Below are 111,522 nucleotides of genomic sequence, written 5' to 3'. Positions count from 1 at the left end.
ATGAACATGTCTGAATATTTAGCTGCTTTAGAAACAGATATTTCCCTCAGGAGTTGGTGCGCTGCAGACCAATAACAGCTGGTAGGAAAGTGAATATTGGATTTACTGTTATCATTTAGCCGGAAAGCACAATCCCAAACAGAAGCTAATGGTAATGGATATCAGCTGGCTGTTAAAATTTTCACTGTGCTTTTTTTTTTTTGATGTTATCACTGAAAGCACTTTACACTTCACGCCACACACACTCCTATTCATAAAGAACTAATGATACATTAGTGCAGTTTCCACATCTTGCCCAAGGACACATCAACATCTATAGTTCCAAAGTTGAAACTACAGATCTTCCGATTAGATTGTTCAGCAGCCAGATACGTGTTGGACAATATGTGTGCATTGTGTTGACAGCTGTTGATGGGCTGTCCCAAGTGGTTAAAACATCAATTAATGTGGGTTTAACATCGTTCAGAAGCAGATGGAAAGATTCCTGTGATGCTCTTTGGTTTTCTCCGAAGCATTTTGTTTCTCCACTCAAAATGAAATGTACTACATGAGTGCAGCCTTATTACATCTTCCTCAAAACTTTCTTGCTTTGCTTTGAGCGTTTCTCCATTATTATCCTTCTAATGTCAGCTTTTAATAACGAAGAATAATGACAGTACTGGCTGTGCTTCTCTGAGCCTCACAGCCAGTAATCAGTATTTATTCTGTATCTGTTACATGCTTGTGTGTTAAAGAGAGGTCTGAATCTATGATCCCTTCGCTTTGTCATATTGTCCATTTAAAGTTGTGATGAAAACGAAGGTTAAACAGGTTAGACTATTTTGCAGTTGTGGCTGAAACTGATTATCCGTCCAGATGCACACACAATGATATACAATAGTAACTCCATTCACTCACTTTGTTGGCAGAAGGAAAATTGCCGTCCTCTGAGTATGCTCGGACAGTTGGGATTTCAACTGTCCTTCCAGCAGTAGAGGTTAATTTGCCCGATAACACAAATGAGCCTGAGGCCTGCAAAGGCTTAATTCATTGGGAAATGTTGATTAAAATATTAGCATATGAAAAGATGAATGACCTCAAAGATTCTCTGGATAAAAGCAGTCAAAAGTGGTTGTGTTAGGTCAGCCACTGAGATGAAACCCTTTTGATTGGAAATACATTTTCCGGCTGTTGCTACACAACTGGGAATGTTGTGATGGAGATAAGTGATTAATGTGCTAAATATATGCACTGTAGGATCGACAAGGAAATTGTGTTTCTAAACAATCCGTGTTGTCAAATTTATAGCATATTCGACTCTCCAAAGTCAAACTAATATAATGGAGTCCTTTATCCCAGCAGTCATATCTATCTATCATCCACTGCTGTTTGTGTCACTCAATCTGGTGACTCACAAGTCTTTTGAAATGATTAAAGAGCTTATCCAAAGAAGAAAAACACTTTGGGGAACAATTGGCTTGTTGGTCTCCCATCGCGGCACCTAGTCTCCAAACTTTCTGTGCCACAAAGTTGAGGTAACACTATATGTGTTACACAACAGAAAATAGAAATAGGAGTGGAGCTGTGAAAAAGACAAACTGGCCACATTAGCCTAAAACCCATTTATAGGATTGTGCTAAAATGATGAAAGGCTTCTTTTGCCATAGCCTGCATGTTTTTGAGACTGTGCTCTTGTTTTTTGGGGGGGTTTGTGTGTGCGTGTGTCCGTTTTCCAACATAGCGTTCTAGTTTCCTCTCAACTTTTTTGTTTTGAATTCTTCCATAAATCAAGCAGTGTTTGCAGTCATATCGGTACTTTTGCTTTCTCATTCTGCAGCTTTTGACTCATCTGAGAATGCATGACGTAACCGAAGGTCACGTAGCCCTGTGCGGCCAACGCCAAGATTCCTTCCACTTGGTTTACCTGCTCAGGTAATATCGTGTGACTGCTGCTGCTGTATCCATAGCAATGAACCCCTGCAAATGCCCTCGACCCAGGCTCCTCTGACGGGCTGATTAGCATGCATGGATGAGGCCTGAGCCCTTCACTGATTGGTCCTGTCAGTTCCTGGCATGGGTTCTGTCTCACCCCTGCAGAAGACCCAGCTGGCTGTATGCTGCCCTCCCATCAAGCTCACGCCTGCTGCATTCCACATGACTGGACTTGTCCTCCAGGACCCAGAGAACATGCTCCTATACAGTGAGTGTCAGTGCCAGCATGTCTCACTGAATCACATGAACTGACGGTTGTCTTTCTATGCATGTAGCACAAACTGCAGAAGTAGAAGCTCTAAATCTGCAAGAGAAAGAGGGTTGCTTTGACAGTTGTGCAGTGCAATAAATATCAAATGTTCTTATGTCATCCTATTTTTTCCCTGGTTTCTCTGGGTGAGCTCTTTTCATTATCTCCCCATTCCATTTTGAGGGGGCGACTTCTAAAAATGTCAGCTAAAGAATATGCTGTGTACAGCCTGTCAGCTATCACTTTTGCCCTCTCATTTGATTCTCTGTTGCCTCTGTCCCAGCCCTCCAGCCTAAATAAAAAGGAACCTCTTCTAAGGTGTTTTGCGAGGCATTATGAAACGGTTGCCATGGATACCCAGTCTGAACAGGCTCCACATACAGGCAGCAGAATAGAAAATGACAGATGCAATATTTCACATTTCAGAAATTCCTCTTTCTCTCGTCAGCACACAGGCTGATGGACTGTTGTGTTAAAAATGCCAAAGATCAAGACCCTAAAAATAGGTCTGCCGGGCGATGTTGTGGTCCTCATTTGAGGCGCTGCTTGCTTCGTGTTCCACAGTGACTTGAATGGTGTTTTCCGCCTCATTTTGGTTTTTGTTGTTTCTCCCTGAAGAGATGACCTATATTATCTAGGATGGGAGATCAAAGAAGGCTTCCTCACTGATCTTATGAAGCTCGCGTCTTCCAAGCCCCGAGAATTAGTCCAGATTGCGCAACAGCCTCGCTCCCCTGCAAAATGTGGCCATGAAGGCAAACACTGCATGGAAAAACAGCTTCTTTTGTAGTTGTTCAGCCTACAGGGTTCATGATCCTGCAGTTTAGGAATTGCACAGCTTTTTGATGTTCAGGATTGTAATTACTGCCTTTTCTTTAGGTAATGCATACTCGGCACAATTCTGTTTTGTTGCCCAACTGATAATCATATTCAGAGAAAGTTGTGCATAAACTAGGGCTCAATATATGCATTTACTTTTTGAAAAACTTTGGTACAACTCAGTTCAAACTTAAAAGTTGTCCGAGTTTTGTATCTGGGTCTGTTTTATCTTGCAAAAGACACTGGGTCCATATTTTACCCATGAATTCCCATTAGTGTTACAAGCTGATGATATGTGAGCTAATATTGGCCTCTATCCGAGTCCTGGGTCCTTGCTCGCCTATTAATCAGCCATTTACACTATGTGGAAATGAAACAGGGCCACCAGTGGGAACCAGCTACCTGCTGGGAGCAAGCATTCACCTGCTGCTCTCTATTCACACCCTCTCCTGATACTTCCTCATCAATTTATTGGTCTCTCTTCCTGCGATGACTGGGCATCTTGCTCCATTTCCAGCGTGCTGCATGATGTCAGTGACGCATGGCTGCTGAACATAGAACCGGACGGACCCGAAATGCCCATATGTCTCCATGACCTGTATCAGTCTTAGCGCTGTCATGCATCTCATTAGCCACAACCACAATCTGCACATGGACCCAAATGGTCATTCATCAAATGGAGGTCTTCTCCCAACAGCACCTGAGTAGTGGTGCCGAAGATGGTTACTCTGGGAAACTTTGGTGTGATTTATGAGGAGGCCCAACATTCCCATGTTGTGGAAGATAATGAACATAGTGGCTCTATGGGCCAAGAGATTGATGCGTCTGGAGTTAAGCTTTCATTGCAATGGGTTTTGGTAAAGAGTAGAAATTCAGCTTTTTGACCCTGTTTATATACCTGCAGCAATTGGGGAGCTTGGTGGATTCATTGAGTTCTAACAGATAATCTAGTCAAACGATAAGTCTGAGGATATTTCATATTTTCTTGGAAATAACAAAAAAATGGCAAAACCCACAAAATATATAGATGCTGCTAACAACTATTGATTATGTGGCAATATTCTAATAACTTAGAGCTCCACGAATGTAGCTAAACTAGTTAAAAACATCTATGAAGCACATTGTTGCTGGGGGTTTGTTTGTTATAATGAACATGGGCAATGTAATTTGTTTTGTGTCCACCACTCACCCCTCTGCTTTTGTAGCTATTTTTAGAGAGTCAATTGTGTATTCACCTGCAGCTGAAAATAGGCCCCTTAATTTTAGTATGAGTAATGTTTTCTAAAGGTCAGTGCCCAACGGTTTAAGGAGATTATTTTTCAAAGAATTAAAAAATATAATTCGTGTTCTTATTCTGAATATATTTTTGTACAGGCCAGTGGGCACTGGTTAGGGATGTGAGCCCTAAACATTGTTGCCTTTTGTTTTGATTGGATTTGATTTGAAGAAAAAAATCCTTTATCCTTTAATCACTGAGAGCTCAGATCAGAAAAAAATCAGCTTAACTGATGAACCATCATCACTCTTGGTCATCACCTCTAAGAGCTAGAAATGTGGCATGACCTGATCTTTTGAACTGACTCCTAACTTCAGGTGTAATTGTGGCAGCATTTCCTGGGGGCAGCTGATCTCTCGCTGCGCCCACATTCCAAGTTCCTACATTCCCAATTAACTTATGAGACCAAGCTAAGAAAGAAATGAACTGAACGCCCTGCAGCTCCTGAAACTGCTTCAGACGGATCTTTTAGCTGTTAACCGGCATATTACACTCAAAAAGAATGTTGGATGAGGAAATGGAGCCAAAGGACAAAGTGAATGTCTTCTTCTGTGCTGTGGCTGTGCAGATACAGTAACAAAGCTGGTTATGTTTCAGTTGCAGAAGCGCTGGAGCTATTTTTGACACTACAGTATATGAGAGCTTCTCTGTGGAGATACTTCGATATGTGAGAGATGATGTGGGGTTTTTTGTTTTTTGTTTTTGGATAAGGATCAGAATGTTCTATAGAAGCAGATTTGTTAGGGCTTGAATAGAACTGTATATGCAGGGCACATCATTCATAGCGAGCAGGACCGGAGGCTGGTGTTTTAAATAACCGTGACAGACATGATATGATCACTGAGGAATAAATTGAATTATTGAATTACTGCTGATGGAAGACCCAGTATTAGAAGACTAAAACATAGCGAAAGCTCTATATCGCTCTTTCCATCCCATCTTTTTACTTTTTACTTTTTCATATTCCTTCATTTCTTTCCATATGTAGTGAAAACCAGCTGTAATTTATCACTGTGCTGTAGGTGAATTTAATTACCTGGGGAAGTCTTGATAATAAATGATTAAGTATGCAAGGGCATAGTCATTAGGGAAAGTTGGGAAGTCTGCAGATTTTTTTAAGTAGAAGTTTCTACAAAAGTCTGCAGTCTGCTCTTTTTCCTTGTGTTACAGTGGAATACATCTTTGGCGTGGAACACATAGATTGAAGGCGCTGATAGTGGATCCCATCCCATCCTCTATTTGAGACAGCAGAGTGAGCCCAAACTTTATTTGAATTCCCTGCATTTCCTATCTCGCCTGTACTGATAAACAGCAAGAAGAGAAAAAAAAAACCCTTTGAAATACAGTGCAATCAAAAAATAGAGAAAAGTGTCAGGCTAAACTTGTGAATCTGAGAGTGTGATCTCAGGCTGATTACTGATTGGAATGAAGTGTTGTTGAAGGGGGGTGTAATCTCTTGAAAATGAGATCGTACTAGAGAATTGATGTGCAGATAATGATGTGAATAAGTGTGTTGACTGCAGTGCTTTGGATTGCATCTGTTGCTATCTTTAAAAATTATATTTCCAGATGTATATTTAGAACATCAACGATTAAGAGATGCAGGAGGTAAGTATTTCCTCTTTCTTTTTTGCACCAAGCTGCTTTCAAAAGCTGCTTAAAGTGACTGAATTAAAAGTGTAACCACATCAAGACAAGAGATGCTTTCACTTGCCCTTAAAAATAACAGACACACAACTTATATTCAATCAAATATTCAATAAATCATGTTAAGACACGATCTGTGCTGATTCTTTTGCATCACTATCTGTTGACTTATTTTCATGGAACATCATATTTTGGAATGTTTGTTTGCAGTAGCAGGATTTTAAGTCTCTGTCAGAAACACTGAAACGTCTGTTGTGTCACTGTGTCTTACTATACCACACAAGCTTAGAGCTATACAGAAATCTGTTCCAGACCTACAGACCTACAGTGCACCAGTCAACACTGGGGATTAAAGACAGCTCTTTAAAACCCCGTCGGATTATTTACCATGTCTCTGTATATTTCGACTCTGACTGCGGCATGCACGCTAGAGTTTTTTCTCTGTTCCTTTCCTCTAATTTATGCCATAAACAAAACACATTTCTGGGTCATAAATTTGCAGCCAACTCTCTGGAGCATCAGAGCTGAGCTTTGTTATGTGTGCTTCCTCTGGCCAGTGTAGAGCTGCTGCCTCTGTCTCCAGTCTCACATCACTAAAACACATCTGGACTCTGTCATATTTAATTTTGTTAAACACAAAGACACAGCATATAAGCAATTATAGCAATCTAACCCAACTGGGGGGAAGGTAAGGATAGAAAACCAAATGATAGATGATGCATTTGGTGTATTTAAATGTGGACTTCAACTCCACTATGTGCAGTTTTAAACCCATAGTATAGTAATTCACTCATGCATGGTATTTCTGCTTGTTTAACCACATGCAAATGAAAAGCCTGGATGACAAGTTGCAATTGTCATCAAACTCCCCAAACAACAGTGCAAATACATAAATCAAGGAAAGTCTCATGGTGCAGAATCTTTGTCTTTCTATAGAGGTAAGAAATCCTGAAAAATCTGGAGGTGTTTGCAGTATGATAACAGCTCTCCCCTTTCTCGTTACTCAATAATCACCACCAATGGAAATGCGGTTGGCCCGCCCCTGCCGGTCTATTGTGAATCTGCGTTCAACTGGGTACCACTCTTCCAGCCTTGGCACCAAAGTGGCGCACCACGACATGCACAGCTGAACGAGGAGTGCGCCTTTGAAGATGTTTGATTGCCAAGCTACAATTTCTGGTGAGAGACGCGCTGATTTACGATTTTATTTAATCTGCGGTTTTTATCAGGCGGGCTATTTTTCGCGCTTATGAAGCGGGTCTGATTCCCGGTGTCGAGGTAGAACGAGGTTTGTGAAGTGGTTTAATTCTGCGACCGCCTCGTTTAGGTTGGTAGTATTTGTGAAAATCGAGTAAGTCGACATGAGTTTTTGATGTCAGGAAGGCGGTAGACTCAGAGCACTGGGCACTGGAGTCCGTTTACTTTCATTTATGATGCTGCTTTTTATACATATATAAATATTTCGATTGGTCTTCCTGATAGCACGCCTCCTCTTTCAAATGCACGACAGATAAAAATGTGTAAATAGAGCACCATTTCAAATGCGGATCGGCTCATGCCGCTTAACTTTTTTATGGTCGTGGTGTTGCCAATAGATACCGATTTCGCATAAGTTGTGAAGGCAAAGCAGGGAGAGCCGAAGGCATTGCTTGCTATAATTTTTTATTTACGACACAACTCTGAATTGTAGTTTCAGTTATGAAACCACGAGCTTCGTCAGGGCCGTGGAAGAAATATGGATGTTTGTCATCTGTCTGCACCTTGTGAGACCCCCTCCTCCTCCAATACCGTATTTGGCTTTGTGTTGGAGCGAGAAGCGTGCGTCGTGGTTCTGGGCATTTTCACGGCACCCCCAGCTCCACGGCAGCTCGTGTTTGCTTCACGGGATTTTTTACAACAGAAGGGAAACAGATGCGCCCTAATGTCAACAGCCGATTACTCACGCAACATTGCGCGAAAAATGCGCCCCCGCAGCTCAGACGGACTGAGCGTTAAGACCACCCTGGTCTCCGTTTTGCCACACGAGCTGGGGGGGTTTCTTTTTTGGGGGGGCGGGGGCGAACCGACGGGTTGGCAGCTTCCTGTTCAGCACCGCAGACAGAGACAAAATCCGACTTGTCCACACCCGCTTTTGGTCCACGTTACCGCTGCCCTTCTCTCCCCAAACATAGAGAGAGTACCGCCTACGCCTTATCGGTTTTAGTGCAGGTTGAGTTGCTCTCGCCCAGGACGTATTTTGAGTGGTTATTGGATGTGATATACACTGAAAGTCGCTATAAACAGCAGCTGAGTACCTGTGTGATGTTTGCTGAAGCTCAGGTGCAGAGGTCCGTGCTCTACTTTCGTTGGAACAGCATGTAATAACTTGAATTATAAAGGGATTTCGAAGGCCATCGTGATTATTATTTTGTCCCACGACAGCTTTTGAAAACGTCTTATTAAATGGAAGGAGTGTCATGAATAAGTTATTCACGAACCCAAGGTCTAAGTCTTACACAGTCAGGCGTGATTTATAAAATTAAATATCTAGCTATAGACACAATCAGACAGGGGCTAGAATCTGTCTAATTAATCATTCTTATCCTCTGATTGTTATTCACCACATGTGGTTGGTGCGCATCAGCAGATGTCTGTAATCATGATAAGTGTTGGTGGCTTCGTTGCCCTTTGAACCAGAGCTTCTACGATCAGTCAGCAGTGGCTGGTCTGCGTTGCATAATCGTAAAAACCCCAAACAAATTTAAACATCCTACATGGCTGTGTTGCTGTGTAAACACATGGCTAATAGCTCATATTTGCCTTTGTGATGTGGTGTGTGTGTGTGGATGCAGTCATGTTGAAGCACAGCTGCACTGGTTGATGACGAAATGGATTTGGGTGGAAAGCAGGAAGGGATAGTGTTTTATGGGAGAGATTGGTGGAAGAAATGAGAGGCAGAGAAAGAGAAGGAGAGCAAGAAAAACAGAGTGAGGTGGAGAGAACATGCCTGCTGGCCTCCTGTCTGGACACATTACATTTTCATAGGCTGATATCGCACCGGCACAGCTGAATATAGATAACAAGCACTTCTTGTTCTACGCTGTCAACTTGGGTTTTTGTCTGTCTTTTGCTTACGTCTTCAGATTTGTAGATCCAGCAGCAGCAGATGTATACTATCTTTTATTTAGACTCCTTCTGATGACTAATATTTGCCTCTGCCTTTAGTCGGATTAGTGCAAAGAAGCAGGCTAAATAAACCTGTTGCGTAATCTGAGATTCAGGGCTGGATTAAATCACTGGCAGACCATGAAAATTAGCCATGGCCCTCCTTTAGGTCCTCCTTGGACAGATTTTGTTGCTAATATCTTACTAGTATTCCACCTCTGATATTTTTTTTACACCTTAAAGAAATTCTTGACGAGAATTTGATGAAAAATAAAAACATGTCTGTACAGCAGATACACAGCTTGAGCAAAAGTTTTGAAACAGGCAACTTCATTGTACCCAGTAGTAATGAAATCCCTCTGCCAGGTTCTCTAAAGCTCACCAAAGAATTAACTTCTCCCCATGCTTTACACCTTTCTTCTAAACTAACCTTCACATGTTAGCATTTTTATTTTTTTAGAGTGAAACTAGATAAATGCTAAGACTCTTATCGTTTGAGCTTACCGAGATCTGACTTGTAGTAGTATGCAGTATGCAGTAAACATCCTCTCTGCTCTCTCCTCAGGCTTATCTTCTCTCTCTTTTGTTTTGTGTTCTCACAGACTGAGTGACAAGCCTGTGGTGTAGTCGCCACCATGATAGCCACGGGTGGCCTGCTGCGCATGAACAGGCGCCAGGATTCGCTCCGATCGAAAAACCGAGCGGAGAACAAACGGAAGAGGAAATCCAAGAAAAAGAAGAAAAACGATGTGGTGGTGGTGAAGGGCAAACTCAATCTCTGCTCCCCTGCTGGTTTGGTGGCCGCTGTTGGAATTATAGTTCTTATGGTTGGGATTTCCATGGCTGTACTGGGCTACTGGCCCAGCCAGAACCAGCAGCAATACCAGGAGCGCCGCAGAACCGGGGGATTTCACACCAGCAGGATGAGCTATTCCAAAAGTCCTCAGATTACCTCCAACCTGACCCGTGGTGAGCCTTCCTCTGGCCAATCAAATCTGTTCAACCAGAGTCATTCTAACACCAGTGTTTCCAGCCCGTCCCGTCACTGTGGCTTTTTCTGTGACTTCCTGGATAACTATTTGTATTCAGACAACCTGAAAGTCTTCGGACCACTTGTGATGGGAATTGGTATCTTTCTCTTCATTTGTGCTAACGCCGTCCTCCATGAAAACCGAGACAAGAAAACTAAAATCATAAACCTGAGGGATATCTACTCCACAGTGATAGATCTGCACAGCATACGATCAAAGGAGTACTCACCTCTGAACGGCATGGTGAATTACACCCAGTCAAAGAGTGCAGAAGGGCCGTCGGGTACATTCCCAACAAGTGGGATGCTTACTCGCAGTTCCTGGCCCTCCACTGGAATCACTTTCAAAGGTGAGGTAGATGGCGAGGAGGTATTCAGACGCTCCTCATTGGTCAGCAGGCCTCGTAGCTTGTCCAAAGATGTGCAGAGCTTCACAGAGACTGTCTATAGCATCTATAAAGACTACAGCAATAGCAGTGAGCAGGCACCTCAGCCCCGACAATGGGAGACCACCTCCATCGTCACCTCTTCTGTGAACGCTTTTACCCTGCCAGTAATCAAACTGAACAACTGTGAGGTGGGGGAGAAAGCAGAGGCAGAGGGATGCTCAAAGGAGGAGGTTGTTATAGAAGCTGCTGCTGAAAACATAAGTGAGGAGGGACAGGCCAGCAGCAGCAGCCAGAGAGACGTGATGTACGGTAAGCAGAAGGAGGCTTCGATCATGGACTCTCCTCCTCCTCACCGGAGCCACGAGGACACCGACACAGGTATCCAAGAGGGGGTGCCGCAGGCTCAGCGTCAACCGCAGAGGCCTCAGCTGTTTCCGCCATCTCCTGTTGCCAGGGCAATGGGTTCACGGCTGTCGCTCAACTCTCTCACGGATCAGCCCAGGCCAGCACGCCGCTGCAGCTTGTCTGTGTCTGGGTGCCGTCAAGGTGACAGAGCCAGGCGGTTCAGCTACCCCCGTCTGGAGCACTCCAACAGCAAGGGCTACATAAAACTGAATGACCTGGGGGGTGAATCCTTCGAAGCCCCCGACGCAGACACTTCTTTGGTGGCCCCTAAACAGGAAGTAGCAATGGACGCAGCAGCGGCGGAGGAAGAAGCTCAGGGACAGGACAATTTGGCGACACCGAGCACCTCTGGAGAATCCTAGGCCTCTTAAAACTCTTTGATGTCTTGTTATTTGCTTCGCACCCTCTTATGTGATTGCTAATGGGTGAAGCTGGCCATTAGAGAGGAAAGGAAACACGGAGAGTAAGCAACTAAGGACTATTGAAACATAGCCATGAATACTCAAGAGCAAGACTCTTTATAAATACACCAGACCAACAGTTCAAAATTCAGATGTAATTTTTCTATTTTTTCAATGTAGCAAGAGCAATACTAAAGACTTGTAAGGAGATTTAGAAATGGTTTGTAAAAAAAAAAAAAGAAAAGAAAAGAAAATTTGATCAGATGAGGGGTTTTTTTTCTTTTGTATAAGAGTAAGGCAAACATTGTAGCTTGTAGAATTGCCAAAACTTTCACTCTGAACTACTGTCCAACATGTCGTACTGTAGCATTAACATATGCCACAGATATTTAAATAGTCTAGATTTGCTTCTCTGCATTGTTATGTGAATACCACGTGAATAGGTGAACTGAACTGAATCTCAGGTAGATGTCTGGCTTAGGATCGGGACCTTGAGGACAAGGTCTTCCCTATGTGCACACACTTGTTTATATGAAACATTCATGGTTTAATAAATTTGACTGTAACACCTCCATTGGGTCTAATAGATGTCTTTGTGTGATATTAGATTAAATGCCACGAATGCAAAATGGCTTGTTTGCTCCAAATAGTTTCACTTGCGTTAAGAAAAATTAAAAGGATTAAAAAACTGGAAGTCGGACTATGATTGATTGTGTGGCAAACGTAGAGACTGTATGGATTTTTTTTTTCCTGGACTTTAGCCGTACTTCTCATTACTGGGAAACACTGCAGTGGTATTGATGTTTTATTATTTCTGCCAGCTGAACCGAGACCAGTGACCTATAAGTGACCTTTACAACAGTCTTCTTAATAATTGTCTTCACTATTACAAAGGGAAGTTAACAGCTGAGTATCTGCTCAAATGGGTGACAAAATAAACAGGGAAAAATAAAATGGGCGTTTATTGATAATAGTGACTGTCATAACTGTCAGTGCCCAATAACTCACCTGGTTGAGCAGGTGACCCGGAGGTCAAAGGCTGCTGTATAGGGGTCTGAGCACAAGTCTAGATCAGATAGTTTCCTGTGTGTCATTTCCGCACGATCTCTTCTACTGTATTGTCAAATAAGGCCTCAAAATGCTAAAAAAAAAATCCCTTGAAAATCATGTTCAGCTGAGATCTGGCAGATAGATGCTAATCATTCAACAATCCCTTGTATGCAAGCAGGTGCATTTATTACTGTTTCTCCATTTACTTAAACAGATTTTTCCATACAACTTGTATGATTAGCACCAAAAAAAACCCCAAACAGGTAGTATTCAGTTATCCTAAGTGCATCAATACTCCTGTTTTGTGGCAATTTATACATAGAGTTTATCATATGTCTACATGACTTCATCATAATCTGCTACTGTACTATTGTACTTTTTAACCTCACTGCAGTTATAGATACACCTTTAAGTTGTGCACATAAAATACAATAGACTTACTCTATAGCCAGCCCTATATTTTTTTTTAATATAGTTACTTATATGAGATAAATGCATGCCTTGTACTGTTGTAAATGCATATTGCACCACTGCCACTTCACTGTGTATACAGTGCTGCGCATCATAGAGCCAGGCCCCTTTCTTTACATTTTGCTTCTAAAATGCTTTCTTGTATTTTTTTAAGAGATCTTGAGCAACAGTTCTCCGGGGCTTATGAAGGTCGTTCATAAAAGTGCCATCAGATTTTGAATCTACCATGCAATACCATCTGTCAAGTGTCCGATTAGCAACGGCTTTGTTTTTTGTTTTTTCAGCATAATGATGATCCAAACACACTGCCACTGCAGTAAAAGCATGAGTGAACACTATCAGTCATGCATTGGCCTCCCCAAAGCCCGGACCTTAACATTACTGATGCAGTGTGGGATCAAATGTCAACCAACAGTCCTTCAACAAGCCTGGAGAACAATTCCTTAAGTATACTTAAATAAAAAGAAATAAGGGGTACTTCAAGACTGTTGCACAGCACTCATCTTCCAAGTCCTACATATTGTTAACAGTTCTTACAGGATCAGACAAAAAGTCCACTTCGAAGTTTGCAGACTATTCACGAGAGGAGCCAGCGCAGCTCAGCCTAACGTGGCCATCTAGTGGTCATGTGATGTTTGAAAAAAACAGAAGAAGAAGAAGAAGTACAAAAAATAAAGCGACCAGCAGGTGGCACTGGGTCTATGCTGGTTGAGTCGTGGGCGTGCCCGTTTATGAGCACCACGGGGCCGATTTCTTTTTAGAGGCAGGAGGGGGCGGGGTCAGCTCGCTCCGTCTCTGGGAAGGTTTGCCAAATCTGGCGCTCACAGGTGTGTGATCCCTTTCACCCGGACGAGACCCACGCAGGGGATTCCTGGTCTTCGTAGCGCTCCCTGACCAACAGCTGGCGTTTGGGGAGTTTGTGTCCCCTCGCTGAACACTCAGGTAAAGTGCTCGCTTGTGTTTACACTGTTGTTTAGTTTGTGTGTCGAAAAACAGGCTGTCACTATATGAGCACGAGCAAACTTAAGTCGGGTTTTTTTTTGTAATTAATGCAGCATTAGGATGTTATATGTGGTTGTTAATATTTCTAAAGGGCTATTCTCGTCGTCTGACATATCTTAGTAATGTTCTGTTTCATTTTTCATGTCTTTTTTCCGTTGCAATCACCGGGCTTTCCACCACAACTTGACCTGCTGCTTTCCCGGCGATCTGTTACATTTCAAACGGTGAGTACAAGTGTTTATGGGCAACAATGTGAAACACACAGAGAGACAAGCACAAGGAATAATTTGGAGTTAGAACAAAATACGTTTCAAGCGGCAGCCACTTCACACATTATACTGCAGAGTAAAGGGCCAAACAGACGCGATCAATACTTTACCTCGCTTTATTTTGAAAATCTAACGTGACGGAGCATTGAGAAACTTCGTGTAACAGCTGTTTAAAAGTGAAAACAAGTCAGATCCATTTCTTCCCGATACAAATACAAAGCCCTCGATAAATCTAAGTTCTGTGTCACACTTTTGACTCAAGTCTTTTACAATTTGCTGAATGCGTCTATAATCTCCTCATCAGCATTTTTCTCGGGCTATTTCTTAACTCGTTTCTTCTCATAACTGCTGAGGAAGCACTTCTTGTTTTCTTTGACACGCACACACACAGACACACACAGACACCTGATTAAATGTTTGCTGGGCACAGACAGGCTATTCGGAAAGGGGAAGTTGTCACAGCATGTGTTTCCTCTCCTTGAAATAGAGAAGACGTTTCTGTTATAATATTCTCTTTCATCTACACTGAACTGAACATTCATCTCATGGCATTGTTAATAGGGAGGTCCATATGGCTGCAATGAAATTTTATTTGATATTTAATCTTTTAGATATGTATGTATCTTAATATGGGACAGTGCGTTTTATAGTGCCATCTGACCATTTGCGCTTGAGTAATTTCAGCAGTTTTATAAGGTCGAATGATGAGTTTGAATGTACAGGACTGAGGAGATAACACCGGCCAAAGTCCGTGGGACTTGTCTTGTTCACTTGCTTGTGTGTGCAGTCTTTGATGTTTCTGCGGATGATTGGTAGCATTTTGCTGAGGCTTAACATTTCTTGTACCCCATGAGCTGGCTTGGACTGGCCAAAATGTTCTCACTCTGTCATACCAGAGGAAGTAGTGTTATTTAATTTTGTGTCTTTCACTGATATGTTAGCGTTGTCGTTAAGGACAACTTGGACCACAAAGAATGGTTGGGTTGTTTTTTTGTTTTTTTTTTGTTTTTTGATAGTTTTTTTTAAACCCTTCTAACTAAAAACACATTTTAGCTGATTTTTTTTTAAACCCATTAACTCCTATGAAATCGTTTCTTTTATTATCATTATTATTATTATTATTTTACTTCAGTAGTATATATTTTGTTATTTTGGTTGCTTGGGGTCAAGTTAACATATTGTTTGTTTTTGTTTTGTTTTTTCAACTTGTTAGCTAACAGTTGTTTTACATACCCAGTCGTCACAGTGGATCATTTACACTGGTGTTACATTTTCTGTGTACACAAATATGCGAGCTTCTGAGTAACATAAAATTTGCCTTCAGCCAACCAGCAAGTTTGTCGTGACTGCGTGGAGATGTTTGTTTTCTTGTTATGCATGGCCAAAGAATTGGAGAGTATAAGGTCTGTTTGACTTCTTTCAGCACTGTTTTGGTCTCTACCAACTGCTGGATGAAATGGCTGTCTCTATATCCAGCTGCAGATGGTGCCCAAGCAAAGCTACTTTAGCGCTAACATTCCTGTCAGGATAGGTAAACAGTTTGCATTCTGCAAAGGCAAATAAAGCCTCAGCGAGCTTTGGGTGATAAAACTCTTTCAATCATTTGCTAAAAGCATCCCTCTCACTGCTGCATTGTTTTTATTTCATACATTGCTATGATGATAATAATACAGCCAGTTTAAATATTCAAAGCAGGTAAAATAAGTATTATTTATGAAAAGTTTAATCCACAAAATTTTTGCTAATTTGCTTCTTCACCGGGAATTTGTAAGTTTGTGTTGACCACTACTTTGAGAAGATCACCATATAGAAAAATCCAGACATGTGCACCTTTTGAAATGGCTGATCTTTTCTAACTTTGGCAAAAAATGTGCAAAAGCTAATAAAACTATTAGGAGAGGAAAGTTTTCCAGGACCTGTTTAAAGGATGAATTCCACTTAAGGAAAGGCATTAACTCCAAACAAGAGTTTTCCAGCATGCTCTTCCTCCAGCTCTTTCTGGAAAAGGTACACCGTAAATTGAAAATGGCAAGCTGCACTTACAGATTAGCCAATAAAACATTGTCTTAGCTGCTGTGATTTATGTGACACAGCTGGAACATGGAAAAGGCTATTTAAATGTGTTGGGTGTCCATGTTGCTTGTTGATTTTTTTTCCAAGTTGGACCAGTGGAACATGGGAAGGTTGTAATTACAGGCAAGCAGCTGGGAAATTCCAAATTGTGACCAAAACTCCAAAGCTGTATATTTTTTTCAAACATGCATAGTTCATGAGATATTAAGTCTGAGGATACATTGATGTTATAATGGAGTAGTCCTTTAGAGTTCCCCATGTTGCCTGTATAGCCTTTTGAGAATCAGAGGATTTTCTATAAGTTGTATTAAATTTTATTTTTTTTACTTTGTTAGCTGCCTCTACACTATATACAGGCAAAACCAGATAAAATCTCTTCATCGTGGTTTAAAAAGAGTCATTCACGTCACACATCTAAGGCTTTAAGAGCTACACAAAGACAGATTTCTTACTGTTGTTTTGATGTAATGTTGTAGCTGATGAATCCTATCTCTGCCTATTCATCTTAGGAATTTACATCAATGCTGCTGTCAGTTTAGTACATGATCAATAGCACTAGGTTTGGACTGCAGGAGAATACATTATTTTACCTGCTGCTCTTTGTTGCTGTGACTCATTGTGCTGCTGTATGAAAACCAGTGGAAGGGCTAGGTGTGTGACTCAGAAGTAAGAGGTTAAAGGTTAAAAGGAACAGCCAGCAAACCCTTGTTGTTATAACGATTCATAGATAAGTAAGGCAAAGGTTGGAGTATTGTCTGTGCACTTTAAATGGAATGAAATGGTTATTACATTAAAGCCACAACTTTCCCATGGTGCACATGCTGGATTTTAAAAGCTCATATTACATTATCTTTGTGGAAAGCAATATATGCTTTTGAATACTGTTATACCAAAGTGAGTGTTTCAAATCAATCTATTTTTGCAGTTCTAGTGAAACTTGGGTGCTTTTGAATAGTGAGATTGAATTCTAATACAAAATTGTGAGTTTTTATATATCTATATCTCGCTCTCTCTAGATAGATAGATAGATAGATAGATAGATAGATAGATAGATAGATAGATATAATGATCAAGGGGTTGCTGTCGCTCAGATCATCAGCTAATTGAAAAGTCAGTGGTCTAATCCATGGCTTCTTTAGTCTGCACATCGAAATATCCTTAAGCAGGATCTGTGTTTCTCCCTCAGAATCCATCAGAGTGCATGTGTGTGTGTGTGTGTGTGTGAGAGAGAGAGGAATGTTGGATAAAAGCTCTTGTCTGAATGTATGTGACTGGGTGAAAGAGCCCTGTAGTAAAAACGACTTTTAAGTGCTCAATTGAGTAGAAAAGCACTACATAAGTACCAGTCTATTTACAGTTTCGATAGCAAAGTGTTAATCAGTGATAATCACAGACTTTGTGCCTTCAGGTGTACAGTCTAGTTCAGTCTATTAAAGCAAGTTGAACCCAACGCGTGAGTGCAGCGCTGCTGTCTTCAGAGGCTGGAGGAGATAAAACGTATGACTCAATCTTGTTGCAGTGCGTTGATAAGCTTGTTGGGAGCATTGTTATCTCCCAGCATGCCCAACCACTTGAAAGTGGTCTGGAGCGGTCTTTGCCTTATAAAGCCGTAGTCTGCGCGATGGCACCCTGAAAGTCACAGGCAGCAAAGAGGTTACTCTTTCAGCTTAACCTCCAATGGGATGCTGGGCAGGACTTCCAACAGTTTACATCAGAGTAAAGCTAAGACTCTTATTGGATAGAATATTTTATATTCGGTAGATATAAAATAAATTCTTCATATTTTTGTTAAGTGGGTTTCTGCGCTTGAGAGTTAAATGATTTTAGATGAGAAGGTTGACTCTAACTCAAATCTTGAATCTGTTTTAGGCTAACGATGCTACCTGGTTAGCATTATTTAGCACAAATATTCAAATTGGTAAGAAAGGCTCACCTATTCATGAAGTATCCCCTGGTTTTCCTCTGTCTCGCAGAAGCACTCCAGGAAATAGTCTAGAACATCTCTCCTATAAAACCACAGCGCAGGCTGCTGTTTTTAATCCTAGCTTTCTGTACCAATTAAACAAGAGCTCCTTTGCTAATTATTGAGCTTCAGAGGTGTACAGACAGGTTAGCTTCCCCTGCCCCCACATTCCAGCCTTTATGCTATATTAAGCTAAGCTCATTGACTTTTGATGGCAGCTTCATAATTATTGCAGGTAGATTAAGTTTCACATCTAACTCTGGCTGGGAAGGGGAAAAAAGAGCTTTTCCCTTTGAGAAACAGTGTTGAGTGCTTATTGGAAATGTTGGTTTTCATGAAATCAACACAGATAAATATTTTAGATTTAATTGCAACAGTTGAGAGGAAAAAGTGTGATTTATTGTAGACCAGGCTGGTTTGGATTACATAGTCGAAATCCTCCTTAAAGTGCTTTGTTTTTCACGAATTGGTATCCACAGCAAAGCCAAAAAAGGAAGCTTTTTTCTCTCCTTGTTGCCACGTGCTGCACACATGCCGCCCGTCGCTTACTCAGACAGTTCCTAACCAAAAGTTACTTGATGGGCAAAACTGTGAATTCCAAAGGTTGTAAATACAGCCCTCATTTATGATGCCTCGAGATAAGATGTGCTTCCTACATGCAGAAAGCAAGTATCTTATTATTACTTCATTTTTATTTCTTCTTAATCTGCAACGTGTGCCTTTCAGCCAGAGCTGAAAAAAGTGTAGGAGGTGTAGTGGAATGAGGGTGTGCGCAAAGTGGGGTAGGGGGTTGATTTGGAAGCTTTTGCCCAGTGTGGGGTGTCAAAATCAGACTCTAATTTCCATTGTGTGCTTGCTGACCTGCAGCCCTTTGGGAGTGAAGGCATTTGCAGCTGAGTTGAGCTGGACAGTAGGGGATGGTAGTCATGACTGGTTGGAGGTGAAGTTCAGCCCATTTGATTTGAGTTCATTCAGTTCAAAGTGTAATTTACAGACGAACTAACGCAGTCATAAACTCTCAAAAATGCATTCATAGTTTGAATAATGGAACTGTAAAAAACCCTATAAAAGCCACAGATTGCAATGATTAAAAATGCCTTTTTATCGGAATGGTTCAGGTAAGCATAGAAATATCATCTAGTGAAGTGTTTCTCTTACTGTGTTTGAAAACCCAGCAGACAAAATGGAAAGTGATCCTGTGTTTGGCAAACAAAAAACAAACCAAAAAAGGCACATTTTAGAGTAGCAGTTATTTTCCCCCGGACCTGGGATTTGCTGAAACTGCTGGAATTTTCTTTCTTCTTTTTGTAATTGGATCACACGGGTGATTTGCCAGGTTCTGTAAGGGACATGCTTCAACTTAATTGTACATTGATGAAGTGCCAGCTTGCTTGTTCTGACCACAGTACTGTAAATTGGATTGCTGTAATGAACTTCATGAGGTTCCTGATTATAGAGAATGAGCATATAGACATATTTATACTTAACAAGCTTTACAGTGTGAATTTTAAGGAAAAAGTTTTTTCCTCAAAAAACTAGGGCTTGTAGTATTACTTCTCACTTTTTTATGTTCTTGTGTTAAATGAAAGTGAAATGTAAGAAGATCAGCTGAATGCAACTTCTATTACATTTCAGTTTTGAGTCAATCGAAATAAAAGAGACAGTGGTAGAGTTGTTAACTATTGTTTTTTGTCTTATGTTATCTGCTTTTGTTCATACTTGTTTTGATTCTAAGAAAAGAAAAGATTTTAGAAGTAAACTGGGTTCAAGGTCAGGGTTCTCAGCAGACGACCTGCACGGGAACTCGGTGTCTGTACACAGCAGAAAAAAGTGAAGAGTTAAGCAGCCACATAAGCTAAGTCGAGTCCACAGATCACATGTTGGCTGTCTTGCGTGGTATTAATCATTTTGCTGACCAAGGGCTGCTCTAGAGACTTGGAAGAGTCACCGATGTGCACTCACTTATCTGTGAGTAATTATATGTGAAGATAGAAAGTCACAGCACAGTTAAAGGCCAAGGCTTTATTGCCTCAGATTTAAATAACCATTGAGAAAGGGTGACACGCGCAGCCTGTTTTATTACATGTTGAGCTAACAATTATATATTAAAAAACCCCACAAGTGTTTAAATATTTTTCTGCAGAACAGTTCTGTTTACCTTCTACCTTCTAATGGATATGGACTTAGAATTTTTTTTGGATTTTCAAAACAATTGAGACAGTAACACATTTTGAACATTGCTTTGGAACTTCAAAACTGGCTGTTAATTTAACATTAAATCAGACCAGTCATGGATTTGTGAAAACCCTGCCTACAATAGATACTCTTCCACTTTGAGGAGCTTGTTTTAGGCTACCAGCTGACAAAAACCAAAGGCATTCTGACAAAGCCAGACCTAGTCTATACAGTCCCCTGTTCATGTTGAACACTGAAGCAGATTTACTGCAGTAGCAGAAGACCGCTGAGTTCCACTTCTGTGAGTTAGGAATGGGAAACTGAGGCTACAGTTCATACCAGCTCACCAAAGATGGACAATAGAAGGTTGTCAATGTCTCTTGATTTCTTAGTCCTGATTTCTGACCCTAGGGTCAGAGTTTGGCATAAACAATATGCTGCTGCTGGTGTAGTGGTGTGGGGGATATTTTCTTGGCATTTTTTAGTGTTTAAAAAAACAAGATGTGTAAACGCAACATCCTACCTGAGTATTGTTGCTGACTTTGTCCATCCCGTTATTATCACAGTGTGCACATGATGGTTGCTTCGAGCAGGAAAACTCACCATGTCACAGAGCTCAGATCATCTCAAATTGCTTTTATGACAATCAGATCACCCTACTCAAATAGCCCCCACACTCGCAGATCTCAGTCTGATAGATATGTTTGGGATGTGGGGGAACAGGAGATTTGCATCATGGATGAGTAGCTGCCAAATCTACAGCAACTGTAGTACTATCATGTCAAATGGAGCAAAATCTCAGAGAAGTGTTTCCAGCAGCTTGTTGAATCTGCCATGAAGAGTTACGGCAGCTCTAAAGGCAAAAAAGGGATCCAACCCAGTATTAGTGTCTGCTTTAACAAGGATCAATTTTCTGATGGTGTATTTTGGTCTCTTTTTTTGCTGTGTGGTAGCCAAAAACCACCTCATGAGGTGTTTAGGGGATAATCCCCCAATGTCACTACCATCACAGACTGTAACAACTTCATTACAGAACTACCCAAAATATATTTAAGCTACTCCCTACCCTCAAATATGAAAGTGGGAGCAAGCAAGCAAGCAAGCAATTTATTTATATAGCGCTTTCAGATCAGCCACGAGCTGAACACAAAGTGCTGTACACTTGACATGCCAAACATGATACATTGAGCATGTTAAAAAAAATGAGAAAAATAGTAATAATAATATAAGATAAGTAATATATATATAAACACATTTAAAACAATAAAATCAGCACATTAGATTAAAACAATAAAATCAGGGTCAGACTGTGTCATAAGCCAAAGAGTAAAAATGAGTTTTAAGACGTGTTTTAAAAGTGGACAGTGCTGGGAAAGATTGTTCCACAGATTAGGAGCAGCAATAGAGAAGGCCCTGTCCCCTTGAGGATGATTGATTTGAAACAAGTTTCATATTTTATCTTCTATTGGCAACATTTTTTTTAAGTAGTTTTTCATGACCAGCAATAAAGTACTGTCTGTTTGCCTTTGTTAAGCAGCTTTTTAACCATTTTTATTTGTTATCTAATGACCAAGCTCCATTACATTTAATGCTTCAAGTATTCAATGTGCATTGATATTTCCTGTAGGGACAAGCTAATATGCAAGCTCTCATCCCTTATTTTACTGCATTAAAGTCATACCGCCGCGACCCGCTGGCTAGACAGGCCCTGATGAGCAATGTCTGAAACAATCAGTCTGGTCATACTGCGCCAGACTCCACCAGCTCTAAATGTAGATAACCATTGTTTAGCTGGACAGAAAAAAAGATATTGTAGCTAGTTGTTACAGCCTCTTGTACACTATGTTTTCTCAGAGAGCCTCATTGTGGTAATGTGCACAACAATTTGTTTTGGAAGCATAAGCTATAGTACTCATTACAAAAACAAGACAGGACGTGAAGGGGAGGGCGTGTAACAGACCATCACTGATCTCCACTGGTGGTAAGGGTATGTGACAAAAGCAAATCCTTTCACTTTTTTGTGGTTAATGGACATATCACTTTAACACTCAGGCTGGTAGCCCTTTAAGTTATTACATTTATTACATTTACATTTATTATATATTACAGGTATTACATCATCTCCTAACTACACAAGTAAGAGTTGTTTGAATAAAAAGACTGTATATAGTGTAGTTTAATTACTTTACTATATCCACTAAATATAAAACATTGTTTTATGGTTTTGTTTTATGACTTGTCCACCGAGAGACTGAATGAGGAAGCAGCTGTCTGCTTTCTGTATATAAGTGTCACTGTGTGTTGTTCTGCTATGTGGAAAGCACGCCCACTTTGTCACTGTCACTATTTATGTATGAATTCAGCAGAAAGTTCTCATTAGTGTTCACGACTGCATGTTTATATATGTGTAGCATATTGTAAGTGTGGGCATCCAGCATGAAAGCAGTTCAATGAAAGAAAAGTCAAATGGGTGATCGAGTTGGGTCAAATTCCCACTGGGAGGCGGGAGGCAAAACCCACAAATCCCCAGAGGGAACAACCCAGAATGCACACAAACCAATATGTATGCCTGGGAGAGCGCTGCAGATGTGCGTTTGCGTCGCTGCGTTCACATCCTCATAATTTCCTTTTTTTTTTTTTTATTGTGCCTTAGATTGTTTTTCAGTTGGCAGTGGATGATATAGAGATTATCTAGCTTCAGCTCTGTGACAGAAGTAGTATTTGAATCCTTTATGCAAGTAAAATTTCTACTATACCACAGAGTAAATGTCCTACATTGTCCAGAAATATTCATGGAAAATGTACTTGAAATGTAAATAGTGGAAGTGCTTGTCGTGCAGTTCCTGTCAGTGTTATATTTCTGGAAAATGATACTGATGCAAAAACTTGTTCCTGTGGATGGTCAAAGTGAGCTTTTTTTAATGGTGGTGACTATTTTAACCTGAAGCGTGTGTTTTAAGCTTATTACTGCTTATATATGTTGAATATCTGTTGCGGGGTCCTTACCCTACAATATAAAGTGCCTTGAGGTGACTGTGGTTGTAAATTGGCTCAATATTAATAAAGTTGAATTGAAATACTAGTCTGCAAAGTAACTTTAGCCGCTACATAAATATCAGAAAGTAGAAAAGTGAAACACAGTTTAATGTACACTGTTGAACTGAGATTCAAGTCGCCGCTCTGTCTAGACACATTTATATTATACGCACGCACAAGATTCTGAAATGTTGATATAGAACATGGCATAGTGATAATGTTTATGCTTTTAATTCTTGGAGCGTGACCTATGTTGGATTTTTGTGGCCAATCCTGTTTCTGTAGCCTAAAAGCATTCTGATATAGATATTTTCAGTTTGTGTCTCCAGCTCTGTATCTAACAAGCAAGACATTACTTTACATCACCAAATGGCACATATCAGACAATATATACACGAATGCCAATATTGGTGGAATGTTTTTTTTCCAGTGTTATAAAGATGATATTTTTGGCAATGATTTGTTATTTGTGTTGTAAACAACAATTGCCTCTATAACACATTAGGTAAATGAATGGAGCATATTGGTGAACAATATAGGCTTCAGAAATTGTTTTTAAAATTTCTTTATTTTAAAAAATTTTTAAACAAATAAAAAGGTCCACTTATGAGATTTGGTTGCTGTGTGCTATGCTTGGCACAGTAGTTTGTTTTCTTTTGTTGTTGTTTTTTTTAACAAAATTGTTTAATGAATTCTTGACCATTCAGTTAAAAATGGTCCTACTCACATTGAAAACTCAATTTTAGATGAGACTTAATTTCGATTAATTTAAACAACTTTTGAAATCTATCCTGCCCAACTCTTTAATAGTCAGTTTATTTTAGAAATTTTGTATCTATTTTGAAATATTTTTCACAAACACATATAATAATTCAAGTGATTATAAAGGCAACAGATTAAACCATTTTGAAAATTACATGTTAGAGCAACGGGGTTGTACACGCTAACATGGCTTAACAGATGACATACATATGACAAGTAAATACTCAGGACCGCAGATGTATTTTTTATTAATATTTTAAATGTTTGTAGCATATGTTTGTTTTAAATTGATTTGTTTTATGGTAACAGGATTGCAAATAACAGACTGATCACTGTTAGGGCAAAGTGCTTGTAAAAAATAAATGGTAAATGGCCTGTATTTATATAGCGCTTTACTAGTCCCTAAGGACCCCAAAGCGCTTTACATATCCAGTCATCCACCCATTCACACACACATTCACACACTTGTGTTAGTGTTTTCATGGGGAAAGATGCTAGCAGTGGAAATAAAGCAAGGAAACTTGGAATTTGATTTGTGTTCTTTGGGGAATATGAGTAAGAGTGTTTTGCCTTGATTGGAGTGGCACACTCCATCTAGCCAGAAAGTACTGGAAAAATACGAAATATGTCAAAGAGGGCCTTTAGTGTCCCCATGGTGTTAGCACAAGTTGCATGTCTATCACCGTGTTGTCTCTTCCTTTAAATGAGTTCCGGTAACAGCGCTGCAAAATTATTCTTTAAAATATCTTGATGTAAAAAAAAGTGTCAACTATTTTTAAGTGGATTTCTAAGTCATTTTAACATCCTATTTGGTTACAAAGAAGTTGAGAAAATGTTCTCAAAGAACTGTTTTGTATTTTAAGGCTTTTAAAAAAATTCTCTCAGGAAAAGTGCAGTTTACGCAACAAAAGTATCCTTTAGTCTTTTGCGCATGCATTATTTTCAAATTCATGGGTGGGACAGAAAATACCCTGCAGACTGTAGAACGGCCCACGGACACCTTTAAACTCAACAATCAGTTGAGCACATCATCCTTCCTTTGTTACATTCCTCCACTGATTGACTTTAATTTAATCTCATGTCCGTACATAGAGATGACTCTTAGTGTCGTTCGTCACTAAAACAACAAACCTCGTGCCATCAATTGCTGTGCGTGTATGTGTATTGGGAGGAGGGTGCTGCTAAAATAATGCCCCGGCTGTTCTGATATCCCACAATTCTACTCTCGGCTGCATAGTGGAGTTTGATAGGCTGGTGGAGAGGGGAACTGCAGCAGAGTAGCACCGCTGTCAGGAAACAGAAGCCCACTACGAATGCAACTCGCATAACCAGCTGAACGAGGACGCCGTGTCTGGTAATAACCCCATTTTCTTCGCTGCTTGTCGTTTGTACCATTACACCGAGGCTCACTTAGAGAAGATGCAAGTTTCGCTGCTTGAACGGCTCTTTGTGAGGTTTTGTCTCGTGCCACATTTTCGATCGCGTGCTCACAGCACCCGCAGCCGATGACAGATGATTAACATTAGAGTACAGTTTTACTGTATCTACTCAGGCGGAAAAAGTCTAGTGGACGTGGTTAACCGAGTCAGAAACGGGGGTCATATGGTTTTTCTTTCTTTTTTAATCCCACTGTGGTTTCACATTGTAACCATTCGGCGCGTAACACTGAAGCAGAAAATGTTGCTTTTTGCCGACTGAGCTGCCTGCAGCGGTGGTTAATCTGAAGCTAAAAGTCGGGGTATGCACGGATATTTTAAAGAAGCGCACCGCTTGAGGTGAAGCTGGCTAACGTGCTCAAGTTTCGGGGCCAGAAAGTGGGTGAAATTGGTGAAATGAGACGATACAGATGCTTGTCCGACCTTCAATCCCTCCCGTTTTTACATCAGTGAAGGAGAGCGCTGAGTCACTGGCAGGCAGTGTTACAATTTGCAGACAATTAATGGATTAAAACTGTCAGATTGTCCGAGGTTAAGACGACACACTTCGGTGTTTTTGATCTGCAGTGCGGTAGGCGTGGTTAGGGGCAGGATGACACGGTCTGGATCCTCTTTTAGCATCCTTACATCCTTGCTGCCACAGCATGCAATGGCTGGAGACTGATTTGACAATTTAATTAAGATGCACAGTAAGCTGCTGTTGCAGTAGCATTGAGAGGCAAGAACATTGTGGGCCTTGTAGGCAGGGATTCATAACTCGTTTACTGAGGCTGCACCTCTGTTTACAGCTTTAGTTTGCACAGTGACAATGGAGGAGGCAGTCTTTTCATTTCACTCAACAAAAACTGCTGAGACCATTGATTTTATATGAGGAAGACCCAAATTTATATTGGTCAGTATTGTTGAATCATGATTTTTGGCTTGTATTTATACATATATAAACCATAATTTGTCTCATATACTAAAGAATAAGATGCTCTGACATCTGTAGCTGTGATACAAATGGTGACTCTCATATCAAAGGCTACAAAGATGAGCAATGACCATTTGTAACTTTTTTCTACTTCTAAATGTCACTCATCAGTTATTTGTCCAACTGTGTTTGTGTGTATATATAATGTAAAAATGTCTAGACAGACAGGTGACTTGATTATAGCACTTTCATCATCAGGATTTTGTAACACAAAAATCACATGAATAGCTTTGTAATGATCTGATCATTACTAAAACATATTTTTAATAGTAAACCACATGACTATGGCTCTGCTAGCTCACTCAGACATCAGTGTATCTTTGTATTTTTTGTTGTTGTTGTTGTCTGTAACAGCTCATCAAGCTGGATTAGGTTGTAGAATTATGTTACCTTTAAGTTCTAGTAGACACAATGCCATGTAGTGACTGCTCTTAATGGGAATGCACTGGTATTCCATCAGTATTTTTCAAGTTAGTCATTCTTGGCCTATTACTGTCCAGTGAGCATAAAACTAATTTAAAAACATAATGAGCAAATGTGCCTTCAAATTTACACAGTAAACAACGTAAACGGGGAAATAAAAGGTTTATTTTAACTTTTTTTTTTTTTTATTAGTGCCAGCAGGCATTATTAGTAATTAAGTCAGATTTACTGATTGTAAATCTCCTAAAATGCTTAATCCCTTCTGGTCCGTCTCGGCCACAGTATAAGAAGTTATTAGCTTCTCATCAATATACAGAGACTTAGTTCTAATCTTTTACATTAACAGGGGTTTTTCCCTTTGTCAACTAAGGCAGACAACTCAATCGAGAGCCACTAACTCCAACAAATCCTATCAGACAGATTGTGTTTGTGTTACCCTTTCACAGAAGTCATCCATGGCCTTAAGCAACTGCATGTCAACAATCCCGCGTTGATTGTGTCGCACGGTGTGCATAGTCAGAATGCAATAACAGTACCGGTAAGCTAGCTGTGTTGCCCACCGAATCATCGGAGGCCTCACTGCTAAAGACAGTAATGTAAACGCAGAAAGCCGACAGGATTTATGGCCGCCTCAGCAAAAATGCTCCCTGCTTGGAGTCACCTTCATGTGACCAGTCTACCTTCCCCAAATTCTGCTCTTGAGGTCTCACGTGTCGGCTAGATTTGTGAGGGTTCAACCAACGGGCTTTTTAAAATTGACATCTGAAACGGCTGCTAAATTATATAATCAAATGTGCAAATACTATTTGATCAGATGTCACAAGGCCGTTTTCATGGAAGTCTCAGCGAAACCTTACAGGGATCATTTGAATGACTTGCACTCTTAAGCTGTAAACTGGCAATGGAGCGTACACACAGAAGCCATAAACCATCTGCCTCAGATGCTTGCTGAGTCTAAGATTTTACAATTTCACGCATTTATTGTCTTGCAGGGACCTTTTACAGAGAGTTGTTTTTGGAATGTCTTTGCTGGCTCTTCAAATGAAACCCATGTTTTGAATTATCAGAACTGTTGACATGCTCAAATTTTCCTACACCAGAGCAGGAGAACATTCAACCCAGTGTGGTATAAAACATCTGGGTCGTGTAAAATTCTTTACTCAAGTGCACGACTAAAATGCACAAAGCTATATGAAAATGTTGTAAGGAAGGTTTTCAACTCAACTTTTGATTAACTGGAAATGGCAATAATGACCTCTATTTCATTGTTGTCACCTTGTGTGATGTCCAATCAGGTTTTTGTGTTTCAGTAAACTCGGAAGTTTCCTGGGATGATGCTGGACAGCATTTTTGGCAGAAGTCTTGAAGGTTTAGGAAGTTCTAAAGCTGTGATTAATCTTTTTTTTTTTTTTTTTGATTAATCTGGTAATTGAATTTGTTAAGACAGCACTTGGCTTTTTATATATGGCGGTAATCTTTAGATGTCTTTTTGTGTCACAAGTACAGCACAAACCCAAAACAACATTTTTTTTAATTAATTAATTTTTTTTTAGTAAAGTAAGAGGAGGTAGAGCTTTAAATAAAAATGTTTTAATTACTTAAGTTATTTATTTTGATAAATAACTATTTAAGTAATAAACTTAATTGATTTATCTACTAAATCTACTAAACCACAGACTTCTCCAAAAACATGTCAATAATTTTCTTAGTCAGGACAGTTGATGAGACTTTGGGGATCTGCAGGGGTGCCTAATTTGAATGTCCAGACCAGCTACGTGATATCTTGTTACAGCGGCTGGGTTTTGGTCTGCGACAGCTGTCGGCCCTGCGGCCGTGCAAAATGGTCAGATCTTATTTGGCAGGCCTGCTCGGGATGGGCCTTGACGTGTCAAGCAACGCAGACTATTCCCCTCCATGTAACCTCCATAAGTCCCTGAGGGGTAATGATTGTGGGGGCAGGGGCGGCAGGGATGGGCCCAGCTGTGGTGTACTCTGGCTAATAGCACTCGGCACAGATGGCAGTCCCTCATCCTCCCATGTGTGTGCATGAGACTTAATGTGCACAGGCCCCTTTCCAGCAGTGTGCATTACAATCACACATGGCCCTTAAATGGAGGTCTGCATGCATGGGCAGTCCTACTACAGTATTTAGTGTCTGTGATCAATTATATAATAATGCAGCTACACACCGATAAAACCCTGGCTGCACTTTTAGGATGGATGTGAATATCCACTGCAGTGTACAACCCAACCATTGCAGCTCAGTGGGATTTTATTGGTCTGTCCAGTGACAGACAGCAGGTTTTATTAACTGTGGGCCTCTTTGGATTCACAGAAGGATGAAGCATGATAAAGCAGTATTAATGTTTCTTCAGAGGTGGGTGGTTTCTACTTGTCCTTCCTTGGAAGGCATAACACAGAGAGTATTAGCTTTTATCTTAAGGTGTGACTGAGGAGACTATATCTGCTTTCATCAGCTCACATTTGACCGTGAAGCTACTAATCCAAGAGGTAAATTTGATTATATCTTTGACACTAAGTGCTTTTTTTTTTCTTCTGTAAGTGCTGACTTCTACTTTTATTACTTCCAGAATTTACAGGGGGAACAAACAGATGTTTTAAAACTTCCCATTTTTATAATACGCTTCTGTTTTAGAGACGGTTCCCAGTCAACAAAATGTTTTGCATGTAACTGATTCTAGATCAAGTACATACATTAGTGAAGTTGAGGTGAGAGGATGAGCAGTAATTTAGTTGCTTTGTCAGCACATTGAGTTGTCTATTTCTGTCCTTATATACCTGTTAAAAGGTAAATCTTGTAAGTTTACTAGAGCCTTCAAAAAGACTTGAACTTGATAAAATGGCATTGAACCCTTTCTTTTCCAAACACACATTTTTGAAGTACTTTGGCTGAAACTTGTCTTCTATATTGGTACAATATTGGGCAGCTACTAGCAGAAATCCCAGGCAATACATGGCTTTCTTTCTGAATGCATAATTTATGTACCAGTCCATGGTGGAGGGCCACACACAGGACTACTGTGTAGGCTGTTGTGTTGCACTGTGAAGAGTGCCTGTCACCAGTGACTGAACTTATTCTTCCTCCATTTCTATGGTGCTAAGATGTTCCGTTCCACCACTCCTTCCATAGTTCCTTTTTCATAAAAGGATTAAGAAAGGCAAAGGTTAGCTACGCAGCCATCTTCTGTCAGCTGATTAGTGATCCGCGCCTCAACTCTGCCGCACATGACACAACAAAGTTGCAGCGAAAGAGGTTTTGACAGGATTTTTGCTTGAATTCAGCTCAGTGGTCTTTTACATTTCTCGTCTTCACTTGGAAAACATGGGTTGGAATTTGGACCTTGTGACTTTATTCGTTTATTCAAAGTGCTGCTGCTCAGGCTTTTAATCTTGATTAGGTCATCTTTATAGCCCTTTTTATGAGGTCTGAAGTTGAAAAGTGTTTGATCAGCACGTTGCATTCAGTGACCCTTAGAGCTTAGAATGCTCATGACTTTTTAGAAAGCATAGTTTCCACTGATTTGAGTCCATGAATTACTGTTGCTTTATATCAGCATCATTCTGATCCATTAAATGACCAACAACATGCTGGTTTGAAGTGTTTCTGCTACTTGGCAAAGTTTGAGTTTGCATTATTTTTGAACTGCTAGTTTGAAGCAATTCCATCAGGATTTAAGAGGAGTGCTCATTAGCAAAGATGAAATATTTTCTGGCATTCAAAAAGCAATTGCCTGTTTAAGTAAAGCATCGTTCTGCATTAGAATTAGCAGCTAATACCAAATGGCTTTGAATCAAGGGGCTGACAACACAACCTTGAGTCTATTCAGCTCAAAACTATTTTGAAGCTAAAAAGTGCAAGATGAACAACGCATCCGAGGCATGAGGTCATGTAGTCCAGCTGTTGATAATCTAGACGCATGGAGCTGGACGTGTTTGCCAAATTTAAATCTTTAAGGTTTTCAGAGATTTTTTTTTCCAGTCTGGTAAAATGTCTTGAAAGGCTTGTAACAATCAGATGTAATCAGTCATACCAAGTAGATGTTATCTTGTTTTAATGTGCTCAATGTTTGAGTTGCAGATGTTGCCATTTCTTAATGACTGTTTGATTATTTTGGGGATTGTCCCTAAGAAGTGTTGGTTTTGTTGATCCAGACAGTGCTGACCATGCCCACAGCTAGAAGTAGATCTTCCTTGGAATCTTCCGTGCTTGCAGTAAACACAGCCCTATAAATAGAGCTCAGGGAAAAGCATACCAGCAGCAGAATGACAGGCATCCATACTACAAAACCCAGGCTCTGTGCAGCAGAGGCGCAGTATGCCGTTCCACACACAAACAGCCTCCAAACCCCACATCCCAGTGTCAAAGACTGTGGGTACAGTTAGCCTCCGGTGTGAGCTGTCCTTTCTGTCATTTTTGTTTGTCAAATCTAGCCATTAGATATATCCTCATTACCCAGCCTCAGGCCCTTGGGACCACATCCATCGCTGGTATGCTGCTATTCACAGAAGCAGAAGGTCATGCCATGAAAAACACGTACTGGTGCAGCTCAGACACTTTGGATTCCTGAGTGTAAACACTACAGAGAAACTGGGGGCTTGTACTTTAATACAGAGTTAATCAGCTGTTTTGTGTTGTTAAAGTAACTGCAGATAAGAAAAAGGCAGATTACTTTCTGCTTTCTCCAGTGAATTGCTGCTTTTCATTTAGTTTTCCTCTGTGGAATTAATATATTTAAGTTTGATTTTTTTTTTTTTTTGTTTATTTTTGATATTTGCTTCGAAAATGTAAAATATTTTCCAACTTCAAATTCCCAGAATTGTCTGAACAACAGGTAGGAAGCATAAAGTGATGTTTTTTTTGTCTTGTGCAAAAAATAGTGGAGCTCCACACTGGAGAGCTTGAGATGTTTGACATTTCCATCGGATTCATTCAAATATTTAATCAATTTAAATCGTTTTATTATGGTTTCTCACTTAATTTCCTCCTAATCAGCAAATTAGGCCAATTTAATTGATTTACACATGTAAATTTTTCACAGATGCTTTTATCAGAATGTGAAACAACTGCAGAAGTTCATAAATTATTTGATTAATAAACTGACAAAAGTAATTGGCAAATATATTCAGACATTTTCCTAGACTTATTTTTTCTCATATTTTAGAAACCAATTTATAAAAAAAATACTTGCAGAAATAGATATTTGTTACAGTTGCAGATATTATTTTAAATTTGTTTAATTCCCCTTAGTGAGCTTTGGATATATTGTAGAATTTGTTGACGTCATGGTACAAGCAGTCCAAGCCCTTAGCATTGTCAGCTACTGACACTACTGTGATTAGTTAAAAGGGGGACGTGAGTGCACCAAAGCCACTTGCATTCATGCCTATTCTGCTGTCAAACAATATCCACATCTCTGCATTTGCATCAGAGGGGAGCTTATCGTTAGACGGGCCCGAAAAGCGGCACTGCATCAATTCATAACAAGTCAGCTGACTCATCCACTTTTCCTCTTTACCCTCCATTTTCCTCCACTCCAGTGTGATTTACCATGACAACTGAATCAGGCGCCGACTCGGAGGCCAAGCAGCCACAGGAGAATAAGGAGACAGAAAAGGGGAAAGCAAAAGCGGCATCCCAACCCAGCCAGGTGGCAGCCGAGCCCGCCTTGCCTCAGAACCAACCGGAGCAGCTTCCAGCCGCCGTCGGACACAGTACCCCGGCCAGGAAAGAACAGGTCAGCCTCTTTGTAACCATATCCACCCACTGTCACTTCTTTTAAAAATGGAACATCCATCCATCGCATCCACCATAATTTTCCTTTAAACATACTTTTACTGAATTTAATATTAGGAAAAAAACAAAACAAACTTTGCCACTTTATTTAAGAATGATTCTTTTGTGGTGTAAACATTGTATAGATCCTTTTGAATTTGACAAAACATTACACACCATTCATCCCTCTTCTGAATGAATTGTGGCTTTGTGAGGAAAAAATGGAAATGAACGTGGGGAGGGGGAGAGAATGTGAAGACGTGACCTCAGTCCTCCATGGCGGTTACAACCATGCGTCAGATGCATTTGTTTGTTTTTGAGGAAAGCCTGGTGTTCAGTTAGAGCTTTATATATTAGAAATGGGAAGACGGATAGATCAAGAAACCTTCAATTGTGGATGCTTTGTTTTCAGGCTTTACAGCAACTAAGGCAGTTTGACAGATATAGTCACTGTCACTGATCGGCCACACGCACGGGCAGTTTGGTGAGGGATGATTTTAGTTGTTTTATTTTGCCGTCTTTGTGTTTTGCCTGTTTCACAGGTTTTCTAAATAACTTGTCTACATAACAGCAAGGATGCCACAGCCATCCTTGCTGTTATGTTGAATAACTTATGAATGTAGTTCAGTAGAAACCTGGCATTATTTGCAATCATCACAACAATCATTTGTTGTACTGACTGTTTTTTACATCTCTCCCAATTTGCAACTTCCTGCAGCTGTGGGGACAATGATTGGAAGAATTTAGGGAACAACCTGGAATTAAACCCATTGAGTTGAGTCTGAACTATGATGAAGACTTTTGGTGTATTTTAAAATGTATCCATAAGATTGCACACCACTTCGACGCATGAACATGTTTAAATGATTTTACATGTTTGACAAAGAAGCTGGACGAGTCTAAAACCAGAGAACAGTGATCTCTGGTAGTATAATATTATACCCTGTAGCCTATCCATGTTATATCTGATGAAGCCTGGGAAGCTACTGATGTTATCTGAGCACTAAGTGCTTGTCTTCAGGTTTTGGCCCAAACAGCCTTCTGGCTCACTATTTAATCGATCTACAGATTGAATTTCCAGTGCTTCCAAACTACAGAGGTTCAGTGTGAGGTAGATCCCTGCTTCTTCTCTAATTTATTACTTGAAAGAAAAACATTTTCACCAGCTGCACATGCTTGTAGATGTGGTCTCTTACTGTGGTAGTTAGTGGAAAATGTATATAAAAAGTTACATCTCAAACAACTTAACAGGTCACATTCCCAGTCTACATAGTGTTTGTGTTGCTTTAAACGTCTAGGATGTGTTTACTCACTCAGAAAACTTTAAATCCATGTTCAATAATTTTTTTTTTTTGGTGACTTTGAACTTTGAACTTCTTAATATGTTGGAGCGTGTAACCATAGTTTGAATGTGCTCAGGCTCACAACCCCACTCATTCAGCAGGTTCTTATCATGATGTGGAAAGGAGAAGGATTTAAATGGTGCCTTTGTTGAAAAGAAGCTTACACGTGAATCATAACAGGCTGTAATGAGAGAGCAGCAGTCGCAGGGCGATGTGATGGATAAATTAATTATATACAATGCAGGGTAATGTGGTGAAACGGTGATGAAATAAATGACATGTTTTCATGTTAACAAAGTCTGACTTGTACAATATTTTGCATTGATGTTATTGATATCATTTGTCTACATTAAACACTTCTGTGGTAGCCAGATTTTAATTTCAGCTTTAGGCTTTACATGGGCGCAGCATTGCTTTCATTCAGATGCTAAAACTTGACTGTGTCTGCAATCTTTATAAAGCTATTTAGCGTTGCTAAAAGAGCAGCATATTCCCTTTGGCCTCAGTTGTCCTTAGGAATGGGGTTTTTAGTCATAAACCAAAAATCTTGGACTATTGATGGCGCTGGATTCAAAATACTGGGAATCCAATTACTACCCTGTCTTCCCAGGGTAATGCTTATTTGTGCAGACATTAGTCAAGCACTTGGTGAGATATTTAAGATGTATACAGAGACTGGATATAAAAGATGGGTGTAATATGGCCAGCACAAACATGTGTTCTGAGAAACCGAGGACACTGCGTGCTCACACAGTAGTGACTCGTCAGTCACAGCATAGCCATGTCCTAAAGCATTCCTGCTCCGTCATCTGCTTTTATCGAAATCGGGATCAGGAATTGAAGCAATTGAATGGGCAATTGTTACTATAAAGTGATTAGGAAAGCACCTGCTGGGATAATAAGGCAAGTGAGAAGTGGGATCATTATCTTACAGGTTTCTACCTGAGATTTCTTTTTTGCATATAGATGAGTCGCTCCCTGCTGGCCACTAGAGAAAATGCTAAGGCAGCTCCCTTTTGGCTTCACCTCTCAGGCTACAGTTTGTGGTTTGGTCCAAAGTGAACATTGCTATTCTCCTAGATCCAAGTAGCTCCAGGGGAATAGTTATACATATATATGATCTTCTTTTATAACTTGCAGTGTTGCCCACTGAGCTAATCGACCCCAGGATTCTTTCAAATTCACACAGCAACATTATGCACCCCTTGTTTTTCCACACTGAGGATGATCAGTGATGCACCATCAGTGTTAGAGCTGTGGGAATTGCCAGGAGCAAGACTGAGGGGAAATTGCACCAGTCTGACACAACACTGTCGGCCTTCCCTGCGAGGCACGTTCTCCAGCAGGGTGCACATGTAACTGTGATTTCATACATCTGTGGTGCCTGTTCTCACCAGTCATACGTCAAACAAATGGGGGGGGGGGAGAGAATGTGTTGTGTGGTATTTCCTAGAAATGTTAACTTGACCTTTCATTCTTGTGTTCTTTAGAGTCATCTTATTCTGCTTCTATTGTTTAATACTACATCAAAATGAGTCTACGGGGAGAGTAGTCCACATGAGCTGCAGTAGATACTGCAGGAACAATGCAATGAAAATGGCTTGAAGAGCAAGATAAGAAATGTTCTTCATCAGAATAAAAGGGGGGAATTAAATTCACTGTATGTAAGAAAGAAAAATATCTCGAAGCAACGGCGTCTATTCAGCATAAAGTCAGTCAGCAAAGGCTTTGTTTTCAGCGAAGTGGAAAATTGGATTTTCTCTCCTTAAGACAAAATGGCGGTACACCCCTAGCTGTTCTCAGTGGGACCTGATTACACTCAGTCAGGGTCCCAGTGTCTATTTTTAGGTTTACATTAACGGTCATTTAGGTAAGGAAACTTCTCTTCTGGTGGACATTTAGAGACGTTAATGCCTCTATCCACAATTAGCATGACAAGGTAGAAGCAGCTCATTACTTTTAACAAGGAAATTCCACTCAGCTCTATCCCAAATGTAGAAAACTGTTATTGTAAATGTATTATTCTCATTATTTTTAAGTGACACATTTTCCTCTTTTTGCCAGGAGCAGCAGGAAGAGGATCTGGTATCCCACAGGTCATCCACCAGTCGTCTGTCTAGGTCTCCGCTGAGAGGAGTCAAGAAGGTGAAGATCATGCAGTGTAAAGTCACTCTGCTGGATGGCTTAGACTTCACGCTCAATGTAGAGGTGAGACGCTTTAAGTTTAACACAGAGTGGTGGTCATTTTAAATATTCTGTTTCCATCAGCTTCGTCACTACTTTAATATGTAAGAGACTCGAGCCACATGGAAACTGTTCAGGTCCAAAAAGAGAAGGCAAGAATCAAATCAAATCACTTTTATTGTCACATCACATGTGCAGGTATACTGGTACAGTACATGTGAGGGAAATTCTTGTGTGCGAGCTTCACAAGCAACAGAGGTGTGCAAAAATACAATAACATAAGAACAAGCAAAATATAAGAATGGCTAAATCTGAGAATTATATGAATAAATATATGTACAATATAAGAGTGTATGCATATTACTGTGTGTGTGTGTGTGTGTGTGTGTGTGTGTGTGTGTGTGTGTGTGTGTGTGTGTGTGTGTGTGTGTGTGTGTGTGTACATATTTAAAAATTAAATGGAGTAAACACAAATAGAATATACAGAGGTTAGCAGTTGGATATTGTGCAAAACAAGGGGCATTACTGTACAGTATGGAGTGCATAATGTTGAAGTTCCAGTAGTGAAGCTGAGGTGTCTATGAAGTGTTCAGCAGTCTGATGGCCTGATGGAAAAAGCTGTCTCTCAGTCTGCTGGTACGGGACCGGATGCTGCAGAACCTCCTTCCTGATGGAAGTAGTCTGAACAGTTTATGGCTGGAATCCTTGATGATCCTTCCCGCTTTCCTCAGGCACCGCTTCCTGTAGATGTCCTGCAGGGAGGGAAGCTCACCTCCAATTATCCGTTCAGAATACCGCACTACTCGCTGGAGAGCTTTGCGGTTGTAGGCGGTGCTGTTGCCATATCAGGTGGTGATGCATCCAGTGAGGATGCTCTCAATGGCACAGCGATAGAAGGTCCTGAGGATGCGGGGGCTCATGCCGAATCTTTTCAGTCTCCTGAGAAAGAAGAGGCGCTGCTGCGCCTTCTTCACTGTTTTGTTTGTGTGTACTGACCACGTAAGATCCTCAGCCAGATGTACACCAAGGAACCGGAAGCTGCTCACTCTCTCCACAGCAGCGCCGTTGATGGTGATGGGGGTGTGTACTTCTCTGCACCCCCGGAAGTCCACTATCAACTCCTTTGTCTTTGCGACGTTGAGGGTGAGATGGTTGTCTTGACACCAGTGGGTCAGGGCGCTGACCTCCTCCCTGTAGGCCGTCTCATCACTGTTGGTGATAAGACCCACCACTGTAGTGTCGTCCACAAACTTCACAATGATGTTGGAGCTGTTAGTGGCTGTGCAGTCGTAGGTGTAGAGTGAGTATAGGAGAGGGCTCAGTACACACCCCTGTGGAGCACCAGTGTTCAGTGTGATGGGGGATGAGGTGATGCTGCCCAGTCTGACCACTTGGCGTCTGTCAGACAGGAAGTTAAGGATCCAGCTGCAGAGGGAGCTGCTCAGTCCTAGATCCTGCAGTTTCCTGTCCAGCTTCGAGGGAACGATGGTATTGAATGCTGAGCTGTGATCTACAAACAGCATTCTCACATACGTGTCTCTCTTCTCCAGGTGCGAGAGGGCAGTATGTAGTGTCAGGGCTATGGCATCATCAGTGGACCTGTTGTGGCGGTATGCGAATTGTAGAGGGTCCAGTGAGTCGGGTAGTGCAGAGCAAACGAAGTCCCTGATCAGCTTCTCGAAGCATTTGCTCACGATGGGGGTCAGGGCTACAGGTCGCCAGTCGTTCAGTGAGGAGATGGTGGAGGATTTGGGTACAGGGACGATGGTGGCCATTTTGAAGCAGGCTGGGACTACAGACAGAGAGAGGGAAAGGTTGAAGATGTGTGTAAACACTCCGATCGCCTGGTGGGGACCAGAATCGGCTGATTTCTAGTGTTTTCAGCTCTGACTGCTGAATGGCTGGTTGGCTCCCTTTATGTCGTGTTTATATAAGAACTTGTTTATGAGCCCTGTTCCATCACATTTGTCAAGTAAAGTTATCTTTATTTTTCCTTCTGCATGTGAAATGCAGCTCATGGCGTTCCACTGCACTATTATTATTATTATTATTATTATTATTGTTATTATTATTATTATTATTACAGTTGAACGATGTGAGCAACCTTACGTATTGCTTTAATATATAAAACAAATGTTTCCTGTCAGGACGTCAGTGATCATCAGTACTCACATGATTTGATAGCTTGTGCCAGTGGTCTTCTCCATTACCCAGAATTCATCTGTGTGTTACTTTTATGATCCCTGCACGTTGTATTAACAGAATAAAGCTGCTGTTTTGACGGCCCTGCTTAGAAGCAGTGATTTCACGCTTTTCTCTGCACACTCGCATTTGCATTGTCAAACTGTTTTATGGGATTTTGTTTTTCCTCCAAACCTTCTCTGGGTAGTCTGTAGGGGGGAACAAAATATTCATGTAATGGTTCTTAAATGTTCAGTTCTTACTTCAAAGCTCATCTGCTCTCCAGAAATAAACCCTTTGAGGAAAAGAGAGCCAACAATCAGTGGAAAAACATGTGTCTTTGTGTTGTAAATGTGAAACTCGGAACCCCACACTAGCCTAGAAGCATGGCTTTTATCATAATATAGGGAAATTAAATATGGAAATGGGATATTTTGGGAGGAGAAGAAATGGAGCATGAGTTGGTTGTTAATCATTATTAGCATGGCGGGGTGTGGATGGAGTCATTACTTTCAGAGCTCGATAATCTGTCAAAGAATTTTATTTATTTATTTATTTATTTGTCGGTTTGCTGTGTGGTTTTGACCAACTGTGTCAGACTGTTTTGAATTTCTCCATTTGTATTATCTTATTATTTCTGCTTTGTAAAGTTTTTCTAAAGCAGAACTGTTCGCTTGAGTGGGACCCTCTGATAAGCTGCAGTCTTTAAGTATCGAGTATTCAGGAATAACCTCACAACTAATAGAGCCTTTGAGGCAAATGCCTTTCTGTTGTAAATATGAGTTTAGCTCCACAGCCGAACAGCTGCTTTCTGCCCTTCAAACAGTCTTTCTTTCTGTCTGAGTGTCATTAATTCAGGAGTAAGTCTGACTTCTGAACTTATGTGACATTTGGCTCATGAAATATTTCTTCCATAGCAAAGTTGAGTCTTTTGTCAAAGTTAGGAAACTTTGTAGGATTCCCAAAACGTGTTCAGGCTGAAAAAGAGAAGCAGACCCTCCTCTGCAAATCTCCTTTAGTGGATTCCTCCCCACCAGGGGCTGGGATGGAGGGATTGGCTGGCTGGTTTGGGGCAATGGGGGCAATTGTTGGAGGGAATCGGTGTCATTGACACAGTGGGTTGGCATGATTACGAAGGCCCACTGTGCCACTGGAAGGACTTTTATTAAGGATGGTGACGTGGAAGTGGGGGATCAGTCCAGATTTGTTAACCTTAAGTCAGAAAAAGTTTTTTTTATTTGTTTTAGTTTATGCTGAAAGAGCTACACATGGTCTAAAATATGAACACTTTAAGAAAACAAAGACATTTTTGAGAATTTTCAATTAAAAACATTTCATGTTTTATTGAAATGTTTAATAAATGTGTTACACAACCTGAAAAATTCAAAACATGACTCTGAAGCCTTCTTTCACAAATGGCAGGTAATTTAACCCTCGTGTGACCCTCGTGAAAAAAGGGACCCAAACGGGACCCTTTTTTCACGAGGGTCACACGAGGGGTAAAGGGGTATCTCACCCTGGGTGGCTGTAGCTCAGGTGGCAGAGCAGGTCAGCCACTAATCAGAAGGTCGGTGGTTCGATCCCAGGCTGCATCCTGGCTGCATGCCAAATATCCTTGGGCAAGATACTAACCCCATGTTTGCCTACTGGTGGTGGTCAGAGGGCCCGGTGGCGCCTGTGTCCGGCAGCCTCGCCTCTGTCAGTGCGCCCCAGGGCAGCTGTGGCTACAATGTAGCTTGCCATCGCCAGTGTGTGAATGTGTGTGTGAATGGGTGAATGACTGAATGTAGTGTAAAGCGCTTTGGGGTCCTATGGACTAGAAAAGCGCTATACAAATGCAGGCCATTTACTAATTTACTGCTGCTAGGCAACGTGCCTTCTGTGTTATTACCAAACATGGCTCAAGCACCAAAACACAAACACAACTAAGCAGCATCTTTGGTTTTAGTTTGGCTTGGTTGGCTTGTAAATGGTTTAAAGTAAGCTTAATATTAAGAGATAAAGGTCTTTAAGCCAAAGCTGAGATAACCTTTACCACCAAGGATTGTTGTTTTAGGTTTTTTCTGACTGAAGTCCACTCCTCCAGATTCACAGAAAACGTTATTGATGCTTTTCTTAAGCAAACTGATCTTGTGTGTGTAATCAGTAGGGTTACACCAGACAGCAGCAAGATGTGACCTAATCGTGTGCTTTCAAACATGTTACCTTATGAGATTTATTTATAATGTATCAGTACATTTGTTTATTTTAATTGAGTTTACTTCAGATTATTATGAATAGACAGTCAGTTATAAGGAGCTCACAAAAGAGAAAAATTGATAATTAAATAAAGTTTCTAATTTTAAATTCTTTTCTTTTTTCATCTTAATACTTAGTGTTTACTTATTGCATCCCATCTGCTTACTATCCTGTAAGCTCCCAGTGCTGCCCACCTGCTAGGATGGGCAAAGCAAAGGCTTTCTTTGCCCCACTTTACTATTTCTGAACACTAAGATCCATTATTTTAGGGAATACTTCCAGATGACGGTGGATTTGGTGTATTAGAGGGGATATGAACTACTCTGTGGAGTAAGAAATATAAAGCAGAGAAAAGTTGACGATTGTATCGTCTAAAATGTTTGATTATACAAAAACATCAAGCAAAAATGAGAAAATTCACATTTAACCTTTAGCTCATAGCTCAAGCGTAGCTCATTGCCTAGACTGTCCCGTACTTATAAAACGTGAAGTTAGTGCTTATTTAGTTGGTGTCAAAAATGTTACTTTTTTTGTCTTTTCTTTTTTACCATGGACCGAATTAAACCAGAAAAACTTTTTTTTTTTTAATGCTAGATTGTATTCCATCCATCCATCCATCTTCATCCGCTTTATCCGAGGCCGGGTCGCAGGGGCAGCAGCCTAAGCAAAGAGGCCCAGACCTCCCTCTCCCCAGCCACCTCCTCCAGCTTATCCGGGGGAATACCAAGGCGTTCCCAGGCCAGCCGAGAGATATAATCTCTCCAGCGTGTCCTGGGTCTGCCCCGGGGCCTCCTCCCGGTGGGACATGCCTGGAACACCTCACCCAGGAGGCGCCCAGGGGGCATCCTTGTCAGATGCCCGAACCACCTCAGCTGGCTCCTTTCGATGTGGAGCAGCAGCTGCTCTACTCTGAGCCCCTCCCGGATGGCCGAACTTCTCACCCTATCTCTAAGGGAGAGGCCAGCCACCCTTCGGAGGAAGCTCATTTCTGCCGCTTGTATCCGCGATCTCGTTCTTTCGGTCACTACCCACAGCTCGTGGCCATAGGTGAGGGTAGGGACGTAGATCGACCGGTAAATTGAGAGCTTCGCTTTTACACTCAGCTCCCTCTTCACCACGACGGACCGGTGCAGCGTCCGCATTACTGCAGCTGCAGCCCCAATCCGTCTGTCGATCTCCGGCTCCCTTCTCCCATCACTCGCGAACAAGACCCCGAGATACTTGAACTCCTCCACTTGGGGCAGGAACTCATCCCCAAGTGTGTGAATGTGTGTGTGAATGGGTGGATGACTGGATATGTAAAGCGCTTTGGGGTCCTTAGGGACTAGTAAAGCGCTATATAAATACAGGCCATTTACCATTTATCCCCGACCCGTAGTGGGCACTCCACCCTTTTCCGGCTGAGAACCATGGCCTCAGATTTGGAGGTGCTGATCTTCATTCCCAGTGCGAGCTGGAGGCCCTCACCCGATGAAGCCAACATCGGGTGAGGGTGCTAGATTGTAAAAACAGGAATTTTTAATCTTATTCAATTGTTTATCTATTACTTTACTACTTTGGTGTAGTATAAATGGTAATGGGGGGGGCTTTATTCATAGGAAAAGCTGTAAAAGTTCAAAATCTATACACTCGTTCACATTTTCCAACACCTTCCAGTGGGTCGAATTGGAGTCTGACATGGCTGATTCTGGACCCAGGGCCTTTCATTTGACACTCCTGGTTAAATGAATAACAATATTGTTACAGTGCAGTTTTCTGCTTAGAAATGCACAACATAGACATTTTGTGACACTCTGTGTTAAGAAGCAGTGCTTTTTTTTTTTATTTATATTTTTTAATTTGTGGGTGCAGAAATTTTACACCTACTCGGGACATTTACTTTTCTGCACACCTTTTTAACGAGTAATGCTACAAAATCAGGCTGTGTTAATCGATGCAGTGGCGTGCATGACACCTGCTTGATAATGCTCTTAATCACAGTAAAGGTGTCTCCATTTGTGCATTGTTTACAACAGTGACTAATACTTGCAATCACTATGATATAAAGCAGGAGACTAATAAGTTCGCTGCTTCCTGTAAGGCTTTTCATAGCAGCAGTTAAGGCACTAACATGACCAGTCAGAAGAATTTAATTTCAGCTTTAGGGGGAAAAAATGCTCTGTGTGCTCCTGCAGCTGAGGGTGAGCCGGACAAAAGCCAGGTCAGCTTATGGTGTTTAACACAGTAGTACAGCTGATGTCAGAAGACCCTCATAATTGCCAGGGAGTTCTTCTCCTCCTCCCAGTCCAGACTTGAAACTGGTCCAGAATGTCAGGATTTGACATTTTTATCCTCCTGACCTTGTAGTTTTCCAGCTCAATTTAATTTCCTCCTGTGGGGGGAAAAATGTCCGCACTAATCGTTTCCTATCATTTTCTATGACACAGAACAGCTGAACCGCTCTCCCTCACTTCAAAGGTTGTTGGAGGCAGAAAAACATCCCACACAATGTGTTGAATTGCTTTCAGTTAAATCATCCTTTCTCTAAAGGACATGAGAATTCATGCTAAATTTTGGCTTTAATTAGAGCTAAAGTGATTAGTCAGTGAGTCTGTTGGCAGGCAGTTATTTAGCCTATTTTGATAGTCAGTTAATCAAATTTAGTCTTTTATCTTTGTGAAATTATTATTGTTGGCTTTTGGACAGTCAGTTGGATGACACAAGATGCCTGAAGGGAACAAAGGCTCTGGAAAAATGTGTTGTCTAACATTTTATAGGTCAAGTAATGACTGAAAGTGTTCTTAAAATGACTAGATAACTCTAATTAAAGTAACAGATGAACCATAATGCATGGTTTGATGCACAATCAGTTTTTAATCCTTAGGAGTGTTTAACCTCTGTGACGGTCTCAACGGCCTGATTGATCAAGCTTTCACAATTTAAGATCAGTATACTTCTGATTTCTGGTCTTTCTTCTGCTAGAGAACTCCAGGAATACGTGTGCAGTACCCCATTAGCTTATTTATAGATATAGTTTAATGATTGGCAGCTTATTTGACTGATCTGAAAACCTCTGTTTGCATATCACAGCCATTTTTTTTTTTTTTTTTTTTTTTTGTCTGCGTCATTTAAGCCAGCCAGCTTTAAGTGTTGCATTAAGAGGAGATTGTCACAACCAGGCAGCAGTAGTCTGACATAACTGTGCTAATTCCCTCGGAGATGTGCTCATGCACACACCCGTTAGTTCTTTGTTTCACATCCAGGATGTATTATTGCATCCATGTGAGTGTGGCAGATAAATAGCCGTGTTCTGGATAGGTTAGGCTGTGGCTGTGGGCTTCAGCCGGTCCAAACGTGACGAGCTGGCATTGGTTTTGTGCAAGCAGAAGACGTCTGTGTCATGGCAACTCGGGCCTTAAAATATCCTCTGTGAGCTGGTCAAATGAGTCCTGGAAGTCCAACCTCTTCACGAGGGGGGGATGACAAAGCTCCAGCTGATGACGTCCAGCACTCAGATGTGCAGTCGATCGATGTAATGCATTCACGCAACCAATGGTCAGGAATTTGAAAGTGTGTTTATGCTTTTTATAGAGGAAATCGATCCAGAGTTGCCAGGTTGGTGGATTGTGTCTCCGGTACCCAGGCTTACATCACGCAGCAGAATAATAATAATAATAATTTGCTTCATTTTCACAAATTTATATTCATAATGGGGTTTTGCAGAGATGAGCTCACTTTCATTTAATTATCGAGATAACAATAAGAAGAGGACTTGAAGGGGAACGCAGTCCCACGGCAGCGTAAAATAGCTTTTTAAGCTGCAACATGGATTAATGATATTGCTTTATTGTTTGTGTTTATCATTATTTTGTGGGTAATTGTTAAGCAAATCAGGACAAATGAAGAGTTTGCATTACTGGAAAAACTCTTAAAAGAAATTACACAATCCTACTAATCTAATTCGGTGTGACTGTTTATTTTAAATGAGTTTCTGTGTTCTGTATGTTCAAATGTTTCACATCAGTATACCCATCAAATGACTCTGCATTCAACATGTGCTTTTATTCTTTTTCTGTTCACAGAAACGAGCCAAGGGCCAGTTCCTCTTTGATAAAGTGTGTGATCACCTCAACCTACTAGAGAAGGACTATTTTGGCATTACATATAGAGATGTAGAGAATCAAAAGGTACTTTTTTATTTTAAGGCAATCTTATTAACTAACATGTTGTATATTTTTACTTGGAAAGTGGTTCATCGACGGTAGGAAATGAAGTTAAATGTTTCTTTCAAGAAGACATTTATAAGATAACTGTTACATATGCATACCAGGCAGGATTTCCCCCTCTGAGTTCTTGGTAATTTGCTCCCAAATTAGAGATGATTTCATGTTTCATCTTCTGTGGTTGTCTCGCAGAATTGGCTGGATCCTTCCAAGGAGCTGAAGAAGCAGATCAGGAGTGAGTGCAGCAATCCAGTGAAGCTACCTGATTGTTATATCCTCTGAATTTCCAAGTGAAGCCTTTGATGTTGTTGAATGTTGATTTTTAATCATTTGATGTTCTGTCGATACCTCAGCTGGACCCTGGAACTTTGCTTTCAATGTAAAGTTTTACCCACCAGACCCCTCACAACTGACTGAGGACATCACAAGGTCTGTTTTGCTGTCCTTTGCTTATGTTCTTCTATAAACCTTTTATAGACTTGGATGCATAAAAATGTACTTCTAGCACTTAAAAATCTCAGGAAGTTTTCAAAGAAATGAGAAAATCCAGACATTAGATATGATTTTTTTTTTTAAAAACACGAAATTGCAGTTTTGTTTACATATATATTGTATATTTTGTCCTCATTCTCTCAGGTACTACCTGTGCTTGCAGCTGAGGGATGATGTAGTTTCAGGTCGCCTGCCCTGTTCCTTTGCCACCCACACGGTGCTGGGCTCGTATACAGCGCAGTCCGAACTTGGAGACTATGACTCAGAGGAACTCGCCAGCGACTACCTCAGTGAACTGCGCTTCGCACCCAACCAGACCAAAGAGCTAGAGGAGAAGGTCATGGAGCTCCACAAGACTTACAAGTTAGTATCTGTAGTGCTATTTATTAATAGAAAGAGTCAGAAGGGTGTCAAATAGTCCAGTGAATTTATTATTGGTGGTCATAAACATGTCACTTTAAATTTCTTCTGTGGAAATGACACATGACATGTTCGTAGAATGTTTTTAGAAAATATAAACTGCTTTTCTCGTCTCACTGAATGGATCGCATATGATACATAGAACATAAAAGGACTAGTGCTGTCAGCGTTAATCTCGTTAAAATGATGTTAATGTCGTTAGTGAGTTAGCGCGTTAACGTCAGTTTAACGAAATTAACGTTGACAGCACTAAAAAGGACCCATCATTTTTTTTCTACTAATAAAATGCTCTGTTTGCATTTAGTGATGACATGTGTGTAATAAGGTCCTCTGATCAAATTCTTCATAAATCTGAAGTTGAATTGCACATCTAGTTTTTATGTCATTATTAGGCCTTGAATCAATCTGTGAATCTGAGTGAACATTCACAATCTGACCTAAGTCTCTCTTTTGAGCCCCCTCATTCCCCTTTATTGCAATGATTTGTCTGTAATTTGATGCTGGTCCATTGGCTGCAGTGACATTTCCAGGATTAGGGTCTTAGACAATAGGGCTGCCACGATTTGTCGACTAGTCACGATTACGTCGACTATCAAAATCGTCGACGACTGATTTAATAGTCGACGCGTCGTTTGAAACTTTGTACGATCACAAAAGACGCAGGAATAAGTGGCAGGATTTAAGAGTGTAATAACGGACTGAAACAGAAGATGGCAGCATTGCATGTACAAGGATGTCAGCTACCGTTAAACCCCGAAGAAGAAGAAGCAGCAGCTGTGTCCCAGAATTCATAGCGCGGCCCAGCGCAGTTTCCAACAATGGCGGCAGCTAGTTAGTTTTAATGTTACTCTTATTATTCTTTCTGGGTCACAAAATAAACGTTTAACATATTTTCAGGCGAGAATGTAGCTGTGTAAACCTCAAATATCTGCTCAGTTTATCAGGACACCACATATTTTCAAAAGCGCTCCGACGTTTTCGGAGACATCTGTTACCCACTAGCTCGTTAGCGAGCCGGGGGCTAGGCTCACTAGCGCCGTGAGAACACCGGACTCCCCGCAAATCGTTTTCAAACCCACCGCCGTCTTTCGCTACTCAGGTTAAATATATATGAGTCACTTAGATAACTTAAAATGTTATTGTTTGGCTTTTTTTTTTTTTAGTATTTTATTTGTTCCTGAGTAAATCAGTTTGTCTGAGATTAAAGTTATAGTTTTTACACAGCTGAATAAACGTCAAGCAGACAGCTGATTATCAGAAGTGTGAGATGCTCCAGAATATACTCCAGTGTCCTGTTATATTTTAGATAGCAAGGAGTTTATTAAACTTCACCGAAACAATCTGCAAATTTCATTAAAATTGAATAAACTATCATCTTGTCTTTATTTTTAGTTAGCACAGACCTTAAACACTTAAAGCTGTAAGCTAATGATAGTTATATAAGAGCAGATGCTGCTGGTGCAATAAGCTGTAGTTTTACGTCTAATGGATGATGATCTGATTAGTCGACTAATCGCAAAAATAATCGGTGACTAGTCGACTATCAAAATAATCGTTTGTGGCAGCCCTATTAGACAATCTAAAAATGGATACACTTAGAATTCTCAATAGAACTTCAGCTAAAAACATCCATGAAAACAGCCTTTTTCCAAAATCTTTCAAGCTATAATCCTGCTAATAATCCATGTAGAGATTTTCTCTCTCTCTCTCTCGTCACATTGGTCAGAAAGGTTTAAGTCTGCTTTTAAGAAAAAAAGAGAGGTTTAAATCTCTTTGCCTTACGTGTTTATGTCTGACGTGCTCTGTTGTGTGCATTCAGGGGGATGTCACCGGCTGATGCCGAGATGCACTTCTTGGAAAATGCCAAGAAGCTATCCATGTACGGTGTGGACCTCCACCACGCTAAGGTAGCAAATCGCAACAAATCTTAAGTATTTATTTATTAATATTTCTTACAACACAATGATATATCAGTCTATAGAATTCAACCTAACTGGTTAATGTGAAGTCAAATGTGGAAATCGATTTAGTTGTTTTTTTTAAAGGTTAACCTGTGAGTTTTTACAGCGTGCTTCATTATACATGCAAACCAAACAGTAACTTTTTTCCCCTCTTTACAGTCGACATGTGCAAGAAAGCAAACAACCATCGCTCAGTCTCATATTTACTCATTAAATATGAAGTTAACATTGGCACAGAGTCTAAAAGTCTCTCTCCCACCAGTACATGAATATATCGCTAATTTACACAAATGAGAGGCTTCACCTTTATGTGAGGTTAGAATAGTCTTTGTGTAAAAGATGGACTTAGCTACCACGATATCACAGAGGCCTGAGATAAAAACACCAAAATGTAAAAACTAGTTATTTAATTTGTTACTATAAACAAAGAGGTGGAGCTGAAGGACTTTCACCTCGTCAGACGTGGTGGGTGTTTCAAAACAATTCATGTTTTTCAGAATGTGGACGTAAACTGTTTTTGGCGTTTTCTGTGTGAGGTCTTATACAAACACATCACCCATGCAGTCGGTATTGACGCTTGCTACCACAACACTGCTGCTTCAGACACATCATGGCTGCCACAGTAATGCCTCAATTTAACATGCCACCGCTGCTCCCCTGACTGACTGACATTGTGTCACTGTTGCCTCTCTGGGGATGGGATGGGTTTAAGAGGGGCGATAGGTGGGAGGGGGTCTGGAGCCCAGCTTGACTTGGATAATTTCCCATCTGTTTTATTCTACTGTCCAGATTGGATCAAATATGTCACTAGAAAACGGGCGGTAAAAACAGAGAGCTGGTGTAGGACAGCGGGGCCGCTGTTGTCATAAAAGAAAATTACAGCCATCAGTCTTCTTGATATGAATCTGTTATCAAATGTGCTTTGAAAGTCAAAAAAGGGTCTAGATGCACATGATGGGGAGGAAATTGCCTTCACAGATTTAGATCAGAATAGAGGAGATGACAGAGATGCGGAAGCGGCCTTGATCAAACGAGCAGACATCAATGCTCAGTGTTGCTTCTGTGAGTCACAGTTTTGATACACGAGAAAAAGATGTACATATCAGACCAGCATCCCTCTTTTGTCTTCTCTCCTCTCTCACTAAATGCAAAGTTGGTAGGGAATCTCTATGAATGCTTGGCTCCAGCTGAGGGAGAGGTAAGAGGCTGCTTTCCATGTGCTTTGCCCGAATGAGAGTGTGTGTCTATGTGGTCTCTACTTGTGCATGGTTTCCTTCAAAGGTGTCATTTTAAGCACCCCACAAATCACTTAAGGCTGGTTGTTCATGCTTTGGATCAGCGCCTGCCTTTTCAAAACGTCGTCATTCATTTTTACCTGCTCATCTCATGCTTTGTGCAGTGAAGAGCGTCATTTTTGTGCTTCATCCACCATTTCCCGAAACTTCACTGTTCCTTTTGCCAGTTGGAACCCCTTCAGTCTTAATCCAAACTTCACACAGCCTGCATAGAAGAGTTTAGAGTGCCATATGCCTGAATCTACTCTCCACCTGCCTGCTTAACCCTGTTATTATCACAAACCTGGCTCTTATCTTAAACTCCACTTTGTCCTGCTGTGCACCGTCACCTAAACGCCTCCCGTATATCCTGTAGAGTCTATGGAAGTTCATATTTTAGAGACCACAAAAAAGAAAAAGAAAACGGTGCCGTGGTCAGTGAACTTCTTTGTAAAGCTTGTCAAGGACTTTGTGTTAAATAACATCTTGTAAACAATATTTCAAACATAACGTATTTCCATATTTTGCTTTGTCGTGTGTTGATGTTTGTGTTGTTTCCAGGACTCGGAGGGTGTGGAGATTATGCTGGGAGTTTGTGCAAGTGGCCTACTCATCTACAGAGACAGGTTGCGGATCAACAGATTCGCCTGGCCCAAAATCCTCAAAATCTCCTACAAAAGGAACAACTTCTACATCAAAATCCGGCCCGGCGAGGTAAAGATACGTTATGAAGATACTGGAAATGACTTTCTTGCAGCAGCAAACATAAACTAGAAACCTTTTTGAAATTGTGTATCAGCTATAAAGACCAGTAATTTAAATTCTAACACGTGTTGTTGCCACTACATTCATAATACCCCATCTCTGCTATGTGTGCATTGTAGTCTGTAGCTGATTTATGTTGGAAATATGAATATAAAATTAGGGCAGGGAATTGGGTGATTGTAAAATGTGTCATTGAGATCTGTGGCAAAAGTACAGCACTGGGATTTCACTATGCTTAAACTAAAAAAATACATATTTATAGAGCACTTTTAAAAATCCACAACACAAGGACAGCAAAAAAGCAGTCATGGGCCTGATCGTGCCATCCATTATACGCTTTATTTGACTTGATTGCTAAGTCGAATGGTGGGATGGAGTTGGTGTGCACTTCCTCTTGCTTGGAGACTAAAGCAATATTCTGAAGAGCAATGGACCACTCAGCTGGAGTAGAGAGAGACTGAGTAACAACAACTTAGCTCTCAGTTGCCTGGCTGGGCGTCTGCATTCAGCCAGTAGCTACTAAAAACCCTGTGGCAGCAGTGGGTAGCACTTCTTCTGGACTTCATGAAACATCTCTAAGAGCTGATGAGTTTTTGAACAACCTCCAGGGTTAAGAATATAATGGAACCACTATATGTAATTTAGAGGCAGATGATTTTAACTTTGATTTATTTTTGAATGGCTGCACTTCTAAATATTGAATGCAGCTTTACCAATTATTGCTCTTAGCTTTTGCAAGTATTAAACAAAGTAAGGCATCTGCATTTAAACTAAAGCTGTCTTGTTTAGCATGTTTGTTTCAAAGGTTTTCAAAGGGGACACTAGATTGCACACAGTCAGTCAAACTTCAGGGATGTCAATCTGTCTGGTTAGGATATGTTAACCAGTGTGAATTCATTTCCTCTACCTTGGTGCACAGTGGCAACAACAAGACAAGCACCAAAAAAGAGAATTGTTTTGCGGGTGGTGGCAGCAAACCATTGCGCCTCCCGTCGTCTCTCCTGATTACTTTTGGTTTTCACTTGTGCCCTTGTCACTGCTGATAGCATGACCTGCTGGTACCTGCAGCCCTGTCAGGTTGCACAGGTAGTGCAGCTCCTCCAGGATGGCGCATCCGTACATGCTGTTGCAAGAATGTTTGCTGTGTCTCAAGAGTATGGACAAAATACCAGGAGATGTGCTCGTGCACCATTCATCCTGTTTCTCCTCACATAAAGCAGCAGATGCTTGTTGTGCAGCTGGGTTGAAGCTCTTCAGTCCAACTCTCCCTTAATAGCCCCCATTTCCTCACATCAGACAGCAAAAGTCTGTAGCCATCACCATTCCCTTTATGTGAGCTGTCTTGTTGTTGCTTCTTCAGTGCACTTGTAGTCACTTTGATTTGCACAAAAACAAATGAAGCAATGGTTTCTGCTTCACAGTGTCACCTTATTTTATTTATTTTTAGTAGTTTGCATTTACAGCTTAAAAATAGCAAACAACTAACAACAGTTACATTTAGAAGCAAGCAAGGTTGTAGCTCCTCGACAACGATACTTTAACATCAGCTTCCTTCTAAATGTGACAGTGCTTAGTTGCTGGATTTTTCAAAGTGCATGTACTTTTACTGCAAAGGGAATTAATTTCAGTGTCTAGAGCAACCGGGGAGAGCGTTTATCGGTGTTACACACACACACACACACACACACACACACCATCTGTACCACTGATACTCTGAGGAAACTTGACTCAAACGCCATCAAGCTTAACTTTACTATATTTAGTACTTTCAAAAGCTAACCGTAATAATGAAAGTGACTTCATGCAGTAATTTGACAATAAATCAACAGTTCAGTTACTGTTTCATGTATGAAAGAAGAATGAAACCAAACATTCCTAGAATAGTTGACATCAGTTCTTGCAGAAATCTCATGAAGTAGAGAAGAGCCAATAACTGCTGCTGCCTCTGGGCATCTAGCAATTACTGGCTAAGTTCAGCAACGCTTTGGGGAAAAAGAAAGTTGGGCGAATTTCCTTCTTTGTTTTCAAATGTTAATTTAAGTGAACACAATTCATTACGGTATTATCAAGCTAGAATGCAAAGCAGTTATCCTTTTAATTAAAGACAAATACCTTATAAAAACACATTAATATGATTAGGGGGAAAAGTAATGAATTGTGATTGTCAAAGGGATCTCCATGGTGACTCATACCACAGCATTTTGTCTCACTTGCAGTTCGAGCAGTTTGAAAGCACGATTGGTTTCAAGCTTCCAAATCATCGTGCTGCCAAAAGGCTCTGGAAAGTCTGCGTGGAACACCACACCTTCTTCAGGTAAGAAAAAGCAACAGACCTGTGATGAGAACACAGCATTGAGAAGTTTTAATTATAAATAATATGTGCACCTCGGCAGCTCAAGCTTATTCTCCACTCAATACCATGCATAATACATTGTTTCCCAAATGAATTTGTGAATCAGACATGTGATCGTACAGCTTTGTCGGCACAGATTTACTGCTAATCATTATACACGAATTCATGTCGTGAGAGAAGCATCGTCCAGACTCTTAATAGTTGTTGCCGTTTTGAAAACATGCGAAGTTTGTTCATTTAAGCAAAAAAAAAAAAAGGGAGGTTTTGAGTAGCGTGCTCAGCCCCACGGCTCTCTGGGGAATGTTCACTAAAGTAGCAGTTAGCGTTTCAGAGCACTATGCTTAAATCTGTGTTTTTATTTTTGGTTTGAATAATGTGAGTGTTGGTAACTTCTGACAGGCTCGTATCCCCCGAGGCACCCCCAAAGAAGTTCCTGACTCTCGGCTCCAAATTTCGCTACAGCGGCAGAACACAGGCTCAGACACGCAGGGCCAGTTCTCAGATCATCAGACCTGCTCCGTTCTTTGAACGCACCTCCAGCAAACGCTACAACATGTCCCGCAGCTTAGATGGAGGTGAGGTGTTGGTTTTTCAGAGACAGAGATTCTTGGATGTGTTTCTGTACAAGAGAAAGTTGCTATGCCTCAGGAAAGTGGAAGAAAAATATTTTCACCTGACTGTTAACGTAGCTGTTAAATTTTTGGTGCATGTTTAGCAGCACAGTGACAAATGCATAAAGGATATAATAGCAGCAATGTCCAGGAGCAAATCAAAGCTTTTTCACAGTGAATGACATGCAGTTGGCCATCACATCCATCTTTGTCCTCTGGTGTTTCAGCTCCAATTATGGAGAACCACGAGACCCTGATGAAGGACAATGCTGCTGACGGGGAAGCCAAAGTCATTGCCAAGGGAGACATTATCACCACTGTAACAACTGAGAAAAAAGCAGAGGAAGAGAAGGCTGAGGAGGGGGACGCTAAGAAGGACACAGCAGAGACACCAGAACCTGCTGCCACATCACCGCTCAGACAAGACACAAAGGTAAGTTGCTGTCCACATTTAGACTTCAAGGACTTCAGAGACATTGGATGTTTTCTGTTTGATTCAGAGAGGTGCTACACGTGAAAGACTAAGATTGTTTCTTAGAAGCTGCAGTTATTATGTTTTAAGCCCTTTCTGAGATTTTAATTTTGCTTTCTTTCTTAATAGACTTCTTCTTGGCTGATGAGAATTTCCCACTTGCTATCAGCTTAACCCTCTGCAGTAGACAAGGCCTAAATGCTTTTTCTCATTTTCTGTGCGCTTTACTAATTAGCTTTTCTTTTCTTGTTTTTCCTTTGACCCTCACACTATACTCGTGTGTGTGCTCATGCTTATTCGCCCCCTTCCTTTCCCCTACACACACACGGCCATCTCTTCATTGTCATTTCCCTCCGTCAGTGCACCCCTCATGCATTCACATCTGACCCCCTCCGTTCTGAGCTCTCGCTCCCTTCATCCCCCATTTCATCAACTAAAGTACGGCGCAGGCACAGGGAGAACGCCCGCAAGCGAGCTTCATCAGTCAGTCCAGTCAAGAGCAGTACCGGGTGCCGCCGCCGGCAAGCCCGCGCCGACCATAAAGCCGCCCTGCTGGAGGAGCAGGCTCTGCTTTTGTCAGCCCGCAAGCAGAGGCTGGAGCAGGGCAAGAGCCGGGGCGGCACGCTCTTCTCCTTCTCCCTGCACCTGCCCGACCTGTCGTCCATCCTAGATGAGGATGGCTACATCACATTCCCTGACCTGTCAGAGATGCGCTTCCTTCCTGAGTGTGCGCAGAACTTCCTCCCCATTAAGTCACCTTCACTCATCCCCTGCTTCCTTTTCATCTTCTTCTTCCTGCTTTCCACTTCCTTCTCTGTGCCCTATGCCCTCACCCTCTCCTTCCCGCTGGCGCTGTGCCTCTGCTACCTGGAGCCCAAGGCAGCCTCCCTGACCGCCTCCCTAGCCCAGAGTTACCATGACCATGACAGTTCAGAGGAAGAGGAGGTGTGTTTTGCGGACGCCTGTATGTTCCAGTACCCGCCCCTGGCTTAGAATGACAGTCCATGATATCGGTTAACCCCTTACCGTGTCCTCTGCCGTTTCACCAGTTCAGAGCCGACCTGGAGACTGTCTGTCCCAGTGTCTGTCAGTCTCCTACTTTCAGAACCTCATCTCTGCCCAGTCACATTCATCCTGTAGACTACATCCTCATCAGCATCACGAGTACACGGAGATGAACTTGCAAGTCTCACCATCTCATATTTGATGTATGTTTAAAGAGAGGGTTAGACACAAATAGTCAGGGACATTAAGAGCTTCTGAGCTGCTTCAGTGACAAGTTACCATGAACTCTCACTGAAGAAAAAAACAGTTCATCATGTGACTATTTCACTATCTGAATGAGCACATTGTGTTTACAGATTATGAGTATCAGAAGAAGTCACCTGTCTTCATTTAGTCACTAATCCTTCACCAAACCCCACAAAGAAAAACACGGCTTTTGTGGCTAACCCATCTCAGTGTTATCATGTACATTCAGGGCTTTTATAGATTAAACCGTTATCCATACCAGCTGCATGGGAACACATCCATATATATCTGCACTCAGTCTCTCTGCATTGCGTCCAGAAGAGCAGCACTAATTAAAATGAATCATTCAAACAGAACATCAGCTGAAAAGGGCACCGAGTGTTTCGGTGAAGAGGCTTGCCATGTGGAGTGCAAAGATGTGCTACCTTTCCCTCAAGCAGCACTCTTTGCAGTCACCAATTATGAGTGTAGTGTAATACACGCTGTGATGCAGAGAGACAGTGACCGATAAATGCATCCTAATCACCCCAGCATGCATGACGTGAGAGGAGGGGGAGGGCCTGAAAGTCAGGTTACTGTTCGGCAACAAATTTTTACTGTCAAGTGTTTTGTGTTTGTACAGTGACTACACAGCAAATGTCATATCCAAGTGGAGTGATTGACATAAACCAGGATGTAGCCTCTCGTAATCACAAATTTGTATTATTGATTTAAAATATATATATCAAATGTTACCCTGAAATGTCAAAGTGACTGACCGAAGGTTTCATCTTCCTCTGAGTCTGTTTTGCTTCTGCTTATTTTTCATTTGCTTTTTAACTGTTTGTTTTGTGGTTGTTCTTTTGCAGAACGTATCTGCAGTATTGTCTAATAATCTGTAGCTGACAGTGCAAACAGCCAATGCATTTCCATCTTCCCCATTATTGTGGCTATGAAGAATTTCTGTAGAGCATAAATGCAAATAGTCAAAAGTTCACAAGTTTGGTTGTTCTTGTTTTTCTTGCTTTCGACTTGGACCCATTTGGGTGTGTCTGTGAATGCAGACTGACAGCGAACAAACTGATTTTGCCTTTGATGGAGAGATGACCGCTACAGAGGTTTGTACACAAAGAAAACCATCATAATTAAGGCATGCAGGAAATACAGAATAAAAAGGAAAAGCAAGGAAGTGCCGGTGAATTATAGGTCTGGTAACCACTGAAACGTTTTTTGCGAAAATGCAAAAGTCGTGTATGTCGTGCTCTGGATCTTGTTATGCCATTTTAGTTCCTTCCCTTTTTTATGTATTAAAATGCATGTCACAGTATCTGCACTTTTATCTCTTTATCAGTCTTTTCTACAGACTCCATTAATACTGACTGTTGGCTAAGCCCTGCACCTGTTGCAGTGTCTGTTGATGATAGACTTTAATTTGTAATACCTAAAAACAAAAGCGTTTTTTAAACAAAGAGGATTTCAGACAGGCTTCTTGTGTCTGTCTGATTTCATCATCTGAAGTGAAAAATATTGCCAGATTCTGTTAGCTTAAGCTCCTGTAATACGCTCATTTTGGCCATAAAGGGGGAGACATAACCATCCCAAACTAATTTGGATGTTTCTATCTAATCGCTTCTGAAGTCTGGCAGCATCAGAAATAGCTGTTGCTAGAAGCTAATGGCTAAATACTGGTGGTTACACTTAAAGTCACAAAAGAGAGCTTTTTAAAGAAAAACTCATCACACAAGTCAACGTCCACTTGGTTTGTGGATGTTGGTAATACTTGTTCATTGATTTAAGAATAAGCTCAATAGCTGTGTAGTATAGAGCAGAGAAAGTCACTGTTTATTCAGTTTCTTCCACTTTTTGATTTGGAAAGTTGAAATGAAATCAGCTGCCTGATAAAACTTGCTGTCAGTCCTTTTAAACCTGTGGAAAGATCCAAAGGTGGACATGGCTGCAGTTCCTTGTTACATATTTTGTCGTGGACTGTAGTTGTTCAGAGCCGGGGATTAGCTAACTGTCAGTTTCTGTTCATTATCTTTACCCGTTCCTTCCCTCTCTTACCTCTGCTTGCTTGTCCTTGTTGCTCGCTTTCTCTTTCCCTTCACCTGTTTTTTCCATCTGCGTCTCTTCTTTAATAGCGCATTACTGTCTTGTCTCACTGTCTCTATGCTTTCCTCCTTACTTGCTGCCAGTCTGAAGCAGATGAGGACTCTGAGATGCGGACGCAGGTACACCGGGCTTGCTTCGCAGCCCTGCTCAGTGCATCACACCGACATCAGATGCACTGAGCCGCTCACAAATCAGCCATCAGTCATTTTGTTCAATCCATCTGCCTTCGCTTGCCTGTTGCTGCTGCTGCTGCTGCTGCTCACTATCATACCTTACATCAGACTCTTGCTTAAATCCACTGCGCAGACTTCTGCTGCTTTTTTGTGGAGTCGTGGTTATGTTTAATTTCCTGCTGTTGCTACACCCAGGACTCAGATTTCAGTTTTCAAGGTTCTTCATAACCTGTAACTTTTCAGTGCGTTGAAGCTTACCCTCATTTGTCAGTCATACTGTACAAACCGAGGCTCCCAGTTTCTCCTAAAACTATTTTGATTTTAATAAAGCATCTAATTCCCTTATTTACAGTTCCTCTCCCCCTTTCTTGTCTTTGCAGTATAGTTTCATAAGACGAGTAAAAGGGGAAAACGTTTTTATCAGACATAGTAATCTGATGCTAGAGGTTGGTAAGAAAAAAAATGCATGACTGAAATGTGCATGCAGGTTACTTTGGTAAGAGGAAACCTAACTGGTAATCGAAGTGGTAACAGATGTGTCTAACTGATGAGTGGCTGCTAGTATTTGAGATTTTGGGGAGTTAGACTTGCTGTGAGCATCCAAATGCATTCTTATGACAAAACAGGCTAAGTTGAAATAGGTCATTATTAACCTTGAATGAGATTTGGGAGTGTTCTTCTTAACTAAACCTATGAAACTAAATCTGTAAATCTCTGCATGAAACCAGTCCCCCCCGCCCCAGAAAATTAAGCTAGTCTTAAATGCTTCTTTAGCATTTCAGTACAAGCTGCTACTTTCTTAACAGCTGCCATGTGGGTGTACCTTTTTTTGCTTTTGTTTTGCGTTTTGTGCTAGCTGCTGCACAGGTAGCCTGGACACAGGCCTGTGAACAATAAGTATGAAGAGCCGAGGAAGCAAATAATGCAACTGATTTAGGTCTGCGGAAGTTTACGTCGCAGATCTTTTCCGAGCTGCATTTTATGCTGTCCGCGTATTTTTGGTAATTCTTTGGAAATGCAAGCTACCATTGCGTACATGAAGCATGGCCGTCGTTCCCTCCGCGCTGCTCCTGCCCTCATCATTGTATCACGGTTGATCGGCCACTTTAGGACACAGAGCCTCCGGCGGAGGTCGTCAAGCACCAAACCAACATCAGCGAATTGAAGCGTTCCTTCCTGGAGACCGACGGAAGCATCGCCACGCCCGGTCTGACAGAGTGGGAGAAGAGACTCTCCTCGTCCCCTATGCGCTCACCTAGATCGGATGAGGCACCAATGATAGAGCCGCTGGAGCTGGATGTAAGCTGCAGCACCACAGCAGACTGAATGATGGCATGTGTGTGTAGAGCATGACATCACCAAGGAGATTTCCTTTGGTTTTTTTTGCTTTAAAAAAAAAAAAGTAGTCAGTTCAGGATTTAGTGCACATTGACTCATAAAGCAGTAAATTTAATATTCATAATGAGCCTAGATTTTTATTTTTTCTCAAACGGTGCAAGTGTGGTCACACATTTTGCATCCCAAATGGTTTTAGTGCATATGAAAGGAGACGATGGGCACCTTGACAGAGGAGAATTATCTGTAAAGTTATTCAGAGCTGAATAAAGTTAATTTCAGTGAGTGTGTTTCTCTTTCCCTCTTATCAGCTCATGTCTTCGGTAACTGATTATCATATTAATTTGTCTCGGTAATGGATGATGAAGTCATTAATCAGTGGTGTGATTGTTGTGCTCAGTGACATGTGCATTTTTATCAGAGTTTCTCCTTTACTTGTGATGTGTAAAATTATCTGATGGACTTGCACAGGACAAATGAGCGGCACTAATTAAAGTCTGAAGACGAGTCACTGACAACCAGTGTGTCTGACTAAAAGGCAAGAAGGTGAAGGAGCTTTAGGATCCAGAGTTGCCACAATGGAACATGCGGTTCCACTGGTTCTGCCCGTTCTTGTATTTTTCTTGAATATATGTGACTTTCTTTAAATGTCTATTTATGTTTTGTTCCCTCTGCAGACTAAAGAAGATGAGCCAGCAGCAGATGAGACAAAAGAGGTGGAACCTAAAATCACTGAGGTAAGCTGCTTCCACTGAGTTAATATTGAACATGTGTGAGACTTGTTGTTTTTGTTTGTTTGTTTTTACTATGTGGAGTTACTTGTAGCTTGTGGTTCTTTGAAAGAACAGTGTTTCTGTCAATTTCTGCTTTTTTTTTTTTCCCCTCAACACTCTCTAAGCTTTCTTTGGCCGCTGTTTGAAAGCTTTTAAAACGTCCTTTTTGTCTTTTCAAGTTTAGAAACCGCTAAAGACTCATTAGTTCTTATAGTGACAGTACCTCTGTCTCTGCGGAGGGACACTAGAACTTGCAGCTCTTGGAGAAATTGAAGTGTGATTACTAAGAGCTGCAAATTGCCTGTGGTCGTTGAGAGTAGGACGCCGTTGTGGTGCAAATGCATGTTTTTTCCAGATTTGATTGTAGTTGAACAAACCATTAAACTGTTGTAAGAATTTAAATTGACTTGACCACATCCACAAAAGTTGGTTAGCAAATCACAGAAAAACAACAGAAGAAATCTCAAATTAAACCTATGGCCAGTGTTTAGGACTGCCCAGTCTTTAAATGTACTGAAATATGTAAAATGTTATGTTAAGTTTGTTTAGCAAAAGGTGTGTGTGTGTGTTTTCTCCTTGTGCGTTCTTTATTTCTGCTGTGTATTGGCTTTGTCATGTCCTCTGTCTACTAACTTGAACGATCCATGTCCAATAAGCCAAGTGTCTCCCCAGGCAGCAGGTTATCTGGTGAAATATGTGGTGGATAGTATGACAGCTGATGGGCCCACCTCCTCTGGGCCTCATGGGATTAGTCTGTCAACCACTATGGACGACGACGTCTTTATGGACGGGACCCTGAGGGAGGTGGAGGAGAAAACCCCTGAGTCCCAGGACGACGTGTCAGAGAGGTTGGTGGTGAAGGTCAGCCCCGGAGCTATGAGACAAGAAGTGTCCCAAGCCATCAGCGACAAGAAAGGGACGCTAATTATCCTGAAGGACGCCGAGGATAAATCAGACACTGAGGGCAAAGAGAAAAGTGCTGTCCCTGGAGAGTTTAAAGCTGATGAGCATGTAATGCGGATGGCTTCTAAAGAGGAAGAAATCCCCAGAGCAGACACTTCAGTTGTTACAGAAGCTCAAACTACAGCCGCCAAGATGCTGAGTCCGAAGGTGGAGATAAAAACAGACAGCATGACTCAGATTAAAGGCATTGACTCGCCTAAGAAGGCTATGGCATCATGGATCTCTGAGGAGGTGAAGACGGAGACTCCAGAGTTCATCAGTATGTCAACAAAGGAAGTAAAAGATATGAAGACTTCTGATGGACTACAGGAGAGAGCAGAAATCTTCACTTTCAAAGAAGTCCAGTCTGAGCAGTCAAAGTCCAGCCTGACTCAGATTACAGTTTCTGAATCTTCAACTACATCTTTAGTTGTGGTACTGTATGAAAACTAAAAGTAACTATTCAGTTTTGGCTGCCTCCCCTCATATCTCCACCACCACCACCCGCTGCCTAGCCCCATTTACTGCCTTCACTCCAGCAGCGACCAAACCGGTCTAATAACTCAAGCCCCGTGCATGGCTAACAGTCCCTTAACACCTAGCGTTTACACACATTCTTGCCAAACCGCTGGTTTCTTTTGCAGTCGGGCCCGCTGCTGCTTTTTCAGTGCAGCTGCTTTGGGTTTGTTTTTGAGTTTTGTTGACAGCTAACAGCTTGCCTTACAGTAGCAGCTAACTCCCGCAGCTGATAAAGGAAGAAATTGGGTCTCTGTCTGTTTCTACAGCTCTGCTAAGCGACACCATTTCTTTCTTTCGGTTCCGTTATCAGTTCCCTGAAAGCGGTGACTTCATAGCCCTGGCTCGGTGCCACTGCTGCAGCTTTCATCCTCCAAAATCCCCTCTGCCTCATAAACAGGTCGGGGGGGGGGGAATTGTATGGATCTACCCGAGAAGAGATTTCACTGTTCTTATGGAGCAGTTTTGAAAAGCAGATTAGTGGAAATTTGCTCCTAGTGGATTTAGTGATTCTAAAACCGGATTTTTGTTTAAAGGATTTAGGATTTGTCATAAGTCAGCACATTTAATAAGTTACATAATGGTATTCCATACAATCATTACATTATTTACTTTTCAGTCCCTTTTTTCCTTTTCCATGCTCTCTCCTTTGGCTCTTTAAATCCAGACTGTGACTTTTGACTGTTCCCTCTTCACCTCTCTCTCTCTGTTCTTGTGTCCATCCATCTTCCTGTCCCATTAGTCTACGTTGGAGTGTGTTTCCTCCTCTCAAAAGGTGACCACTGCTCTCTGGCCCTTACAGTAAATAAGTATTGGAACACAGGTTGTATGTAATTGTTGTACTGGTTGTACACGTGCTCATAACTAACAGTTGTTCCCTTTACAGGTTTGAATTTGCCCTGTGTGTTTGAATTTTGACATTATCTAATGATATAATTATCATTCACAGGCACCAGCTGGTCAGGAGGAGAAACCGGTGATAGAGACGGAGGCACTCCCAGCCAAGTCTGCAGGGCCATCGGTAAATATCCAGACCACAGAGGCTGTACAGGCCGAGCAATCGCACCCTACAGCAGAGCCACAAGCCATGAAAATGCTGGGGAGCTAAGCTTAACAGATGTAGAGGTGGAGGCACCGATGTTAAAAAATGGCAATGATGGGTTCAGATTTACTCTTCCTGATTATATTAGTGGTTATGGAAAGCAAGGAGAGCTGCCTTTAACAGAGGAGGAACCCGATGAAGAAAAAAATAAGAGGTTTTTGGAGTCTTTAGAAAAGAAGTTTTCAGCTTTTAAACATGCAGGGGAGAAGAAGCACACAGAAGTGAAGAACAGGGTTCAGTTCTCTGATGAGGTACAATTTTTCAAAGAAGAATTCCCCGTAAAGACAGAAGATGGTATGGAGGTGGATGAAGAGGTGGTGGAATGTTTTCCAGTGGCCCCTGAGTGTACAGAGGATGACTCAAAGAAACTTTCAGAGATGTCAAACCGTTTGCCGTTTGAAAAAGAGAAATATTACCATGTTAAGATGGAAAGCCCAGAAGATGAAACGGAGGAAGCAGAGGTTAAACCCTTGGCTGTAAAGAAGGGAGTACCTCACAAGTATGACAATAAAGAAGTGAATTAGCAAAAAATGGAAGAAAATGAGTCAGAAGGGAGAGGAGATATGATGGCATCAGAAGAAATTGTAGAGGGCAAAGCACTTGAAAAAGAAACTGAGGTGCGAGGCCAGACAAGCCCACACAAAGGGACTCTATCTGAACTCCTTAGGTCACACACACCAGCTTCCAATTCGCCTTCTGCTGTGCCTCGGTTGGAGGTAACATTGCATAAGCTTCAGACGCCTCAGCCTCATTATTACAGACTCACCATCTCCCCCCGCATCACGGCCCACCACTAGTAATCGATCTAGCTCTGCCAAACGCATGGATTTATTTCTCAAGCTCCTAACTCCGCAGTTTGTTGCTGTGCAGATCAGCTGACCTTTTAATTGATGTGGTGCACACACTTGATAGAAAACTTGTGATTCCCGTTCTTCAGTGTCCTCCCCTGCACTGGATGAGGGACTAACACATGACTGCATGCTCTTTTAGAGATCTGAGGCACTCTGTGACCATCCTTGGCTTAGCTTATTAGCATTATTTTAGTCAATGTGATTTACTTATTTTAAGAACAGAAGCACACAGTTAACAGTGAACACCTGTAGCATTTGATTTCAGGCATAACATCTGACTCAGGTAGGGTGCTTTTCATAATGCTGGTCTTCCCCTGCAGGCATTTATTTGTCCCTGTTTTGTGTATTTGTCAAACAGAGTCCCGACATTACCGCAGTGGCTACCAAAGACATGCCCGTGATCCACACTGAGACAAAAACGATCACCTATGAAGCTGCAGAGGTACATGTGACCACAATGTGTGACTGTCGTAGTTATTGGATGGCAGTGATGGAGGAATAGTGTACGAGTTGGTATAAGAAATTTAGCAGTAGCAACAGCAGGATTTGAGGTGAACTGACAATCATGTTGCAGAGCAGCACTCGTTCACTGAGTGCAGTGTTTGCATTTGCCTGGGAGGTCAAATATTAACCCGACTTTTAGCGCCATTTTGCTCCCCACTACCTCTTGTGAGAAATGTTTGTTTTGAAGCTTAAAGCTGCATTGTGTTCAGCTGCTAGCTTCTGACTATCATCTGCTTGGTGAGCAGCCAGCATTTAATGGAGAACAGTTATCAGAAACGCAAAAAGAAAAAAGGTACAGCAACTGCCTGCTGTGACAGCAGACGACCAGTGAGAGTGAGTCAAAACACTGAAGTTACTGGAAAGTCTGAGCAGTAAGAAATGAGATAAAAACACATTTTTGAAGCTTTGTAGAGCTGATGGGAACTGCAGCAGTTGGAGTTACTGCAGCTTTAAAGCTCAACTATAAATTTTCATGGATTAGCGATGGATTAAGTCAGCGTTTGTTAAATGGGGTACTCGCATCCCTTAGGCATGCTTTTAAAAGCTGCAGGGGGGTAAGTATGTCTACCTCTGCCAAGGATGTTATGTGATTGGTTCAGTTTGTTTGTTTGTTTGTTTATAGCAAAATTACTGGAAAAGTTTTGAAGGGATTTGCATTAAAATTTCACCAGAGGTGGAGCTTAGCACAACTTGGTGTGATTACCTGATGCAGTCAATCTGGATCCAGGAATATTTGGAAGGATTCTGTAACATTGCTACATGGGGCAACATTTAATTATTTATTTAGTACAAATATTACTGATTACTGGGTTACTGTTAAATGTGAAGTGTGTCACTAGTTGCTTTCCTGCCACCAAGAGAGACAAAGATTCTCACACAAGACAAACAGACTCACTGGGCTGAATAAACATGTCAGTGTTAGTACATTACTGCAGCGGTCCCCAACCCCCGGGCCTCGGACCGGTACCGGTCCGTGAGTCGTTTGGTACCGGGCCGCGAAAGTTGAGGCTCAGGTGTGAAATGTATGGTTTTTCAGGGTTTTTATCGGTTTTCAGCGTTATTTTGTTATCGTTTTTGTCGTTAACTCGGTTTTCCTGGGTCTTTTCGCGTGTGTTATGAATAAATCTTCTTTTTTTCGGTACCAGTACTAGTTTTATTTTGTTGTATTTATCCGCGACACCTTAAAGGCCGGTCCGTGAAAATATTGTCGGGCATAAACCGGTCCGTGGCGCAAAAAAGGTTGGGGACCGCTGCATTACTGGGAAAAATGAGAAGCACTTGATTAAATAATTGTGCATAATGTGTGGCTCACTTAAAACCACCAAGAGTTATCGTCTGACCTGCAGTTTGTCTCACTGTTTGTCTTCAGCTGCAGACTTGGCTGAAACACACTACCTGCACAGCAACAGACACACACAGTTATCTACTATATGGTGGGAAAAGTCAACATGTAGCAGCATGCAGCACAATCCAGATAATTTTCTCAGGAGTTAGTTGAGGCTGAAACGTAATTGAAAAAGAACTAAACGTGAATGAGTTTGAGCTTTGAGGTTTCCACTAATCAGTATTTATTGGAATTTAAAGAAGGTAGTACTGCTGCTGTGTTTAGATGGTTTTATGTGCAGTGCTCATGTAGAGTGTTTTGTGTATCAACAGGTTGAGACTAACGGTGATGCAGACCCCGGAGTGTTGCTGAGTGCTCAGACGATAACCTCAGAGACCACCAGCACCACGACAACCACACACATCACAAAGGTCAGGGCACATCTGTTGTTGCTTTAGACCAGGGGTGTCAAACTCAAATACACAGTGGGCCAAAATTCAAAACTGGAACAAAGTTGCGGGCTAACATTAATATTTATTGAAAAAAAAAAAATCTTCCTCCAGATATAAGAATGAATCTTTTCTTATGGACTCAAACAGGTTTTGCTGAAAAACTGAATATGGAACAAGCAAAGCTTAATATTAAACAATATATATATATTAGCTGTATAACACCAGTAGGCCAGCTCTAATAGTAATTTGGTATGGCTTCGCGGGCCAAATGTAATTAGGCTGCGGGCCAAATTTGGCCAGAGTTTGACACCTATGCTTTAGACTCTTCACGCTTGTTGTACATCTGAGCGTCTCTCTTCTTTCTGGCAAGTTTCAAACCTGAATCGCTGAATAAGCCGGGAAAGTGTTCTCATCAAGTGATCGCAAGTGTGTGCCTGCCCAAGGGGATGAAAACAGATGCATATATCCATCCCCTGGTTTTTATTTTCATGAGTTATTACAGTTTTGTTTTTATCGGTGCTTTTAGTATTGTTATTATTAGTAGTAGTATTATTATTATTATCATCATCATTAGTATTATCATCAGCTGCTTAAGCTACAAAAAAGGCCAAACAAGTTCAGATACCTAGATTAAGACTTTCTTATGACGAGCTGACGGGAGTATTGCAGTGACTGGCTCAGCTTCGGCGCCTAATAAGCTCATCACTGGACCCACTTCAGTTTGCCTACCAGCCTGGCATTGGAGCGGATGATGCCGTCATTCACCTCCTACATCGTTCCCTCGCTCACCTGGAGACCGCTGGAAGCACTGTGAGAATCATGTTCTTTGATTTCTCCAGTGCCTTCAACACCATTCTTCCCTCGGTTCTAAAGGACAAGCTGGTGAACTCTGGAGTGGACCATCACCTCACTACCTGGATCCTGGACTACCTCACCGACCGACCACAGTATGTGAGGACTCAGGGCTGTGTGTCGGACAGGGTCGTCTGCAGTACCGGGGGCCCCACAGGGAACGGTTCTGGCTCCGTTCCTCTTCACCATCTACACTGCAGACTTCTCCCACAATTCCACCCAGTGCTTCCTGCAGAAGTTCTCTGATGACTCTGCAATAGTCGGCCTCATCACTGATGGGGACGACAAAGAGTACAGAGGTCTGACCCAAGACTTTGTGGACTGGTGCCAGCTGAACTACCTCCAGATCAACGCCAGTAAAACCAAGGAACTGGTGGTAGACTTCCGCAGGCACAAGCATTCTCCACTGCAACCACTGAACATCCAAGGTATGGACATTGAGGCTGTGGACAGCTACAGGTACCTTGGTGTTCATCTGAACAATAGACTGGACTGGACTCATAACTCAGACGCCCTCTACAGGAAAGGGCAGAGCAGGCTGTACCTGCTGCGGAGACTCAGGTCGTTTGGAGTGGAGGGCCCACTCCTGAAGACCTTCTATGACTCTGTGGTGGCTTCTGCTATCTTTTATGGTGTGGTCTGCTGGGGCGGCAGCATCTCTGCTGGGGACAGGAAGAGACTGAACAGGGTGATCCGAAGGGCCAGCTCTGTTCTAGGATGCCCTCTGGACCCAGTGGAGGTGGTGAGTGACAGGAGAACGGCGGCTAAGCTGTCATCCCTGATGGACAACATCTCCCACCCCATGCAGCAGACTGTGACAGCACTGAGCAGCTCCTTCAGTGGGAGACTGCGGCACCCACGGTGTGGGACGGAGAGATTTCGCAGGTCTTTCCTCCCCACTGCTGTCAGACTCCATAATAAAGACTTTAACTGATCAAGCACACACATCCATACATATGCAATAATACTAAGTGCAATAATCCTTTCTGTCATCGTTGTATTTTTACTCAGTTGTATATAGTATTTGTATTTGTATTCTATTTTTATCTATTGTATATTTATTTTATTTTATTCTACTGTATATAGTATTTTATTTTATTCTATTCTGTACAGTTGTGTACTGTATTTATTCTTATTGTATTCTAATTTTTGCCTCATAACTTTTGCACTGTCCACTCCTGCTGTGACAAAACAAATTTCCCACGTGTGGGACTAATAAAGGTTATCTTATCTTATGTTATCTTATTTTATGTGTTTTCTGTTGGTCAGACGGTGAAAGGAGGCATATCGGAGACAAGAATCGAGAAAAGGATCGTTATCACCGGAGACGCAGACATCGACCATGACGAGGTCTTTTAGTCCTTTCATACTGTTTCTCTGCTTACCCATACTCATTATTTTTCTCTTTCTGCAAAGCTGATTATTTGATTGTGTGGTAAATTAAAAAGGTCAAGTGCTGAGCGGTGACTTAGTAACCGTCAGGATATTTAGGACAGGAATGGGCTAACGTGACATTTTAAACAAATTAACTCATCATATGGCTTAACAAGTTCTGGACGTATAAGAAATGTGACTAAAAATGACTTCCCTGTTGGCATACTGACTTACAATCCAACATCCCCGCTCCCTCCCTGCCTTTCTCCGTTCTCTGTCTCCCCCTGGTGATCCCTTTTGGCACTGCACTCCCGTATGTAGGCTCTGGCTCAGGCCATAAAGGAGGCTAAAGAACAGCACCCTGACATGTCAGTGACCAAAGTAGTGGTACATAAAGAGACAGAGATCACGCCAGAGGAGGGGGAGGACTGAACCAGGTAAGACAGCAAGGCCCCAAGTCCCGATCCCGGCGCTGTCCTGTTTAGTCTGGTTTTAATTTGGTTGAACTGGGCTTTGTTTTTCTTGTTTGTTCTTTCAAGCTGGTTTCCTCTCTTAGGCATGCTGCTTTTCCATCAGCACTTCTTCTCACTGGTGCAGATAGCCCTGTTTCTGTGGTACTTACAACTAATGCATCATGCTGCTGTCATTTCATTCCCCTCTGCAGGGAAAAGGACTGAAGATGCATGTGTGCACACAGGCCGGATATTACAGTCTCAATTCGTAATGACAAGGCTTAAAAACATTTACAGTAATGCTGCCGGCAGTCTCATGCAATCTAGTGCAATATGGCTACAACACTTCCCTCTGCTGGAGAGAAACACAATGAACTTTTATTTGAGAGCTACAGCCATGTACTGTGTGTTTAAAGATGTCTTTACTCCCTTTTTTTAAAGATATTTTGTAAGTTTAAATTGCTGCGCTAATATTACAGTTTTCTAAATAAGAAGTGTATTCTTATTTATTTATTAGACACATGTGGAAAAATGTTTGAAATTATGCCTGCATGTTGTGAAACATTGAGTGAAAAGATCTTCCATATATTGTTCTGCCTGCATTGTGGTAGCTCACAAAGAGCACAGGCAGGGATGAGCGATTAAATTCCAGCTGAACCGGCTTCCGCTCCGAGCCTGCGACTGCAGACGCGCCCGTATGGACTGAAATCTGATCTTGAGTGCACACAGATGTGCTTTGGTCTATTTTCAACTACGCTCTGTAAATTTGAAATTATATATGTTAGCTGAGGAAATCCTTGTGTACCCAGTTGTACAGGTCACAAAAAAGATTACATTTGGAGAAATTAATTTTTAGGGCTTTTTTGAAACTACTGAATATGCATGTGACATAAAATATCAGATTTAATCTGATTTGAAAGTTGTTCACTAATTGTTCTTTTAAAAACTCTATGAAAAGTTTGTGACACAAAGGCGAAAACCGCAATAATTTTGCAGCAGACAGCAGCCTGCTTTTCATGGAAATGAACACCAGAGCCTGGGGTTCATCCCTGAGATGATTCTAGGGCACACTGTGACACACTTCTGCTTTCAGTTGCACTTCCCTGTTTTTGCACGAAGGGAAAAATAGGTCAGCAGTCCTTATGGCGTTTCAACAAACTCTGCAAATACAGCCATTTGTGTTTCAACTTGTCCACTGTGGGTATTGTGAGGATTTTCTCATGTGTGGAGCTGTTATAAAAGAACTTTGCATTTCACTGCAGCACAGCATGTCATTCTAGTTGCCTTCTCTCAAGCATTTATAGTCTCTGGAAAGTGCTCGCTGTCAAGTTTTACTCTAGTTCACCTTTTGGCAGTGAAACTTGTTCCTTTATCCTCTGACTGACTGAAACGGTCCCAAGGCGCTGCGTTTGGGATGAGCGAGCGTGCATGTGTGTGCTTGTGTGACTCACCAGATGGGAATGCTTGACTTTGTTTCTGCAGCCTTGCCCTCAGTCCTGTGTTTGCGTGTGTGCTGTCTTATCTGAGTGTGCTTGAACAGCTCTGGTAACATGATAATAAATGTTTGTAGTGTTTTGGGTAGTTGTTGTTTCCCTTGGGTGCTAGATACACACAGAGTGGTGGTGCAACCAGAAAAATTGGAAATCACCATTTTCTTCCTTTTTTGTTTCTCATGTTAGGAACACGTCCACAATGAAGTCAAAATGTAACTTATATTGTTTTAAATTGCGTGAGATAGTTTCCTGTTTATATGCCATTTAATGTGGGTGTGAAGGATTTGATATCAACAGGTGGTGACTCAAGGCCTAGCTGTATACAAATGTTGGCCAATCGTAGCCATAGGGGGACCAGTAAGGGCGATAAAGTGTGACACAGTCTGACACTGGAAAAGAAGATGAAGGTGAACAAGTTTGACATTGCAAGCCAAAATCCTGGTTTTCCTTGTCCACATGTAAACACAGAACAGAGTTTCTGGGGGGGGGGGAAAGCTCCATTTTCTGTGTGGATGAAAGGCCAAAACACATAGAATAAAGCCACGTGCATGCAGACAGACCGTTAGCAAAAAAATATACAGCCCAGCCTCAGGACAGATTGAAAAAGTGAAATGTGACATGGACACAAATCGCCTGTGACGGTCAACACAACCTGGAAACAAATGTCAGTTGGAAGCATGTTTACTTCCCGCAACAAAAACTGTTATGAGATGCCTCAGACGGGCGTCTTCATCAGGACAATGATGATTTCTTTTTTTCTTTTCTTTTTTTGGTGGTTTATGGTGGTTAAAAAAAAACAAAACAAATTAGTAGCTGTCAAACTGTGAAGCGCCACAGGTAAAAACAATAAACATGTTCTTCTTAAGGGAAAATAAACTAGTTTGTTAGTGTTACTATGTGATTTTAATGATTCCTAAATATTCCCTCCCCTTAACCAATAAATCAACGAGTGAAGATATAAGTAATGATAGCGCCTAACTTTTTAAAATAACTTAAAAAGGCAATATTATAAGGCCTACTTTTTGAGCTATTAGTGATGCGCTTGTTGTTTTTAACTTATTTACCAGCTGTCACTAAAAAAATACCTCAACTTTTCTAGTCTCCTAACCTAATAAAGTATAAATAACATTAAACATCACCAATAGGTGTAAATAGTTCAAATATTTACCACTTGTGACTGCTATGCAGATGTTTATGATTATTTGGTATTTGGACTTTGCATTCTTATTGCATTAGCATTTGTTGCATTTATGATATTTTAGAGCCATAATAACTGAAGTTGTTTAGTTATTGTTTACTTATTTCAAGTACCAACAAAGTGGAGCTGGGTTTAAGTGGAGGCAGTTTTAAATACAGTAAATAAAATAATAATTCTTAGTCGGGGGGACTAATGATAAATCATTTTTTTGTGTATACATCCGTGCTATACAACTGTGCTAGCTACTGTAATTAAAGTTCAGGGAAATTGGGTCTAAAGTGAAGTTGTTGGGGTTTTTTTTTTTTTTTTCTAAAAGCTACAAGCAGCTGCTGGTTGAGTAAAAGAGCCACATGTTTGAGATCCCTGGTCTAAACACGTGTAGGAGTTGTTGAATCCGTTGTCAGGATGGTACTTTTGTGGATTTCCTGTTGCCCGACTAGCCTGTGTGTATCTGTCTTGTATATTTGCATTTTTCTAACTTTTCTCTGAGCGTCTGTTTAACTTAACTGCCTTAAGCTGAAGTGAGGCTCATTTTCACTCTTTGGCAGAATGAACAGTGGCAGTAAATGTTCAGCTTACAGGATTCACTGACTTCTATTTCCTCTCCTCTTACAGGAATAACTCTGAGGGCTTTTTTTTTTTTTTTTTTTTTAAATCTCTGCACCCTCCCAGAATCCAGCATCCAGAACTCCACATATAACGTCGGGACTCTCAGAAGACTAGAAAGGCCTCCTACTCTCCAAGTGCTGCAGCTCCGCCGCTAGTCACAGCCATCATCTGCAAAACAACTAAATGCATTTTGCATGAGAAGGAAGCAACGTTGCATTATCAAACAAGATTATACAGAAAACCATGTGATTCTCCAAGTGGTTCCTCAATCCGTCTGCACGCCAAATCCCTGTGTGCAGCAAGCAAAACCTTTTGCTTTCACTGCCTTATATGACTTTGATGCATTTTTATGATTATTGAGAATAATTATTGTAGCAACGTTTTATTTATGAAATAAAGCCATCACTCCGGAAACTTAAAATCGCTGTAGGCTGTATATGTTAGAGAGCGTACACTATTTAACCTCGCAGTAGAAGTGCCAACGTTATTTACAAGCAAGCATCGCCTCATTCCTTCAAACAGCTCCGTGGTTATCCAGCAGGTATGTCACTACAGAAATCACTACAGCTACGTACTGTACATATCAAAGCTTTCCTAGGAAAATAGCAAATTATCTTTCAAAGTTGATTTTTTTTTTGTCATGTCTACTTGAATAGCATTTTCCTTTATATCAGTGTTTCATCATTTCTCATTGATTCCCCCACTTCAAGGTTTTTAGAGACTATGTCCTGGCAAAAAAGTCAAGGAATCAAAGGTTTCTGGGCATGAAATGGATTTTATTTGCCTGTGGAGGGTTTGTTTTTTCTCCAGGGTAGATGATCAGCTGCAGCACAAGTCCCAGGTTTGTGTGACTGTGAGGCAAAGGGTTCAGACTGGCGAGCTCTCCCCTGATTTACATTCAAAGCCAAGAGAGATCTATAATCCCCCTCCACTTTCGCCCACCCTGAACACATCAGCTGTGTTGCCCCCCTCTTATCCATTCTAATGTATCCAAAAAAATGAGTATTATTGATGTACAGCTGTGTTTTCCTCAAAAAGGTGCAACAAAAGTGGCAAGTGCATTTGTTTTGTTTTGTTTTTTTTAATTTGCTGGTCTCTTCTAAAATAATAAAAACCACCACAGTACTGAAACCTGTGTCAGCACTCATTTATGCCTCTTTAAGTATCAGTTTTTGTCATCTCCAAATATAGTTAAAATAGTGGAAATATGATTGAATAGTTGTGCTAATTTTAAATTATGTGTAACTTTGATTTTAATTTGATATTAAATTGTTAAATCTTAAAGTTTCACTTTATGGAAATATGCTAAAATCAATTAGGCTGAGCACACGGCAGAAACGGATCGATCTTTAAGCGGTAAAATCAAACTTAAGCAGGGTGAAATTATCTAAAAATGACATAATTAAAGTTAATGTTTAAATATGATGATGGGAGGCGGTTGAGGCTGTAAGCTGCAGCCCATCTATTATTTATGAAACCAAATGCTCCAAACCCTTAATTGACCTGTTAAAAGGAGAGCCCGCGGGCTAATTAAGACAGGCGTTGTGCAGTCAGAGGTAATTACTGTGAATACGCGGAAGCCCCGCCCCTCTGCGTACGTGCGGTTATTTCCCAAGATTTATAGAGAGTAAGAGCGCTCACTCCGTCTCTTATTGTGTGAGTAAATGTGCATTTGTTACTAAAGTGCACCTCAGAGTCGCATGAATGTCACCACAGTGGTTACAAAGAATATTAATTACACACAGGATTAGAAATTTATAAAAAAAAAGTGAAAGTATTTCCAGGTGGAAGGAAACTTTTGAAACACTTAAAAATCTACAATAGAAATGTTTTTTTGTTTTTGTTTTTTGCTTGTTTATTGTTGTTGTTGTTTTTTTAAGAATTGTCACACATGTAGTGACAGTAGAAAACATGTGGCACAATGGTGCATTATGTAATTGTTTTAGCATTCTAGCCCACTTGAGACCACACTGGGCTGTAGCCTATGAACTAACACTCCTGCTGAACAATATTGGAGTAAACGCCCGTGGCTGCTCAATCTTCAGCATCATTTGTCCAGTATATCTACCATCCCTCCTGTCCAAACCATCTCAGCCTGTCCTCTCTAAACCACTCTGCCTCACGTATTCATTTCTAATCTTGTGAACGCTACTCTTAAATTTCAGCATCTTAATTAATAATAATAATGGATTGCATTTATATAGCGCTTTTTGGGACCCCTCAAAGCGCTTTACAATACCACTATTCAGTCACTCTCACATTCACACACTGGTGAAGGCAAACTACAGTTGTAGCCACAGCTGCCCTGGGGCAGACTGAAGCGAAGCGAAGCTGCCATATTGCACCATTGGCCCCTCTGGCCATCACCAGTAGGCGGTAGGTGAAGTGTCTTGCCCAAGAACACAACAACCGAGACTGTCCTAGCTGGGGCTCAAACCAGCAACCTTCTGATTACAAGACGAACACCCAACTCTTGAGCCACCGAAAAACAGAAAATTTTACGTGTGTGGTGGGGGGCAAAGGAGGGGCACATACCTCTTCAGCAAGTATGTGAAAAGCCCTACTTGTAACAGAGTCAACAAAATATCCACAAAAACACTTTAAATCTATTTATTGTATTATTATCTCTTTTGAGAAAACAAAGAATTTTTTTTTTGTATAAATGAGACCCCCCTCCCCCCAAAAGTTCCCCAAAATAAATACAGAAAAAGAACTTAAATGACTGTACTGGGGTGATGAACATAAAAGTTGTGGTGGGCAGCTGGGGGCTGTTGCTTCCCCGTGCCCCCCTGTAGGTCTCCCCCTGCTAAAAGCTTATCAAAAAGAAAAGCTTCAAGCCCAGATGATACTTTGTGTCTGTAGGTAGGTTTTTGGACACCCAGGTTATGTCTAAGACTTGGACTGAAAGCGAGTGGACTTCTTTATGTTTCTTGAAGACATTTCACCTTTCATCCAACAGACTTCTTCAATTCTAAAACCAAATGGTGGAGAGTCCCTGGTATTTAAATCCTAGTGGGAATTGTCCCTTAAGGGGGTGTCACGTGTCTCATTGAGTGTCACTGTGTATCTGCATTTCTTGGCAATTTTGTTCAGTTAATATGAATAAATAAATACTTTTTGTAATCAAATGTTCTTAATTTTAACTTCAAGACGTGAACAGACGGACTATCTGATGGGTGTTTGCTTGTATTATATTTAAAAATCACCAATATATTCAGCACGTCGTCTGATTTCCGGCAGAGTGAGTCACCACCGCGTGTATAGACGATCTCGGTAGCGCGCTTCGCTCCGGTGCTGTAGGTGGCAGCAGAACAATGCAGCATTTCCTGTGGAGCCGCACAGTCACAACAAGAGGAGGAAGAGGAAAAACGACAGCTCTGGATCGTCGTCGACTGCCTTGCGTGACAACACAGGGAATCGCGTTCAGGCTTCGGGTAATAACATTTTTTATTTCCTCTTTGTCTGCTCGGGCGGCGCGGAACAGCGCGCGGCGGGTTTTTGGAGGTTTGTCGGTCTGTTCGCCGCCGTCTCCTCTGCTGTTTGTGAACTCAGTTAAAGGCACCAGAAACATGCCAATGGAGGCTTGCTGACCAAAATGGCTGGGCGCAGTGAAATGTGAAATATTCTTGCTAAGGTTTATCTTCCTGCACGCGACGCGACTGTCACGCGAACTCGGCGGTAAAACGCGCTTTTTAAGTGGAGAATAGTGCGCGTGTTTGTTTCTGCTGCCGTTACTTTTCTGTTTTTGCTTATTATTAGCGCTACTGCGGCTCTGGGCCCTGCCGTATTTTTTCTTCGGGGTTTCTGCATCGGTTGTTTGGCCACTTGTTTGCTCTCTTGTCTGTCGGGCGCTTATTTATGAACAGGTTCACCTTCGGTTGCAAGTTTCTCCGATACTTTGTTTGTTAGGCGCGCTGCATACGCTACCTGTATATATTTTCCAAAGTGGCATGCAAATAGAGCTCCACCCCTCAGCTGTGCAGGGTGCATGCATGCCCTCGTTCTTTGGTGGGAATCAAAATATTTGACAAGTTTGCTGATTTTTTTTTTTTTTTTTTTTTTTTCCCCTGCCCCCCTCTGCAGGTTGCTCCAGTTTGTCCTGCAACATGTCTGATTTACTAAGATATATCGACTATGACCACAAAGCCACCTTTCTGAAGATGCTCAACCAGCAGAGGTTGGAAGGTGAGCACTGTGATGTGGTGGTCGTGGTGGAAAACATAGAGTTCAGGGCTCACCGCTGTGTCTTGGCCGCCTGCAGCAACTATTTCAAAAAGCTCTTTAAGAAACAGAGCGACGAGGACAACTCCATCGTGGAGTTGGACTTCATCCGTTCGGATATCTTCGAGGAGGTGCTTAATTACATGTACACAGCCAGGCTGGCTGTGAGGAAGAAGGACATCAATATGATGATGTCATCTGGTCAGATCCTGGGCATCAACTTCCTGGATAACTTGTGCACCCAGAAACGCGAGCTGACCAACATGAAAACGCGGGAAAACCAGGCTCCGGGTGACCATGGGATGAGAGCTCAGGATGCCATCCTGAAGGAGCTGGCTATGGAGGAGGTGAGGAAGAACAGCTTCTATGATCAGGGGATGGATAGCATGGGGCCCGGTGGCTCACACGTGTCTCAGCCGCACAACTATAACACCAACATGGGCAAAGAGCCGCACAGCCACACCTGGGGCTCATCGACCTCCAGCGACATGAAGCTGGAGTACCTGCTGTATGGCCACCGCGACCACGGCTCCTGCCAGAGCACGGGAGCAAAGCCCATGGACCACAACGCCAAAAAGGAGAGGCTGCTCACCGCCAACCGCCCCTACGGCTGTGAGCACTGCCCCAAAGCCTTCACCACTGCCGCCCACCTCAAAGAGCATCTGAAGATCCACTCCGGTTTCAAGCCTCACCGCTGCGTGGTGTGCGGCAAGGCCTTCATCAGGGGGCCCGACCTGAAGAGGCACGAAAGGGTCCACAGCAACGAGAGGCCCTTCGCGTGCCAAATGTGCGAAAAGGCATTCAAGCACAAGTCCCACCTGAAAGACCATGAACGGCAGCACCGGGGCGAGCGTCCCTTCAACTGCGGCTCCTGCGACAAAGCCTTCATCAAAGCGTCGGATCTGAAGCGCCACTGGAACACCATGCACAGCGCCAACCCCCGCAGACAGATGTCGCTGTCTCCCGCCGCCTCCCAGCAAGGCCAGGGAGACGCCACCGACCAGAGAGACTGGAAAATGGAGACCGGGCTACACTCGCATAACTCTGGGGACTGTTGAGCCTGCAAGCACACGTGCATACACTCACACACAGACACACATACTGACACGCAGACACACTTACATACAAATAAATATGTATACAGACTGACACAACCACAAACCTGTGACAGGCTGCGTGGCCTGACATCACATGAACAGCAATCGGAGTGAGTAACAAGAGATCATAGCATGTTAATAAGACTGTGGGGCTGTATTATTATTCTAAAGAGTTATGTCAAAGCGATGTTTCCTTTCCACCTGTAAAATCATGTAAATGTTTAGTTCACACTCTACATATATTTTTCACAAAGCATTGTTGCTATGTAGACTGAGGGTTCTCATAACATTATTCTCTTTTACTTTAATGGGATATGTAACATTTAAATGTTTGTTTAACCTTTACTGGATTTTATGGAGATGAAACGAGAGAGTGTAATAGAGAAAGGGGGAGGGCGGGGAGATATTTCTGCATAACATTTGTTGAGTATATTCACGTGGATGTTTTTAATGGCTGTGTTTAGTTGTATTGATTGATATTACACTGTAAGAGTAAGAGTCACCATTTTGCATTCAGCGCAGATGATACCAAAGTCTTGGGACTCTTGATGGATCGCCTTTATTGAGGTTGTCCTGCCCAAGCAACCGGCCAACTAGATTTACTGTTATACAGTATAACTGTCATCCAGCTATCAACAGTTAATGATAGATGTCTGTATATACTGTAGCTTAGTTTGTTGCACAATTAGAGTACACAATAATGAATTATGCACATATAACATTGTCCTACTCCAACACTTTGACAATAAACACCATTTGCTGTGTTTTATTGCTTTGTCAAAGGGGTTTTTTGGAAGGTAGAAGCGAGCTGAGCACGCTCCGTGGGATATGTGTCATGCAGAATAACTTTTCCTGTCATATCAAACCATGAAGGTAACGGTGCCACACCCAGATCAGCCGCGGGACACAGATCTGATCTTCTTTTTCTTCAAAGTTGAGCAACATGCAATGATTGAGTTTGGTCTGCTAAATGGCTACATGAAGCAAAGAGCTGCCTGAAACAGCAGCAGGCGTGTCCACTCGTCACAGCAGAGAAAGCACAAGTGGCTCCGATCCATTAAGTTTCCCAGTAAGCCTTGATGGCAAACCAGCAAAGAGGCGGGAGCTCCTCAAAGTTGGACCGCAGCCATCGTTAATCCACTTGTGCCTGCCCTCCTGTTAAGCCAAAATGATCTTGGGGGAAGCTTTTTGTTTTTATTTACTTTTTAGGTTGGTACTTTTTAAGTGTTTTTCAATAACTTAGTTGTTCAAAAATGTTTCTCTAAATTAGACAACAGACTCACTGAGAGTGGGGGGGGGGGAAAACACAACATGTTGCAGGTAGTTGAAGCTTAAACTTCCTTTCTCCCGCACATGTAGCAGCACCTCGGGGTTTGGTTTATAAGCCTGGCCTATGCAAACAATCACATCTGTTTCCCTGCTCCCACCCGCTTTAACCAGCGCTCAAGTCCGCTGAGCCCTTTGTGTGTTTGTCCAGCTTGTTTCAGCTTTCTTGCATCTCTATACTTTAACACATGCGACGAACCTCGCACTGACCCGAGCATCATGTGAGCGAAAAGCCAATTTGCACACGGCATGAAGCCAGCGAGTGCACCCAACATGGCTGTCCTTTAATCTTGAAGGGGGAAAAAAAAAAATCCAAACATAAGTGCAGCTCTCTCATACTCTGCATGCAACACTAGATGGTGCCCTGTTCATAGTGATTGACCTGTTGCTGCCCAGCTTGACCTGCTCTCTCTTTGACTGTCCGGAGCGAAAGATATAGGTATCAGTATAAAAGTTACTCGGTTTCTAATGGATGCTCACGGGTAGGGAGGAGAAGAGGGGAGGGGGAAAAAAGAGCACATATGGTTCCTGTGTGTTGAAAATGTATGCGTTCTCACACCTCAGTGTTTTCCATATATTTACATACATCTGATTCCAGTGGTTGGAGCGAGGCCAGTTGCAGCATCGGGGCCTTACAGTCTCCTTTCTGTTTGCAGTGACGGGCAGATGGAGAAGCTCAGTTCTCATTTATGACAGTTTGACCGCACAGTTTAAGGAAGGGGAGAACATCATCAGCGCTGATCCCGTTTGATGCCTGTATCTCACATTGATCTATTTTAAACTGTCAACAGGTTTGATCGCCTGTAGTTTGGGGTGAAGCCGTTTTTGTGGGAAAACTGACGTCAGTGTCTAATGGAAAAGGCGAGCCTTGCCTCACTGATGTCAGTAGATGCCCGAGATCTGTTTTCTGCATTTCCTGGCCCTGCTGGACTGTAGTGTGTGTGTGTGTGTGTGTGTGTGTGTGTGTGTGTGTGGGGGGGGGGGGGGGGGGTTGTGGGAGTGTGCATTAAAGCCAGTGAATGATGCAGGATATGGGTTTGTATCACATTGTTAGGCTCAATGAGGCTGGGTGTGTGCGTCTTTGTGTCGTGACTGCCTGCACGTCAGTATCTTTGAAGAAGGTTGAAATGTAATGTGTATGTGAATTGGTGTGTGTGTGTGTGCACGCCTAGGGATTGGTGTGATGAGAGCTTTTTGTGTGCTTTTTAAAGTAGCGCATTTATATGTGCGTGCACGCACGTACACGTGTGCATGCATGTGTGATGACTGAGCGAGGAGGGGCTGGTGGATAGCGTGCATCCGTGTGTGTGTGTGTGTCCGCTTGCATTGAGTGTTTTTGTGCGCTACATGCATCTATAATGAGCTCTCTGTGTGCAAACACACATTCTTGTGTGAGTGACAGGCAACGAGTAAATGTGTATTCATGCATGCGTGCGCACCCATTCGTGCCTGTATTAGGATTATGCGTTTGTGTGTCAGTGCTTATATGTTCTTCCATATGCATGAGCTTGCCTGTGCGTGCGTGCGTGCGTGCGTGCGTGCGTGCAGAAGCACACATCAACACTATTTAGGGAATTCTTGCTTCAGCAGTATGAATTCCATAATGCGCCGCGTCACATGAATGAATATATGTATTTGAATGTGGCATACATTAGTAGTGTGGGGGGCTGTGCGTTCAGATTCATGTCTGCAGAAGTTTATGCGGCTTTCTCTGCATGCATACTCTCTCTTCAGCTTTGGTTTATGTGTGTGTGTGTGTGGGCGCGAGTGCATGTGTACAACAGTGTGTGTTGGCATGTATGTGTATATGTGTACAATGAACACCCGGTTTCCATTACCCAGGCCGGCGTGGTTCCCTCAGCCAGACCACAAACCTCCTGTCTCCACTGTGGCTCCACCCAGCGCTGCCACAGGCTTCCCAGAAAAGAACAGTGTCTAATTAAAAAACTTTAATTACATTCATCTCATCTCTCTCGCACTCACATACACACATGCTTGGGGAGAATAAAATAACTGTATATAAACAATTCCTTGTGATAGATGAGAATGAAAGGCCAAGCCAGCAGGTTTTTTTGTTTTGTTTTGGGTTTTTTTGTTTTATTTCCTCCCAGGCGGAGAACGGCTTTTAATCAGAGTTGCTGACATGCACGAGCCATATAGTCTCCTACGATGTTGTCCTCCACTTGAGCACCATCTGGAATTTCTTCAGCTCTAAAAGGACTTTTTTTTATCGTGCTGTGTGTCGCTCTGTCCTCTGCTGTCTTTTCACGAGTAGTTTTATGCTCCCGATATGATCTCTGAGGCATCTTAAATGTTGAAGAAGAAAAGTATAAATCACTGAACAACTGTGCATCTCCAGTTTATGTACTGTATAAACACACTCGGGCTATTAAACTGATTTGTGGGATGGCACTTAGAGTGACACGACTGTAAAATAACGCTCTATTAACGGCTCGTCTTCAGAGTGAATGTCACATTAATGCAAGGAGGATCTCTGAGGAATTTTCCTGGGGCGGTTCACTCATCACCTTGAACGCATGGGCCTCCCTATCTGACCTGCTTCCCCTCCCGTTCCCATCAGACTGCATAGATGTAGGTTTATTAACTGTGACCCTGTGTGTCCACAGACAATGTATGTCTTTGTTGATCAGGATGGCGAGAGTCGGACCGGTTGAGGTAGGTTATCGGGCCATCTACAGAGGACTGAGAGAGTCGGCTGGATTGCGGCAATCTGCCTGCGGGACTCATTGTTCAGGCCCAGACCAGATGTTCCAGCTGAGAGATTACCATCATATCACTCCTCAGTGGGGAGTCCAGCCGCACTCTCCACGTCCTACGTCACTGTCTCCCCTTCCTCTCTCATCCCTTATCTTTTCCACCTGCTCTGTTTTCTCTACATCCACAACATTTGCTCCCTTCTTACTTATCTCCGTCCTACTCTTTCCCTTCTTTTCTCCTGTTTCTGCTCCTCCCTTACTCCCTGCTTCCATCGTGTATCCTCTCCTTCCTTATTTCCTCATCTCCCCTTCCTTACATCCTCCTTTTCTTTATTCTTCACTTCTTCTTCTTCCTCCTCTTTCAACTCCTGATGCACCTGTTTTCCCTCCATCCTTTTCTTTTAATCATTTTTCTTTCCTCCTTACCTTCATGTTACTCTCCCGTCTTCCTCAGCGATAACAACCGAGGGACTCACTTTGGTCAAACACAGTTCACGCTGTTCTCTTCTTCCCCTCCTTCCACCTCTTGTTATCAGTCTCCGCCATGAAGTCTCGCTTTAATGAAATTCCACTCTGACGGATCTGAAGGCAGTGTTTGTTGGGAGACCACATCTGGGGAGTAGCTGAGGGCATGAAAAGGAAAAGCAACTGTAATCTGGTTCTAAAAAATGTTATCTGGAGTCTGTCCTAATGTGGAATCGTTTAGGAGAAGATTTGATTAAAGTAACTTGTAGATTTGGTGAAATGTAACACATTTGATCAAAGAATCCACGAGTTTTAACAACTGCCAAACCGGAAATGCAGTTTTCCCTGGTCAATCCAAAAATGTGTACAGTAAATCCTCTGCTGTGGGAAAAGCTCCAGTTTTGGCTTTAAGAGTTTTAAGATTAGGCTTAACACTTGTCTTTGTGTTAAAGCTTACAGTTAGAGCTGATCCGTCGTCCACTCTGTGCATTTATGCCTCTGCTGAAACGTGCGTCTGACCTCACTGTGTTGGTGTGGTTAGAGTGGTGGAAAGCGTGTAGAGCAAGTCAATAAAAGATTAGGTGGTGGTGGATGAAGGCATAAAATTCAGGACTTTCACCCACCAGACTGGGGTTTGTGTTACATGTGAACCTGGATTTACTGGACTTAATGTTTTCAGTAAAAACACAGTTGAGGTTTAAGCATGAATAAAAACTTTGTTAGGGTAAGGCACCAAAACTACTTGCTCATCTTTAGGTTAAGGACATTTACATTAAAATAAACCCTTTTTGTTATATTGACCCTGTATTTATATATATATATTAAAAAAAACCACTACTGACTGGTCTTTTTTGACAGCAGGCCCTAAAAAAAGTTTTGCCCATGTGCATCCTACCCCCTCATTTCAAGCTGTTAAGCTATGACATCACAAAGCGTGATTGTTGCTGGCCTAACATTGATCATGATGTCGTAAGAACAAAACCCACATGGCATTATCAGATTATTCACTACCCCATGTTATAAGCTCTTGAGAATATTTCTGTTTGCAGATGGCCACCCTCTCTCAGCCTGGTCTTGTCTGAGGTTTTTTTCTTCCCCACAAAGTGCTTGCTCACAGGGGACACTTGGGTTCCTAACTACAATGGTGTAATGCCATTATATGACATGTATATAATAGATTTATATGCACGACGTGATGAATTATACGAATTGCATTTCACTTAAAGAATTGTCGAAAGAGTCTGATCCTTTTCCAATCCAGCTATCCAGACATCAAGGTAAAGACAGCCTACTTTGTCTTCAGCCTTCACCTCCCAGATTATGGCTTCATCACAAGTGGCACTGTGGCTTCTTCCCGAGAAGAAAAGGTCACCAATCTCTAAAGGGGAGGTCACCCTGTATATTACTTCAGGCTGTGAAGTCGGTACGGATCGTCTCTATTTGGGATTCAGCAGCATGTCTTGCTGTTTTCAAGAGCTGTGTCAGCCTAGACATCCTCAACAATATTATTATAAAGACCTGTCAAAACAGGGAAGGAGGTGAAAGAAACATTTCATTCAATGACTCCACTGAGAGCAGCAGCTATGGGAAAACAGCAGCGCATGTCAATTGGACTGAAGTCTGGATCCTTAATGTTTTTTTCACCAGATGTTAAAATACCAATTATAAGCTGTTGTTTCCTGGGCTGCTGTTAAAGGGTATTGCTTTGATCTTGTTCCACCTGGACTCTTTGTCCTGTATGTGTCCGAGTGTGGAGGGCAGCATTGATGTAGGTCTGCATAAAAAGTGGGCCTTGTCTTTTCTTCAGCCAGACACCAGCACTGCAAGAGCTTCACTTCTGGGAAATTTCATATAAAAACATGTTTTACAGATAGATTTTTAATCTGCAGTTTGACGTAAGATAAGATGTTATTAACAAGTTTTCAGCAGTGTTGTCAGTGTTGGAGTAGGGAGGATGAAGGATCTTTGATATTTCTTGAGCACACTTCCATGCTTGACATAGTGTCACATAATCTGAAAAATCCTCTAGTTACCATCTGCTCAACTGTACAGGTGCAAAAACTGAACAAACATGATCCCCATTTTGCTCGGAGCAAAGGTAAGTAAACACACCAGTTTACAGAAAACTCAAGTCATTTTCATCGGTTTTACTTTTCTTTATACTTTTCTGAAACCAGTGTAAGCAGTACATACAGTAAATGCATAGATGTAGACATAAAAAGAATAAGTAGACAGTTTTTGTTGTAAAAAATAAGAAATTAGCATGCATTTGCCACTTCATGCTACCACTGAACAGCAATGTTCAGTAATTCCAGTATTTATTCTTTATTAAGAATCAACAGCTCAATGAAATACTTGTTCATTAGCTGCTAATGAATCAATATTATTACGTGTAAGTAATTATGACTGTGTGTGATTCTGCAGGGGGACACCTAAGATTAGATGTCCAGTGGGTGTGGAGTGTGAATAAAACAAAGAAACCAGTCACCATAATTTAGCTTTATGAGCTCCAGTAGATTTTTCTTTGTGTGCGTGCTGTGATCAGCTGACCTGCTCTGCTGCTCTGATATATGCACTGCTCTCTGTGTTCAGCAAGATATAAGCAAATGTTTCACAAATTGCAGATTACGGATGATTTCCAAACCCCCCAGACACTAATAAAGTAGTAAAAAGGTAGAATATTTTTCAGTGAATCCAATCAGCATCATTCACTTAAACATGAATTGATTTCTGCTACCCTTGATTTAACGTAACACTTAATTTAAAAAAAATAATACATGCAAGTTTTTTAAATCAGTTCTTACTTTTCCAAAGTCCTTTTCTGTCCTCTCTATCTTATGTCTTTCTCCACATATGAAAGTGAAATGCAGCCGCTACTACAATTAGCTCACAGACAAGCTTGGCAGAAGCAGTTTGTGTGTTTTGTGATATTTGTTGAGCGGTTTTAAAAATGTGTATTTTGAATTTACCTGCCACTTAAAAAGGTGTAATGGTGGCGTACAACAACTTTTGTACATGTGAACCATGAACACATCATGGGGATGACGAGAGAAAAGGCATGTGTTAAAGGTGTAATCAGGCTGTTAAATCTCATTATTTTCTTATTACTGAACAAGTATCTGCATGCCCAGTGCACCGCCAGCCTGTAGCACATGAAACATGAACTCATTTGATAGTAATGTGGGTTAACCTGCCTAATTTCTTATTAACCGAATGTCCCGGAAAGCCGTTCCAGATCACTCAAGCACACATTAACATCATTGTAACCATCCTAGTTTGTGGCTGCCTCTCTTCTGTTTTCAAGTTTATCACATGGTTTCTAGCCTTTAGTAAGTATATGATTATATTGTATATCTCTTGCTCAAAAGCAAAATTTATCTACTTTCCTCTTTTCCAGTTTCAAATTGTGCAATCTTTGAACAGTCTTTAGATTTGAAAGATGCGTTTTTTTCATGTCACTTTCAAAGGAAGTGAAATCTTTGACAAATTATCTCCAGGGTTTCTGTGTAAAACAATACACAGCAGCAGTGACCGCTTTCCGCCACAGATGTCACCAAAATCAAAGCAACGTGAATGTTACGATTATGGCTTTAAGTATCACCATCAACCGTTCTGCTTTCATCCTCTCACACATGACTCACATCAGCCCAGAGCTGTTGTTATCGGCTGCTCCGGCGTCCTCGAGCTGCTCTGACCCTCTGAGAGCTGCTCCATTAACAGTGACGGCCTTGTCTCAAAACCAGCACAAGCGGTCAACAACACCACAGTCAACGGTTTTGAACTCACTATCTAACAACAAGCGCCCAGCATCATGTAATGTGGTGGCTGAGCAGAGAGTTTAGGCGCTTATTGAATCAGACTAATCTTACGGCCGACATGTTCAAAGGAAACCTTTATTTTCCAGGTAGTGGCTGCCAGCCCAGTGAATGACCGCAATAGAACAAAGAGGGTAATGGAAAGATGTGTGAGGTTTGCTGTGTGCACATACTTCCTGGGAACTCATTTGAAGGCACAGTTATCGACATCAAACCAGACTTTAAACTCTTGATACAAAAGACTCGAGCAGTGATTAAAAATGGGCATTTCCTTTCCAAACTCCCACAAGATAAATCAAGCTCAGCCACGGACAAGGAACGCACAAGCGCCTAAAGTTTGACCTGCCGCCATAAACACCACGAGGGCCACGAGGTCGACAGGCTTCCTTCACATGGATTTCAATCCCCTCCTGCATAGCAGTTGCTGTTTCAGCTCAAAGTTGTCACATTGTGCAGGGAACAGGTGGCGTGATGGCGACCGTGTCACTGCAAGGGGTAAAAATGGGGTATGACACATTGTCGGGTGAAAAGAAATTACGGTGGCCCTAAGAGGTCAAATTGACTGCAGCTTAAGAAAAACCCAGCAAATATTTTTTAAAATGCTGAAAAGGTGCACGAAACACAACAAAAGTTGAATAAAACACAATAGAAATAGTTAGATGTGCTTTTGCAGAATTTTTCTATTTACTGGTGTTTCTGAAGTTGCAATGCATTTGAACTTTCAGGGCCACCGTAGAAAATAGTTCTTACATGAAAGTGCACAAGAGCAAAGTTTTCTTTGGGTAATTTTGGTTAGTTTTCTTGTTTTTGCTGATCTGCTAAGTTTAAAAAAATACATTCAAGGGAACACAGTCGAAATTTTAAAAACTCTAGATGGATCACTTGATTTATACCAGACTTAAAGGTGGTTACAGCGGGGCGCAGCGTGTGAATGTAAACAGGATACAGCACTGACTCTAATTCTATACAAACACTCCGTTAGCACATGCCTTTCCCTGCAGTGTACACACACCTATGACACAAGTCCATCGGCTGTCACAGGCTTTCTGAGGGGGTTAAAGAAACTTGGATGATTAAATGGCTCACAAGGTGAATTATTTACCAGCCTGATAGTGTTAAAGGCTTGAAACCCAACATGAGTGATGAAAAAAGTGGATAAACTGAATGGGTGCTTCCTCCTCGCCCATCACCGCCACCTTCCACACACAGACACAAACTCAAGTTAAACATGTGCATAGGTGTTGGGCTACGGATCTGATAACTGAGGCCCTTTAAACGTAAACATGTGAGCTAGCATTTCCTATCCATCATGTCATGAGCACAGACAGATGAAAGGAGGAGGAGGGGATATGATTCACTGACAGTCTTTTAATGACTCTCCACACCTTCTCCAGTAATGGTGATAGACTTGTTTCTTCCTGAGGAAAGGCAAAGGATAATGTTCCCGAGAGGTGAAGCACCACTTATTTTGACTTTGACAAATTTGCTTAAGGTTAGGCTAACCGTGAAAACTGAAGTGGGGTAATGATTAAATATCTTTAATATTATTCAGTTAGTGTTGTTATCGAGGTAACTTATCCAGCTCTGATCATTAGCTGCTCTCTGCCACCAGCAGTTGGTTTCAGTTCATTAGCAGCAAACACTAACAGTTCACAGCAGTTTAGAGATGTTGTTAAACCCACCCTTTTATTGGCCAGATGTAAGCTTCTTATACTTTTCTTCCCATTCAGCCTAACACTGCATCCACTTTATGGGGGAACAGATATTTAAGTCACTATAGAGACCAACAGATCTGTCTTATCCAACAAGGATGCACAGCAATGCAAAGAAACAAGTGGAACTTTATTTATAAAACCCCATATATATATTATAATATATAATATATATGTATTATATATATTATACAAAAAAGTGCTTAACACATATTTTATGTCCTAAATTAACAGTCTGGATAAAAACTAAAATCATTTTTTAATGTTTCTGTAACGGTTAATCCACCAGTATGTGGAAGTTCTTTAATCTAAATGATATTTTTAATGATAAAATATAATGACTGCTGTTATCCATGAGTGATTGCGTTTACTGTTTTGTAAAAGTGCATGATTAGTTTTTGATTAAGATGCCAAATTACAATTACTACTTGGATTCCTGAACAGGAAAATGAGTTTCAATGAGTGAATGGCTCAAATGTGGGTACAACAATGTAAATTAACTTTGTTACTTGCCCAAAAAATAACATCATTTTTTAGGTTTAAACAGGTTTTTTGACAGATTTCTGAATTATTTTTTTCTTTTATGTTTCTAACAACTGGTCTAATGAATTTGTTAATGACTATAAATTAGAGGCGAGTGGATATCGCAACATACGGTCTTACATTCCTTCTTACACATATACATCCACAGATACATTTTGTGTGAACTATAGCCTATTTAACTATAGTGTGGGCTGATTGATTAAGACAAGGCTAAGCAATAAAAATAAGATTTCAGCAGTCTTTTAAAACAAATCAATGACTCAGCAAAGTTTAGCCGGCACAACCACAAAAGCACCTAATCTTAATCACATTATGACTGCTGGATGTTACTTGAGTCTGGTCACGTCAGGCTTTAAACAACTTTTTAAAAAGAATTCAGAATTTTATTGGAAGCTAATGAAGGGAAGCAAGGGTGGGATGATGTGCGAACGCCGACTAAATTGTGTTAGAGAGAATTTAAGCGGATACTAAAAGTTTCAGGTTACTGGCACACAATAAAAGGCTTAATTCTTTATACTGATTCTGAGATGAAAAGAACACGACTGGATGAGCTTAAAAAGTTCAGATTTAAACATCAAATGCTGTTAAAAAATAACACCAAGATTCTTTGCAGATGATTTGATACTGATAGAGAGGGGGCCAGTATAATGACTCACCTTCTTAGTGAAACTGCCAGGGCCAAACATTTCAGAATTTCATCAGTTTGGCCTTGGCCAAGATGACGTCCAGTGTTTTTTGGCATAAGAGAAACAGTGCACTCCACTGATGCTTCTGCAGATGTTAAAAGCATGAATCCAAAGCATTCTGTCAAAGAAAGCGGCTCAGTAAAAACTCGTAAACTCTTGTGAAGCAAATATTGGAAAACAGCCTGATGTCAGACACTGCCATTAAAGTTTAGAGGAAGCAGGCTCGTCATTTTGAATCAAAGCCCATTAACGCCCATTTTTTAACATTAAAACGTTTATGAATTAGATACACAGTAAAGAGCTGACTCTGTAGACATTTTCAGGCATGCTCTGCACCCATGATGTGGTGCACATTAAGAAAGAGCAGTTACCTGAATACTCTGTCCACCTGGCACTCTCGCCTAAACCAGTATTTCCAGCACCAAGGACTTATTAGAAATCGATTTGGATGATGTAAAACAGTAGGTGGTGGACTGAGTCAGCTTGAACCACTAAAACCTTAATTTTTATGAGTGTAATAGAAATGTAACACCAGCATTGCTCTTTTTTTCCAAAAGTGTAGTCATATCCCTCTGTTTACACCACATAAGTGTAATTTTAAAAGGTAATTTGGGGGCTAGTCCACACCTCCGTGTCCAAGTTCATTATCACCAACTAATTTGTTATTTTTACAACCTTCTTTAACCTTTTCCAATTTCTCTCTGCGCTCCACCATCTCTTTTTTATGCAAGCAGAACTTTCAAACAACTAATAGTTTCAAGAAAAACTGTTTACACTGCGGCCTGTGGATTACCCAGTGTGATATTCCAAGAAACAGCATCCATGTTGGATGATTCCAACATGATTTATGTCCAGTGCCAGTGCAAAAATTAATAGGCTCCATATGCACTTTAGTTATGGATAAAGTTAAGCCGTGGAGGTCTGGAGTAATACATAGCATGTATCCAAGAGCCTCTCTAAACTCTTAGCCAGAGCTTTAGTTTCCTAACCTTAACCATATTTTTGTGAGCCATCCATTTAATAATTGATCTCATTTCCGTGCAGCTCATCCTTACTGTGCATCAACAGTGAAGCCGACTTAAATCCACAACACATTCAGTTACAATGCGATTCAGACACAGTGTAACATAAAGGGTTTGAACCCTTTTTTTTTTTTTGGCTTGTTTTGCCCAAAGAGGCTTCGAACAGCAAACGCCCACTCTAATCTGCATCTGTGGTTCCTGGTTGAGGCGGCTGTTTAATGAGAAGCATTCCTGCCTCGGCGAGAGAGAGAGAGACACAGAGAGAGGGGGGGGGGGGGGGGGGAAGATGGCCCATCTGCAAGTCCTTTAATTTTCAAGATTTGTACCTTTGATTTTGGCTTCCCCTCAATTGCTCCGCTCCAGTGACACCAAGTTGCCCGTGTGTGTGTGTGCATCTGAGGGGGCAGGGGATTCACACATGTGGTTTCGGGTAGCCTTCAGGGGCAGCCACATGTTGCAGGAGTTGCTATCTGCTTGGCAAAGGTGAATGAAATATGATAGTTGCTGGGGGTTCTTTTTATGCTTCTGTCCCACAGTGAGGAATGCAGACAGTTTGGTTGGGGGGAGGAGGAGGGGGAGGGGGGGGTGTCTGCCATTATTCCCGGAGAGACAGAAATATAACGTTGCCATTACTGATGTCAGTGACATCTGGCTCCTGTGTGTCATATCGTATGATGGCAGATAATTTGATCCAGTACAGCGTAATTGACATTAAAATAACTCGCATAGCTGTTCTGAGTCGTTTAAACTTCAGTGGTTTAAAAAACGTTGAACAGGTGAAACTAATAAGGGGCATGTTACTCCAAATACATAATAGTTAGGCTTTATTTTAACCTCTTGAGCCTCAATTTTGCCCCTAAAGCTAAATAAATCAGTGATGTCTGCTTGTTCCAACACTTTATCTGAGTGTTTTTATGGCTGCACCAGATTTCTCACGCTTGATTTTATGTGCAGCTCCTCTAATTCAGTCTGACATATGTGGTATCTTTGAGAACATGGGCGTCTCCACTAGAATTTAAGTTTAACTTGTATGGGTTTGAACAATGCTTGGCCACATACCACGAATCTGCAGCAATTCGAGGGTTCAAGAGGTTAGCTTCAAAGGGCATAATTGATTTAAACTAATGTAGGCTCACAAAAATCACCTTTTGTGTTAATTATGTAGTGGTCAGAATAAGAAATATATTTGGAAACACTAAATATCTTACAGATTCACTATGATAATATTAGTGTATAGCATTATTTAGGTTTCTGAGCTAAAAGACTGAACATGACATGCAAGGAAAACGCATCATTTGTCTGTTTTGCTTTCAAATTATGCAGAAAAACAGAGACAGCTTCAGTTTTTAACATTAGCTAAACTTAACCTAAGTGGTCGTTAAGGCCAGCTATTCTGTCGTTTTCCTACTGCATGATATGCAACATCAGAAAGTGGTTACTCACACAGATGTGTAACACATCAAACTGCTTTGAAGATCACCACTAAGCAATTATTGTGATTTGTTTTTCCATCTTTGTTTCCATATTATACAACAATTGCGCTATTTCAAAACCAACTCAAGGTCCTCCCACTGTCCCCATCTGCACTTGCTAGTTTTTGCAGCAACTTCAAACCATGTTTTGCAGCATTTATCTCCAAATCCAAAGTCCTTAAGTAGATCCACCCAGATGCCAACTCACCAGACTCCATCCACAGACGAAGACCGTTCAGTTCAAATGAGTATTTGAACTGAACGGTCTTCGTCTGTGTGTTTGAAACTACAATTTTAAAAATGATCAATAAACTTCTATTCTTAGTTGCATGTCACCCCAGTAGAGCACTACACTCTCAGACTGTGGGTTTTCTTGTGGTTCCTAGTGTAGAATGGGAGGCAAAGCCTTCAGCTTTCAGGCTCCTCTTCTGTGGAACCAGGTCCCAGTTGGGATTTGGGAGATAGACAACCCCTCTACTTTTAAGAGTAGGTTTAAAATTTTCCTTTGTGATAAAGCTTATAGTTAGGTAAGTGTATAGAAACAACTCTGCATTAATTATTAATTATTATCCATCTCCGGCTCTCTTCCACAGCGTATCTATTGCCCTGTCTCCCTCCCCTCACCCCAACCAGTCATGGCAGATGGCTGCACTTATCCGAGCCTGGTTGTGCTGGAGGTTTCTTCCTGTTAAAAGGAAGTTTTCCTTTCCAGGTGTTTCCCAATTGCTTGCTCATAAGGGTCTTCTGGTTATTGATGTATTATTGTCGTGTAATACCTTACAACACAAACCGCCTTGAGGCGTGATTTGTGATTAGGTCCGAATTGAATTGAATTGAACTCTCTAACACATTCACATCAATACACTGTTATTGTAGCTTTTGCTGGTTTTTGTAGTGGCAGTGCAGCAGTGTTGGTATATTAGTCTACTTCCCTAAAAATGGGTAAATAAGACATCTGGACTCATTTGTTTAGCACCTGCCAAAGGAAAAAGGAGTCTCAGCATAGATCATTCTTGGACACTAAGCCACAGCTGGAATATCTGGCAACCAAAGTCTTTTTTTGCAGCCTGTCTCCATGTAAACTTTTCAGTTTGTCTCAGCGTTGTTTAAGCGTAGTACAAATTGCACTGCATAGTGTGGGCTTGTTTTAAGTAGAGTGTGCAGAGTGTCTTTTAGCAGAGACATCAAACACAAATCTGCTTGTCGGGCAATGGAGATGTGCGTGCAAATGGGCTTTTGCTGTATGTGTAACTTCTCTGTAGATCAGATGACTGTGGGTAACGTGAAAGAGGCAAACCACAGATAATTGTCACCTGACTGTGTAGTTCTCTTTTCAGTTTCTGCTTCTCTCTCTTCTCTCGTTGGTGACACTCCCAACATCAGCGCACACGTTTTCAGCCAAAAAAGCTAAAAAAGCTCCGGAGACCAACATGTTAAAATATCCAGCAGCATGAATCTGGTCTCTTTGGGTAATTTCCTTTGTTTGGTTGGTTGTTTTTACAAAATAACTGTTTAAATATCTCTGAAACATACTTATTATTAGGAGCAGAACCAATTTATCAGTTGATTGTAACAAAGGGCAGTCTAAGGAGTTGGCTCCAGCAATTGCAATTTGTTTTTATTTAATTTAATTATTAGGTGATGGGTGTGCCATATTTAAAAAAAGAGAATATTGAACAAGTTTAAATATGACAGTGGTCTATGATTCAAATAATTTTCTGTTTTCCAAGAATGAGTAATTACCTACGTTTAGAGTTGCTAATATAATGAGTGAAGTACTATTTGGTACTATTTTGGTACTATTACAATTAACAGTCTTTGGGTCAGTGTTTGGTGCTTACTGCATGGTTAGGCAGCCAGCAGCATGAGACTTCTGTGGGTCAGAAGCCTCGGAGCTGTGGACCAGATGCACACGATTAACTCAGGCTACTTCAGATTAGTCCTCTTTTGAAGTTCAAGTTCCTTTTTTGTGACATTTTCCTTTGGAGATCAGCGATGCCTTGTAACACAAGACAGAGGGGAGGGCTGAGTGAGCTCAGAAGGCGGGAGCAGGGGGCAGCATGGGGGTCTTTTTGGGTGGTCCGCCCCCGAATGAGGAATGCCGATAGTTTGTCTTTGAGCTCATACAGATTGCTCTGTCACTCGGTATCTGATTTGGCCCTCGAGACCTCACCACCTGCAAATAAGCCCACCGGCCCTTTAAGCTGCACAAAAACGCATTAGGGTATGAAACAGTCAATACTGCCTAACTTTCACATTTTAAAAGAATGCCAGGACTTGTCTTTACTCTACAATCACATAACAAAAACTGTTTATTTTATAGTGTTATATTATTATATATATATACTGGCTGAGACAGTATTCCTTTACTGGTTTTATTATTTTATCTTTTTTAGATACGGACGTGACTGTTTGTCACAGGCTGGGTCTCTGACCCAGGATTTTGAGTTCTATTTTGTAATTTTCTGAAGTTTTCATGTTAGTTTGGTCATAAGTTTGTGTGTTATTCTTATTTAGGGTTTAGTGGAGGTTTAGGATAGTGATTATTTATCATCTGTCTCCCTGGTTTCTGTGTTTGGTTCCTTGTCCAGCCTTGTGTTGCTGTGTCTAAGTCTTCATATTTCCTGTTTTATTGTGAAAAGGCTCTTGTGTTCTGTGTTCATGTGGTTGATTTTACTCTCCCCTGTGTCATTATTTTTCATTTGCCAAAACGCTGCCTTGTCCAAACACAGAGTAGTAATGATTTTTAACAGTCTTTGGGTCAGTGTTTGGTGCTTACTGAAAGGTTAGGCATGGTTCACGGGGTTGGGAAGCTCATCTTGTTGAGGTTGCCGGTTCGATCCCCTACTCTGTCTGTCTTGGTCGTTGTGTCCTTGGGCAGGACACTTCACCTACTGGTGTTGGCCAGAGGGGCTGATGGTGTGATATAGCAGCCTTGCTTCTGTCAGTCTAACCCAGGGCAGCTGTAGCTAAAACTGTAGCTTGCCTCCACCAGTGTGAGAGTGAATGAATAGTGGAATTGTAAAGTGCTTTGAGGGCCTTGAAAAAAAGCGCTGTATAAATGCAATCCATTATTTTTATTCTAGTCAGCTGTGTCCTCATGTGTCTCCACTTCCCCTAATCAACTCTTGTGTGTATTTAATTCCTCAGTCTTCCTGTGTTATCTTCCCTACCCTTTGTCACAGTTTCCCAGTCTGGTCATAGTAAGTCAGAGTTGTTATCTTGTCTAGTCACAGTGAGAGTCCTACTCATAGTTTTCCAGTTTATGTTCAGGTTTGCCCTCAGTTTTGCCCTTTTGTGTTTTCGTGAGTTTTCAGCCCTAAATAAAGGCTCGCTTTTTATTAATTCCAGTTTTGTCTGCACTTGGGTCCTCTACTCTCTCCACACAGTCTGCCCCGGCAGCCCGTGACACTTTTAGGACTTTTAGAGCTTATATTTGATCACTATCACGCAAACTTTTTTTGTTCCAAAAATATTTTTGTGGGTGGAATGGAGTTTTTTTTCCACGCGTGTATTTAGAAATTCTACAGTACATTGAACATTGAATTTATTAGTATGAGGTTTTTTTTTTACACAAAATAAACCATTAAAAAGTCACTGTAGTATTCCAAACACTTTACACTAAATAAATCTTTTACTTGCCCACTCTTTAACAGTACCAAAGACATCAATACACGTCCCTGAAATACGATATGATGACAGGTTTAATGCTGGTTCTGACCGCTGTTCGGTATGTTGACCCTTCTTCTCATGGCGTGTTTCCACAGCCCTACGACGATGCAGCCAAGACACAAAGACCTTTGGTTGACTTTATCAGACTTAGACACTTAAAATACATGAAAATCAAATTGCCTCACTTGAGTTCATGTCAGTTGCAGCTGAAGACAACAAATTTGTTCAGTGGACTCTAAAAAGACATGCAATGAACTTCATTTATGTAATTTCCTCCAGCAGGGCTCCAGAAATCTAATTCATCAAAGTCTTTGAACTATAAAGAGTTTCATTACCAAAGTAAGGCTCTTTGACTGTAATGTGCAGTTACCTGACTGTAGTATCCCTACATGTCCCAGCTACTAAAAAAGTCTTCTAACATCTTTCAGCTGATTCTAAGTTCAGCCCTGTCACTTGTATCTCCACCTTCTTCCTAAACACCCCAACAGTCAAATTACTTATTTCTAAAGATCACGAGAACACGTAGGTGAATATCTTACTCTGCTTGTTGCATGCAGTTCACATATAATCTTCAGAGGAAATTATTTGTGGTGAGGCTGAATGCAAAGTTTGTTGCTCATTGAAAACTGGCACTTCTGAGTTTGTAACATGAAACTATATTTTCATTTCAACTCTTCAAAAATCTGTTTCTATAAACTCCGTCTGAAGATTGAAGGTTCAAAGTTTTGTATTGTGATTAACAGGGGCAACTTTTTTGAATTATTCTTGTTGTTGAATAGATTAATTCAGGTCAGTTCAGTGTTATTTATATAATGCGAAATCAACAATAGCATAGAGAAAATAACAACAATCAGATGAGCAATCACTTGGTGACAGTAGGAAGAAAAAAAACTCTCATTTAACAGGAAAATACCTCCAGCAGAACTGGGCTCAAGGAGATTGGGGGAGGAAGCCATGACAAAAGACACACTGTGGAAGAGCCAGAGATGAAAAACAACTAATCTTTTAAGGCCGAGAGGTGTGTGAAGAGGAAACACCCAACTATATGCTTTATCAAAAAGGAAAGTTTTAAGCCTAATCTTAAAAGTAGTGGGGGGTCTGGCTACCATATTTAAACTAGGGGCCAGTTCCACAGAAGAGGGTCTGAAAGCTGAAGGATCTGCCTCCCATTCTCCTTTTTAATATTCTAGGAAGTAAACCAGCAGTCTGAGAACAAAGTGTACTGGAATATATACTTTATTTTATATCCTCATATTACAGATTTAAGTTTTTTTAAGCATTCATTTTGATAAATGTAAAGCCTTTTGGATATTCTGGCATGTTTATACAGTTTGTACTCTACCTGACTAATTTAAGTTAATGATAATATAAGGATATTAAGAATATTCAAATAAACGTTGAGGAGAATGTCTGATGAACATACAAGGAGTCTGAGTTTGCTTTGCGTACAACAAAAGCAGCTTAGCAGCGAGAAAGCCTCACTGTTGACAAAAACAATATGCATCTGAAAAATGGAAACCAAATGTAAGTAAATGATGAGTTACTTGGCTTAGCGTGCAAACATATGTGTCACAGCACTGGATAAATGCATTCCTTCTCCTGCTCTGAGCAACAAACTGCACCAACAAAAAAAAAGAAATAAAATTAAGCAATAAACAGTTCTTTCTTTATCTGCACACTATACTGAATAAGCTCCATTGAATTAAAGGGTAAAAAAAAATGCCACATGAAAATAATAGTGTCAATAGAAAACATGACTGTCTCCATCTGAAGCGCATAAAAGTAAAGTAATTATCTGCTGCTGCACACAGTAAGTCCTCTATAAGCAAAAAAAAATTGCTTTGCCTTGGTAACTGGTTGTTTGGGTTAAGAGAGCTGAAAGTGGCAATAAATTACCTTTATTTAAGAGGGAGGCCAAAAAGAAAAGGAGTCTAGATGAAACGACTTCACGTTTTTAGAAATGCATGCTATATTTCACTGAGTTCTGCAGCTGCGCCGTGGCTTTCTTTGAAAATCCTCGTGGGCGCCCTGACAAATAATGAGACAAGTGTCTGCGATAGTTTAGATATTGTCCAGCATTTTCCTCAGTCGCTCCTGCAGTCTGTTTCCAACCTGCTGGCGAGACCAGACAAAACGAGCCTGCCAAGAGATGTTGTCAGTGATGTGTTTGAAAATCCATTGCCTCGCAACTCATCAGTAATGAAGTGTTTGAAACAGTGTGGGCTGGAGAGTAGTGAAGGAGCGAGAGTGGCTTCAGGCTCAGTGACAAATCCTCTGCAAGTTTCTAATGGCAGAAAGAGTCATGCAACACTTTGGCCTGATCATCAATAAGGTCCAGTGCTCACGATCGCTTTTCTCAATCATTATCTTGTAAACTGACTTTTAATCTTTGCTCAATGTTTCACTTTATGTGGTGAGGGTGAATGAACCCCACCTGGACTCTGTGAGTGGTTCTTGAAGTGAACCACAAGACGTCTCAGTATTGAAACATAGCAAAGGTTCAATCTGATCTCTCACTAAAAATGCACTGCTACATTTTTTGGAGCTCATTCACTATAGCTCTTCAGTTAGATTGAATTGTGTCTGTTCACAGATATTGTAGTCTTGGATTGCAAGTTTACCTCGATATTTCTGTCTACAGTCTTGTTGTTGATGCTCTTTACCTTCTTCTCCTTCCATTTTATGCCAATGATGTCGCATTAGCCACAGGTCATGCAGGGTAAGCAGTGTCAAATTTGGATAGCATGCAGCAACATCTCTTGGGCATAATAAGGCAGAAATTGGGGTTATTAGACCATCAATTGAGGGTGTGATGTCAGGGTGAGACATTTTGCACCACTGAGCAATCCACCCTCTCAGCAGCTACTTTTGCCAGTGTTTGATTGCCTTTGGCTAAAACCATGAGGAGGATGTGCTTTGGCTCCGGTATGACCAAGTAAATATGAAGTACAGGGTGGACCATTTATATGGATACACCATAATAACATGGGAATGGTTGGTGATATTAAAGTCATGTTTGTGGCACATTAGTATATGTGAGGGGGCAAACTCCTCAAGATGGGTGGTGACCATGGTGGCCATTTAGAAGTCGGCCATCTTGGATACAACTTTTGTTTTTTCAATAGGAAGAGGGCCATGTGACACATCAAACTTATTGGTAATGTCACAAGAAAAACAATGGTGTGCTTGGTTTCAAAGAATAAAATTACGTTGAAACCAAGCACAGTGTCGTTCTTATCAATATGACCCACAAAGGATCATTACCATTTCTAAAGCCACGGCTACCTTTCATATAATATGACTGGAGTGATACTGCTGAACGTTAATGTACTGACAGGAAAATCAAAACCACCTTGTGCCTCAAACAAGCCATTAAAAAACTATTTATGTGAGTGCAGTTTGATCCAGCTCATAAGTGTGGCTTATATTCATCTCCTCATACAGACTGCTTCTCCTTCATGTCCAGTGTCCAATAATGCACAAAGAGCCTCATAGGCACACAGTAACACATAAAAGAACGAGGATTATCTTTTCAATTTTCTTAGCCCTTGAAGTTATGCAAACAAGATGGAGAGGAGAGGGAAAATCTGGTTAATCGGACATCACAGAATCTATTTCTTAAACCCAGAAGAGCAAGATCTGCGAGGCTTTAAGTCCTAATGTTCTCCAGCTGATCCCCTCAGCTTCCACGGCCTCATTCCATCTTTCAATCACAAGATTATGACAGATTTTTAATCAGATGCAGACGCCACATTCCCTGACACTGTAAAGGCCTGCAGGCATCCGAATCATATCGTTCACATTCATCTTGAAACAATCTGAAGATGACAAAAGTCTGTGACACACACATACACACACTGTTCCCATCAGGCACTGCCTCGGAGGAGAGAGAGGTGATCATCTGCACATTGCTCGCCATGCACTGTGAGCTGTAAGGGGCAAAAGAAAGAGCACCCCAAAGACAATTAAGTTAGATTTCTGGAAACTTGGGAACAGATGAGTAGTAAGATTTTCAGTACAGTTTGATTTAAAATCCAGTTTGCAAATATTGGTGAACAAGCCAAAATCTAGTTCCAGTAACCGAGATTAACTGTGGTCAGTGGGTGTTTTCCAAGCCTTTTTAAGTATGAAATTCCTTGTTTGCATTTCCCTTGAAATTGTTTCCTTGCTGACTTGGTGCAAAAGAAAAAAATCCTTGAAGTTGGAGTGCTGGAACAAAACACATAAAATAAACCTACACATAATTTCCACAGGAAAGATACCAAATCGAGCTGCTACCGAAGCCTCTTATTAGCTTTGCCTATTTTGACTTTTTGCACAGTCCTTATTGTTTAAAAAATGTAGTGTAAAAAGCGGTTATTACACTGATTAATAAATAATATATAGTAGGATCCCTGGGTTTGGATTCAGTGTTTTGAGTTTTTGTTACAGATGCATGGTTCTACTTCTTGGTTTTGCTAATACTTACGTTTTATTATCTACATTTCTAGTTCTCAGTTCCTTTAGTTTCGTTTATTCGGTTCCTTTTCATGCCCAGTCTGTCTTAGTCTTGTCTGTGTGTGTTCTCCCTTATATTTAGTCAGTCTCGTCTCCGTGTTTGTCTCCCTGTCTTTCTGTTTTCCGTCTCTGTATTTGTCTCAGCGTCAAGTTTGCATTTCTGTTCAGTTATTTCCTGTTTCACTTTATCAGCCTGTCCTCATGCGTCTTTCCTTGTCTCATCTGTTTTGTTATTTCCTGTGATCACTGTCTATTCCCCAGTCGTGTGCTGGTGTCTGTCTGGTTTCCCCATGCCGTGTCTTTATACTGTGTTAAATGAGTGTCATCAACTCAGTTTCATCTCTGTTTGTTTACCTTTTTTTCTGCATCAGGTTTGTATGTCTGGAGTCTGGATTTCTGTCTATGTTTGTTTCCTGTCTTATGTGCTTTGCTTCCTCTGTCTCATTAGTCTGATTTAGTTCACCTGTGTTCCCTGGTGTACTCTATCTCCATGATTACTTTGTGTGTATTTAAGCCCTGAGTTTCCTTCTGTTCCTTGTGGTGATCTCCCTTGATGCTGTGTCTTGTCTGCTCAGTGTTTCCTAATTAGAGTGCTCAAGTACCTACCTAGTTTTAATCCAACGGTAAACCTCCTCTGAGTTCAGTCCTGCATACTGGGTCCACACCTCTGCCTGCCACAGAGCGACACATGACAAGGCAAGCTGTCATCATGCTTCAAACAAGGAGCTTCATCAGATCAGAGGGATGTGGTTACATATGTGGTGGTTTGAATGTACGGCAGTGTTTGAACTCTGACCTCACATCCATCCATCACTTTTTAAGCATACAGCCAGTGCAACCAAGTGCAAACCTTTAAGGATGCTTATGAAATTCGTGTTGCACAGTGTAACAGCGCCTAATTTAAGATGTAGTTCAAGTTACTGCAGTTATGACGTGTTTATGCTTTTCTTAATAGTTATAGATGACATGTTGTTTCCAATGTTTCGATCCAGAGTGTAATGCTCCACTAGATGTCATGAATGCATCTCGCCAGATAACCAAATATTTTCTTGCCAGAAATGTTTTAGCAGAAACAAGAAATTAATTTTGTTGGCCAAGGTTCTTTAACAGATACTTAAAAATGTAAAACTACAATATATGTGTTTATAAAGAATACATAACATTTTCCATTTGTTGCACTTATGTTATTTCAGATAAGTTTCCTAAAAGTTTATATCTAGGTTCACGTTTCACCAGTCTCTATGATTTCATGGGCGCTTAAAAAATGAAACAAAAAAGATTCCACCTTTGTGCGATGAGGCAATGTTTTGTTCTAATTACTTCTAAGCATAGACTGTATACAAAAGATGGCTCCAGCCTCAGGCTTGTGGGCCATCAGCTTAGTTTTGTTTGGTTTGTTGTTTTTTTTGTATAAGAAGGGCATGTCAAGATGATGTAACGCTATCAGCTCATTTTAGCTACACTAATTACAGCTTAATAACACTCTAATAAAATACTAAGATTTCATCCACTAAAATTGCTTCACAGATCTCCTAGGTGGTCTGTTAGCAGAATTAATACAAATCCACATCATTATTCATATGACACATTACACAGAGTTGGGCATTTTAAAACAGAAGACTGTAGAGACTGACTCACTTGTGAAGCCAGACTCAAGTGGTCGTTGAACAACTGCAGTTTTTAGCACTTCTGCGTTGGCTTCAGTTTTCATCTCCGTAGGTTACCACCTCATTGTGAACTGTTTGGAGTGGTGCAGTTTGAAATATGAAAATAGTGTGTTTAGAGTTCCATGCAAGAATCCCATTACTTCATTTTTACTTTGATATATTTATGCCAATACATTGTGGTAATGTTTTGCGCCTTCTCTGAGACAAAGACAAAGGCTCGGTCTCGCTTTTTAGTCTTGTGTTGGACAAACATGGGCAGCTCTGTAATGACCTCAGCATGAAGTGTTAAAAGATGCTTTGTAGTTCACTGAGGCACAGTGCTTTCTCTCACTGGCATCACACATTGAAACAGACACACAAACACCCTTGGATAAAAAAAAATATATAACGGGTTTTGCTTAACTCCAAAATGAAAACCTTTTTCCAAGCAACTCCCCGGTACAACTGCACAAAAACATAAAACAGAAGAAAAATGAAAAAGCGTTTTGTGCTTTCTGGTGTTGCATTACACAAAAATGCAAACAATCACGCTCGCATATACACTGTGACTTATGGGAGAGTCAGACGCTGTTGAGGGGCTGTATTGTTGATGACAAGGGGCCGTGAAGGAAGGACAGGCTTCCTGTCTGTGATCTTGTTGTCGTGGAGACAGCGGGCCCCAGACAAATAGATTATCCCCAATCCTTTGATCTTTAAGAGGGAAACCAAAGAGGATCCTTAAACTGCCACGGTTTTTCCACATGAAATAAACCACTGACATAGTTCTGAAGTTCTTCTGTCAACGACTTTCATCTGACTCGTCGCCTGGTGGAAAAAGCTCCATTTTAAAACTCTAAACAAGTTCTTTATAGGTTTCAGTAACACAACAATTTGTTTGAGGCAGGAAACATCTTATTGGACAAAGGACTTATCAGTGGGCGGAGTCAAAGAAGCCCTCTGTATTTGAACAAGCTGGTTACCTGCTGATATGAATATAATAGAATAGACATCTTTTGAATTTTTCCTCTAAAACATAATGTTAACTTGATTTATATTAAATTTTTATGTCTATATTTTGAGATACATCAAAAAGTGGCCACTTTCCTTAATTAATAACAGTATGAGCCTTAAAACCCACAAGGAAGGGAACAAAAATCCTGTGATGTCATTGGTGCAATCAAAGAATTACAGAAGTACACCTGTAAAATGTTTCCTGATTTAAATTTGGCCAATCTCCCCTGCATGGGCCCCTCCTTGTGCAGCTCTGTGAAACGTCTGAAAGAGCCACTGTCCACAAAACAGCTGGAATTTCTCAAAAAAAGAAAAAAAAATGCAATAAATTTCAGTGTTTTATTTGTATTTTTCAATTTTTCAAAGATTCATGTGAGTCAGTATCATTAACATGTTGTATTGTATTTTGTGTGTGTGTGTGTGTGTGGGGGGGGGGGGGGGGGGGGTTGTACATTATGTTGTTCAAAGAAATGCAAATGATGATATTAAAGGGAAGACTGACATCATCAAGTCATTAAAAATAATTATTTCATTCTTTAGTAAATTTTTTCCTTTTTTTCATATAGTAGAAATGTTATTACTATATTCAAAAGGTGCAACTTTTACTTTGAAAGTGACGTGTGTCTTTCCTGAAATGAAAAGAAGACAGAAATTATTGTTTTTGATAGAAATATGCCTCTGGGACAACTAACTGGTACACTCGGGTCTGTTGCTAATCACCTCACTGATGCTGTTAGGAATCTTGGCGTTTTCATGGATAGTTCCTTCAAACTAGATAAACAGGTGTCTACTGTGGTAAAAAAGCAGCTTCCACCAACTACAACCAAATTTCTAAGGCTAAACCTTATATACCACGCAAAGATCTAGAGAAACTCATTCATGCATTCATCACTTCAAGACTAGATTATTGTAATTCTCTTCACTTGGGTCTCCAATCTTCCCTCCTTCAGCGATTGCAGTTGGTCCAAAATGCCGCAGCACGTCTCTTAACTGGCACTAGAAGGTATGATTCCATCACCCCTGTTCTAGACAACTTACATTGGCTTCCTATTAAATATCGAATTGATTTTAACATTTTATTGTTTACTTATAAAATCTTAAATAATATGGCACCTGATTACTTAGCTGATCTCCTCTGTCTGTATAGCCCTAAGAGAGCAATAAGATCATCGGGCCAACTGCTCTTAGTGCAAACTTGGTCTCGGCTGAAGACCAGAGGAGACCGTGCCTTTGCCATTGCCTTTATGGAATAATCTTCCTCTTGACATCCGCGCATCAGATTCTATTCAATCTTTTAAATCACGTCTAGCGTACTTGTTTAACCTGGCATTTGAGGCTAATATAGGGTCATTTACATCTGGGTCTGCATTTAGATTATGTAATTATTTTATATTTTATATTGTGATTTTTATCTGTATCATGGTTTTACTAGAAAGCACTTTGGTGTACTTCGGTCTTTAAATGTGCTATATAAATAAATTTGATTTGATTTCCTGGTTTTCCTGTTGCTTTTATATCAGTTTCATTGTACAAGTTGAATAATAGAGCGTGTGCTGAATTGTACTGTATGTCTTTGTCCAAAGGTACAACAAGACAGAAATTTCTCAATATATAGCTTTTTTGTATATGGACCATATAATATGTCAGAAATCAGAGGCAATATTTGTGCCAGTGACATAACACAGATGAAACCCAAAGCAAAGGAACCCATCAAAACGAAATCACTAAATAATTTGTGGTCTTCCTTTGTTAAAATCCAAGATAAGCTGAAAGAATCTGAAAACAAAACATCATTACTGATCCTGCTCATAAAGCAGGTTCAGCTCACCATGAGAACCTCAAACCAATAAAAATATACATTTACAAGCATACAGATGAGTCATGCTGCAGGGTAGCTCCTCCATTACTGCCCTGGGACAATGAGAGGGCAGCGATCAAACATTTATGAAGGTCTTTGGACTGACTATTTAAATATGAGATATGAGAGAGCGCAGTAAGCACAAACCAAGTGAACTGTAATGTTTCCCACTGTGCTCTGCAGGACTTTACATGAACTACATGTGTTCAGAGCAGGAATAGCCGAGCAGTGAAGTGCACAACTAGACTACTGTGAAAGGGAGATCGCTGTAATTATTAGTTAATTACAGTCAGTGCGCCCCAGGGTGGCTGTGGCTACAATGTAGCTTGCCATCACCAGTGTATGAATGTGTGCGTGAATGGGTGGATGACTGGATATGTAAAGCGCTTTGGGGTCCTTAGGGACTAGTAAAGCGCTATATAAATACAGGCCATTTACCATTTACCATAAATTTAAATGGTGTGTGTTTGTTTTTGATCACCCCATTGTCACTCACTGTAACCATTCTCATTTAGGAGAAACCTGAAAAGTTGTAATGTTGTTATTTAATTTAGCAATATAATCTTACGCATATTAAATCTGACGCATCCTGGTGGCCTGATGGTTAAGATGCAGAGTGATTTAGATCTTTAGTTGACCTGTCATCCTCACTCAGTTTCCCAATCTCTGCGAATGCTGATGATTAAAGTGATTCTGATCCTGTAGATCATTTAAAATGCCTTGACATTCACCAGGCAGAGAGGCTCAAAACACTATCGCTCAAAAAATGGCTCTCTGTGATTTGTCTTCATCTTAATAAACAAAATCAGTTTAGTTTTTTTTCTGGTTATTCTCCTCCGGGTTCGGTTGTCTTCCAATCAAAACAGCCGGATCATTCCATTGTACTTAGCATCTAGCATCCATTACAGACTCCTTGTATTGCCATGCTTTGGTTTGCTGCATAAACAGTTATGTGACATGTAAGATAAACACTTCATGTCATGTAAGCCTCACAAAGAGAACAACGATGAAGCGATGTAGGGAGAGGACAATAACGGAAAGACTGACTTTCTTTCTGCCGTAATCTTTCCTTCCTTTCCGAGAGAACAGAAACAGCCAGCAGCTTGAGGAAAATTCTTAATGTAAGCCTTTATGTTTCTGTGGTCGTGGCTGAAGACGGAGCTGCATAGGTTTCCTGCCAAACTCTACGGTGTCACATGGGGGTCATAAATCAAAACTATTATGAGGTTTCTGTAATGGTACAGTGCGGGCCGTTACGGAGAGTCGTGGAGGAGATGGATTTGATTCGGCTCGTCATGCAGCTGATGCTGATGTGGTTGTTGGTGGCCTTGTGGTCAGACAGAGTGTCCTTCAAAGACAGGAAGAGAACCCGCTGTGTCAGCAAATATCCGGCTCAAGAGTCCTTAAATGAAACAAGGGGAAACACCAGCCGGTGGTGCACAGTGGATTTCAGAGAAATCATTTTGTCTGTTTTGTTTTCTAATGTCATTTATTTGTATTTATTTTTTCAGTAACTCGACTCAAATATTTCCACTCTCTGATTTATTTGTGTGAAATTCAGCATCTATCTTTTTGGATGTTGTCATGGAATAAGAAGAGAGGAGACACATTGGTCATGATGGGCATTTTATTCCAGTGTTTTCACTTAACTTTGAGTTATTTTTAAATAACTTGAGAAATATGTTAAATAAGTTACTTTTTAACTCATCTAATGGCATTCATAAGCCTTATGGCTGCTATTAGTGAATTGCCATCTTTGAGTTACACAGACTATTTATTCCCAACTCTATATGTATGCACTCAATCTTTACATGATTCTCAAGTCAAAATAATCCTTATTTATCTCATACTGGAGTTGGGTGCACCCCCTCTGTTCATCCTCTGTGTGAAACAAACCATTTTATCTCCTCACACTCAAAGGCCGCCCTCTTTTTAAACCAACTTTCTGCTCATTGATTAGTTACCCCTCCCAACTGGAGGTTGCGCAGCAGGTGGGTGGAGATGCAAGTGCTTGCACCTAGATCTGTGTGCCTGAGGTAACCATGTTACAAGTATAGAGCCAACAGCAGAAAAAATATCTGTAACAGAGCATAAAGAGCAGTGGTTGGTTCATGTTTAATTACTTATACATTCACTGACCTCAGAATTCAAAGCTTTAGCCATGTTTCCTTATGCTGTTTAATTCTAGTATTTTACTTTTAAAGTATGTTAAAGTATTTCATTTAATAGATCAGGCTGCTTCTTTGTTTTTACTGCTGCCATCATTCCCTTCGCATACACAGAAAAGGCTACAGCTGAACAAGGAACAAGTTCAGGCTTGCCTCCTGGTGTGCAGTCATAAGTCCTTCTGGGAAATGTAGGAAACCACTGACTTCGTCAAATACAGGGAAAGTTAAGGGGCAAAGGAACACATGTAGACAAATTAAGTTTTGCCCTTGCTTAAAGCGTTTAAATAACCGTGAATGCCATTCTTGTGATTCTCCAATGGCCTTTTTCTGGATGTGGATTTTACGATTCTCATTAAAACTCTGCCCAGGACATTAAAAATTGTTCCTCAATAAAACATCTTTTTTTGTCCATGAGTCACTTGAAATGCAGTCATGTTTTTGTGGTGAGAGACATCTACTTGCTCATCTGCTATCTATTGTCAATGTTTTTGTGGGGGCTGGAAAGTCACGATGTTCACTGCTGACATTAAAGTTTTGTTCTGATAACAGCTTCTTTTAGAGACCATGTCAGAAGATTAAAAAAAAAAAAGTCTAAAGTCTTTCACGCAGATCTGATTGGAAGTGGATATTATGTTGCACTGTTCAGTTTGCCCATTCATTATGATCAAAGCTGCTAACACCAAAGCAACAACTCTTTCAGCCACACAGCTAAGTTAAACTGCTAAAAAAAATAATCTTCTGAACTGAAAAGTCCCTTTGAGATTGCTTTACAGTTTGCAGGTTGCTGTTGCAGTTGTCTGATATGTAAACTTGCACAACTCATGTCATCAGGTTTTATTTGGTGCATAATTAGGGAGTATTTCAACATCTTGCATACAAATTGCAGCCAGTCCTCGCAACCTTCTAGTGGCTAAAGCAATCACAATGAACTTTTTGGTGCAGCACCTGCTTTCTTCATTTTCACCCAGCTATTGCCACTTGTCAGCTGACTGATTAATAGATATTTTTCCCCTAGGTTCCCACAAGCCTAGGGAGCCAACAGCTCTCTAGGCCTGAACCCTAAATATCTGATAATTTCAAGACTGCACTTTGGCAAAGTAATGTTCCCCTTTTGCTCTCCAAATCCAAATCAAAGCTTGCTCAGATATGATTGGTCAGTATAACTTGGACAACAACCTGACTACAAACTGAAACCTGAATGTTTGTGGCATCAAAAACCTAGTTTGTACTGGATCTAGTTCCAACTACCAACCTTGTGATTTGCAGAACATCCGCTCAACCGCCTGAGCTAACAAATTCAACAAATGTGCTTAATTGTTGCTATTTATTGATATTTGTTTTCTTGTTATAGGTAATATTTTTAGTCTTGACTTTGCAATTTTGTTTTAGACAGAAGATCTTTCAACCCTGAAACTACAATGTGACATACACACGTATGCCGATGATGTGATTTATTTCCTTAACAAAACAAAGTTGGAAATTTGTTGACATTTGTTGTGTCAGCAGTTGAATATTCTCTGGTCATCTCTGTGTATTCATTAATAATTTCTGATGTTTTCAGATGATGACCAAGCTGTCTGCTGTGGTGAAGGTAATTTTATAGTAAACTTAGCTGGCATGAAGGCAGCTCCCACCCCTCTTGCCCTGCACCCATCTTCTCTTCTCTCTTTCTTTTTTTTATTTATATATATGCCTCTCCACCACAAGCCAGTCCAAAGAGCATCTGGTTCCTCTTGGGCCTGCGGTCACAACACTGACAGAGTGCCACATCAAAGCTCTTTCTATTCAGCCCACAGAGAAGAGAGGAGAGCAAAGAGGGAGGAAGAAGAAGAGAGAAAATCTGGGACAAATTCTGTTTCACACACATACCGCAAATCTGTCTTTGCTCATGGAAAAAATAAAGTGCAGCTCACATCAGTGGTGTTGCGTTGAGAATCCATCAATCTTTGCAACCGCTTCACTCATACAGATAGTCTGAGTTTGGCTCATCCTTTTTACAGCCTCACAGGCTTTGGGTGGACATTTTTCTATTGTCAGTTTTTATTTTATTAGTGTTGCATCATTTTTAAACAGACCGTCTGAGTGAAACTGTGACGACAGGATTTAACGTGTGTTTGAAAAAAGAAATCAAAAGGAATTCCCGAACAAACAAATCTGCGCTGTGAAAAAGATCAGCGGCGATCAAAAGTCCTCTTAATGCCTTTCCCGTCTTCAGGCTTGGGCACGTACATGCACACTGAGGCACACTGAGAGATCAAATGTTGAGGGCTGTGATGGCACGTTTTGAAATTCGACCCTCCAGCAATTTTCCCGTCATTCAGAGGCACCAAAACACAAACATGAGTGTACCTGCCTTTTCCTGCTTCTCCGTGTGAGACAGCTGAGATCTGAGAGAAGAGTTTTTTTTACTCTGTTCAGACATGTTTTGACGATTGATGAGAAGAATGATGAATTGCTATTAAATTGCATTTAGGCTCTGCTCTATGTCATCTAAATTAGTAACAGATGAAAGCTGAGTGGTGAGCAGGGCTAAAAAGCAAAGGGAAGACTGACTCAAACCCACCAGTGCTGTAGTGCTGCTGGGCAAGAATACCTGCATAGATTCCTCAGCAAGTACGCTTTTGTTGTAATGTGTAGTGAAGATGTTCATCTCTTCTGACAGCTGTGAGTCAGATTAAACCAGAAAGATGTTCAATCCATCACTGCACAGTAAATCTTCAACCAAAATCCAACCCAGTATTTTACAGTTTTAAATATTGAGGTGCTTGGGCTTGTGCTCCACCTCTCCACCAGCTTTCATGAAATTCTGCTCGGTGGTTTAGCCCCGTCAACTCACCTCAGCAAGGGTCTGATCCAGTCTTTTGTGACAATAGGACGTTTTGTGGTTTTAAACTGTTTGTCCAGGCTGAGTAAATATTCATTTAAGAATTTCAAAATAATGCAAACAGTCACTTAATTATTTCCAGTTTAGGTGAGTCAGTTGTGTATATTGTAGCCTCAGCTTCTTCTTCTTTCTGTACATGAGTGGCACACGCTGTGGCCTTCTGCTGCCTCAGCCCGTCACGTTGGACATGTTGTGTATTCAGAGATTCTCTTCTACATACTGTACCTTGGTTGTAACAAGTTATTATTTGAGCTTCGGTTGCCTTTCTATCAGCTCAAAGCAGTCTGATCATTCTCCTCTGACCTTTGGCATCAACAAGGTTTTCTCCCAGAAAACTGCCTCACACTGGATAGTTTCTCTTTCTCAGTTCCTTCTGTTTAAACCCTAGTGATGGTTGTGTGGGAAAATCCAAGTATATCAGCAGTATTTGAAATACGCAGACCAGCCTGTCTGGCACCAACAACCATGCCAAAGTCTCAGTTAAATCACCTTTCTTCTTCTTTCTGATGCTTGGTGTGAACTTCAGTGGGTCACCTTCACCAGTTCTACATGCCTAAATGCGCTGAGTTGCTGCCATGCGATTGGCTGATTAAATATTTGCGTTTACGAGCAGTCGAGCAGGTGTACCTAATAAAGGGGACAGTTAATGTATGTATGATATATTTTTAATTTAACCGTGAGTAATTCGCAGCTAATGAAATATATAAATGTCACCTCAGGAACCAAGGGTCAAAAACCCTCTGGTTTCAGGCTATCAAGGAAGTGCAAAGGCCAAATCCAGCTGTCATTTTAGCAGACAGAGCCAAGAACATATACAAGAAAAACAGAAATACCAAAACTGGAGGTCAAATTTCATTAAAAAGGTTTATGCACTAACATTTACTGTGCATTTTATCATATTGTTAATACTTAAGAGTAACAGTACAAAACAGGACAGAAACATGGATGACCTGTTTAACGAGAAGCTACTGAATAACTACTTAATGCCAAAAACTAATATTGGGGTAATCAGCAATAAATGAGCCTGAAAGTGGGGTGTTTTATGATTAATTATGACTAATGAGTCCCTAATATTACATATGTATATAACATAATAAATTATCGCAGCTCTTAGTGTATAATCTTAGCTTCAGCTTTCTTATTCCAACATGTTTCTCATCAAAAAGGGTCTCTCGCTCGCTCTCTCGCTCTCTCATAGATGTTTACAGCATCCAAATGTAAAACCTTTAATGAGTGGCACCAACCGTCAAAGTAGATTTATTGATGTGGAAAGTTCTTTTTTATTACATTAAACTTTCATCTCTCTAAAGCTCTGCCATAAATAAGGATGCCATCAATGTGTGTGGGTTTGGGGGGTTTTGTGTTCTTTTAAAAAAAAACAAAAAACAGATCTTTAAAAAAGTTCCACAAATTTACTAAATCTCCTAAAAGTGGTGCCACGGACTTTAAATGTAAATGATGGATGCCTTTTGGCCTTTCTCCATCTCCCAGCGTTGTTGCAATCCTGCCATAACTTCTTGTCAGTGAGTCGTGTGATTTGTGCCACTTGTGTGCAGGACGTTCTGGATGGACAGGAAGCATTTCTTTGATGCTTGCAGCTGTCCAACACACCGACAAGCTGAAATCTTTGTGTCTGACTTTGTGCCTAGTGCTTCTGTTTAAAAACCGTCAAACCTTTGAGTCCTGTGGCGAAGAAGAAGGAAAAAAACACATTTTGACCTGCAGATACCTCAGATTTAGACAAAGAGACTGATTAAGGCTGCCAACTTTCCAACTTGGCTAGGTTTTGCATCATTTTGACTCATTATAAAAACACACTTTTCACTTCTGATCTATCATTCTTTTCCTGTCTTTACTAAACTTGCTACATGCAACAAATACAACATGTGTTTCTTTTTAAATATTTGCCACTTGCCATATATAGATTTTCTGTATATTAATTGCTTTTCAACAATCAATAAAACTACGGAAGAAAATTTAATAACTCTAGGCTGAGGATTCATATGGTGAATGTCTGCTGGGCATTTCCTAACATATTTGAATCAGAAAACTTTTGCATTCACTATTTGACAATTAAATTGGCATTCAGGGGAAAAAAACTCTGACTCTTATAAACTAGATGTTGGCCCTGTGTCTATAGAAAAGATTGTGCACTGAGTTCTCCTATTGGACACTAGTAGACAGTACATAAAGTTTACATAATCAGATTAACAAAAAAAAGTACCCATAACAGATGGTTAATAGGCTTACATTTGAAAAATTGTGTAATTAAAGCTGTATTTGTCAAGAAATGGTTGATTACTTTTTGATGGCTTCAATCACAAATATGTACTCATAAAAAAAGGATCTGATCCAGTCATATGTAAAAAAACTATACTTTCACAGGAATTAAGAGGGTAAGCAGCAGCCAGTTGCTGCTAATCAAACCACTTCATTAACTGATCTTAAACAAGAGTGGACTTGTATAAAAGCAGAAGCTTTGGCCATTGGCAGGTCTAAAGCATCCATGATTGTTTAAACAACATGCCACAATATTCCCAGTTGTGGACATCCCAGCAAACTCACCCAAAGGTCAGACCATGCAATAGCCAGAGAAACAGCAAAAAAACCCAAGAGCTACATCTCGGCCTCGGTTAGGATGTTAAACATTAAAATTCCTGGAGTGTTTGGAAAGACTGCAAAGAGAAAGCTTCTTCTCTAAAAAGAACATGGCAGCATGGGTTAGGTTTTGCATAGTTGCCACTGCACAAACCACAGGACTTCTGGAACAATGTCAGCCTTTGAAGAGATCAGACCAATATAGTCCGTGATGTAGAGCGGCACATTTGGTGAGAACTGTAGCGCACGGTGGTGGAGGTGTAATGATTTGGTTTTGTTTTGCAGCCATGGGTCCTCGGCACCTAACAGTCACCGAGTCAACCATGACCTCTTATGTATACCAAATTGCTCTAGAGAGACATCTGTCTGGTCCAAACTGTGTCATTGCAACAGGACAATGATCCCACACAAAACAACAAATCTACAACAGAATGTTTGAAAAAGCAAAGAATCAAAGAGAGGCAATGGCCCAGTCAAAGTCCAAACCTCAGCCCGGCTGAAATGGTGTTGCTGGACCATAAAAGAGCTGTGTTTAAACAAATGCCCACAAACCTCAATGAACTGAAGCAATATTGTGAAGAAGTGTGGGCCAAAATTCCTCCAAAACAACATGACATACTGATAAAGTCACACAAAGAACAAAGCGTGGGGCAGTTATGACTTGGATTTTAATAGGACTGCACAGAGTACTGTGAAAATGTTTCTTTGGCGTGATTGTATCAATAATATGTCCAACTGCAAAGTAGTTTTTTGCACTGAAAATCTGTGAAGACAGAACAAATATTTGTGAGAAGTTTTGTAGCTAGGTGAATCTTTGTGCAAAATTGTCAGCATTTGATTTTGAAGTTACCCAAAAGTGTCCAAAAGTGTTTTTATAAGATTCCTTTCGCATTATTACGCCAGCTGCAGTGAGAAATGCATTTCTAATTCAGTTACTGATTACATTTTTCAACAATGTGAGTGATCTGTCACGGAGAGAGGTGCGGCTGATGTTTTCAGGCTCTCTCCTGAAAGATATTTCTATCATTTCCTTCGATATTGCCAGAAAAGAGACAGGGATCGTTATACAATAGATGACAAAAGAACGTGTGGGATAGGAGTTCAAACCAAGCACATTTTCTCACGTCCTCACAGCTGTTCGTGCTCAAAATTGAAGCTGCTTGACCAGCCAACATTCACTCTTAATAAAGTGCACTTGTATCGTTATCTTTTTATGTTTTTTTCCTCGTACATCTTCTTTTCAAACACGTTAAAATCATTTGTCATGTATATCTATGTCATAATCAGACCTTTTAACATAAACTGCAGCTTCCACTGGTTGAAGATATCTGCTCCGGCAGTCCAGGATAGTGCCAAGTCAGCCTGTGTGTTCACAAGCAGTTGGCACCAGGGAGGACAAACAGTGGCCTGTCAGAGAAGGCCAGAGGCCCCTGGACGGGCCAGAGGCCACAGAAACCACAAGAATCCCAACTCTGGCAAGGCAGAGCAACAGCTTAGCCCTCTTTTAGGTCCGTGTAGAAGGAGAAACAGGCATGCATCATGGATCCATCCTGCATCATGGATTC

The 111,522-nt window shown here is 41.1% G+C and overlaps 3 protein-coding genes across 11 annotated transcripts; all 3 read left to right on the top strand.

Annotated features, from left to right (window-relative positions):
- The first annotated feature begins 7,028 nt into the window (after positions 1–7,028).
- Positions 7,029–12,003, top strand: tmem200cb (transmembrane protein 200C, genome duplicate b). The gene is made up of 2 exons (XM_085389441.1): positions 7,029–7,142; positions 9,710–12,003. The coding sequence occupies exon 2, from the start codon at positions 9,743–9,745 to the stop codon at positions 11,291–11,293; it is 1,551 nt and encodes a 516-aa protein (XP_085245567.1). The 5' UTR covers positions 7,029–7,142; positions 9,710–9,742; the 3' UTR covers positions 11,294–12,003.
- A 1,832-nt stretch (positions 12,004–13,835) lies between these two features.
- epb41l3b (erythrocyte membrane protein band 4.1-like 3b) lies at positions 13,836–70,619 on the top strand. 8 transcript variants are annotated; one of them, XM_085390405.1, is made up of 28 exons: positions 13,836–14,079; positions 25,371–25,487; positions 32,525–32,721; positions 36,167–36,310; positions 44,767–44,871; positions 45,100–45,142; positions 45,261–45,336; positions 45,544–45,762; positions 47,639–47,726; positions 48,934–48,978; positions 49,616–49,768; positions 52,036–52,133; positions 52,572–52,747; positions 53,011–53,216; positions 53,616–54,200; positions 55,550–55,603; positions 56,681–56,716; positions 57,151–57,216; positions 57,881–58,069; positions 58,783–58,842; positions 59,551–60,255; positions 61,079–61,111; positions 61,286–61,357; positions 62,648–62,731; positions 64,450–64,548; positions 66,691–66,771; positions 67,117–67,232; positions 70,554–70,619. In XM_085390405.1, exons 3-27 carry the CDS (start codon positions 32,536–32,538, stop codon positions 67,225–67,227), a joined length of 3,714 nt encoding a protein of 1,237 aa, XP_085246531.1. In that variant the 5' UTR covers positions 13,836–14,079; positions 25,371–25,487; positions 32,525–32,535; the 3' UTR covers positions 67,228–67,232; positions 70,554–70,619. The 8 variants fall into 8 exon arrangements, with proteins under 8 accessions (XP_085246531.1, XP_085246525.1, XP_085246524.1 ...); XM_085390398.1 differs by lacking the exons at positions 56,681–56,716; positions 59,551–60,255 and having other exon boundaries at positions 13,849–14,079; XM_085390399.1 differs by lacking the exons at positions 25,371–25,487; positions 56,681–56,716; positions 59,551–60,255 and having other exon boundaries at positions 13,848–14,079.
- Positions 70,620–73,853: 3,234 nt separating this feature from the next.
- On the top strand, positions 73,854–76,634 carry LOC146647790 (zinc finger and BTB domain-containing protein 14-like). Of its 2 annotated transcripts, none has more exons than XM_085389857.1 (2): positions 73,854–73,981; positions 74,631–76,634. In XM_085389857.1, the coding sequence occupies exon 2, from the start codon at positions 74,654–74,656 to the stop codon at positions 75,824–75,826; it is 1,173 nt and encodes a 390-aa protein (XP_085245983.1). In that variant the 5' UTR covers positions 73,854–73,981; positions 74,631–74,653; the 3' UTR covers positions 75,827–76,634. The 2 variants fall into 2 exon arrangements, with proteins under 2 accessions (XP_085245983.1, XP_085245984.1); XM_085389858.1 differs by having other exon boundaries at positions 73,862–74,051.
- Positions 76,635–111,522: the final 34,888 nt, after the last annotated feature.

The sequence above is a fragment of the Rhamphochromis longiceps genome, linkage group LG18 (genome assembly GCF_057381845.1).
Source record: "Rhamphochromis longiceps isolate RC_006_pf linkage group LG18, R_longiceps_female_GT1.1, whole genome shotgun sequence".
NCBI classification, from domain to species: domain Eukaryota; kingdom Metazoa; phylum Chordata; class Actinopteri; order Cichliformes; family Cichlidae; genus Rhamphochromis; species Rhamphochromis longiceps.
This window is presented reverse-complemented; position numbering and strand designations above follow the sequence as displayed.

Bases quoted from the DNA above. Each gene is read 5' to 3' on its own strand.
- LOC146647790 (XM_085389858.1), top strand. From the start codon at position 73,862: ATGCAGCATTTCCTGTGGAGCCGCACAGTCACAACAAGAGGAGGAAGA. The intron at 74,052-74,630 runs GTTTGTCGGTCT...CCCCCTCTGCAG, and splicing joins CGCGCGGCGGGTTTTTGGAG to GTTGCTCCAGTTTGTCCTGC.
- epb41l3b (XM_085390405.1), top strand. From the start codon at position 32,536: ATGACAACTGAATCAGGCGCCGACTCGGAGGCCAAGCAGCCACAGGAG. The intron at 45,337-45,543 runs GTCTGTTTTGCT...TCATTCTCTCAG, and splicing joins CTGACTGAGGACATCACAAG to GTACTACCTGTGCTTGCAGC. The intron at 60,256-61,078 runs GTACTGTATGAA...CTGTCCCATTAG, and splicing joins CAACTACATCTTTAGTTGTG to TCTACGTTGGAGTGTGTTTC.
- tmem200cb (XM_085389441.1), top strand. From the start codon at position 9,743: ATGATAGCCACGGGTGGCCTGCTGCGCATGAACAGGCGCCAGGATTCG.